This window comes from Platalea leucorodia (genome assembly GCF_965183815.1).
Source record: "Platalea leucorodia genome assembly, chromosome: 28".
Taxonomy (NCBI): Eukaryota; Metazoa; Chordata; class Aves; order Pelecaniformes; family Threskiornithidae; genus Platalea; species Platalea leucorodia.
Genome location: NC_138850.1, coordinates 1030681 through 1167684, shown reverse-complemented (window position 1 = coordinate 1167684; position 137004 = coordinate 1030681). Strand labels below are relative to the sequence as shown.

The following is a 137004-nucleotide window of genomic DNA, read 5'->3' as shown; positions in this document are numbered from 1 at the left end:
CTCCCACACCAAAGGGGTCAGGACCAAAAGCTCTTGCTGCTCTTCAAGGAGCCAGGCAACCCCATTCACAGCCCCACAAACGCTGGCGCTCTCTCTTGCGACAGCCTCCCAAAGTCCAATACTACCTGCCTGCGCCGCTGAGTACAGCCGGACCGAGGCTCAGCAATTGCAAACGTCCAGGGATTCGTCCCACACCAAAGGGGTCAGGACCAAAAGCTCTTGCTGCTCTTCAAGGAGCCAGGCAACCCCATTCACAGCCCCACAAACGCTGGCGCTCTCTCTTGCGACAGCCTCCCAAAGTCCAATACTAGCTGCCTGCGCCGCTGAGTACAGCCAGAGCCCGGCTCAGGAACCGCGAACGTCCAGGGATTCCTCCCACACCAAAGGGGCCAGGACCAAAAGCTCTTGCTGCTCTTCAAGGAGCCAGGCAACCCCATTCACAGCCCCACAAACGATGGAGCTCTCTCTTGCGACAGCCTCCCAAAGTCCAATACTACCTGCCTGCACCACCGAGTACAGCCGGAGCCCGGCTCAGGAACTGCGAACGTCCAGGGATTCCTCCCACACCAAAGGGGCCAGGACCAAAAGCTCTTGCTGCTCTTCAAGGAGCCACGCAACCCCATTCACAGCCCCACAAACGCTGGCGCTCTCTCTTGCGACAGCCTCCCAAAGTCCAATACTACCTGCCTGCACCCCTCGGTACAGCCGCAGTCCGGCTCAGCAATTGCGAACGTCCAGGGATTCCTCCCACACCAAAGGGGCCAGGACCAAAAGCTCTTGCTGCTCTTCAAGGAGCCAGGCAACCCCATTCACAGCCCCACAAACGATGGCGCTCTCTCTTGCGACAGCCTCCCAAAGTCCAATACTACCTGCCTGCACCACCGAGTACAGCCGGAGACCGGCTCAGGAACTGCGAACGTCCGGGGATTCCTCCCACACCAAAGGGGCCAGGACCAAAAGCTCTTGCTGCTCTTCAAGGAGCCAGGCAACCCCATTCACAGCCCCACAAACGATGGCGCTCTCTCTTGCGACAGCCTCCCAAAGTCCAATACTAGCTGCCTGCACCCCTCGGTACGGCCGGAGCCCGGCTCAGCAATTGCAAACGTCCAGGGATTCCTCCCACACCAAAGGGGCCAGCACCAAAAGCTCTTGCTGCTCTTCAAGGAGCCAGGCAACCCCATTCACAGCCCCACAAACGATGGCGCTCTCTCTTGCGACAGCCTCCCAAAGTCCAATACTAGCTGCCTGCACCCCTCGGTACGGCCGGAGCCCGGCTCAGCAATTGCAAACGTCCAGGGTTTCCTCCCACACCAAAGGGGCCAGGACCAAAAGCTCTTGCTGCTCTTCAAGGAGCCAGGCAACCCCATTCACAGCCCCACAAACGCTGGCGCTCTCTCTTGCGACAGCCTCCCAAAGTCCAATACTAGCTGCCTGCACCCCTCGGTACGGCCGGACCCCGGCTCAGCAATTGCAAACGTCCAGGGATTCCTCCCACACCAAAGGGGCCAGGACCAAAAGCTCTTGCTGCTCTTCAAGGAGCCACGCAACCCCATTCACAGCCCCACAAACGCTGGCGCTCTCTCTTGCGACAGCCTCCCAAAGTCCAATACTACCTGCCTGCGCCGCTGAGTACAGCCGGAGCCCGGCTCAGCAATTGCAAACGTCCGGGGATTCCTCCCACACCAAAGGGGCCAGGACCAAAAGCTCTTGCTGCTCTTCAAGGAGCCAGGCAACCCCATTCACAGCCCCACAAACGCTGGCGCTCTCTCTTGCGACAGCCTCCCAAAGTCCAATACTAGCTGCCTGCACCACCGAGTACAGCCGGAGCCCGGCTCAGCAATTGCGAACGTCCAGGGATTCCTCCCACACCAAAGGGGCCAGCACCAAAAGCTCTTGCTGCTCTTCAAGGAGCCAGGCAACCCCATTCACAGCCCCACAAACGCTGGCGCTCTCTCTTGCGACAGCCTCCCAAAGTCCAATACTACCTGCCTGCACCCCTCGGTACGGCCAGAGCCCGGCTCACCAATTGGAAACGTCCGGGGATTCCTCCCACACCAAAGGGGCCAGGACCAAAAGCTCTTGCTGCTCTTCAAGGAGCCAGGCAACCCCATTCACAGCCCCACAAACGCTGGCGCTCTCTCTTGCGACAGCCTCCCAAAGTCCAATACTACCTGCCTGCACCCCTCGGTACGGCCGGAGTCCGGCTCAGCAATTGCAAACGTCCAGGGATTCCTCCCACACCAAAGGGGCCAGGACCAAAAGCTCTTGCTGCTCTTCAAGGAGCCAGGCAACCCCATTCACAGCCCCACAAACGATGGCGCGCTCTCTTGCGACAGCCTCCCAAAGTCCAATACTAGCTGCCTGCACCCCTCGGTACGGCCGGAGCCCGGCTCAGCAATTGCGAACGTCCAGGGATTCCTCCCACACCAAAGGGGCCAGGACCAAAAGCTCTAGCTGCTCTTCAAGGAGCCAGGCAACCCCATTCACAGCCCCACAAACGATGGCGCTCTCTCTTGCGACAGCCTCCCAAAGTCCAATACTACCTGCCTGCACCCCTCGGTACGGCCGGAGCCCGGCTCAGCAATTGCAAACGTCCGGGGATTCCTCCCACACCAAAGGGGCCAGGACCAAAAGCTCTTGCTGCTCTTCAAGGAGCCAGGCAACCCCATTCACAGCCCCACAAACGATGGCGCTCTCTCTTGCGACAGCCTCCCAAAGTCCAATACTAGCTGCCTGCACCCCTCGGTACGGCCAGAGCCCGGCTCACCAATTGGAAACGTCCAGGGATTCCTCCCACACCAAAGGTGCCAGGACCAAAAGCTCTTGCTGCTCTTCAAGGAGCCAGGCAACCCCATTCACAGACCCACAAATGCTGGCGCTCTCTCTTGCGACAGCCTCCCAAAGTCCAATACTAGCTGCCTCCGCAGCTGAGTACAGCCGGAGCCCGGCTCACCAATTGCAAACGTCCAGGGATTCCTCCCACACCAAAGGGGCCAGGACCAAAAGCTCTTGCTGCTCTTCAAGGAGCCAGGCAACCCCATTCACAGCCCCACAAACGCTGGCGCTCTCTCTTGCGACAGCCTTCCAAAGTCCAATACTAGCTGCCTGTACCACCGAGTACAGCCGGAGCCCGGCTCAGCAATTGCGAACGTCCAGGGATTCCTCCCACACAAAGGTGCCAAGACCAAAAGCTCTTGCTGCTCTTCAAGGAGCCAGGCAACCCCATTCACAGCCCCACAAACGCTGGCGCTCTCTCTTGCGACAGCCTCCCAAAGTCCAATACTACCTGCCTGCGCCGCTCGGTACAGCCGGAGCCCGGCTCAGCAATTGCGAACGTCCAGGGATTCCTCCCACACCAAAGGGGCCAGCACCAAAAGCTCTTGCTGCTCTTCAAGGAGCCAGGCAACCCCATTCACAGCCCCACAAACGATGGCGCTCTCTCTTGCGACAGCCTCCCAAAGTCCAATACTACCTGCCTGCGCCGCTGAGTACAGCCGGAGCCCGGCTCAGCAATTGCGAACGTCCAGGGATTCCTCCCACACCAAAGGTGCCAGGACCAAAAGCTCTAGCTGCTCTTCAAGGAGCCAGGCAACCCCATTCACAGCCCCACAAACGCTGGCGCTCTCTCTTGCGACAGCCTCCCAAAGTCCAATACTACCTGCCTGCACCACTCGGTACAGCCGGACCCCGGCTCAGCAATTGCGAACGTCCAGGGATTCCTCCCACACCAAAGGGGCCAGGACCAAAAGCTCTTGCTGCTCTTCAAGGAGCCAGGCAACCCATTCACAGCCCCACAAACGATGGCGCTCTCTCTTGCGACAGCCTCCCAAAGTCCAATACTAGCTGCCTGCACCCCTCGGTACGGCCGGACCCCGGCTCAGCAATTGCAAACGTCCAGGGATTCCTCCCACACCAAAGGGGCCAGGACCAAAAGCTCTTGCTGCTCTTCAAGGAGTCAGGCAACCCCATGCACAGCCCCACAAACGCTGGCGCTCTCTCTTGCGACAGCCTCCCAAAGTCCAATACTACCTGCCTGCACCCCTCGGTACGGACGGAGCCCGGCTCAGGAACTGCGAACGTCCGGGGATTCCTCCCACACCAAAGGGGTCAGGACCAAAAGCTCTTGCTGCTCTTCAAGGAGCCACGCAACCCCATTCACAGCCCCACAAACGCTGGTGCTCTCTCTTGCGACAGCCTCCCAAAGTCCAATACTACCTGCCTGCGCCGCTGAGTACAGCCAGACCCCGGCTCAGCAATTGCAAACGTCCAGGGATTCCTCCCACACCAAAGGGGCCAGGACCAAAAGCTCTAGCTGCTCTTCAAGGAGCCAGGCAACCCCATTCACAGCCCCACAAACGATGGCGCTCTCTCTTGCGACAGCCTCCCAAAGTCCAATACTACCTGCCTGCACCCCTCGGTACAGCCGGACCCCGGCTCAGCAATTGCGAACGTCCAGGGATTCCTCCCACACCAAAGGGGCCAGGACCAAAAGCTCTTGCTGCTCTTCAAGGAGCCAGGCAACCCCATTCACAGCCCCACAAACGCTGGCGCTCTCTCTTGCGACAGCCTCCCAAAGTCCAATACTAGCTGCCTGCACCCCTCGGTACGGCCGGACCCCGGCTCAGCAACTGCGAACGTCCAGGGATTCCTCCCACACCAAAGGGGCCAGGACCAAAAGCTCTTGCTGCTCTTCAAGGAGCCAGGCAACCCCATTCACAGCCCCACAAACGATGGCGCTCTCTCTTGCGACAGCCTCCCAAAGTCCAATACTACCTGCCTGCACCCCTCGGTACAGACGGACCCCGGCTCAGCAACTGCGAACGTCCAGGGATTCCTCCCACACCAAAGGGGCCAGGACCAAAAGCTCTTGCTGCTCTTCAAGGAGCCAGGCAACCCCATTCACAGCCCCACAAACGCTGGCGCTCTCTCTTGCGACAGCCTCCCAAAGTCCAATACTACCTGCCTGCACCCCTCGGTACGGCCGGAGCCCGGCTCAGCAATTGCAAACGTCCGGGGATTCCTCCCACACCAAAGGGGCCAGGACCAAAAGCTCTTGCTGCTCTTCAAGGAGCCAGGCAACCCCATTCACAGCCCCACAAACGATGGCGCTCTCTCTTGCGACAGCCTCCCAAAGTCCAATACTACCTGCCTGCACCCCTCGGTACGGCCGGAGCCCGGCTCAGCAATTGCAAACGTCCAGGGATTCCTCCCACACCAAAGGGGCCAAGAACAAAAGCTCTTGCTGCTCTTCAAAGAGCCAGGCAACCCCATTCACAGCCCCACAAACGATGGCGCTCTCTCTTGCGACAGCCTCCCAAAGTCCAATACTACCTGCCTGCACCCCTCGGTACGGCCGGACCCCGGCTCAGCAATTGCAAACGTCCGGGGATTCCTCCCACACCAAAGGGGCCAGGACCAAAAGCTCTTGCTGCTCTTCAAGGAGCCAGGCAACCCCATTCACAGCCCCACAAACGATGGCGCTCTCTCTTGCGACAGCCTCCCAAAGTCCAATACTAGCTGCCTGCACCCCTCGGTACGGCCAGAGCCCGGCTCACCAATTGGAAACGTCCAGGGATTCCTCCCACACCAAAGGTGCCAGGACCAAAAGCTCTTGCTGCTCTTCAAGGAGCCAGGCAACCCCATTCACAGACCCACAAATGCTGGCGCTCTCTCTTGCGACAGCCTCCCAAAGTCCAATACTAGCTGCCTTCGCAGCTGAGTACAGCCGGAGCCCGGATCACCAATTGCAAACGTCCAGGGATTCCTCCCACACCAAAGGGGCCAGGACCAAAAGCTCTTGCTGCTCTTCAAGGAGCCAGGCAACCCCATTCACAGCCCCACAAACGCTGGCGCTCTCTCTTGCGACAGCCTTCCAAAGTCCAATACTAGCTGCCTGTACCACCGAGTACAGCCGGAGCCCGGCTCAGCAATTGCGAACGTCCAGGGATTCCTCCCACACAAAGGTGCCAAGACCAAAAGCTCTTGCTGCTCTTCAAGGAGCCAGGCAACCCCATTCACAGCCCCACAAACGCTGGCGCTCTCTCTTGCGACAGCCTCCCAAAGTCCAATACTACCTGCCTGCGCCGCTCGGTACAGCCGGAGCCCGGCTCAGCAATTGCGAACGTCCAGGGATTCCTCCCACACCAAAGGGGCCAGCACCAAAAGCTCTTGCTGCTCTTCAAGGAGCCAGGCAACCCCATTCACAGCCCCACAAACGATGGCGCTCTCTCTTGCGACAGCCTCCCAAAGTCCAATACTACCTGCCTGCGCCGCTGAGTACAGCCAGAGCCCGGCTCAGCAATTGCGAACGTCCAGGGATTCCTCCCACACCAAAGGTGCCAGGACCAAAAGCTCTAGCTGCTCTTCAAGGAGCCAGGCAACCCCATTCACAGCCCCACAAACGCTGGCGCTCTCTCTTGCGACAGCCTCCCAAAGTCCAATACTACCTGCCTGCACCACTCGGTACAGCCGGACCCCGGCTCAGCAATTGCGAACGTCCAGGGATTCCTCCCACACCAAAGGGGCCAGGACCAAAAGCTCTTGCTGCTCTTCAAGGAGCCAGGCAACCCCATTCACAGCCCCACAAACGATGGCGCTCTCTCTTGCGACAGCCTCCCAAAGTCCAATACTACCTGCCTGCACCCCTCGGTACGGCCGGACCCCGGCTCAGCAATTGCAAACGTCCAGGGATTCCTCCCACACCAAAGGGGCCAGGACCAAAAGCTCTTGCTGCTCTTCAAGGAGTCAGGCAACCCCATGCACAGCCCCACAAACGCTGGCGCTCTCTCTTGCGACAGCCTCCCAAAGTCCAATACTACCTGCCTGCACCCCTCGGTACGGACGGAGCCCGGCTCAGGAACTGCGAACGTCCGGGGATTCCTCCCACACCAAAGGGGTCAGGACCAAAAGCTCTTGCTGCTCTTCAAGGAGCCACGCAACCCCATTCACAGCCCCACAAACGCTGGTGCTCTCTCTTGCGACAGCCTCCCAAAGTCCAATACTACCTGCCTGCGCCGCTGAGTACAGCCAGACCCCGGCTCAGCAATTGCAAACGTCCAGGGATTCCTCCCACACCAAAGGGGCCAGGACCAAAAGCTCTAGCTGCTCTTCAAGGAGCCAGGCAACCCCATTCACAGCCCCACAAACGATGGCGCTCTCTCTTGCGACAGCCTCCCAAAGTCCAATACTAGCTGCCTGCACCCCTCGGTACAGCCGGACCCCGGCTCAGCAACTGCGAACGTCCAGGGATTCCTCCCACACCAAAGGGGCCAGCACCAAAAGCTCTTGCTGCTCTTCAAGGAGCCAGGCAACCCCATTCACAGCCCCACAAACGATGGCGCTCTCTCTTGCGACAGCCTCCCAAAGTCCAATACTACCTGCCTGCACCCCTCGGTACAGACGGACCCCGGCTCAGCAACTGCGAACGTCCAGGGATTCCTCCCACACCAAAGGGGCCAGGACCAAAAGCTCTTGCTGCTCTTCAAGGAGCCAGGCAACCCCATTCACAGCCCCACAAACGCTGGCGCTCTCTCTTGCGACAGCCTCCCAAAGTCCAATACTAGCTGCCTGCACCCCTCGGTACGGCCGGAGCCCGGCTCAGCAATTGCAAACGTCCAGGGATTCCTCCCACACCAAAGGGGCCAAGAACAAAAGCTCTTGCTGCTCTTCAAAGAGCCAGGCAACCCCATTCACAGCCCCACAAACGATGGCGCTCTCTCTTGCGACAGCCTCCCAAAGTCCAATACTACCTGCCTGCACGCCTCGGTACGGACGGAGCCCGGCTCACCAATTGCGAACGCCCAGGGATTCCTCCCACACCAAAGGGGTCAGGACCAAAAGCTCTTGCTGCTCTTCAAGGAGCCAGGCAACCCCATTCACAGACCCACAAACGCTGGTGCTCTCTCTTGCGACAGCCTCCCAAAGTCCAATACTACCTGCCTGCGCCGCTGAGTACAGCCAGACCCCGGCTCAGCAATTGCAAACGTCCAGGGATTCCTGCCACACCAAAGGGGCCAGGACCAAAAGCTCTTGCTGCTCTTCAAGGAGCCAGGCAACCCCATTCACAGCCCCACAAACGATGGCGCTCTCTCTTGCGACAGCCTCCCAAAGTCCAATACTACCTGCCTGCGCCGCTGAGTACAGCCGGAGCCCGGCTCAGCAATTGCAAACGTCCGGGGATTCCTCCCACACCAAAGGGGCCAGGACCAAAAGCTCTTGCTGCTCTTCAAGGAGCCAGGCAACCCCATTCACAGCCCCACAAACGCTGGCGCTCTCTCTTGTGACAGCCTCCCAAAGTCCAACAATAGCTGCCTGCACCCCTCGGTACGGCCGGAGCCCGGCTCAGCAATTGCGAACGTCCAGGGATTCCTCCCACACCAAAGGGGCCAGGACCAAAAGCTCTTGCTGCTCTTCAAGGAGCCAGGCAACCCCATTCACAGCCCCACAAACGATGGCGCTCTCTCTTGCGACAGCCTCCCAAAGTCCAATACTAGCTGCCTGCACCCCTCGGTACAGACGGACCCCGGCTCAGCATCTGCGAACGTCCAGGGATTCCTCCCACACCAAAGGGGCCAGCACCAAAAGCTCTTGCTGCTCTTCAAGGAGCCAGGCAACCCCATTCACAGCCCCACAAACGATGGCGCTCTCTCTTGCGACAGCCTCCCAAAGTCCAATACTACCTGCCTGTGCTGCTGAGTACAGCCAGACCCCGGCTCAGCAATTGCAAACGTCCAGGGATTCCTCCCACACCAAAGGTGCCAGGACCAAAAGCTCTAGCTGCTCTTCAAGGAGCCAGGCAACCCCATTCACAGCCCCACAAACGATGGCGCTCTCTCTTGCGACAGCCTCCCAAAGTCCAATACTAGCTGCCTGCGCCGCTCGGTACAGCCGGAGCCCGGCTCAGCAATTGCGAACGTCCAGGGATTCCTCCCACACCAAAGGGGTCAGGACCAAAAGCTCTTGCTGCTCTTCAAGGAGCCAGGCAACCCCATTCACAGCCCCACAAACGATGGCGCTCTCTCTTGCGACAGCCTCCCAAAGTCCAATACTACCTGCCTGCGCTGCTGAGTACAGCCAGAGCCCGGCTCAGCAATTGCGAACGTCCAGGGATTCCTCCCACACCAAAGGTGCCAGGACCAAAAGCTCTAGCTGCTCTTCAAGGAGCCAGGCAACCCCATTCACAGCCCCACAAACGATGGCGCTCTCTCTTGCGACAGCCTCCCAAAGTCCAATACTACCTGCCTGCACCACTCGGTACAGCCGGAGCCCGGCTCAGCAATTGCGAACGTCCAGGGATTCCTCCCACACCAAAGGGGCCAGGACCAAAAGCTCTTGCTGCTCTTCAAGGAGCCAGGCAACCCATTCACAGCCCCACAAACGATGGCGCTCTCTCTTGCGACAGCCTCCCAAAGTCCAATACTAGCTGCCTGCACCCCTCGGTACGGCCGGACCCCGGCTCAGCAATTGCAAACATCCAGGGATTCCTCCCACACCAAAGGGGCCAGGACCAAAAGCTCTTGCTGCTCTTCAAGGAGTCAGGCAACCCCATGCACAGCCCCACAAACGCTGGCGCTCTCTCTTGCGACAGCCTCCCAAAGTCCAATACTACCTGCCTGCACCCCTCGGTACGGACGGAGCCCGGCTCACCAATTGCGAACGCCCAGGGATTCCTCCCACACCAAAGGGGCCAGGACCAAAAGCTCTTGCTGCTCTTCAAGGAGCCAGGCAACCCCATTCACAGCCCCACAAACGCTGGTGCTCTCTCTTGCGACAGCCTCCCAAAGTCCAATACTACCTGCCTGCGCCGCTGAGTACAGCCAGACCCCGGCTCAGCAATTGCAAACGTCCAGGGATTCCTCCCACACCAAAGGGGCCAGCACCAAAAGCTCTTGCTGCTCTTCAAGGAGCCAGGCAACCCCATTCACAGCCCCACAAACGATGGCGCTCTCTCTTGCGACAGCCTCCCAAAGTCCAATACTAGCTGCCTGCACCCCTCGGTACAGACGGACCCCGGCTCAGCAACTGCGAACGTCCAGGGATTCCTCCCACACCAAAGGGGCCAGGACCAAAAGCTCTTGCTGCTCTTCAAGGAGCCAGGCAACCCCATTCACAGCCCCACAAACGCTGGCGCTCTCTCTTGCGACAGCCTCCCAAAGTCCAATACTAGCTGCCTGCACCACCGAGTACAGCCGGAGCCCGGCTCAGCAATTGCAAACGTCCAGGGATTCCTCCCACACAAAGGTGCCAAGAACAAAAGCTCTTGCTGCTCTTCAAAGAGCCAGGCAACCCCATTCACAGCCCCACAAACGATGGCGCTCTCTCTTGCGACAGCCTCCCAAAGTCCAATACTAGCTGCCTGTACCACCGAGTACAGCCGGAGCCCGGCTCAGCAATTGCGAACGTCCAGGGATTCCTCCCACACAAAGGTGCCAAGACCAAAAGCTCTTGCTGCTCTTCAAGGAGCCAGGCAACCCCATTCACAGCCCCACAAACGCTGGCGCTCTCTCTTGCGACAGCCTCCCAAAGTCCAATACTACCTGCCTGCACCACCGAGTACAGCCAGAGCCCAGCTCAGCAATTGCAAACGTCCAGGGATTCCTGCCACACCAAAGGGGCCAGGACCAAAAGCTCTTGCTGCTCTTCAAGGAGCCACGCAACCCCATTCACAGCCCCACAAACGCTGGTGCTCTCTCTTACGACAGCCTCCCAAAGTCCAATACTAGCTGCCTGCGCCGCTCGGTACGGCCGGAGCCCGGCTCAGCAATTGCGAACGTCCAGGGATTCCTCCCACACCAAAGGGGCCAGGACCAAAAGCTCTTGCTGCTCTTCAAGGAGCCAGGCAACCCCATTCACAGCCCCACAAACGATGGCGCTCTCTCTTGCGACAGCCTCCCAAAGTCCAATACTAGCTGCCTGCACCCCTCGGTACGGCCGGACCCCGGCTCAGCAATTGCGAACGTCCAGGGATTCCTCCCACACCAAAGGTGCCAGGACCAAAAGCTCTAGCTGCTCTTCAAGGAGCCAGGCAACCCCATTCACAGCCCCACAAACGATGGCGCTCTCTCTTGCGACAGCCTCCCAAAGTCCAATACTACCTGCCTGCACCCCTCGGTACGGCCGGACCCCGGCTCAGCAATTGCAAACGTCCAGGGATTCCTCCCACACCAAAGGGGCCAGGACCAAAAGCTCTTGCTGCTCTTCAAGGAGTCAGGCAACCCCATGCACAGCCCCACAAACGCTGGCGCTCTCTCTTGCGACAGCCTCCCAAAGTCCAATACTACCTGCCTGCACCCCTCGGTACGGACGGAGCCCGGCTCAGCAATTGCGAACGTCCAGGGATTCCTGCCACACCAAAGGGGTCAGGACCAAAAGCTCTTGCTGCTCTTCAAGGAGCCACGCAACCCCATTCACAGCCCCACAAACGCTGGTGCTCTCTCTTGCGACAGCCTCCCAAAGTCCAATACTACCTGCCTGCGCCACTGAGTACAGCCGGAGCCCGGCTCAGCAATTGCAAACGTCCAGGGATTCCTCCCACACCAAAGGGGCCAGGACCAAAAGCTCTAGCTGCTCTTCAAGGAGCCAGGCAACCCCATTCACAGCCCCACAAACGCTGGCGCTCTCTCTTGCGACAGCCTCCCAAAGTCCAATACTAGCTGCCTGCACCCCTCGGTACAGCCGGACCCCGGCTCAGCAATTGCGAACGTCCAGGGATTCCTCCCACACCAAAGGGGCCAGGACCAAAAGCTCTTGCTGCTCTTCAAGGAGCCACGCAACCCCATTCACAGCCCCACAAACGATGGCGCTCTCTCTTGCGACAGCCTCCCAAAGTCCAATACTAGCTGCCTGCACCCCTCGGTACGGACGGAGCCCGGCTCAGCAATTGCGAACGTCCAGGGATTCCTCCCACACCAAAGGGGCCAGCACCAAAAGCTCTTGCTGCTCTTCAAGGAGCCAGGCAACCCCATTCACAGCCCCACAAACGATGGCGCTCTCTCTTGCGACAGCCTCCCAAAGTCCAATACTACCTGCCTGCACCCCTCGGTACAGACGGACCCCGGCTCAGCAACTGTGAACGTCCAGGGATTCCTCCCACACCAAAGGGGCCAGGACCAAAAGCTCTTGCTGCTCTTCAAGGAGCCAGGCAACCCCATTCACAGCCCCACAAACGATGGCGCTCTCTCTTGCGACAGCCTCCCAAAGTCCAATACTACCTGCCTGTGCTGCTGAGTACAGCCAGAGCCCGGCTCAGCAATTGCAAACGTCCAGGGATTCCTCCCACACCAAAGGTGCCAGGACCAAAAGCTCTAGCTGCTCTTCAAGGAGCCAGGCAACCCCATTCACAGCCCCACAAACGATGGCGCTCTCTCTTGCGACAGCCTCCCAAAGTCCAATACTACCTGCCTGCACCCCTCGTACAGACGCAGTCCGGCTCAGCAATTGCGAACGTCCAGGGATTCCTCCCACACCAAAGGGGCCAGGACCAAAAGCTCTTGCTGCTCTTCAAGGAGCCAGGCAACCCCATTCACAGCCCCACAAACGATGGCGCTCTCTCTTGCGACAGCCTCCCAAAGTCCAATACTACCTGCCTGCACCCCTCGGTACGGCCGGAGCAAGGCTCAGCAATTGCGAACGTCCAGAGATTCCTCCCACACCAAAGGGGCCAGCACCAAAAGCTCTTGCTGCTCTTCAAGGAGCCAGGCAACCCCATTCACAGCCCCACAAACGATGGCGCTCTCTCTTGCGACAGCCTCCCAAAGTCCAATACTACCTGCCTGCACCCCTCGGTACGGCCGGACCCCGGCTCAGCAATTGCGAATGTCCAGGGATTCCTCCCACACCAAAGGGGCCAGGACCAAAAGCTCTTGCTGCTCTTCAAGGAGCCAGGCAACCCCATTCACAGCCCCACAAACGATGGCGCTCTCTCTTGCGACAGCCTCCCAAAGTCCAATACTAGCTGCCTGCACCCCTCGGTACAGCCGGAGCCCGGCTCAGGAACTGCGAACGTCCGGGGATTCCTCCCACACCAAAGGGGCCAGGACCAAAAGCTCTTGCTGCTCTTCAAGGAGCCAGGCAACCCCATTCACAGCCCCACAAACGATGGCGCTCTCTCTTGCGACAGCCTCCCAAAGTCCAATACTACCTGCCTGCACCCCTCGGTACGGCCGGAGCCCGGCTCACCAATTGCAAACGTCCAGGGATTCCTCCCACACCAAAGGGGTCAGGACCAAAAGCTCTTGCTGCTCTTCAAGGAGCCACGCAACCCCATTCACAGCCCCACAAACGATGGCGCTCTCTCTTGCGACAGCCTCCCAAAGTCCAATACTACCTGCCTGCGCCGCTGAGTACAGCCAGAGCCCAGCTCAGCAATTGCAAACGTCCGGGGATTCCTCCCACACCAAAGGGGCCAGGACCAAAAGCTCTTGCTGCTCTTCAAGGAGTCAGGCAACCCCATTCACAGCCCCACAAACAATGGCGCTCTCTCTTGCGACAGCCTCCCAACGTCCAATACTAGCTGCCTGCGCTGCTGAGTACAGCCGGAGCCCGGCTCAGCAATTGCAAACGTCCAGGGATTCCTCCCACACCAAAGGGGCCAGGACCAAAAGCTCTTGCTGCTCTTCAAGGAGCCACGCAACCCCATTCACAGCCCCACAAACGCTGGCGTTCTCTCTTGCGACAGCCTCCCAAAGTCCAATACTACCTGCCTGCACCCCTCGGTACGGCCGGAGCCCGGCTCAGCAATTGCGAACGTCCGGGGATTCCTCCCACACCAAAGGGGCCAGGACCAAAAGCTCTTCCTGCTCTTCAAGGAGCCAGGCAACCCCATTCACAGCCCCACAAACGCTGGCACTCTCTCTTGCGACAGCCTCCCAAAGTCCAATACTACCTGCCTGCAGCACCGAGTACAGCTGGAGCCCGGCTCAGGAACTGCAAACGTCCGGGGATTCCTCCCACACCAAAGGGGCCAGGACCAAAAGCTCTTGCTGCTCTTCAAGGAGCCAGGCAACCCCATTCACAGCCCCACAAACGCTGGCGCTCTCTCTTGCGACAGCCTCCCAAAGTCCAATACTACCTGCCTGCGCCCCTCGGTACGGCCGGAGCCCGGCTCAGCAATTGCAAACGTCCAGGGATTCCTCCCACACCAAAGGTGCCAGGACCAAAAGCTCTTGCTGCTCTTCAAGGAGCCAGGCAACCCCATTCACAGCCCCACAAACGATGGCGCTCTCTCTTGCGACAGCCTCCCAAAGTCCAATACTAGCTGCCTGCACCCCTCGGTACGGCCGGAGCCCGGCTCAGCAATTGCAAACGTCCAGGGATTCCTCCCACACCAAAGGGGCCAGGACCAAAAGCTCTTGCTGCTCTTCAAGGAGCCAGGCAACCCCATTCACAGCCCCACAAACGATGGCGCTCTCTCTTGCGACAGCCTCCCAAAGTCCAATACTACCTGCCTGCACCACCGAGTACAGCCGGAGCCCGGCTCAGGAACTGCGAACGTCCGGGGATTCCTCCCACACCAAAGGGGCCAGCACCAAAAGCTCTTGCTGCTCTTCAAGGAGCCAGGCAACCCCATTCACAGCCCCACAAACGCTGGCGCTCTCTCTTGCGACAGCCTCCCAAAGTCCAATACTACCTGCCTGCACCCCTCGGTACGGCCGGAGCCCGGCTCAGCAATTGCAAACGTCCAGGGATTCCTCCCACACCAAAGGGGCCAGCACCAAAAGCTCTTGCTGCTCTTCAAGGAGCCAGGCAACCCCATTCACAGCCCCACAAACGATGGCGCTCTCTCTTGCGACAGCCTCCCAAAGTCCAATACTAGCTGCCTGCACCCCTCGGTACGGCCGGAGCCCGGCTCAGCAATTGCAAACGTCCAGGGATTCCTCCCACACCAAAGGGGCCAGGACCAAAAGCTCTTGCTGCTCTTCAAGGAGCCAGGCAACCCCATTCACAGCCCCACAAACGCTGGCGCTCTCTCTTGCGACAGCCTCCCAAAGTCCAATACTACCTGCCTGCGCTGCTGAGTACAGCCGGAGCCCGGCTCAGCAATTGCAAACGTCCGGGGATTCCTCCCACACCAAAGGGGCCAGGACCAAAAGCTCTTGCTGCTCTTCAAGGAGCCAGGCAACCCCATTCACAGCCCCACAAACGCTGGCGCTCTCTCTTGCGACAGCCTCCCAAAGTCCAATACTACCTGCCTGCACCCCTCGGTACGGCCGGAGCCAGGCTCAGCAATTGCAAACGTCCAGGGATTCCTCCCACACCAAAGGGGCCAGGACCAAAAGCTCTTGCTGCTCTTCAAGGAGCCAGGCAACCCCATTCACAGCCCCACAAACGATGGCGCTCTCTCTTGCGACAGCCTCCCAAAGTCCAATACTACCTGCCTGCACCCCTCAGTACGGCCAGAGCCCGGCTCACCAATTGGAAACGTCCGGGGATTCCTCCCACACCAAAGGTGCCAGGACCAAAAGCTCTTGCTGCTCTTCAAGGAGCCAGGCAACTCCATTCACAGCCCCACAAACGCTGGCGCGCTCTCTTGCGACAGCCTCCCAAACTCCAATACTAGCTGCCTGCACCCCTCGGTACGGCCGGAGCCCGGCTCAGCAATTGCAAACGTCCAGGGATTCCTCCCACACCAAAGGGGCCAGGACCAAAAGCTCTTGCTGCTCTTCAAGGAGCCAGGCAACCCCATTCACAGCCCCACAAACGCTGGCGCTCTCTCTTGCGACAGCCTCCCAAAGTCCAATACTACCTGCCTGCACCCCTCGGTACAGCCGGAGCCCGGCTCAGCAATTGTGAACGTCCAGGGATTCCTCCCACACCAAAGGGGCCAGGACCAAAAGCTCTTGCTGCTCTTCAAGGAGCCAGGCAACCCCATTCACAGCCCCACAAACGATGGCGCGCTCTCTTGCGACAGCCTCCCAAACTCCAATACTAGCTGCCTGCACCCCTCGGTACGGCCGGAGCCCGGCTCAGCAATTGCGAACGTCCAGGGATTCCTCCCACGCCAAAGGGGCCAGGACCAAAAGCTCTTGCTGCTCTTCAAGGAGCCAGGCAACCCCATTCACAGCCCCACAAACGATGGCGCTCTCTCTTGGAACAGCCTCCCAAAGTCCAATACTACCTGCCTGCACCCCTCGGTACGGCCGCAGTCCGGCTAAGCAATTGCGAACGTCCAGGGATTCCTCCCACACCAAAGGGGCCAGGACCAAAAGCTCTTGCTGCTCTTCAAGGAGCCACGCAACCCCATTCACAGCCCCACAAACGCTGGCGCTCTCTCTTGCGACAGCCTCCCAAAGTCCAATACTAGCTGCCTGCACCACCGAGTACAGCCGGAGCCAGGCTCAGGAACTGCGAACGTCCAGGGATTCCTCCCACACCAAAGGGGCCAGGACCAAAAGCTCTTGCTGCTCTTCAAGGAGCCAGGCAACCCCATTCACAGCCCCACAAACGATGGCGCTCTCTCTTGCGACAGCCTCCCAAAGTCCAATACTACCTGCCTGCACCCCTCGGTACGGCCGGAGCCCGGCTCAGCAATTGCAAACGTCCAGGGATTCCTCCCACACCAAAGGGGCCAGCACCAAAAGCTCTTGCTGCTCTTCAAGGAGCCAGGCAACCCCATTCACAGCCCCACAAACGCTGGCGCGCTCTCTTGCGACAGCCTCCCAAACTCCAATACTAGATGCCTGCAGCCCTCGTACAGACGCAGTCCGGCTCACCAATTGCGAACGTCCAGGGATTCCTCCCACACCAAAGGGGCCAGGACCAAAAGCTCTTGCTGCTCTTCAAGGAGCCAGGCAACCCCATTCACAGCCCCACAAACGATGGCGCTCTCTCTTGCGACAGCCTCCCAAAGTCCAATACTAGCTGCCTGCACCCCTCGGTACGGCCGGAGCCCGGCTCAGCAATTGCAAACGTCCAGGGATTCCTCCCACACCAAAGGGGCCAGGACCAAAAGCTCTTGCTGCTCTTCAAGGAGCCAGGCAACCCCATTCACAGCCCCACAAACGATGGCGCTCTCTCTTGCGACAGCCTCCCAAAGTCCAATACTACCTGCCTGCACCACCGAGTACAGCCGGAGCCCGGCTCAGGAACTGCGAACGTCCGGGGATTCCTCCCACACCAAAGGGGCCAGGACCAAAAGCTCTTGCTGCTCTTCAAGGAGCCAGGCAACCCCATTCACAGCCCCACAAACGCTGGCGCTCTCTCTTGCGACAGCCTCCCAAAGTCCAATACTAGCTGCCTGCAGCCCTCGGTACAGCCGCAGTCCGGCTCAGCAATTGCGAACGTCCAGGGATTCCTCCCACACCAAAGGGGCCAGGACCAAAAGCTCTTGCTGCTCTTCAAGGAGCCAGGCAACCCCATTCACAGCCCCACAAACGATGGCGCTCTCTCTTGCGACAGCCTCCCAAAGTCCAATACTACCTGCCTGCACCACCGAGTACAGCCGGAGACCGGCTCAGGAACTGCGAACGTCCGGGGATTCCTCCCACACCAAAGGGGCCAGGACCAAAAGCTCTTGCTGCTCTTCAAGGAGCCACGCAACCCCATTCACAGCCCCACAAACGCTGGCGCTCTCTCTTGCGACAGCCTCCCAAAGTCCAATACTAGCTGCCTGCACCCCTCAGTACGGCCAGAGCCCGGCTCACCAATTGGAAACGTCCGGGGATTCCTCCCACACCAAAGGGGCCAGGACCAAAAGCTCTTGCTGCTCTTCAAGGAGCCAGGCAACCCCATTCACAGCCCCACAAACGCTGGCGCTCTCTCTTGCGACAGCCTCCCAAAGTCCAATACTAGCTGCCTCCGCAGCTGAGTACAGCCGGAGCCCGGCTCACCAATTGCAAACGTCCAGGGATTCCTCCCACACCAAAGGGGCCAGCACCAAAAGCTCTTGCTGCTCTTCAAGGAGCCAGGCAACCCCATTCACAGCCCCACAAACGATGGCGCTCTCTCTTGCGACAGCCTCCCAAAGTCCAATACTACCTGCCTGCACCCCTCGGTACGGCCGGACCCCGGCTCAGCAATTGCGAATGTCCAGGGATTCCTCCCACACCAAAGGGGCCAGGACCAAAAGCTCTTGCTGCTCTTCAAGGAGCCAGGCAACCCCATTCACAGCCCCACAAACGATGGCGCTCTCTCTTGCGACAGCCTCCCAAAGTCCAATACTACCTGCCTGCACCACCGAGTACAGCCGGAGCCCGGCTCAGCAATTGCGAACGTCCAGGGATTCCTCCCACACCAAAGGGGCCAGGACCAAAAGCTCTTGCTGCTCTTCAAGGAGCCAGGCAACCCCATTCACAGCCCCACAAACGATGGCGCTCTCTCTTGCGACAGCCTCCCAAAGTCCAATACTAGCTGCCTGCACCACCGAGTACAGCCGGAGCCCGGCTCAGGAACTGCGAACGTCCGGGGATTCCTGCCACACCAAAGGGGCCAGGACCAAAAGCTCTTGCTGCTCTTCAAGGAGCCAGGCAACCCCATTCACAGCCCCACAAACGATGGCGCTCTCTCTTGCGACAGCCTCCCAAAGTCCAATACTACCTGCCTGCACCCCTCGGTACAGCCGGAGCCCGGCTCAGCAATTGCGAACGTCCAGGGATTCCTCCCACACCAAAGGTGCCAGGACCAAAAGCTCTTGCTGCTCTTCAAGGAGCCAGGCAACCCCATTCACAGCCCCACAAACAATGGCGCTCTCTCTTGCGACAGCCTCCCAAACTCCAATACTAGCTGCCTGCAGCCCTCGTACAGACGCAGTCCGGCTCAGCAATTGCGAACGTCCAGGGATTCCTCCCACACCAAAGGGGCCAGGACCAAAAGCTCTTGCTGCTCTTCAAGGAGCCAGGCAACCCCATTCACAGCCCCACAAACGATGGCGCTCTCTCTTGCGACAGCCTCCCAAAGTCCAATAATACCTGCCTGCACCCCTCGGTACAGCCGGAGCCCGGCTAAGCAATTGCGAACGTCCAGGGATTCCTCCCACACCAAAGGGGCCAGGACCAAAAGCTCTTGCTGCTCTTCAAGGAGCCACGCAACCCCATTCACAGCCCCACAAACGCTGGCGCTCTCTCTTGCGACAGCCTCCCAAAGTCCAATACTACCTGCCTGCACCACCGAGTACAGCCGGAGACCGGCTCAGGAACTGCGAACGTCCGGGGATTCCTCCCACACCAAAGGGGCCAGGACCAAAAGCTCTTGCTGCTCTTCAAGGAGCCAGGCAACCCCATTCACAGCCCCACAAACGATGGCGCTCTCTCTTGCGACAGCCTCCCAAAGTCCAATACTACCTGCCTGCGCCCCTCAGTACGGCCGGAGCCCGGCTCAGCAATTGCAAACGTCCAGGGATTCCTCCCACACCAAAGGGGCCAGCACCAAAAGCTCTTGCTGCTCTTCAAGGAGCCAGGCAACCCCATTCACAGCCCCACAAACGATGGCGCTCTCTCTTGCGACAGCCTCCCAAAGTCCAATACTACCTGCCTGCACCCCTCGGTACGGCCGGACCCCGGCTCAGCAATTGCGAACGTCCAGGGATTCCTGCCACACCAAAGGGGCCAGGACCAAAAGCTCTTGCTGCTCTTCAAGGAGCCAGGCAACCCCATTCACAGCCCCACAAACGCTGGCGCTCTCTCTTGCGACAGCCTCCCAAAGTCCAATACTAGCTGCCTGCACCCCTCGGTACGGCCGGAGCCCGGCTCAGCAATTGCAAATGTCCAGGGATTCCTCCCACACCAAAGGGGCCAGGACCAAAAGCTCTTGCTGCTCTTCAAGGAGCCAGGCAACCCCATTCACAGCCCCACAAACGCTGGCGTTCTCTCTTGCGACAGCCTCCCAAAGTCCAATACTACCTGCCTGCGCCGCTGAGTACAGCTGGAGCCCGGCTCAGCAATTGCAAACGTCCGGGGATTCCTCCCACACCAAAGGGGCCAGGACCAAAAGCTCTTGCTGCTCTTCAAGGAGCCAGGCAACCCCATTCACAGCCCCACAAACGATGGCGCTCTCTCTTGCGACAGCCTCCCAAAGTCCAATACTAGCTGCCTGCACCACCGAGTACAGCCGGAGCCCGGCTCAGCAATTGCAAACGTCCAGGGATTCCTCCCACACCAAAGGGGCCAGGACCAAAAGCTCTTGCTGCTCTTCAAGGAGCCACGCAACCCCATTCACAGCCCCACAAACGATGGCGCTCTCTCTTGCGACAGCCTCCCAAAGTCCAATACTACCTGCCTGCACCCCTCAGTACGGCCAGAGCCCGGCTCACCAATTGGAAACGTCCGGGGATTCCTCCCACACCAAAGGGGCCAGGACCAAAAGCTCTTGCTGCTCTTCAAGGAGCCAGGCAACCCCATTCACAGCCCCACAAACGATGGCGCTCTCTCTTGCGACAGCCTCCCAAAGTCCAATACTACCTGCCTGCACCACCGAGTACAGCCGGAGCCCGGCTCAGCAATTGCGAACGTCCAGGGATTCCTCCCACACCAAAGGGGCCAGGACCAAAAGCTCTTGCTGCTCTTCAAGGAGCCAGGCAACCCCATTCACAGCCCCACAAACGATGGCGCTCTCTCTTGCGACAGCCTCCCAAAGTCCAATACTAGCTGCCTGCACCACCGAGTACAGCCGGAGCCCGGCTCAGGAACTGCGAACGTCCGGGGATTCCTGCCACACCAAAGGGGCCAGGACCAAAAGCTCTTGCTGCTCTTCAAGGAGCCAGGCAACCCCATTCACAGCCCCACAAACGATGGCGCTCTCTCTTGCGACAGCCTCCCAAAGTCCAATACTACCTGCCTGCACCCCTCGGTACAGCCGGAGCCCGGCTCAGCAATTGCGAACGTCCAGGGATTCCTCCCACACCAAAGGTGCCAGGACCAAAAGCTCTTGCTGCTCTTCAAGGAGCCAGGCAACCCCATTCACAGCCCCACAAACAATGGCGCTCTCTCTTGCGACAGCCTCCCAAACTCCAATACTAGCTGCCTGCAGCCCTCGTACAGACGCAGTCCGGCTCAGCAATTGCGAACGTCCAGGGATTCCTCCCACACCAAAGGGGCCAGGACCAAAAGCTCTTGCTGCTCTTCAAGGAGCCAGGCAACCCCATTCACAGCCCCACAAACGATGGCGCTCTCTCTTGCGACAGCCTCCCAAAGTCCAATAATACCTGCCTGCACCCCTCGGTACAGCCGGAGCCCGGCTAAGCAATTGCGAACGTCCAGGGATTCCTCCCACACCAAAGGGGCCAGGACCAAAAGCTCTTGCTGCTCTTCAAGGAGCCACGCAACCCCATTCACAGCCCCACAAACGCTGGCGCTCTCTCTTGCGACAGCCTCCCAAAGTCCAATACTACCTGCCTGCACCACCGAGTACAGCCGGAGACCGGCTCAGGAACTGCGAACGTCCGGGGATTCCTCCCACACCAAAGGGGCCAGGACCAAAAGCTCTTGCTGCTCTTCAAGGAGCCAGGCAACCCCATTCACAGCCCCACAAACGATGGCGCTCTCTCTTGCGACAGCCTCCCAAAGTCCAATACTACCTGCCTGCGCCCCTCAGTACGGCCGGAGCCCGGCTCAGCAATTGCAAACGTCCAGGGATTCCTCCCACACCAAAGGGGCCAGCACCAAAAGCTCTTGCTGCTCTTCAAGGAGCCAGGCAACCCCATTCACAGCCCCACAAACGATGGCGCTCTCTCTTGCGACAGCCTCCCAAAGTCCAATACTACCTGCCTGCACCCCTCGGTACGGCCGGACCCCGGCTCAGCAATTGCGAACGTCCAGGGATTCCTGCCACACCAAAGGGGCCAGGACCAAAAGCTCTTGCTGCTCTTCAAGGAGCCAGGCAACCCCATTCACAGCCCCACAAACGCTGGCGCTCTCTCTTGCGACAGCCTCCCAAAGTCCAATACTAGCTGCCTGCACCCCTCGGTACGGCCGGAGCCCGGCTCAGCAATTGCAAATGTCCAGGGATTCCTCCCACACCAAAGGGGCCAGGACCAAAAGCTCTTGCTGCTCTTCAAGGAGCCAGGCAACCCCATTCACAGCCCCACAAACGCTGGCGTTCTCTCTTGCGACAGCCTCCCAAAGTCCAATACTACCTGCCTGCGCCGCTGAGTACAGCTGGAGCCCGGCTCAGCAATTGCAAACGTCCGGGGATTCCTCCCACACCAAAGGGGCCAGGACCAAAAGCTCTTGCTGCTCTTCAAGGAGCCAGGCAACCCCATTCACAGCCCCACAAACGATGGCGCTCTCTCTTGCGACAGCCTCCCAAAGTCCAATACTAGCTGCCTGCACCACCGAGTACAGCCGGAGCCCGGCTCAGCAATTGCAAACGTCCAGGGATTCCTCCCACACCAAAGGGGCCAGGACCAAAAGCTCTTGCTGCTCTTCAAGGAGCCACGCAACCCCATTCACAGCCCCACAAACGATGGCGCTCTCTCTTGCGACAGCCTCCCAAAGTCCAATACTACCTGCCTGCACCCCTCGGTACGGCCAGAGCCCGGCTCACCAATTGGAAACGTCCGGGGATTCCTCCCACACCAAAGGTGCCAGGACCAAAAGCTCTTGCTGCTCTTCAAGGAGCCAGGCAACCCCATTCACAGCCCCACAAACGCTGGCGCTCTCTCTTGCGACAGCCTCCCAAAGTCCAATACTACCTGCCTGCACCCCTCGGTACGGCCGGAGTCCGGCTCAGCAATTGCAAACGTCCAGGGATTCCTCCCACACCAAAGGGGCCAGGACCAAAAGCTCTTGCTGCTCTTCAAGGAGCCAGGCAACCCCATTCACAGCCCCACAAACGCTGGCGCGCTCTCTTGCGACAGCCTCCCAAACTCCAATACTAGCTGCCTGCACCCCTCGGTACGGCCGGAGCCCGGCTCAGCAATTGCGAACGTCCAGGGATTCCTCCCACACCAAAGGGGCCAGGACCAAAAGCTCTTGCTGCTCTTCAAGGAGCCAGGCAACCCCATTCACAGCCCCACAAACGATGGCGCTCTCTCTTGCGACAGCCTCCCAAAGTCCAATACTACCTGCCTGCACCCCTCGGTACGGCCGGAGCCCGGCTCAGCAATTGCAAACGTCCAGGGATTCCTCCCACACCAAAGGGGCCAGCACCAAAAGCTCTTGCTGCTCTTCAAGGAGCCAGGCAACCCCATTCACAGCCCCACAAACGATGGCGCTCTCTCTTGCGACAACCTCCCAAAGTCCAATACTAGCTGCCTGCACCCCTCGGTACGGCCGGAGCCAGGCTCAGCAATTGCAAACGTCCAGGGATTCCTCCCACACCAAAGGGGCCAGGACCAAAAGCTCTTGCTGCTCTTCAAGGAGCCACGCAACCCCATTCACAGCCCCACAAACGCTGGCGCTCTCTCTTGCGACAGCCTCCCAAAGTCCAATACTAGCTGCCTGCACCCCTCGGTACGGCCGGAGCCCGGCTCAGCAATTGCAAACGTCCAGGGATTCCTCCCACACCAAAGGGGCCAGGACCAAAAGCTCTTGCTGCTCTTCAAGGAGCCAGGCAACCCCATTCACAGCCCCACAAACGCTGGCGCTCTCTCTTGCAACAGCCTCCCAAAGTCCAATACTAGCTGCCTGCGCCGCTGAGTACAGCCGGAGCCCGGCTCAGCAATTGCAAACGTCCGGGGATTCCTCCCACACCAAAGGGGCCAGGACCAAAAGCTCTTGCTGCTCTTCAAGGAGCCAGGCAACCCCATTCACAGCCCCACAAACGATGGCGCTCTCTCTTGCGACAGCCTCCCAAAGTCCAATACTAGCTGCCTGCACCACCGAGTACAGCCGGAGCCCGGCTCAGCAATTGCAAACGTCCGGGGATTCCTCCCACACCAAAGGGGCCAGGACCAAAAGCTCTTGCTGCTCTTCAAGGAGCCACGCAACCCCATTCACAGCCCCACAAACGCTGGCGCTCTCTCTTGCGACAGCCTCCCAAAGTCCAATACTACCTGCCTGCACCCCTCGGTACGGCCAGAGCCCGGCTCACCAATTGGAAACGTCCGGGGATTCCTCCCACACCAAAGGGGCCAGCACCAAAAGCTCTTGCTGCTCTTCAAGGAGCCAGGCAACCCCATTCACAGCCCCACAAACGCTGGCGCTCTCTCTTGCGACAGCCTCCCAAAGTCCAATACTAGCTGCCTGCACCCCTCGATACGGCCGGAGCCCGGCTCAGCAATTGCGAACGTCCAGGGATTCCTGCCACACCAAAGGGGCCAGGACCAAAAGCTCTTGCTGCTCTTCAAGGAGCCAGGCAACCCCATTCACAGCCCCACAAACGATGGCGCTCTCTCTTGCGACAGCCTCCCAAAGTCCAATACTACCTGCCTGCACCCCTCGGTACGGCCGGACCCCGGCTCAGCAATTGCGAATGTCCAGGGATTCCTCCCACACCAAAGGGGCCAGGACCAAAAGCTCTTGCTGCTCTTCAAGGAGCCAGGCAACCCCATTCACAGCCCCACAAACGATGGCGCTCTCTCTTGCGACAGCCTCCCAAAGTCCAATACTACCTGCCTGCACCCCTCGGTACGGCCGGAGCAAGGCTCAGCAATTGCGAACGTCCAGAGATTCCTCCCACACCAAAGGGGCCAGCACCAAAAGCTCTTGCTGCTCTTCAAGGAGCCAGGCAACCCCATTCACAGCCCCACAAACGATGGCGCTCTCTCTTGCGACAGCCTCCCAAAGTCCAATACTACCTGCCTGCACCCCTCGGTACGGCCGGACCCCGGCTCAGCAATTGCGAATGTCCAGGGATTCCTCCCACACCAAAGGGGCCAGGACCAAAAGCTCTTGCTGCTCTTCAAGGAGCCAGGCAACCCCATTCACAGCCCCACAAACGATGGCGCTCTCTCTTGCGACAGCCTCCCAAAGTCCAATACTAGCTGCCTGCACCCCTCGGTACAGCCGGAGCCCGGCTCAGGAACTGCGAACGTCCGGGGATTCCTCCCACACCAAAGGGGCCAGGACCAAAAGCTCTTGCTGCTCTTCAAGGAGCCAGGCAACCCCATTCACAGCCCCACAAACGATGGCGCTCTCTCTTGCGACAGCCTCCCAAAGTCCAATACTAGCTGCCTGCACCCCTCGGTACGGCCGGAGCCCGGCTCAGCAATTGCAAACGTCCAGGGATTCCTGCCACACCAAAGGTGCCAGGACCAAAAGCTCTTGCTGCTCTTCAAGGAGCCAGGCAACCCCATTCACAGCCCCACAAACGATGGCGCTCTCTCTTGCGACAGCCTCCCAAAGTCCAATACTAGCTGCCTGCACCACCGAGTACAGCCGGAGCCCGGCTCAGCAATTGCGAACGTCCAGGGATTCCTGCCACACCAAAGGGGCCAGGACCAAAAGCTCTTGCTGCTCTTCAAGGAGCCAGGCAACCCCATTCACAGCCCCACAAACGATGGCGCTCTCTCTTGCGACAGCCTCCCAAAGTCCAATACTACCTGCCTGCACCCCTCGGTACGGCCGGACCCCGGCTCAGCAATTGCGAACGTCCAGGGATTCCTCCCACACCAAAGGGGCCAGGACCAAAAGCTCTTGCTGCTCTTCAAGGAGCCAGGCAACCCCATTCACAGCCCCACAAACAATGGCGCTCTCTCTTGCGACAGCCTCCCAAAGTCCAATACTAGCTGCCTGCGCCGCTCGGTACAGCCAGAGCCCGGCTCAGCAATTGCAAACGTCCAGGGATTCCTCCCACACCAAAGGGGCCAGGACCAAAAGCTCTTGCTGCTCTTCAAGGAGCCAGGCAACCCCATTCACAGCCCCACAAACGCTGGCGCGCTCTCTTGCGACAGCCTCCCAAACTCCAATACTAGCTGCCTGCAGCCCTCGTACAGACGCAGTCCGGCTCAGCAATTGCGAACGTCCAGGGATTCCTCCCACACCAAAGGGGCCAGGACCAAAAGCTCTTGCTGCTCTTCAAGGAGCCAGGCAACCCCATTCACAGCCCCACAAACGATGGCGCTCTCTCTTGCGACAGCCTCCCAAAGTCCAATACTAGCTGCCTGCGCCCCTCGGTACGGCCGGAGCCCGGCTCAGCAATTGCAAACGTCCAGGGATTCCTCCCACACCAAAGGGGCCAGGACCAAAAGCTCTTGCTGCTCTTCAAGGAGCCAGGCAACCCCATTCACAGCCCCACAAACGATGGCGCTCTCTCTTGCGACAGCCTCCCAAAGTCCAATACTACCTGCCTGCACCACCGAGTACAGCCGGAGCCCGGCTCAGGAACTGCGAACGTCCGGGGATTCCTCCCACACCAAAGGGGCCAGGACCAAAAGCTCTTGCTGCTCTTCAAGGAGCCAGGCAACCCCATTCACAGCCCCACAAACGATGGCGCTCTCTCTTGCGACAGCCTCCCAAAGTCCAATACTAGCTGCCTGCAGCCCTCGGTACAGCCGCAGTCCGACTCTGCGGCTCTGCAATGGCGAACGTCCAGGGATTCCTCCCACACCAAAGGGGCCAGGACCAAAAGCTCTTGCTGCTCTTCAAGGAGCCAGGCAACCCCATTCACAGCCCCACAAACGCTGGCGCTCTCTCTTGCGACAGCCTCCCAAAGTCCAATAATACCTGCCTGCACCCCTCGGTACAGCCGGAGCCCGGCTAAGCAATTGCGAACGTCCAGGGATTCCTCCCACACCAAAGGGGCCAGGACCAAAAGCTCTTGCTGCTCTTCAAGGAGCCACGCAACCCCATTCACAGCCCCACAAACGCTGGCGCTCTCTCTTGCGACAGCCTCCCAAAGTCCAATACTACCTGCCTGCACCACCGAGTACAGCCGGAGACCGGCTCAGGAACTGCGAACGTCCGGGGATTCCTCCCACACCAAAGGGGCCAGGACCAAAAGCTCTTGCTGCTCTTCAAGGAGCCAGGCAACCCCATTCACAGCCCCACAAACGATGGCGCTCTCTCTTGCGACAGCCTCCCAAAGTCCAATACTACCTGCCTGCACCCCTCGGTACGGCCGGACCCCGGCTCAGCAATTGCAAACGTCCAGGGATTCCTCCCACACCAAAGGGGCCAGGACCAAAAGCTCTTGCTGCTCTTCAAGGAGCCAGGCAACCCCATTCACAGCCCCACAAACGATGGCGCTCTCTCTTGCGACAGCCTCCCAAAGTCCAATACTACCTGCCTGCACCCCTCGGTACGGCCGGAGCCCGGCTCAGCAATTGCGAACGTCCGGGGATTCCTCCCACACCAAAGGGGCCAGGACCAAAAGCTCTTGCTGCTCTTCAAGGAGCCAGGCAACCCCATTCACAGCCCCACAAACGATGGCGCTCTCTCTTGCGACAGCCTCCCAAAGTCCAATACTACCTGCCTGCACCCCTTGGTACGGCCAGAGCCCGGCTCACCAATTGGAAACGTCCGGGGATTCCTCCCACACCAAAGGTGCCAGGACCAAAAGCTCTTGCTGCTCTTCAAGGAGCCAGGCAACCCCATTCACAGACCCACAAATGCTGGCGCTCTCTCTTGCGACAGCCTCCCAAAGTCCAATACTAGCTGCCTCCGCAGCTGAGTACAGCCGGAGCCCGGCTCAGCAATTGCAAACGTCCAGGGATTCCTCCCACACCAAAGGGGCCAGCACCAAAAGCTCTTGCTGCTCTTCAAGGAGCCAGGCAACCCCATTCACAGCCCCACAAACGATGGCGCTCTCTCTTGCGACAGCCTCCCAAAGTCCAATACTACCTGCCTGCACCCCTCGGTACGGCCGGACCCCGGCTCAGCAATTGCGAATGTCCAGGGATTCCTCCCACACCAAAGGGGCCAGGACCAAAAGCTCTTGCTGCTCTTCAAGGAGCCAGGCAACCCCATTCACAGCCCCACAAACGATGGCGCTCTCTCTTGCGACAGCCTCCCAAAGTCCAATACTACCTGCCTGCGCCGCTGAGTACAGCCAGAGCCCGGCTCAGCAATTGCAAACGTCCAGGGATTCCTCCCACACCAAAGGGGCCAGGACCAAAAGCTCTAGCTGCTCTTCAAGGAGCCAGGCAACCCCATTCACAGCCCCACAAACGATGGCGCTCTCTCTTGCGACAGCCTCCCAAAGTCCAATACTAGCTGCCTGCACTACCGAGTACAGCCGGAGCCCGGCTCAGGAACTGCGAACGTCCAGGGATTCCTCCCACACCAAAGGGGCCAGGACCAAAAGCTCTTGCTGCTCTTCAAGGAGCCACGCAACCCCATTCACAGCCCCACAAACACTGGCGCTCTCTCTTGCGACAGCCTCCCAAAGTCCAATACTAGCTGCCTGCACCCCTCGGTACGGCCAGAGCCCGGCTCAGCAATTGCAAACGTCCAGGGATTCCTCCCACACCAAAGGGGCCAGGACCAAAAGCTCTTGCTGCTCTTCAAGGAGCCAGGCAACCCCATTCACAGCCCCACAAACGATGGCGCTCTCTCTTGCGACAGCCTCCCAAAGTCCAATACTACCTGCCTGCAGCCCTCGGTACAGCCGCAGTCCGGCTCAGCAATTGCGAACGTCCAGGGATTCCTCCCACACCAAAGGGGCCAGGACCAAAAGCTCTTGCTGCTCTTCAAGGAGCCAGGCAACCCCATTCACAGCCCCACAAACGATGGCACTCTCTCTTGCGACAGCCTCCCAAAGTCCAATACTAGCTGCCTGCAGCACCGAGTACAGCTGGAGCCCGGCTCAGGAACTGCGAACGTCCGGGGATTCCTCCCACACCAAAGGGGCCAGCACCAAAAGCTCTTGCTGCTCTTCAAGGAGCCAGGCAACCCCATTCACAGCCCCACAAACGCTGGCGCTCTCTCTTGCGACAGCCTCCCGAAGTCCAATACTAGCTGCCTGCACCCCTCGGTACGGCCGGAGCCCGGCTCAGCAATTGCAAACGTCCAGGGATTCCTCCCACACCAAAGGGGCCAGGACCAAAAGCTCTTGCTGCTCTTCAAGGAGCCAGGCAACCCCATTCACAGCCCCACAAACGCTGGCGCTCTCTCTTGCGACAGCCTCCCAAAGTCCAATACTAGCTCCCTGCACCACCGAGTACAGCCGGAGCCCGGCTCAGCAATTGCAAACGTCCAGGGATTCCTCCCACACCAAAGGGGCCAGGACCAAAAGCTCTTGCTGCTCTTCAAGGAGCCAGGCAACCCCATTCACAGCCCCACAAACGCTGGCGCTCTCTCTTGCGACAGCCTCCCAAAGTCCAATACTACCTGCCTGCAGCCCTCGGTACAGCCGCAGTCCAGCTCTGCAATGGCGAACGTCCAGGGATTCCTCCCACACCAAAGGGGCCAGGACCAAAAGCTCTTGCTGCTCTTCAAGGAGCCACGCAACCCCATTCACAGCCCCACAAACGCTGGCGCTCTCTCTTGCGACAGCCTCCCAATGTCCAACACTAGCTGCCTGCGCTGCTGAGTACAGCCGGAGCCCGGCTCAGCAATTGCGAACGTCCAGGGATTCCTCCCACACCAAAGGGGCCAGGACCAAAAGCTCTTGCTGCTCTTCAAGGAGCCAGGCAACCCCATTCACAGCCCCACAAACGCTGGCGCTCTCTCTTGCGACAGCCTCCCAAAGTCCAACACTAGCTGCCTGCACCCCTCGGTACAGCCGGAGCCCGGCTCAGCAATTGCGAACGTCCAGGGATTCCTCCCACACCAAAGGGGCCAGGACCAAAAGCTCTTGCTGCTCTTCAAGGAGCCAGGCAACCCCATTCACAGCCCCACAAACGATGGCGCTCTCTCTTGCGACAGCCTCCCAAAGTCCAATACTACCTGCCTGCACCACCGAGTACAGCCGGAGCCCGGCTCAGGAACTGCGAACGTCCGGGGATTCCTCCCGCACCAAAGGGGCGAGGACCAAAAGCTCTTGCTGCTCTTCAAGGAGCCAGGCAACCCCATTCACAGCCCCACAAACGCTGGCGCTCTCTCTTGCGACAGCCTCCCAAAGTCCAATACTACCTGCCTGCAGCCCTCGGTACAGCCGCAGTCCAGCTCTGCAATGGCGAACGTCCAGGGATTCCTGCCACACCAAAGGGGCCAGGACCAAAAGCTCTTGCTGCTCTTCAAGGAGCCACGCAACCCCATTCACAGCCCCACAAACGCTGGCGCTCTCTCTTGCGACAGCCTCCCAAAGTCCAATACTAGCTGCCTGCACCCCTCGGTACGGCCGGAGCCCGGCTCAGGAACTGCGAACGTCCAGGGATTCCTCCCACACCAAAGGGGCCAGGACCAAAAGCTCTTGCTGCTCTTCAAGGAGCCAGGCAACCCCATTCACAGCCCCACAAACGATGGCGCTCTCTCTTGCGACAGCCTCCCAAAGTCCAATACTAGCTGCCTGCACCACCGAGTACAGCCGGAGCCCGGCTCAGGAACTGCGAACGTCCGGGGATTCCTGCCACACCAAAGGGGCCAGGACCAAAAGCTCTTGCTGCTCTTCAAGGAGCCAGGCAACCCCATTCACAGCCCCACAAACGATGGCGCTCTCTCTTGCGACAGCCTCCCAAAGTCCAATACTACCTGCCTGCACCCCTCGGTACGGCCGGACCCCGGCTCAGCAATTGCGAACGTCCAGGGATTCCTGCCACACCAAAGGGGCCAGGACCAAAAGCTCTTGCTGCTCTTCAAGGAGCCAGGCAACCCCATTCACAGCCCCACAAACGCTGGCGCTCTCTCTTGCGACAGCCTCCCAAAGTCCAATACTACCTGCCTGCACCCCTCGGTACGGCCAGAGCCCGGCTCACCAATTGCGAACGTCCAGGGATTCCTCCCACACCAAAGGGGCCAGGACCAAAAGCTCTTGCTGCTCTTCAAGGAGCCAGGCAACCCCATTCACAGCCCCACAAACGATGGCGCTCTCTCTTGCGACAGCCTCCCAAAGTCCAATACTACCTGCCTGTACCACCGAGTACTGCCGGAGCCCGGCTCAGGAACTGCAAACGTCCGGGGATTCCTCCCACACCAAAGGGGCCAGCACCAAAAGCTCTTGCTGCTCTTCAAGGAGCCAGGCAACCCCATTCACAGCCCCACAAACGCTGGCGCTCTCTCTTGCGACAGCCTCCCAAAGTCCAATACTAGCTGCCTGCACCCCTCGGTACAGACGGAGCCCGGCTCAGCAATTGCGAACGTCCAGGGATTCCTCCCACACCAAAGGGGCCAGGACCAAAAGCTCTTGCTGCTCTTCAAGGAGCCAGGCAACCCCATTCACAGCCCCACAAACGCTGGCGCTCTCTCTTGCGACAGCCTCCCAAAGTCCAATACTAGCTGCCTGCGCCGCTCGGTACAGCCGGAGCCCGGCTCAGCAATTGCGAACGTCCAGGGATTCCTCCCACACCAAAGGGGCCAGGACCAAAAGCTCTTGCTGCTCTTCAAGGAGCCACGCAACCCCATTCACAGCCCCACAAACGATGGCGCTCTCTCTTGGAACAGCCTCCCAAAGTCCAATACTACCTGCTTGCACCCCTCGGTACGGACGGAGCCCGGCTCAGCAATTGTGAACGTCCAGGGATTCCTCCCACACCAAAGGGGCCAGGACCAAAAGCTCTTGCTGCTCTTCAAGGAGCCAGGCAACCCCATTCACAGCCCCACAAACGCTGGCGCTCTCTCTTGCGACAGCCTCCCAAAGTCCAATACTAGCTGCCTGCACCACCGAGTACAGCCGGAGCCCGGCTCAGCAATTGCAAACGTCCAGGGATTCCTCCCACACCAAAGGGGCCAGCACCAAAAGCTCTTGCTGCTCTTCAAGGAGCCAGGCAACCCCATTCACAGCCCCACAAACGCTGGCGCTCTCTCTTGCGACAGCCTCCCAAAGTCCAATACTAGCTGCCTGCGCCGCTGAGTACAGCCAGAGCCCGGCTCAGCAATTGCAAACGTCCAGGGATTCCTCCCACACCAAAGGTGCCAGGACCAAACGCTCTTGCTGCTCTTCAAGGAGCCAGGCAACCCCATTCACAGCCCCACAAACAATGGCGCTCTCTCTTGCGACAGCCTCCCAAAGTCCAATACTACCTGCCTGCAGCCCTCGGTACAGCCGCAGTCCGGCTCAGCAATTGCGAACGTCCAGGGATTCCTCCCACACCAAAGGGGCCAGGACCAAAAGCTCTTGCTGCTCTTCAAGGAGCCAGGCAACCCCATTCACAGCCCCACAAACGCTGGCGCTCTCTCTTGCGACAGCCTCCCAAAGTCCAATACTACCTGCCTGCACCCCTCGGTACGGCCGGAGCCCAGCTCAGCAATTGCGAACGTCCGGGGATTCCTGCCACACCAAAGGGGCCAGGACCAAAAGCTCTTGCTGCTCTTCAAGGAGCCAGGCAACCCCATTCACAGCCCCACAAACGATGGCGCTCTCTCTTGGAACAGCCTCCCAAAGTCCAATACTAGCTGCCTGCACCCCTCGGTACGGCCGGAGCCCGGCTCACCAATTGGAAACGTCCGGGGATTCCTCCCACACCAAAGGTGCCAGGACCAAAAGCTCTTGCTGCTCTTCAAGGAGCCAGGCAACCCCATTCACAGACCCACAAATGCTGGCGCTCTCTCCTGCGACAGCCTCCCAAAGTCCAATACTAGCTGCCTCCGCAGCTGAGTACAGCCGGAGCCCGGCTCAGCAATTGCAAACGTCCAGGGATTCCTCCCACACCAAAGGGGCCAGGACCAAAAGCTCTTGCTGCTCTTCAAGGAGCCAGGCAACCCCATTCACAGCCCCACAAACGCTGGCGCTCTCTCTTGCGACAGCCTCCCAAAGTCCAATACTAGCTGCCTGCACCACCGAGTACAGCCGGAGCCCGGCTCAGCAATTGCAAACGTCCAGGGATTCCTCCCACACAAAGGTGCCAAGACCAAAAGCTCTTGCTGCTCTTCAAAGAGCCAGGCAACCCCATTCACAGCCCCACAAACGCTGGCGCTCTCTCTTGCGACAGCCTCCCAAAGTCCAATACTACCTGCCTGCACCCCTCGGTACGGCCGGAGCCCGGCTCACCAATTGCAAACGTCCAGGGATTCCTCCAACACCAAAGGGGCCAGGACCAAAAGCTCTTGCTGCTCTTCAAGGAGCCAGGCAACCCCATTCACAGCCCCACAAACGATGGCGCTCTCTCTTGCGACAGCCTCCCAAAGTCCAATACTACCTGCCTGCACCCCTCGGTACGGCCGGAGCCCGGCTCAGGAACTGCGAACGTCCAGGGATTCCTCCCACACCAAAGGGGCCAGGACCAAAAGCTCTTGCTGCTCTTCAAGGAGCCACGCAACCCCATTCACAGCCCCACAAACGATGGCGCTCTCTCTTGCGACAGCCTCCCAAAGTCCAATACCAGCTGCCTGCACCCCTCGGTACGGCCGGACCCCGGCTCAGCAATTGCAAACGTCCAGGGATTCCTCTCACACCAAAGGGGCCAGGACCAAAAGCTCTTGCTGCTCTTCAAGGAGCCAGGCAACCCCATTCACAGCCACACAAACGCTGGCGCTCTCTCTTGCGACAGCCTCCCAAAGTCCAATACTAGCTGCCTGCACCCCTCGGTACGGCCGGAGCCCGGCTCACCAATTGCGAACGTCCAGGGATTCCTCCCACACCAAAGGGGCCAGGACCAAAAGCTCTTGCTGCTCTTCAAGGAGCCAGGCAACCCCATTCACAGCCCCACAAACGCTGGCGCTCTCTCTTGCGACAGCCTCCCAAAGTCCAATACTACCTGCCTGCACCCCTCAGTACGGCCGGAGCCCGGCTCAGCAATTGCGAACATCCAGGGATTCCTCCCACACCAAAGGGGCCAGGACCAAAAGCTCTTGCTGCTCTTCAAGGAGCCAGGCAACCCCATTCACAGCCCCACAAACGATGGCGCTCTCTCTTGCGACAGCCTCCCAAAGTCCAATACTACCTGTCTGCACCCCTCGGTACGGCCGGACCCCGGCTCAGCAACTGCAAACGTCCGGGGATTCCTCCCACACCAAAGGGGCCAGGACCAAAAGCTCTTGCTGATCTTCAACGAGCCACGCAACCCCATTCACAGCCCCACAAACGATGGCGCTCTCTCTTGCGACAGCCTCCCAAACTCCAATACTAGCTGCCTGCGCCGCTCGGTACGGCCGGAGCCCGGCTCAGCAATTGCGAACGTCCAGGGATTCCTCCCACACCAAAGGGGCCAGGACCAAAAGCTCTTGCTGCTCTTCAAGGAGCCAGGCAACCCCATTCACAGCCCCACAAACGATGGCGCTCTCTCTTGCGACAGCCTCCCAAAGTCCAATACTACCTGCCTGCACCACCGAGTACAGCCGGAGCCCGGCTCAGCAATTGCGAACGTCCAGGGATTCCTCCCACACCAAAGGGGCCAGGACCAAAAGCTCTTGCTGCTCTTCAAGGAGCCAGGCAACCCCATTCACAGCCCCACAAACGATGGCGCTCTCTCTTGCGACAGCCTCCCAAAGTCCAATACTACCTGCCTGCACCCCTCGGTACGGCCGGAGCCCGGCTCAGCAATTGCGAACGTCCAGGGATTCCTCCCACACCAAAGGGGCCAGGACCAAAAGCTCTTGCTGCTCTTCAAGGAGCCAGGCAACCCCATTCACAGCCCCACAAACGATGGCGCTCTCTCTTGCGACAGCCTCCCAAACTCCAATACTAGCTGCCTGCGCCGCTGAGTACAGCCGGAGCCCGGCTCACCAATTGCAAACGTCCAGGGATTCCTCCCACACCAAAGGGGCCAGGACCAAAAGCTCTTGCTGCTCTTCAAGGAGCCAGGCAACCCCATTCACAGCCCCACAAACGATGGCGCTCTCTCTTGCGACAGCCTCCCAAAGTCCAATACTACCTGCCTGCACCCCTCGGTACGGCCGGAGCCTGGCTCAGCAATTGCAAACGTCCGGGGATTCCTCCCACACCAAAGGGGCCAGGACCAAAAGCTCTTGCTGCTCTTCAAGGAGCCAGGCAACCCCATTCACAGCCCCACAAACGATGGCGCTCTCTCTTGCGACAGCCTCCCAAAGTCCAACACTAGCTCCCTACGCTGCTGAGTACAGCCGGAACCCGGCTCAGGAACTGCGAACGTCCGGGGATTCCTCCCACACCAAAGGGGCCAGGACCAAAAGCTCTTGCTGCTCTTCAAGGAGCCACGCAACCCCATTCACAGCCCCACAAACGATGGCGCTCTCTCTTGCGACAGCCTCCCAAAGTCCAACACTAGCTGCCTGCACCCCTCGGTACAGCCGGAGCCCTCCTCAGCAATTGCGAACGTCCAGGGATTCCCCCCACACCAAAGGGGCCAGGACCAAAAGCTCTTGCTGCTCTTCAAGGAGCCACGCAACCCCATTCACAGCCCCACAAACGCTGGCGCTCTCTCTTGCGACAGCCTCCCAAAGTCCAATACTACCTGCCTGCACCCCTCGGTACAGCCGGAGCCCGGCTCAGCAACTGCGAACGTCCAGGGATTCCTCCCACACCAAAGGGGCCAGCACCAAAAGCTCTTGCTGCTCTTCAAGGAGCCACGCAACCCCATTCACAGCCCCACAAACGCTGGTGCTCTCTCTTGCGACAGCCTCCCAAAGTCCAATACTAGCTGCCTGCGCTGCTGAGTACAGACGGAGCCCGGCTCAGCAATTGCGAACGTCCAGGGATTCCTCCCACACCAAAGGGGCCAGCACCAAAAGCTCTTGCTGCTCTTCAAGGAGCCACGCAACCCCATTCACAGCCCCACAAACGATGGCGCTCTCTCTTGCGACAGCCTCCCAAAGTCCAATACTACCTGCCTGCACCCCTCGGTACGGCCGGACCCCGGCTCAGCAATTGCGAACGTCCAGGGATTCCTCCCACACCAAAGGGGCCAGGACCAAAAGCTCTTGCTGCTCTTCAAGGAGCCAGGCAACCCCATTCACAGCCCCACAAACGCTGGCGCTCTCTCTTGCAACAGACTCCCAAAGTCCAATACTAGCTGCCTGCACCCCTCGGTACGGCCGGAGCCCGGCTCAGCAATTGCAAACGTCCAGGGATTCCTCCCACACCAAAGGGGCCAGGACCAAAAGCTCTTGCTGCTCTTCAAGGAGCCACGCAACCCCATTCACAGCCCCACAAACGCTGGCGATCTCTCTTGCGACAGCCTCCCAAAGTCCAATACTAGCTGCCTGCACCCCTCGGTACGGCCGGAGCCCGGCTCAGCAATTGCGAACGTCCAGGGATTCCTCCCACACCAAAGGGGCCAGGAACAAAAGCTCTTGCTGCTCTTCAAGGAGCCAGGCAACCCCATTCACAGACCCACAAACGATGGCGCTCTCTCTTGCGACAGCCTCCCAAAGTCCAATACTAGCTGCCTGCACCCCTCGGTACAGCCGCAGTCCGGCTCAGCAATTGCGAACGTCCAGGGATTCCTCCCACACCAAAGGTGCCAGGACCAAAAGCTCTTGCTGCTCTTCAAGGAGCCAGGCAACCCCATTCACAGCCCCACAAACGCTGGCGCTCTCTCTTGCGACAGCCTCCCAAAGTCCAATACTACCTGCCTGCACCCCTCGGTACGGCCGGAGCCCGGCTCAGCAATTGCAAACGTCCAGGGATTCCTCCCACACCAAAAGTGCCAGGACCAAAAGCTCTTGCTGCTCTTCAAGGAGCCAGGCAACCCCATTCACAGCCCCACAAACGCTGGCGCTCTCTCTTGCGACAGCCTCCCAAAGTCCAATACTACCTGCCTGCACCACCGAGTACAGCCGGAGCCCGGCTCAGCAATTGCGAACGTCCAGGGATTCCTCCCACACCAAAGGGGCCAGGACCAAAAGCTCTTGCTGCTCTTCAAGGAGCCAGGCAACCCCATTCACAGCCCCACAAACGATGGCGCTCTCTCTTGCGACAGCCTCCCAAAGTCCAATACTAGCTGCCTGCACCCCTCGGTACAGCCGGAGCCAGGCTCAGCAATTGCGAACGTCCAGGGATTCCTCCCACACCAAAGGGGCCAGGACCAAAAGCTCTTGCTGCTCTTCAAGGAGCCAGGCAACCCCATTCACAGCCCCACAAACGCTGGCGCTCTCTCTTGCGACAGCCTCCCAAAGTCAAATACTAGCTGCCTGCGCCGCTGAGTACAGCCAGAGCCCAGCTCAGCAATTGCGAACGTCCAGGGATTCCTGCCACACCAAAGGGGCCAGGACCAAAAGCTCTTGCTGCTCTTCAAGGAGCCAGGCAACCCCATTCACAGCCCCACAAACGATGGCGCTCTCTCTTGCAACAGCCTCCCAAAGTCCAATACTAGCTGCCTGCACCCCTCGGTACGGCCGGAGCCCGGCTCAGCAATCGTGAATGTCCAGGGATTCCTCCCACACCAAAGGGGCCAGGACCAAAAGCTCTTGCTGCTCTTCAAGGAGCCACGCAACCCCATTCACAGCCCCACAAACGCTGGCGATCTCTCTTGCGACAGCCTCCCAAAGTCCAATACTACCTGCCTGCGCCGCTGAGTACAGCCAGAGCCCGGCTCAGCAATTGCAAACGTCCGGGGATTCCTCCCACACCAAAGGGGCCAGGACCAAAAGCTCTTGCTGCTCTTCAAGGAGCCAGGCAACCCCATTCACAGCCCCACAAACGATGGCGCTCTCTCTTGCGACAGCCTCCCAAAGTCCAACACTAGCTCCCTGCGCTGCTGAGTACAGCCGGAACCCGGCTCAGGAACTGCGAACGTCCGGGGATTCCTCCCACACCAAAGGGGCCAGGACCAAAAGCTCTTGCTGCTCTTCAAGGAGCCACGCAACCCCATTCACAGCCCCACAAACGATGGCGCTCTCTCTTGCGACAGCCTCCCAAAGTCCAACACTAGCTGCCTGCACCCCTCGGTACGGCCGGAGCCCTCCTCAGCAATTGCGAACGTCCAGGGATTCCCCCCACACCAAAGGGGCCAGGACCAAAAGCTCTTGCTGCTCTTGAAGGAGCCACGCAACCCCATTCACAGCCCCACAAACGCTGGCGCTCTCTCTTGCGACAGCCTCCCAAAGTCCAACACTAGCTGCCTGCGCTGCTGAGTACAGCCGGAGCCCGGCTCAGCAATTGCGAACGTCCAGGGATTCCTCCCACACCAAAGGGGCCAGCACCAAAAGCTCTTGCTGCTCTTCAAGGAGCCAGGCAACCCCATTCACAGCCCCACAAACGATGGCGCTCTCTCTTGCGACAGCCTCCCAAAGTCCAATACTACCTGCCTGCACCCCTCGGTACGGACGGAGCCCGGCTCACCAATTGCGAACGTCCAGGGATTCCTCCCACACCAAAGGGGCCAGGACCAAAAGCTCTTGCTGCTCTTCAAGGAGCCAGGCAACCCCATTCACAGCCCCACAAACGCTGGCGCTCTCTCTTGCAACAGACTCCCAAAGTCCAATACTAGCTGCCTGCACCCCTCGGTACGGCCGGAGCCCGGCTCAGCAATTGCAAACGTCCAGGGATTCCTCCCACTCCAAAGGGGCCAGGACCAAAAGCTCTTGCTGCTCTTCAAGGAGCCAGGCAACCCCATTCACAGCCCCACAAACGCTGGCGCTCTCTCTTGCGACAGCCTCCCAAAGTCCAATACTAGCTGCCTGCACCACCGAGTACAGCCGGAGCCCGGCTCAGCAATTGCGAACGTCCAGGGATTCCTCCCACACCAAAGGGGCCAGGACCAAAAGCTCTTGCTGCTCTTCAAGGAGCCAGGCAACCCCATTCACAGCCCCACAAACAATGGCGCTCTCTCTTGCGACAGCCTCCCAAAGTCCAATACTAGCTGCCTGCACCCCTCGGTACGGCCGGACCCCGGCTCAGCAAATGCAAACGTCCAGGGATTCCTCCCACACCAAAGGGGCCAGGACCAAAAGCTCTTGCTGCTCTTCAAGGAGCCAGGCAAGCCCATTCACAGCCCCACAAACGCTGGCGCTCTCTCTTGCGACAGCCTCCCAAAGTCCAATACTACCTGCCTGCACCCCTCGGTACGGCCGGAGCCCGGCTCAGCAATTGCGAACGTCCAGGGATTCCTGCCACACCAAAGGGGCCAGGACCAAAAGCTCTTGCTGCTCTTCAAGGAGCCAGGCAACCCCATTCACAGCCCCACAAACGATGGCGCTCTCTCTTGCGACAGCCTCCCAAAGTCCAATACTACCTGCCTGCACCCCTCAGTACGGCCGGAGCCCGGCTCAGCAATTGCAAACGTCCAGGGATTCCTCCCACACCAAAGGGGCCAGGACCAAAAGCTCTTGCTGCTCTTCAAGGAGCCACGCAACCCCATTCACAGCCCCACAAACGCTGGTGCTCTCTCTTGCGACAGCCTCCCAAAGTCCAATACTACCTGCCTGCGCTGCTGAGTACAGCCGGAGCCCGGCTCAGCAATTGCGAACGTCCAGGGATTCCTCCCACACCAAAGGGGCCAGGACCAAAAGCTCTTGCTGCTCTTCAAGGAGCCAGGCAACCCCATTCACAGCCCCACAAACGATGGCGCTCTCTCTTGCGACAGCCTCCCAAAGTCCAATACTAGCTGCCTGCACCCCTCGGTACGGCCGGAGCCCGGCTCAGCAATTGCGAACGTTCAGGGATTCCTCCCACACCAAAGGGGCCAGGACCAAAAGCTCTTGCTGCTCTTCAAGGAGCCAGGCAACCCCATTCACAGCCCCACAAACGATGGCGCTCTCTCTTGCGACAGCCTTTGCAATTCCAATACTAGCTGCCTGCACCACCGAGTACAGCCGGAGCCCGGCTCAGGAACTGCGAACGTCCAGGGATTCCTCCCACACCAAAGGGGCCAGGACCAAAAGCTCTTGCTGCTCTTCAAGGAGCTACGCAACCCCATTCACAGCCCCACAAAAGCTGGTGCTCTCTCTTGCGACAGCCTCCCAATGTCCAACACTAGCTGCCTGCGCCGCTGAGTACAGCCGGAGCCCGGCTCAGCAATTGCGAACGTCCAGGGATTCCTCCCACACCAAAGGGGCCAGGACCAAAAGCTCTTGCTGCTCTTCAAGGAGCCAGGCAACCCCATTCACAGCCCCACAAACGATGGCGCTCTCTCTTGCGACAGCCTCCCAAAGTCCAACACTAGCTGCCTGCGCTGCTGAGTACAGCCAGAGCCAGGCTCAGCAATTGCGAACGTCCAGGGATTCCTCCCACACCAAAGGGGCCAGGACCAAAAGCTCTTGCTGCTCTTCAAGGAGCCAGGCAACCCCATTCACAGCCCCACAAACGATGGCGCTCTCTCTTGCGACAGCCTCCCAAAGTCCAATACTAGCTGCCTGCACCCCTCGGTATGGCCGGAGCCCTCCTCAGCAATTGCGAACGTCCAGGGATTTCTCCCACACCAAAGGGGCCAGGACTAAAAGCTCTTGCTGCTCTTCAAGGAGCCACGCAACCCCATTCACAGCCCCACAAACGCTGGCGCTCTCTCTTGCGACAGCCTCCCAAAGTCCAACACTAGCTCCCTACGCTGCTGAGTACAGCCGGAGCCCGGCTCAGGAACTGCGAACGTCCGGGGATTCCTCCCACACCAAAGGGGCCAGGACCAAAAGCTCTTGCTGCTCTTCAAGGAGCCAGGCAACCCCATTCACAGCCCCACAAATGATGGCGCTCTCTCTTGCGACAGCCTCCCAAAGTCCAATACTAGCTGCCTGCACCACCGAGTACAGGTGGAGCCCGGCTCAGCAATTGCGAACGTCCAGGGATTCCTCCCACACCAAAGGGGCCAGGACCAAAAGCTCTTGCTGCTCTTCAAGTTGTCATCGAGTCCCAACGAAGTCCTAAGACACACAAGACACACCACGCAAACTGCACAACAACAGACACAGCCTGGAACCGCCCTGCCCGGCACACGCTGCCATCCTGCTGAAGACTAACCCGCTCCCTTTACCCGACCAGAGGGCACCGTCCCCAGACAGCCCTCTCCGCTGCGCTACACTTAGAAACCCCACCCCGCAACGGCCAACCTCGCACCCTCCCTCCCCCGACCCCTCTCCGGCACCGGAGCCTCAACTTAGCTTGCAGACAGCCACGAGTCCAAATCCATCCTGGACAAGGAAAACCACACTCGGCCCGCTGCATTCAGCCTGCCGTCACCGGGTCCGCTCCACCGTCTGCAGAACAAGAACAACGCCGTCAGTCGGCATCGCAGCAGTCATCACGGAGCTATCGCACAACATCCGCCGCCTCAGACGTGCCAAGGCGTGCCGCTGAACCGCTCCGTACCTACGCCAGAGTCCGACGCCGTGGCTCTGGTCGCTTCCAGCACCTAGGATACAGAGAGACACAAAATGACCTATGCGCTTGCCAAAAACACACCAGCCCCACGCTCCCTACTCCCCAGCTCACCTCAAACGCTCCTCCGCTTCCAAATGCGACCCGCACAGAGCCTGCAAAACCGAAGAGAAACACCGCAACTCTATGGCCATACAAGACTTGGCTATGAGACACCAACCCAAACCACAACCACCTCACCTTCCAGGAACGCTCCTCAGCGGGCGGCATTGCCCCTCCAAGCGGCACCTACAAAAACCAAAGCCAAAAGGCACTTCCTGAAACACTGCCCAAAACCACAGCCTGCCCGCACCTATCCCCTTCTCCCCCTCCTTTACCTTCAACAGCTTGCCTCCCCCGCCTCCGTCACTTTGGGTTCCCGCTTGGAGGCTGACGCACCACCTCTAACATGCAAACAACGGGGGTGGCTTAGAACCGCACCAGCCACACGCAGCACCTGAAAAATAACCCCTCCTTCAGCCCACCCATCCCCGAGTCAGCTCCAGGGCCCATACCCCACATTGCTCCTCGCTTGGAACCTTCACGTTATTAAAAAAAAAAAAAAAAAAAAAGTCAGAAACACCATAAAGTAGTCAAAGAACCACCAGTCACACCTTCCCTCTAACCCCTCAGCTACTCCGTCCAACCCGACCGAACCACCTTTGCCTCAACAGTCTAGGCAGAGCAAGGCATTAGCCACAGACCCTTCGCACTACTCTACCTACCCCCTGACTCTACACCCCCCGGGCAGGGCGGCTCCAGGCCACACGCACACCCCGACGATCCACAGCGCACTACAAACAATGTGCCTTAAAAGACGAGAGAGAGAACTCTCGGTAATAAGAACGACACCCGGACGGAAGACGCCGTCCGGCGAGAAGACCTGCGGGACCGTGACGGCCATGTGATGAGGTTCTACGGCAGCCCCAGAAAAAGAGAGGAACGTCACGGCCCCCGACAAGGGGTTATTCTCAAAACCGAGAGGACGCAGGCGCAACAATCCCGGCTTCAAGACCTAAGAACGTAAGGACGCAGGCAAGAAAGCCCAGTCCACAAAAACGGACCGCAAGAGAGCAGAGCTGCTGACGCAGCCGAGAACGACGCCGCAAAAAAGGACCGCCTGGAAACCTCCCAGGTGCCAGACCGATCCACGCCGCACGTTTGTAACGCCAGAAAAGAAGTGCCCGATCGGCACTGAGTCGACGGATACACGCGTTTGAGATGCTAGGCATGATGCCCAACTCACAACACCTGAGGCGCACGGCACCCTCCTTGGGCACAAAGGCAACATCGAAACCCAACAAAGTCCCAAGACACACAAGACGCACCACGCAAACTGCACAACAACAGACACAGCCTGGAACCGCCCTGCCCGGCACATGCTGCCATCCTGCTGAAGACTAACCTGCTCCCTTTCCCCGACCAGAGGGCACTGTTCCCAGACAGCCCTCTCCGCTGCGCTACACTTAGAAACCCCACCCCGCAACGGCCAACCTCGCACCCTCCCTCCCCCGACCCCTCTCCGGCACCGGAGCCGCAACTTAGCTTGCAGACAGCCACGAGTCCAAATCCATCCTGGACAAGGAAAACCACACTCGGCCCGCTGCATTCAGCCTGCCGTCACCAGGTTCCGCTCCACCGTCTGCAAAACAAGAACAACGCCGTCAGTCAGCATCGCAGCAGTCATCACGGAGCTATCGCACAACATCCGCCGCCTCAGACGTGCCAAGGCATGCCGCTGAACCACTCCGTACCTACGCCAGAGTCCGACGCCGTGGCTCTGGTCGCTTCCAGCACCTAGGATACAAAGAGACACAAAATGACCTATGCGCTTGCCAAAACCACACCAGCCCCACGCTCCCTACTCCCCACCTCACCTCAAACGCTCCTCCGCTTCCAAAGGCGACCCGCACAGAGCCTGCAAAACCAAAGAGAAACACTGCAACTCCATGGCCATACAAGACTTGGCTATGAGACACCAACCCAAACCACAACCACCTCACCTTCCAGGAACGCTCCTCAGCGGGCGGCATTGCCCCTCCAAACGGCACCGACAAAAACCAAAGCCAAAAGGCACTTCCTGAAACACTGCCCAAAACCACAGCCTGCCCACACCTATCCCCTTCTCCCCCTCCTTTACCTTCAACAGCTTGCCTCCCCCGCCTCCGTCACTTTGGGTTCCCGCTTGGAGGCTGACGCACCACCTCTAAGATGCAAACAACGGGGGTGGCTTAGAACCGCACCAGCCACACGCAGCACCTGAAAAATAACCCCTCCTTCAGCCCACCCATCCCCAAGTCAGCTCCAGGGCCCATATCCCACATTGCTCCTCGCTTGGAACCTTCACGTTATTAAAAAAAAAAAAAAGTCAGAAACACCATAAAGTAGTCAAAGAACCACCAGTCACACCTTCCCTCTAACCCCTCAGCTACTCCATCCAACCCGACTGAACCACCTTTGCCTCAACAGTCTAGGCAGAGCAATGCATTAGCCACAGACCCTTCGCACTACTCCACCTACCCCCTGACTCTACACCCCCCGGGCAGGGCGGCTCCAGGCCACACGCACACTCGCACACCCCGACGATCCACAGCGCACTACAAACAATGTGCCATAAAAGACGAGAGAGGGAACTCTCGGTAATAAGAACGACACCCGGACGGAAGACGCCGTCCGGCGAGAAGACCTGCGGGACCGTGACGGCCACGTGATGAGGTTCTACGGCAGCCCCAGAAAAAGAGAGGAACGTCACGGCCCCCGACAAGGGGTTATTCTGAAAACCGAGAGGACGCAGGCGCAACAATCCCGGCTTCAAGACCTAAGAACGTAAGGACGCAGGCAAGAAAGCCCAGTCCACAAAAACGGACCGCAAGAGAGCAGAGCTGCTGACGCAGCCGAGAACGACGCCGCAAAAAAGGACCGCCTGGAAACCTCCCAGATGCCAGACCGATCCACGCCGCACGCTTGGAACGCCAGAAAAGAAGTGCCCGATCGGCACTGAGTCGACGGATACACGCGTTCGAGATGCTAGGCATGATGCCCAACTCACAACACCTGAGGCGCACGGCACCCTCCTTGGGCACAAAGGCAACATCGAGACCCAACAAATTCCCAGGACACACAAGACGCACCACGCAAACTGCACAACAACAGACACAGCCTGGAACTGCCCTGCCCGGCACACGCTGCCATCCTGCTGAAGACTAACCCGCTCCCTTTCCCCGACCAGAGGGCACTGTTCCCAGGCAGCCCTCTCCGCTGCGCTACACTTAGAAACCCCACCCCGCAACGGCCAACCTCGCACCCTCCCTCCCCCGACCCCTCTCCGGCACCGGAGCCGCAACTTAGCTTGCAGACAGCCACGAGTCCAAATCCATCCTGGACAAGGAAAACCACACTCGGCCCGCTGCATTCAGCCTGCCGTCACCAGGTTCCGCTCCACCGTCTGCAAAACAAGAACAACGCCGTCAGTCGGCATCGCAGCAGTCATCACGGAGCTATCGCACAACATCAGCTGCCTCAGACGTGCCAAGGCGTGCCGCTGAACCGCTCCCTACCTACGCCAGGGCCCGACGCCGCGGCTCTGGTCGCTTCCAGCACCTAGGATACAGAGAGACACAAAATGACCTATGCGCTTGCCAAAAACACACCAGCCCCACGCTCCCTACTCCCCAGCTCACCTCAAACGCTCCTCCGCTTCCAAAGGCGACCCGCACAGAGCCTGCAAAACCAAAGAGAAACGCTGCAACTCCATGGCCATGCAAGACTTGGCTATGAGACACCAACCCAAACCACAACCACCTCACCTTCCAGGAACGCTCCTCAGCGGGCGGCATTGCCCCTCCAAACGGCACCGACAAAAACCAAAGCCAAAAGGCACTTCCTGAAACACTGCCCAAAACCACAGCCTGCCCACACCTATCCCCTTCTCCCCCTCCTTTACCTTCAACAGCTTGCCTCCCCCGCCTCCGTCACTTTGGGTTCCCGCTTGGAGGCTGACGCACCACCTCTAAGATGCAAACAACAGGGGTGGCTTAGAACCGCACCAGCCACACGCAGCACCTGAAAAATAACCCCTCCTTCAACCCACCCATCCCCGAGTCAGCTCCAGGGCCCATACACCACATTGCTCCTCGCTTGGAACCTTCTCGTTAAAAAAAAAAAAAAAAAAAAGTCAGAAACACCATAAAGTAGTCAAAGAACCACCAGTCACACCTTCCCTCTAACCCCTCAGCTACTCCGTCCAACCCGACTAAACCACCTTTGCCTCAACAGCCTAGGCAGAGCAAGGCATTAGCCACAGACCCTTCGCACTACTCCACCTACCCCCTGACTCTACACCCCCCGGGCAGGGCGGCTCCAGGCCACACGCACACCCCGACGATCCACAGCGCACTACAAACAATGTGCCCTAAAAGACGAGAGACACAACTCTCGGTAATAGGAACGACACCCGGACGGAAGACGCCGTCCGGCGAGAAGACCTGCGGGACCGTGACGGCCACGTGATGAGGTTCTACGGCAGCCCCAGAAAAAGAGAGGAACGTCACGGCCCCCGACAAGGGGTTATTCTGAAAACCGAGAGGACGCAGGCGCAACAATCCCGGCTTCAAGACCTAAGAACGTAAGGACGCAGGCAAGAAAGCCCAGTCCACAAAAACGGACCGCAAGAGAGCAGAGCTGCTGACACAGCCGAGAACGACGCCGCAAAAAAGGACCACCTGGAAACCTCCCAGATGCCAGACCGATCCACGCCGCACGCTTGTAACGCCAGAAAAGAAGTGCCCGATCGGCACCGAGTCGACGGATACACGCGTTCGAGATGCTAGGGATGATGCCCAACTCACAACACCCGAGGCGCACGGCACCCTCCTTGGGCACAAAGGCAACATCCAGACCCAACAAAGTCCTAAGGCACACAAGACACACCACGCAAACTGCACAACAACAGACACAGCCTGGCACCGCCCTGCCCGGCACACGCTGCCATCCTGCTGAAGACTAACCCGCTCCCTTTCCCCGACCAGAGGGCACTGTTCCCAGGCAGCCCTCTCCGCTGCGCTACACTTAGAAACCCCACCCCGCAACGGCCAACCTCGCACCCTCCCTCCCCCGACCCCTCTCCGGCACCGGAGCCTCAACTTAGCTTGCAGACAGCCACGAGTCCAAATCCATCCTGGACAAGGAAAACCACACTCGGCCCGCTGCATTCAGCCTGCCGTCACCAGGTTCCGCTCCACCGTCTGCAAAACAAGAACAACGCCGTCAGTCGGCATCGCAGCAGTCATCACGGAGCTATCGCACAACATCCGCCGCCTCAGACGTGCCAAGGCGTGCCGCTGACCTGCTCCCTACCTACGCCAGGGCCCGACGCCGCGGCTCTGGTCGCTTCCAGCACCTAGGATACAAAGAGACACAAAATGACCTATGCGCTTGCCAAAAACACACCAGCCCCCGCTCCCTACTCCCCAGCTCACCTCAAACGCTCCTCCGCTTCCAAATGCGACCCGCACAGAGCCTGCAAAACCAAAGAGAAACACCGCAACTCCATGGCCATACAAGACTTGGCTATGAGACACCAACCCAAACCACAACCACCTCACCTTCCAGGAACGCTCCTCAGCGGGCGGCATTGCCCCTCCAAGCGGCACCTACAGAAACCAAAGCCAAAAGGCACTTCCTGAAACACTGCCCAAAACCACAGCCTGCCCGCACCTATCCCCTTCTCCCCCTCCTTTACCTTCAACAGCTTGCCTCCCCCGCCTCCGTCACTTTGGGTTCCCGCTTGGAGGCTGACGCACCACCTCTAACATGCAAACAACGGGGGTGGCTTAGAACCGCACCAGCCACACGCAGCACCTGAAAAATAACCCCTCCTTCAGCCCACCCATCCCCGAGTCAGCTCCAGGGCCCATACACCACATTGCTCCTCGCTTGGAACCTTCTCGTTAAAAAAAACAAAAAAAAAAAAAAAGTCAGAAACACCATAAAGTAGTCAAAGAACCACCAGTCACACCTTCCCTCTAACCCCTCAGCTACTCCGTCCAACCCGACTGAACCACCTTTGCCTCAACAGTCTAGGCAGAGCAATGCATTAGCCACAGACCCTTCGCGCTACTCCACCTACCCCCTGACTCTACACCCCCCGGGCAGGGCGGCTCCAGGCCACACGCACACCCCGACGATCCACAGCGCACTACAAACAATGTGCCCTAAAAGACGAGAGAGACAACTCTCGGTAATAGGAACGACACCCGGACGGAAGACGCCGTCCGGCGAGAAGACCTGCGGGACCGTGACGGCCACGTGATGAGGTTCTACGGCAGCCCCAGAAAAAGAGAGGAACGTCACGGCCCCCGACAAGGGGTTATTCTGAAAACCGAGAGGACGCAGGCGCAACAATCCCGGCTTCAAGACCTAAGAACGTAAGGACGCAGGCAAGAAAGCCCAGTCCACAAAAACGGACCGCAAGAGAGCAGAGCTGCTGACGCAGCCGAGAACGACGCCGCAAAAAAGGACCACCTGGAAACCTCCCAGATGCCAGACCGATCCACGCCGCACGCTTGGAACGCCAGAAAAGAAGTGCCCGATCGGCACTGGGTCGACGGATACACGCGTTCGAGATGCTAGGGACGATGCCCAACTCACAACACCTGAGGCGCACGGCACCCTCCTTGGGCACAAAGGCAACATCGAGACCCAACAAAGTCCTAAGACACACAAGACACACCACGCAAACTGCACAACAACAGACACAGCCTGGCACCGCCCTGCCCGGCACACGCTGCCATCCTGCTGAAGACTAACCCGCTCCCTTTCCCCGACCAGAGGGCACCGTTCCCAGACAGCCCTCTCCGCTGCGCTACACTTAGAAACCCCACCCCGCAACGGCCAACCTCGCACCCTCCCTCCCCCGACCCCTCTCCGGCACCGGAGCCGCAACTTAGCTTGCAGACAGCCACGAGTCCAAATCCATCCTGGACAAGGAAAACCACACTCGGCCCGCTGCATTCAGCCTGCCGTCACCAGGTTCCGCTCCACCGTCTGCAAAACAAGAACAACGCCGTCAGTCAGCATCGCAGCAGTCATCACGGAGCTATCGCACAACATCCGCCGCCTCAGACGTGCCAAGGCGTGCCGCTGAACCGCTCCGTACCTACGCCAGAGCCCGACGCCGCGGCTCTGGTCGCTTCCAGCACCTAGGATACAAAGAGACACAAAATGACCTATGCGCTTGCCAAAAACACACCAGCCCCACACTCCCTACTCCCCAGCTCACCTCAAACGCTCCTCCGCTTCCAAAGGCGACCCGCACAGAGCCTGCAAAACCAAAGAGAAACGCTGCAACTCCATGGCCATACAAGACTTGGCTATGAGACACCAACCCAAACCACAACCACCTCACCTTCCAGGAACGCTCCTCAGCGGGCGGCATTGCCCCTCCAAACGGCACCGACAAAAACCAAAGCCAAAAGGCACTTCCTGAAACACTGCCCAAAACCACAGCCTGCCCACACCTATCCCCTTCTCCCCCTCCTTTACCTTCAACAGCTTGCCTCCCCCGCCTCCGTCACTTTGGGTTCCCGCTTGGAGGCTGACGCACCACCTCTAAGATGCAAACAACAGGGGTGGCTTAGAACCGCACCAGCCACACGCAGCACCTGAAAAATAACCCCTCCTTCAGCCCACCCATCCCCGAGTCAGCTCCAGGGCCCATACCCCACATGGCTCCTCGCTTGGAACCTTCACATTAAAAAAAAAGTCAGAAACACCATAAAGTAGTCAAAGAACCACCAGTCACACCTTCCCTCTAACCCCTCAGCTACTCCGTCCAACCCGACCGAACCACCTTTGCCTCAACAGCCTAGGCAGAGCAATGCATTAGCCACAGACCCTTCGCACTACTCCACCTACCCCCTGACTCTACACCCCCCGGGCAGGCCGGCTCCAGGCCACACGCACACCCCGACGATCCACAGCGCACTACAAACAATGTGCCCTAAAAGACGAGAGAGACAACTCTCGGTAATAGGAACGACACCCGGACGGAAGACGCCGTCCGGCGAGAAGACCTGCGGGACCGTGACGGCCACGTGATGAGGTTCTACGGCAGCCCCAGAAAAAGAGAGGAACGTCACGGCCCCCGACAAGGGGTTATTCTGAAAACCGAGAGGACGCAGGCGCAACAATCCCGGCTTCAAGACCTAAGAACGTAAGGACGCAGGCAAGAAAGCCCAGTCCACAAAAACGGACCGCAAGAGAGCAGAGCTGCTGACGCAGCCGAGAACGACGCCGCAAAAAAGGACCACCTGGAAACCTCCCAGATGCCAGACCGATCCACGCCGCACGCTTGGAACGCCAGAAAAGAAGTGCCCGATCGGCACTGGGTCGACGGATACACGCGTTCGAGATGCTAGGGACGATGCCCAACTCACAACACCTGAGGCGCACGGCACCCTCCTTGGGCACAAAGGCAACATCGAGACCCAACAAAGTCCTAAGACACACAAGACACACCACGCAAACTGCACAACAACAGACACAGCCTGGCACCGCCCTGCCCGGCACACGCTGCCATCCTGCTGAAGACTAACCCGCTCCCTTTCCCCGACCAGAGGGCACTGTTCCCAGGCAGCCCTCTCCGCTGCGCTACACTTAGAAACCCCACCCCGCAACGGCCAACCTCGCACCCTCCCTCCCCCGACCCCTCTCCGGCACCGGAGCCGCAACTTAGCTTGCAGACAGCCACGAGTCCAAATCCATCCTGCACAAGGAAAACCACACTCGGCCCGCTGCATTCAGCCTGCCGTCACCAGGTTCCGCTCCACCGTCTGCAAAACAAGAACAACGCCGTCAGTCGGCATCGCAGCAGTCATCACGGAGCTATCGCACAACATCCGCCGCCTCAGACGTGCCAAGGCGTGCCGCTGAACCGCTCCGTACCTACGCCAGAGCCCGACGCCGCGGCTCTGGTCGCTTCCAGCACCTAGGATACAAAGAGACACAAAATGACCTATGCGCTTGCCAAAAACACACCAGCCCCACACTCCCTACTCCCCAGCTCACCTCAAACGCTCCTCCGCTTCCAAAGGCGACCCGCACAGAGCCTGCAAAACCAAAGAGAAACACTGCAACTCCATGGCCATACAAGACTTGGCTATGAGACACCAACCCAAACCACAACCACCTCACCTTCCAGGAACGCTCCTCAGCGGGCGGCATTGCCCCTCCAAACGGCACCGACAAAAACCAAAGCCAAAAGGCACTTCCTGAAACACTGCCCAAAACCACAGCCTGCCCACACCTATCCCCTTCTCCCCCTCCTTTACCTTCAACAGCTTGCCTCCCCCGCCTCCGTCACTTTGGGTTCCCGCTTGGAGGCTGACGCACCACCTCTAAGATGCAAACAACGGGGGTGGCTTAGAACCGCACCAGCCACACGCAGCACCTGAAAAATAACCCCTCCTTCAGCCCACCCATCCCCGAGTCAGCTCCAGGGCCCATACCCCACATGGCTCCTCGCTTGGAACCTTCACATTAAAAAAAAAGTCAGAAACACCATAAAGTAGTCAAAGAACCACCAGTCACACCTTCCCTCTAACCCCTCAGCTACTCCATCCAACCCGACTGAACCACCTTTGCCTCAACAGTCTAGGCAGAGCAATGCATTAGCCACAGACCCTTCGCACTACTCCACCTACCCCCTGACTCTACACCCCCCGGGCAGGGCGGCTCCAGGCCACACGCACACCCCGACGATCCACAGCGCACTACAAACAACGTGCCTTAAAAGACGAGAGAGAGAACTCTCGGTAAGAAGAACGACACCCGGACGGAAGACGCCGTCCGGCGAGAAGACCTGCGGGACCGTGACGGCCACGTGATGAGGTTCTACGGCAGCCCCAGAAAAAGAGAGGAACGTCACGGCCCCCGACAAGGGGTTATTCTGAAAACCGAGAGGACGCAGGCGCAACAATCCCGGCTTCAAGACCTAAGAACGTAAGGACGCAGGCAAGAAAGCCCAGTCCACAAACACGGACCGCAAGAGAGCAGAGCTGCTGACGCAGCCGAGAACGACGCCGCAAAAAAGGACCGCCTGGAAACCTCCCAGATGCCAGACCGATCCACGCCGCACGCTTGGAACGCCAGAAAAGAAGTGCCCGATCGGCACTGAGTCGACGGATACACGCGTTCGAGATGCTAGGGATGATGCCCAACTCACAACACCTGAGGCGCACGGCACCCTCCTTGGGCACAAAGGCAACATCGAGACCCAACAAAGTCTTAAGACACACAAGACACACCACGCAAACTGCACAACAACAGACACAGCCTGGCACCGCCCTGCCCGGCACACGCTGCCATCCTGCTGAAGACTAACCCGCTCCCTTTCCCCGACCAGAGGGCACTGTTCCCAGGCAGCCCTCTCCGCTGCGCTACACTCAGAAACCCCACCCCGCAACGGCCAACCTCGCACCCTCCCTCCCCCGACCCCTCTCCGGCACCGGAGCCACAACTTAGCTTGCAGACAGCCACGAGTCCAAATCCATCCTGCACAAGGAAAACCACACTCGGCCCGCTGCATTCAGCCTGCCGTCACCAGGTTCCGCTCCACCGTCTGCAAAACAAGAACAACGCCGTCAGTCAGCATCACAGCAGTCATCACGGAGCTATCGCACAACATCCGCCGCCTCAGACGTGCCAAGGCGTGCCGCTGAACCGCTCCGTACCTACGCCAGAGCCCGACGCCGCGGCTCTGGTCGCTTCCAGCACCTAGGATACAAAGAGACACAAAATGACCTATGCGCTTGCCAAAAACACACCAGCCCCCGCTCCCTACTCCCCACCTCACCTCAAACGCTCCTCCGCTTCCAAAGGCGACCCGCACAGAGCCTGCAAAACCAAAGAGAAACACTGCAACTCCATGGCCATACAAGACTTGGCTATGAGACACCAACCCAAACCACAACCACCTCACCTTCCAGGAACGCTCCTCAGCGGGCGGCATTGCCCCTCCAAACGGCACCGACAAAAACCAAAGCCAAAAGGCACTTCCTGAAACACTGCCCAAAACCACAGCCTGCCCACACCTATCCCCTTCTCCCCCTCCTTTACCTTCAACAGCTTGCCTCCCCCGCCTCCGTCACTTTGGGTTCCCGCTTGGAGGCTGACGCACCACCTCTAAGATGCAAACAACGGGGGTGGCTTAGAACCGCACCAGCCACACGCAGCACCTGAAAAATAACCCCTCCTTCAGCCCACCCATCCCCGAGTCAGCTCCAGGGCCCATACCCCACATTGCTCCTCGCTTGGAACCTTCTCGTTAAAAAAAAAGTCAGAAACACCATAAAGTAGTCAAAGAACCACCAGTCACATCTTCCCTCTAACCCCTCAGCTACTCCGTCCAACCCGACTGAACCGCCTTTGCCTCAACAGTCTAGGCAGAGCAAGGCATTAGCCACAGACCCTTCGCGCTACTCCACCTACCCCCTGACTCTACACCCCCCGGGCAGGCCGGCTCCAGGCCACACGCACACCCCGACGATCCACAGCGCACTACAAACAACGTGCCCTAAAAGACGAGAGAGACAACTCTCGGTAATAGGAACGACACCCGGACGGAAGACGCCGTCCGGCGAGAAGACCTGCGGGACCGTGACGGCCACGTGATGAGGTTCTACGGCAGCCCCAGAAAAAGAGAGGAACGTCACGGCCCCCGACAAGGGGTTATTCTCAAAACCGAGAGGACGCAGGCGCAACAATCCCGGCTTCAAGACCTAAGAACGTAAGGACGCAGGCAAGAAAGCCCAGTCCACAAAAACGGACCGCAAGAGAGCAGAGCTGCTGACGCAGCCGAGAACGACGCCGCAAAAAAGGACCGCCTGGAAACCTCCCAGGTGCCAGACCGATCCACGCCGCACGTTTGTAACGCCAGAAAAGAAGTGCCTGATCGGCACTGGGTCGACGGATACACGCGTTCGAGATGCTAGGCATGATGCCCAACTCACAACACCTGAGGCGCACGGCACCCTCCTTGGGCACAAAGGCAACATCGAGACCCAACAAAGTCCTAAGACACACAAGACACACCACGCAAACTGCACAACAACAGACACAGCCTGGCACCGCCCTGCCCGGCACACGCTGCCATCCTGCTGAAGACTAACCCGCTCCCTTTCCCCGACCAGAGGGCACTGTTCCCAGGCAGCCCTCTCCGCTGCGCTACACTTAGAAACCCCACCCCGCAACGGCCAACCTCGCACCCTCCCTCCCCCGACCCCTCTCCGGCACCGGAGCCTCAACTTAGCTTGCAGACAGCCACGAGTCCAAATCCATCCTGCGCAAGGAAAACCACACTCGGCCCGCTGCATTCAGCCTGCCGTCACCAGGTTCCGCTCCACCGTCTGCAAAACAAGAACAACGCCGTCAGTCGGCATCACAGCAGTCATCACGGAGCTATCGCACAACATCCGCCGCCTCAGACGTGCCAAGGCGTGCCGCTGAACCGCTCCGTACCTACGCCAGAGCCCGACGCCGCGGCTCTGGTTGCTTCCAGCACCTAGGATACAAAGAGACACAAAATGACCTATGCGCTTGCCAAAAACACACCAGCCCCACGCTCCCTACTCCCCAGCTCACCTCAAACGCTCCTCCGCTTCCAAAGGCGACCCGCACAGAGCCTGCAAAACCAAAGAGAAACACTGCAACTCCATGGCCATGCAAGACTTGGCTATGAGACACCAACCCAAACCACAACCACCTCACCTTCCAGGAACGCTCCTCAGCGGGCGGCATTGCCCCTCCAAACGGCACCTACAGAAACCAAAGCCAAAAGGCACTTCCTGAAACACTGCCCAAAACCACAGCCTGCCCACACCTATCCCCTTCTCCCCCTCCTTTACCTTCAACAGCTTGCCTCCCCCGCCTCCGTCACTTTGGGTTCCCGCTTGGAGGCTGACGCACCACCTCTAACATGCAAACAACGGGGGTGGCTTAGAACCGCACCAGCCACACGCAGCACCTGAAAAATAACACCTCCTTCAGCCCACCCATCCCCGAGTCAGCTCCAGGGCCCATACACCACATGGCTCCTCGCTTGGAACCTTCTCGTTAAAAAAAAAAAAAAAAAAAAGTCAGAAACACCATAAAGTAGTCAAAGAACCACCAGTCACACCTTCCCTCTAACCCCTCAGCTACTCCGTCCAACCCGACTAAACCACCTTTGCCTCAACAGCCTAGGCAGAGCAAGGCATTAGCCACAGACCCTTCGCACTACTCCACCTACCCCCTGACTCTACACCCCCCGGGCAGGGCGGCTCCAGGCCACACGCACACCCCGACGATCCACAGCGCACTACAAACAATGTGCCCTAAAAGACGAGAGAGACAACTCTCGGTAATAGGAACGACACCCGGACGGAAGACGCCGTCCGGCGAGAAGACCTGCGGGACCGTGACGGCCACGTGATGAGGTTCTACGGCAGCCCCAGAAAAAGAGAGGAACGTCACAGCCCCCGACAAGGGGTTATTCTGAAAACCGAGAGGACGCAGGCGCAACAATCCCGGCTTCAAGACCTAAGAACGTAAGGACGCAGGCAAGAAAGCCCAGTCCACAAAAACGGACCGCAAGAGAGCAGAGCTGCTGACGCAGCCGAGAACGACGCCGCAAAAAAGGACCGCCTGGAAACCTCCCAGATGCCAGACCGATCCACGCCGCACGCTTGTGACGCCAGAAAAGAAGTGCCCGATCGGCACTGAGTCGACGGATACACGCGTTCGAGATGCTAGGGACGATGCCCAACTCACAACACCCGAGGCGCACGGCCCCCTCCTTGGGCACAAAGGCAACATCGAGACCCAACAAAGTCCTAAGACACACAAGACACACCACGCAAACTGCACAACAACAGACACAGCCTGGAACCGCCCTGCCCGGCGCACGCTGCCATCCTGCTGAAGACTAACCCGCTCCCTTTCCCCGACCAGAGGGCACCGTCCCCAGGCAGCCCTCTCCGCTGCGCTACACTTAGAAACCCCACCCCGCAACGGCCAACCTCGCACCCTCCCTCCCCCGACCCCTCTCCGGCACCGGAGCCTCAACTTAGCTTGCAGACAGCCACGAGTCCAAATCCATCCTGGACAAGGAAAACCACACTCGGCCCGCTGCATTCAGCCTGCCGTCACCAGGTTCCGCTCCACCGTCTGCAAAACAAGAACAACGCCGTCAGTCGGCATCGCAGCAGTCATCACGGAGCTATCGCACAACATCCGCCGCCTCAGACGTGCCAAGGCGTGCCGCTGAACCGCTCCGTACCTACGCCAGAGTCCGACGCCGCGGCTCTGGTCGCTTCCACCACCTAGGATACAGAGAGACACAAAATGACCTATGCGCTTGCCAAAACCACACCAGCCCCACGCTCCCTACTCCCCAGCTCACCTCAAACGCTCCTCCGCTTCCAAAGGCGACCCGCACAGAGCCTGCAAAACCAAAGAGAAACACTGCAACTCCATGGCCATACAAGACTTGGCTATGAGACACCAACCCAAACCACAACCACCTCACCTTCCAGGAACGCTCCTCAGCGGGCGGCATTGCCCCTCCAAACGGCACCTACAGAAACCAAAGCCAAAAGGCACTTCCTGAAACACTGCCCAAAACCACAGCCTGCCCACACCTATCCCCTTCTCCCCCTCCTTTACCTTCAACAGCTTGCCTCCCCCGCCTCCGTCACTTTGGGTTCCCGCTTGGAGGCTGACGCACCACCTCTAAGATGCAAACAACGGGGGTGGCTTAGAACCGCACCAGCCACACGCAGCACCTGAAAAATAACCCCTCCTTCAGCCCACCCATCCCCGAGTCAGCTCCAGGGCCCATACCCCACATGGCTCCTCGCTTGGAACCTTCACATTATAAAAAAAAAGTCAGAAACACCATAAAGTAGTCAAAGAACCACCAGTCACATCTTCCCTCTAACCCCTCAGCTACTCCATCCAACCCGACTGAACCACCTTTGCCTCAACAGTCTAGGCAGAGCAATGCATTAGCCACAGACCCTTCGCACTACTCCACCTACCCCCTGACTCTACACCCCCCGGGCAGGCCGGCTCCAGGCCACACGCACACACGCACACCCCGACGATCCACAGCGCACTACAAACAATGTGCCCTAAAAGACGAGAGAGACAACTCTCGGTAATAGGAACGACACCCGGACGGAAGACGCCGTCCGGCGAGAAGACCTGCGGGACCGTGACGGCCATGTGATGAGGTTCTACGGCAGCCCCAGAAAAAGAGAGGAACGTCACGGCCCCCGACAAGGGGTTATTCTGAAAACCGAGGGGACGCAGGCGCAACAATCCCGGCTTCAAGACCTAAGAACGTAAGGACGCAGGCAAGAAAGCCCAGTCCACAAACACGGACCGCAAGAGAGCAGAGCTGCTGACGCAGCCGAGAACGACGTCGCAAAAAAGGACCGCCTGGAAACCTCCCAGATGCCAGACCGATCCACGCCGCACGCTTGGAACGCCAGAAAAGAAGTGCCCGATCGGCACTGAGTCGACGGATACACGCGTTCGAGATGCTAGGCATGATGCCCAACTCACAACACCTGAGGCGCACGGCACCCTCCTTGGGCACAAAGGCAACATCGAGACCCAACAAATTCCCAGGACACACAAGACACACCACGCAAACTGCACAACAACAGACACAGCCTGGCACCGCCCTGCCCGGCACACGCTGCCATCCTGCTGAAGACTAACCCGCTCCCTTTCCCCGACCAGAGGGCACTGTTCCCAGACAGCCCTCTCCGCTGCGCTACACTTAGAAACCCCACCCCGCAACGGCCAACCTCGCACCCTCCCTCCCCCGACCCCTCTCCGGCACCGGAGCCTCAACTTAGCTTGCAGACAGCCACGAGTCCAAATCCATCCTGGACAAGGAAAACCACACTCGGCCCGCTGCATTCAGCCTGCCGTCACCAGGTTCCGCTCCACCGTCTGCAAAACAAGAACAACGCCGTCAGTCGGCATCGCAGCAGTCATCACGGAGCTATCGCACAACATCCGCCGCCTCAGACGTGCCAAGGCGTGCCGCTGAACCGCTCCGTACCTACGCCAGAGTCCGACGCCGCGGCTCTGGTCGCTTCCACCACCTAGGATACAGAGAGACACAAAATGACCTATGCGCTTGCCAAAACCACACCAGCCCCACGCTCCCTACTCCCCAGCTCACCTCAAACGCTCCTCCGCTTCCAAAGGCGACCCGCACAGAGCCTGCAAAACCAAAGAGAAACACTGCAACTCCATGGCCATACAAGACTTGGCTATGAGACACCAACCCAAACCACAACCACCTCACCTTCCAGGAACGCTCCTCAGCGGGCGGCATTGCCCCTCCAAACGGCACCGACAAAAACCAAAGCCAAAAGGCACTTCCTGAAACACTGCCCAAAACCACAGCCTGCCCACACCTATCCCCTTCTCCCCCTCCTTTACCTTCAACAGCTTGCCTCCCCCGCCTCCGTCACTTTGGGTTCCCGCTTGGAGGCTGACGCACCACCTCTAAGATGCAAACAACGGGGGTGGCTTAGAACCGCACCAGCCACACGCAGCACCTGAAAAATAACCCCTCCTTCAGCCCACCCATCCCCGAGTCAGCTCCAGGGCCCATACCCCACATGGCTCCTCGCTTGGAACCTTCACATTATAAAAAAAAAGTCAGAAACACCATAAAGTAGTCAAAGAACCACCAGTCACATCTTCCCTCTAACCCCTCAGCTACTCCATCCAACCCGACTGAACCACCTTTGCCTCAACAGTCTAGGCAGAGCAATGCATTAGCCACAGACCCTTCGCACTACTCCACCTACCCCCTGACTCTACACCCCCCGGGCAGGCCGGCTCCAGGCCACACGCACACACGCACACCCCGACGATCCACAGCGCACTACAAACAATGTGCCCTAAAAGACGAGAGAGACAACTCTCGGTAATAGGAACGACACCCGGACGGAAGACGCCGTCCGGCGAGAAGACCTGCGGGACCGTGACGGCCATGTGATGAGGTTCTACGGCAGCCCCAGAAAAAGAGAGGAACGTCACGGCCCCCGACAAGGGGTTATTCTGAAAACCGAGGGGACGCAGGCGCAACAATCCCGGCTTCAAGACCTAAGAACGTAAGGACGCAGGCAAGAAAGCCCAGTCCACAAACACGGACCGCAAGAGAGCAGAGCTGCTGACGCAGCCGAGAACGACGTCGCAAAAAAGGACCGCCTGGAAACCTCCCAGATGCCAGACCGATCCACGCCGCACGCTTGGAACGCCAGAAAAGAAGTGCCCGATCGGCACTGAGTCGACGGATACACGCGTTCGAGATGCTAGGCATGATGCCCAACTCACAACACCTGAGGCGCACGGCACCCTCCTTGGGCACAAAGGCAACATCGAGACCCAACAAATTCCCAGGACACACAAGACACACCACGCAAACTGCACAACAACAGACACAGCCTGGCACCGCCCTGCCCGGCACACGCTGCCATCCTGCTGAAGACTAACCCGCTCCCTTTCCCCGACCAGAGGGCACTGTTCCCAGACAGCCCTCTCCGCTGCGCTACACTTAGAAACCCCACCCCGCAACGGCCAACCTCGCACCCTCCCTCCCCCGACCCCTCTCCGGCACCGGAGCCTCAACTTAGCTTGCAGACAGCCACGAGTCCAAATCCATCCTGGACAAGGAAAACCACACTCGGCCCGCTGCATTCAGCCTGCCGTCACCAGGTTCCGCTCCACCGTCTGCAAAACAAGAACAACGCCGTCAGTCGGCATCGCAGCAGTCATCACGGAGCTATCGCACAACATCCGCCGCCTCAGACGTGCCAAGGCGTGCCGCTGACCTGCTCCCTACCTACGCCAGGGCCCGACGCCGCGGCTCTGGTCGCTTCCAGCACCTAGGATACAAAGAGACACAAAATGACCTATGCGCTTGCCAAAAACACACCAGCCCCCGCTCCCTACTCCCCACCTCACCTCAAACGCTCCTCCGCTTCCAAATGCGACCCGCACAGAGCCTGCAAAACCAAAGAGAAACACTGCAACTCCATGGCCATACAAGACTTGGCTATGAGACACCAACCCAAACCACAACCACCTCACCTTCCAGGAACGCTCCTCAGCGGGCGGCATTGCCCCTCCAAACGGCACCGACAGAAACCAAAGCCAAAAGGCACTTCCTGAAACACTGCCCAAAACCACAGCCTGCCCGCACCTATCCCCTTCTCCCCCTCCTTTACCTTCAACAGCTTGCCTCCCCCGCCTCCGTCACTTTGGGTTCCCGCTTGGAGGCTGACGCACCACCTCTAACATGCAAACAACGGGGGTGGCTTAGAACCGCACCAGCCACACGCAGCACCTGAAAAATAACCCCTCCTTCAGCCCACCCATCCCCGAGTCAGCTCCAGGGCCCATACCCCACATTGCTCCTCGCTTGGAACCTTCTCGTTAAAAAAAAAGTCAGAAACACCATAAAGTAGTCAAAGAACCACCAGTCACATCTTCCCTCTAACCCCTCAGCTACTCCGTCCAACCCGACTGAACCGCCTTTGCCTCAACAGTCTAGGCAGAGCAAGGCATTAGCCACAGACCCTTCGCGCTACTCCACCTACCCCCTGACTCTACACCCCCCGGGCAGGGCGGCTCCAGGCCACACGCACACCCCGACGATCCACAGCGCACTACAAACAACGTGCCCTAAAAGACGAGAGAGACAACTCTCGGTAATAGGAACGACACCCGGACGGAAGACGCCGTCCGGCGAGAAGACCTGCGGGACCGTGACGGCCACGTGATGAGGTTCTACGGCAGCCCCAGAAAAAGAGAGGAACGTCACGGCCCCCGACAAGGGGTTATTCTCAAAACCGAGAGGACGCAGGCGCAACAATCCCGGCTTCAAGACCTAAGAACGTAAGGACGCAGGCAAGAAAGCCCAGTCCACAAAAACGGACCGCAAGAGAGCAGAGCTGCTGACGCAGCCGAGAACGACGCCGCAAAAAAGGACCGCCTGGAAACCTCCCAGGTGCCAGACCGATCCACGCCGCACGCTTGGAACGCCAGAAAAGAAGTGCCCGATCGGCACTGAGTCGACGGATACACGCGTTCGAGATGCTAGGCATGATGCCCAACTCACAACACCTGAGGCGCACGGCACCCTCCTTGGGCACAAAGGCAACATCGAGACCCAACAAAGTCCTAAGACACACAAGACACACCACGCAAACTGCACAACAACAGACACAGCCTGGAACCGCCCTGCCCGGCACACGCTGCCATCCTGCTGAAGACTAACCCGCTCCCTTTCCCCGACCAGAGGGCACTGTTCCCAGGCAGCCCTCTCCGCTGCGCTACACTTAGAAACCCCACCCCGCAACAGCCAACCTCGCACCCTCCCTCCCCCGACCCCTCTCCGGCACCGGAGCCTCAACTTAGCTTGCAGACAGCCACGAGTCCAAATCCATCCTGCGCAAGGAAAACCACACTCGGCCCGCTGCATTCAGCCTGCCGTCACCAGGTTCCGCTCCACCGTCTGCAAAACAAGAACAACGCCGTCAGTCGGCATCGCAGCAGTCATCACGGAGCTATCGCACAACATCCGCCGCCTCAGACGTGCCAAGGCGTGCCGCTGAACCGCTCCGTACCTACGCCAGAGTCCGACGCCACGGCTCTGGTCGCTTCCAGCACCTAGGATACAAAGAGACACAAAATGACCTATGCGCTTGCCAAAAACACACCAGCCCCACGCTCCCTACTCCCCACCTCACCTCAAACGCTCCTCCGCTTCCAAAGGCGACCCGCACAGAGCCTGCAAAACCAAAGAGAAACACTGCAACTCCATGGCCATGCAAGACTTGGCTATGAGACACCAACCCAAACCACAACCACCTCACCTTCCAGGAACGCTCCTCAGCGGGCGGCATTGCCCCTCCAAACGGCACCTACAGAAACCAAAGCCAAAAGGCACTTCCTGAAACACTGCCCAAAACCACAGCCTGCCCACACCTATATCCCCTTCTCCCCCTCCTTTACCTTCAACAGCTTGCCTCCCCCGCCTCCGTCACTTTGGGTTCCCGCTTGGAGGCTGACGCACCACCTCTAACATGCAAACAACGGGGGTGGCTTAGAACCGCACCAGCCACACGCAGCACCTGAAAAATAACCCCTCCTTCAGCCCACCCATCCCCGAGTCAGCTCCAGGGCCCATACCCCACATGGCTCCTCGCTTGGAACCTTCTCGTTAAAAAAAAAAAAAAAAAAAAAGTCAGAAACACCATAAAGTAGTCAAAGAACCACCAGTCACACCTTCCCTCTAACCCCTCAGCTACTCCGTCCAACCCGACTAAACCACCTTTGCCTCAACAGCCTAGGCAGAGCAAGGCATTAGCCACAGACCCTTCGCACTACTCCACCTACCCCCTGACTCTACACCCCCCGGGCAGGGCGGCTCCAGGCCACACGCACACCCCGACGATCCACAGCGCACTACAAACAATGTGCCCTAAAAGACGAGAGACACAACTCTCGGTAATAGGAACGACACCCGGACGGAAGACGCCGTCCGGCGAGAAGACCTGCGGGACCGTGACGGCCACGTGATGAGGTTCTACGGCAGCCCCAGAAAAAGAGAGGAACGTCACGGCCCCCGACAAGGGGTTATTCTTAAAACCGAGAGGACGCAGGCGCAACAATCCCGGCTTCAAGACCTAAGAACGTAAGGACGCAGGCAAGAAAGCCCAGTCCACAAAAACGGACCGCAAGAGAGCAGAGCTGCTGACGCAGCCGAGAACGACGCCGCAAAAAAGGACCGCCTGGAAACCTCCCAGATGCCAGACCGATCCACGCCGCACGCTTGTGACGCCAGAAAAGAAGTGCCCGATCGGCACTGAGTCGACGGATACATGCGTTCGAGATGCTAGGGACGATGCCCAACTCACAACACCCGAGGCGCACGGCCCCCTCCTTGGGCACAAAGGCAACATCGAGACCCAACAAAGTCCTAAGACACACAAGACACACCACGCAAACTGCACAACAACAGACACAGCCTGGCACCGCCCTGCCCGGCGCACGCTGCCATCCTGCTGAAGACTAACCCGCTCCCTTTCCCCGACCAGAGGGCACCGTCCCCAGGCAGCCCTCTCCGCTGCGCTACACTTAGAAACCCCACCCCGCAACGGCCAACCTCGCACCCTCCCTCCCCCGACCCCTCTCCGGCACCGGAGCCTCAACTTAGCTTGCAGACAGCCACGAGTCCAAATCCATCCTGGACAAGGAAAACCACACTCGGCCCGCTGCATTCAGCCTGCCGTCACCAGGTTCCGCTCCACCGTCTGCAAAACAAGAACAACGCCGTCAGTCGGCATCGCAGCAGTCATCACGGAGCTATCGCACAACATCCGCCGCCTCAGACGTGCCAAGGCGTGCCGCTGAACCGCTCCGTACCTACGCCAGAGTCCGACGCCGCGGCTCTGGTCGCTTCCAGCACCTAGGATACAGAGAGACACAAAATGACCTATGCGCTTGCCAAAACCACACCAGCCCCACGCTCCCTACTCCCCAGCTCACCTCAAACGCTCCTCCGCTTCCAAAGGCGACCCGCACAGAGCCTGCAAAACCAAAGAGAAACACTGCAACTCCATGGCCATACAAGACTTGGCTATGAGACACCAACCCAAACCACAACCACCTCACCTTCCAGGAACGCTCCTCAGCGGGCGGCATTGCCCCTCCAAACGGCACCTACAAAAACCAAAGCCAAAAGGCACTTCCTGAAACACTGCCCAAAACCACAGCCTGCCCACACCTATCCCCTTCTCCCCCTCCTTTACCTTCAACAGCTTGCCTCCCCCGCCTCCGTCACTTTGGGTTCCCGCTTGGAGGCTGACGCACCACCTCTAAGATGCAAACAACAGGGGTGGCTTAGAACCGCACCAGCCACACGCAGCACCTGAAAAATAACCCCTCCTTCAGCCCACCCATCCCCGAGTCAGCTCCAGGGCCCATACCCCACATGGCTCCTCGCTTGGAACCTTCACATTATAAAAAAAAAGTCAGAAACACCATAAAGTAGTCAAAGAACCACCAGTCACATCTTCCCTCTAACCCCTCAGCTACTCCATCCAACCCGACTGAACCACCTTTGCCTCAACAGTCTAGGCAGAGCAATGCATTAGCCACAGACCCTTCGCACTACTCCACCTACCCCCTGACTCTACACCCCCCGGGCAGGCCGGCTCCAGGCCACACGCACACACGCACACCCCGACGATCCACAGCGCACTACAAACAATGTGCCCTAAAAGACGAGAGAGACAACTCTCGGTAATAGGAACGACACCCGGACGGAAGACGCCGTCCGGCGAGAAGACCTGCGGGACCGTGACGGCCATGTGATGAGGTTCTACGGCAGCCCCAGAAAAAGAGAGGAACGTCACGGCCCCCGACAAGGGGTTATTCTGAAAACCGAGAGGACGCAGGCGCAACAATCCCGGCTTCAAGACCTAAGAACGTAAGGACGCAGGCAAGAAAGCCCAGTCCACAAACACGGACCGCAAGAGAGCAGAGCTGCTGACGCAGCCGAGAACGACGCCGCAAAAAAGGACCGCCTGGAAACCTCCCAGATGCCAGACCGATCCACGCCGCACGCTTGGAACGCCAGAAAAGAAGTGCCCGATCGGCACTGAGTCGACGGATACACGCGTTCGAGATGCTAGGCATGATGCCCAACTCACAACACCTGAGGCGCACGGCACCCTCCTTGGGCACAAAGGCAACATCGAGACCCAACAAATTCCCAGGACACACAAGACACACCACGCAAACTGCACAACAACAGACACAGCCTGGCACCGCCCTGCCCGGCACACGCTGCCATCCTGCTGAAGACTAACCCGCTCCCTTTCCCCGACCAGAGGGCACCGTTCCCAGACAGCCCTCTCCGCTGCGCTACACTTAGAAACCCCACCCCGCAACGGCCAACCTCGCACCCTCCCTCCCCCGACCCCTCTCCGGCACCGGAGCCTCAACTTAGCTTGCAGACAGCCACGAGTCCAAATCCATCCTGGACAAGGAAAACCACACTCGGCCCGCTGCATTCAGCCTGCCGTCACCAGGTTCCGCTCCACCGTCTGCAAAACAAGAACAACGCCGTCAGTCGGCATCGCAGCAGTCATCACGGAGCTATCGCACAACATCCGCCGCCTCAGACGTGCCAAGGCGTGCCGCTGACCTGCTCCCTACCTACGCCAGGGCCCGACGCCGCGGCTCTGGTCGCTTCCAGCACCTAGGATACAAAGAGACACAAAATGACCTATGCGCTTGCCAAAAACACACCAGCCCCCGCTCCCTACTCCCCACCTCACCTCAAACGCTCCTCCGCTTCCAAATGCGACCCGCACAGAGCCTGCAAAACCAAAGAGAAACACCGCAACTCCATGGCCATACAAGACTTGGCTATGAGACACCAACCCAAACCACAACCACCTCACCTTCCAGGAACGCTCCTCAGCGGGCGGCATTGCCCCTCCAAGCGGCACCTACAGAAACCAAAGCCAAAAGGCACTTCCTGAAACACTGCCCAAAACCACAGCCTGCCCGCACCTATCCCCTTCTCCCCCTCCTTTACCTTCAACAGCTTGCCTCCCCCGCCTCCGTCACTTTGGGTTCCCGCTTGGAGGCTGACGCACCACCTCTAACATGCAAACAACGGGGGTGGCTTAGAACCGCACCAGCCACACGCAGCACCTGAAAAATAACCCCTCCTTCAGCCCACCCATCCCCGAGTCAGCTCCAGGGCCCATACACCACATTGCTCCTCGCTTGGAACCTTCTCGTTAAAAAAAACAAAAAAAAAAAAAAGTCAGAAACACCATAAAGTAGTCAAAGAACCACCAGTCACACCTTCCCTCTAACCCCTCAGCTACTCCGTCCAACCCGACTGAACCACCTTTGCCTCAACAGTCTAGGCAGAGCAATGCATTAGCCACAGACCCTTCGCGCTACTCCACCTACCCCCTGACTCTACACCCCCCGGGCAGGGCGGCTCCAGGCCACACGCACACCCCGACGATCCACAGCGCACTACAAACAATGTGCCCTAAAAGACGAGAGAGACAACTCTCGGTAATAGGAACGACACCCGGACGGAAGACGCCGTCCGGCGAGAAGACCTGCGGGACCGTGACGGCCACGTGATGAGGTTCTACGGCAGCCCCAGAAAAAGAGAGGAACGTCACGGCCCCCGACAAGGGGTTATTCTGAAAACCGAGAGGACGCAGGCGCAACAATCCCGGCTTCAAGACCTAAGAACGTAAGGACGCAGGCAAGAAAGCCCAGTCCACAAAAACGGACCGCAAGAGAGCAGAGCTGCTGACGCAGCCGAGAACGACGCCGCAAAAAAGGACCACCTGGAAACCTCCCAGATGCCAGACCGATCCACGCCGCACGCTTGGAACGCCAGAAAAGAAGTGCCCGATCGGCACTGGGTCGACGGATACACGCGTTCGAGATGCTAGGGACGATGCCCAACTCACAACACCTGAGGCGCACGGCACCCTCCTTGGGCACAAAGGCAACATCGAGACCCAACAAAGTCCTAAGACACACAAGACACACCACGCAAACTGCACAACAACAGACACAGCCTGGCACCGCCCTGCCCGGCACACGCTGCCATCCTGCTGAAGACTAACCCGCTCCCTTTCCCCGACCAGAGGGCACCGTCCCCAGACAGCCCTCTCCGCTGCGCTACACTTAGAAACCCCACCCCGCAACGGCCAACCTCGCACCCTCCCTCCCCCGACCCCTCTCCGGCACCGGAGCCGCAACTTAGCTTGCAGACAGCCACGAGTCCAAATCCATCCTGCACAAGGAAAACCACACTCGGCCCGCTGCATTCAGCCTGCCGTCACCAGGTTCCGCTCCACCGTCTGCAAAACAAGAACAACGCCGTCAGTCAGCATCGCAGCAGTCATCACGGAGCTATCGCACAACATCCGCCGCCTCAGACGTGCCAAGGCGTGCCGCTGAACCGCTCCGTACCTACGCCAGAGCCCGACGCCGCGGCTCTGGTCGCTTCCAGCACCTAGGATACAAAGAGACACAAAATGACCTATGCGCTTCCAAAAACACACCAGCCCCACACTCCCTACTCCCCAGCTCACCTCAAACGCTCCTCCGCTTCCAAATGCGACCCGCACAGAGCCTGCAAAACCAAAGAGAAACACTGCAACTCCATGGCCATACAAGACTTGGCTATGAGACACCAACCCAAACCACAACCACCTCACCTTCCAGGAACGCTCCTCAGCGGGCGGCATTGCCCCTCCAAACGGCACCGACAAAAACCAAAGCCAAAAGGCACTTCCTGAAACACTGCCCAAAACCACAGCCTGCCCACACCTATCCCCTTCTCCCCCTCCTTTACCTTCAACAGCTTGCCTCCCCCGCCTCCGTCACTTTGGGTTCCCGCTTGGAGGCTGACGCACCACCTCTAACATGCAAACAACAGGGGTGGCTTAGAACCGCACCAGCCACACGCAGCACCTGAAAAATAACCCCTCCTTCAGCCCACCCATCCCCGAGTCAGCTCCAGGGCCCATACCCCACATGGCTCCTCGCTTGGAACCTTCACATTAAAAAAAAAGTCAGAAACACCATAAAGTAGTCAAAGAACCACCAGTCACATCTTCCCTCTAACCCCTCAGCTACTCCATCCAACCCGACTGAACCACCTTTGCCTCAACAGTCTAGGCAGAGCAATGCATTAGCCACAGACCCTTCGCACTACTCCACCTACCCCCTGACTCTACACCCCCCGGGCAGGGCGGCTCCAGGCCACACGCACACCCCGACGATCCACAGCGCACTACAAACAACGTGCCTTAAAAGACGAGAGAGAGAACTCTCGGTAAGAAGAACGACACCCGGACGGAAGACGCCGTCCGGCGAGAAGACCTGCGGGACCATGACGGCCATGTGATGAGGTTCTACGGCAGCCCCAGAAAAAGAGAGGAACGTCACGGCCCCCGACAAGGGGTTATTCTGAAAACCGAGAGGACGCAGGCGCAACAATCCTGGCTTCAAGACCTAAGAACGTAAGGACGCAGGCAAGAAAGCCCAGTCCACAAACACGGACCGCAAGAGAGCAGAGCTGCTGACGCAGCCGAGAACGACGCCGCAAAAAAGGACCGCCTGGAAACCTCCCAGATGCCAGACCGATCCACGCCGCACGCTTGGAACGCCAGAAAAGAAGTGCCCGATCGGCACTGAGTCGACGGATACACGCGTTCGAGATGCTAGGGATGATGCCCAACTCACAACACCTGAGGCGCACGGCACCCTCCTTGGGCACAAAGGCAACATCGAGACCCAACAAAGTCTTAAGACACACAAGACACACCACGCAAACTGCACAACAACAGACACAGCCTGGCACCGCCCTGCCCGGCACACGCTGCCATCCTGCTGAAGACTAACCCGCTCCCTTTCCCCGACCAGAGGGCACTGTTCCCAGGCAGCCCTCTCCGCTGCGCTACACTCAGAAACCCCACCCCGCAACGGCCAACCTCGCACCCTCCCTCCCCCGACCCCTCTCCGGCACCGGAGCCACAACTTAGCTTGCAGACAGCCACGAGTCCAAATCCATCCTGCACAAGGAAAACCACACTCGGCCCGCTGCATTCAGCCTGCCGTCACCAGGTTCCGCTCCACCGTCTGCAAAACAAGAACAACGCCGTCAGTCAGCATCACAGCAGTCATCACGGAGCTATCGCACAACATCCGCCGCCTCAGACGTGCCAAGGCGTGCCGCTGAACCGCTCCGTACCTACGCCAGAGCCCGACACCGCGGCTCTGGTCGCTTCCAGCACCTAGGATACAAAGAGACACAAAATGACCTATGCGCTTGCCAAAAACACACCAGCCCCCGCTCCCTACTCCCCACCTCACCTCAAACGCTCCTCCGCTTCCAAAGGCGACCCGCACAGAGCCTGCAAAACCAAAGAGAAACACTGCAACTCCATGGCCATACAAGACTTGGCTATGAGACACCAACCCAAACCACAACCACCTCACCTTCCAGGAACGCTCCTCAGCGGGCGGCATTGCCCCTCCAAACGGCACCGACAAAAACCAAAGCCAAAAGGCACTTCCTGAAACGCTGCCCAAAACCACAGCCTGCCCACACCTATCCCCTTCTCCCCCTCCTTTACCTTCAACAGCTTGCCTCCCCCGCCTCCGTCACTTTGGGTTCCCGCTTGGAGGCTGACGCACCACCTCTAAGATGCAAACAACGGGGGTGGCTTAGAACCGCACCAGCCACACGCAGCACCTGAAAAATAACCCCTCCTTCAGCCCACCCATCCCCGAGTCAGCTCCAGGGCCCATACCCCACATTGCTCCTCGCTTGGAACCTTCACATTAAAAAAAAAGTCAGAAACACCATAAAGTAGTCAAAGAACCACCAGTCACATCTTCCCTCTAACCCCTCAGCTACTCCGTCCAACCCGACTGAACCGCCTTTGCCTCAACAGTCTAGGCAGAGCAAGGCATTAGCCACAGACCCTTCGCGCTACTCCACCTACCCCCTGACTCTACACCCCCCGGGCAGGGCGGCTCCAGGCCACACGCACACCCCGACGATCCACAGCGCACTACAAACAATGTGCCTTAAAAGACGAGAGAGAGAACTCTCGGTAAGAAGAACGACACCCGGACGGAAGACGCCATCCGGCGAGAAGACCTGCGGGACCGTGACGGCCACGTGATGAGGTTCTACGGCAGCCCCAGAAAAAGAGAGGAACGTCACGGCCCCCGACAAGGGGTTATTCTGAAAACCGAGAGGACGCAGGCGCAACAATCCCGGCTTCAAGACCTAAGAACGTAAGGACGCAGGCAAGAAAGCCCAGTCCACAAACACGGACCGCAAGAGAGCAGAGCTGCTGACGCAGCCGAGAACGACGCCGCAAAAAAGGACCGCCTGGAAACCTCCCAGGTGCCAGACCGATCCACGCCGCACGTTTGTAACGCCAGAAAAGAAGTGCCCGATCGGCACTGGGTCGACGGATACACGCGTTCGAGATGCTAGGCATGATGCCCAACTCACAACACCTGAGGCGCACGGCACCCTCCTTGGGCACAAAGGCAACATCGAGACCCAACAAAGTCCTAAGACACACAAGACGCACCACGCAAACTGCACAACAACAGACACAGCCTGGAACCGCCCTGCCCGGCACACGCTGCCATCCTGCTGAAGACTAACCTGCTCCCTTTACCCGACCAGAGGGGACCATTCCCAGACAGCCCTCTCCCCTGCCCTACCTTTCAAAACCCCTTCCTGCAATGGCCAGTCCCATCTCCTCACCCCCTTCCTGGTGCCAGCCCCTCAACTTAATCTTTCAGAGGGTCGGGGGGTCCGCATCCATCCTTGACCACCCACACATCGGCCAGCTGATATTTTCCTGCACTCCCCAGGTTCCTCTTCCTCACCTGCAAAACAAAACCCCACGGCACCAGCAGTAAGCATCGCGACTGTGAAAAGCAACCTCTTCTGCGCCACCTTCACCCTCGTAAGCGCCGCGGCATTCCGCTCACCGCCTCCTCCACGCCCATTCCAGAGTCGGAGGCCGGAGGCTGCGGCCGTCGTTCCTTGTGGTGCCCAAGATGCTAAGAGACACAAAATTACCTTTGCGCTCGTGAAAAGTCACAAGTCCCACACTCCTCCTCTCTACTTCCCACCTCGCCTCCAATGCTCATCCGATTCCAAAGACGGCCCGCACGTAACCTGCAAAACCAAAGAGAAAAGCTTCACTGAGCAGGATACTTGACTCTCGGGCGCCAACAGGCCTGCAACCACCTCACCTTCTCAGACCTCTCAGCAAGTTGCTGCTTCGCTCCTCTGATGCTACATGCATAATCTACAACAATCAAAGCAAACACATGCTGAGATACTACCCAAAACAAGAGCCCACCCACACCGATTCCCATCTCCTGCTCCTTTACCTTGGCCAGGTGCCTGCACTGCCTCTGTTGTTTTCAGGTTATCATGTTGAGGTGCGGGTACCACCTGTAAAACCCAAGCAAGAAAGGATCCTTAAAGCTTCACCCACAAGATGACACCTGAAAACTAACTGCTACGCTTGCCTGCTAGTCATTGCTCATCATGCCTGAGTCAGCTCTGGTGCCCATATCCCACGTGGCTTCACATGTTCAAAAGAAAGCCAAAAACCCAAACCGTAACCTAGTGGTATACCCGCCAGTCACATCTCTCTAACACCACACACCGACCCACCTTAACTCTGTCACCCTGCACAGCTCGTCCTTCCGCATCTGCAAAACAGTAATATCAAAGAAGTCACACAGATGCAGAGCGACAGCTTAACAATTCCAGAGGTCTTGTTCCCATTAGGAATACCATCTAGAGCCCAACTACAGCCTGCCATTAAAAGAAATATGTAACTCAAACGTGAAGCCCCGCCCATACAAGCCTTAAGACCTTTGAGATTCAATCTGCTCAACTAGCAGCGCCCTAGTGCCACTCCCAAACAGCTCTGGTCATCCCCTCAGCACCCGCAAAATGCTACGGAAATTACTGTCCTCGCCTGCTGCCAATGGCTGCTTGCTCTGAGATGGGCTGTACAGCCTTGGCCAAAGCAGTCTAGGCATATTAACATTAACCAGATGCTCTTAGTGCTAATCTTCCCCTGACTCTACCATTGCTATGCCCCTAGGCGGAGCAGCTCCAACCCACACGCAGACACGCACAGACCGACGCTGCACTCAAACGCTACAAACGACACGACCCAGAGACCTAAGAAAACTCTCAGCAAGAGGAACGAGTCCCAGCCCAGAGATGCTGTCAGTCAAGAAGATCGACGGGGCCGCAAGGAAGAATCTACGGCAGCCCCTGAAAAGTCAAATGCCATCGCCAATGGTAGAAAGATATGTATAAACATATGTCCGAACTGTGACGGCAGATGCATGAGAAGCCAGGCTTAAAGACCCAAGAACATTAAGACGCAGGGAAGAAATCCCAGAAAAGTGCTCTGGGAAAAGCGACCACTCTTGAGCGACGATGCTAACGCTGCCTTAATCACCAGCACAATAAATTGCCATCGATAATCATCTGATACACAAGACACACAAGAAAGATACGTGCCTTAGACTTAAAGCGTGATAAAGGAAGCTCTCAGTTAGTATTATGTTGATGAGCTGAGGCTTGCAAGACCCTGGGTATTTCGATGTTCCCACTGGACACAGAGAAGACTGAAGACATCAAGACCTGAGTAAGGTATGGCATGAGACACAGAAGACAGACTACACAGTAACACAGACACAGGCTGGACCTGCCCTGCCCGGTAGATGTTCTTGTTTTACGGAAAGGACCCCGCGTCCTCTCCGTGCCCAAACGTGCCTGATCTCAAACCGCCTTCTCCGCTACACTGATTTTATAACCCCTGCCCACCCCACCTGTGCTTCCCCCACCCAACCGACCACCTGCACAAAGATAGGGTCGGCCCCTCAACTTGCCTTTCAGAGGGCTGGGGCTCAGAAACCATCTTCTAAAAAGACCCCATCGACTACCCAGGATGTCACTGCAATCACCCAGATCCTCTTCATCATAACACGGCAATTCAGAGATCTGAAACGGGCACCTGATGACTACAGAAACCAGTGCTAAAAACACTATAAACAAGAACATCATTATCATGACCAACACTAGAGCAAGCTTCCTTGGGCGCTCAAGGCAAAGGGCAAAAAGAAAAATAGAAAAAGCTTGCGTGCCCAGGACTGCGATAAAAGACACAGCCCTCCCTAGAGATTTCTAAGAGCACAAATAATACACATCCTCTGCTCCAGAAGAGGAGAAGGGAAGGGAAGACAGCAACACAAGCCTGCGCTGGAAATAAGTGTCCAGTCAATGCCTCTAAGTAACAGTTTCTGTGACATCCTGATGGACAGATGCAAAAATTAGCTCAGGGAGCGAAATGAGAAAGCAGCACAGAGGAGTGGAGACCCGAGAATTCCAGAGGGTACATTTTCACGTACCTTAACGTACCCAGTGCTTTCCGAGTTGAGACTTGTCTGATGTTTGTCCCCGCACGTTGAGATGCACAGGTCCAGATAGTTTACGCTGCGTCTCTCATGACTCCGTTGTTTCTCCTGTTGGCCATGGAGAGACAAAAACAGAACAGACCTGATCAAAATCTAAATAAAACTGCACAACCCATCTGAGAAAGGCTGGTGAACCTGCCTCCCTTTCCCAACCATCCCCTGCTCCGAAGACTTGAGAAACACCTACTCTTCTCCCGACGTGGCAGGGAAGGAAGGTTGCTCCTTCCCGACAGCTCCTGCCCTGTATTTGCACCCCTGAACCCCCCATGTCAGCTGCTCCTTGGGAACTGCTCTTCTGAGCTGTGCCCCATGTTCTGCGAGCACCTCTCATCTTTCATCTTCGCAAAGACTCCGGGCTCTGGAGCAGACCCACAAAGTAACTGAAGTCCTGAAGCTTATCATCTAGGAGGGGCCTGCTGCAAACCCAAAAGATTCTAGGGACAACATAGTACTCTGGAAACAATTAGGAACAGTGATTAATTATTCCATACGCTGAAAGACTCTACACCTTATGACCTGGCTGCTTTCTTGAAAAAAGCTAAAATTCCATATACAGATGCCCACCTTAACCCCTGCTAGATCACCTCACCATCACTTCTATTAAGAAATAGTGTCAACAACTTACACAGCAAAACTGGTGAGGAAAACAAGGTTCTGTCTTCAATAAAATCAGGAATTCCAGAAAAAATACAATGCATTTTCAATCAAAAAAAAAAAAAAAACCCACAAAAAAACCACCATACAAACTCAGACTGTTAAACCATCGTGCCGCCCCTGAACACCCATACAACATTGCTGAGCAGGAAAAAAAAAGAAAAGAAAAAAAAAAGCTGCATTCAAGTGTACTTTCTACTATATAATGCTGCTGAACCTTGACTGGTCCTGAGGCCCTTACCTCAAACACACACACCTGCCCAAATAGCTGAGGCAGGTCAAAAATCTGCAGTCACCTGAAGGAACAGCAGAGCACTGACACCAATGAAGCCAGGGAGCAGAATGAGCCCCCTGAGGCAAGGCTGTGGCTCATATACCCCTGGCCCCGCCCACCCTTCCCACAATCCCCTGGGAAAGGGGAGGGGCAAACCACCAGAAGGCATAAGGGCTGCCCGAGGAGCAGCAGGGAGGTTTCTCCTGTGCCTTAGATTTGCAATGTGCAAAGCACTTAAATGGGGAAAGCGACCCTTACTAGAAACAGCAAGACCTGCTCTTGTACACCAACTACATCTATTGCATCAGCAATGCAACCGGGTAAGGAATTAAATGTGTTTTTCCTAGGGTGTGGATTGAATGAGGTCGACATCCTGCTAAGCTGTGTAGGAAAGAAGCTCGTTAAACTCATTAGCACTGTTATTATAAAAAAAATAAAAAACACAAGATGCTATGGGGTTACGCTTCATTTCTAGCAAGACCACGCGTGCTACCTAACTTCTACTGGAAGTACGTTCTGGATAGGACTGAATGACAAAGCACAATTAGATCCCATAAAAACCCTTTCTCAAAAATTCCTCCAGTTGCAAAGTAAATCACTTACTGTAAATCACCGACAGTTCAGAGTCCCCTCGACGGTCTCTCCGACAGACTCCCTTAACGGAACTAGATGAGTCCCAAGAGACAAAAACCACAAAAACCCTATAGAAATACAAAAAATGTCTCAGAGGCCGTATGAAGCAGCTGAATGAACGCCTAAGTAGCTAGAACAAACATAAATTGCAAAACGCAACCAAAAAACCCACAGGAGATCTGTCGATAAAAATAGAGGAAGGCTATCGCCTTCTCTGAAAAAGTCAAGGGGAGATCTGAGCTGACGATAGATGTCTTTGGGGTACCAACCGCCAAATAGAAACGTACCGTAAGACAAAAAACCTAAGGGACTGCTGCGGAGCACAAAGACGGCTTTAGAAAAGGTTCTGACAGAATGAGAGGCATCATCGCAGGGCTCAGAGAGGCCCCAAAGGGGCCAGAGAGACCAAAGAAGTCTTGAGAACGCAATGAGTTCAAAAGGGAGTTGAACAAAGGACGGGTGTCCTCGGGGACCGAACGGAGGTGCGCCGAACAAGGGAGAGGACGGAAGGACCGACCGAGGGAATGGAGGTGGACTCAGGAAGGGTTTGGAGGGGAAAAGAGGTGCGCAAAGCGCCCTGCCGAGCTAAAACGGGGCTCTAGGGCGTAGGAGATGTCTCACGAGAGCTCGGCAATGGGAGCGGAGGAGTCCTGAGGGGGCCTGAGAGACCAAAGCAGCCTCAGAGGTATCAATGAGGAACTCCAAGGGGGATTTCAACAACAGGGTGGGAGATAGAGGGACAAACAGAAAGAAAATTCAAGAAGCAATGGGGTACAATTCGCACAGGCAAGAATTAAAAAATAAGGCCAGGGAGATGACAAGAGAGATACATACATAGGAAGAAATTTTAAAACAAATGGGGCGAAGAAAAGAGTGAGAAGAAATAAAAAATAGGAGAATGGAGCCAAATAGAGGGAGGCATAGAAAGAAAGTTTGAAAAGCAATGGGGTACAGAGCAGAGGGAGATATTAAAAAAACATAGGGTCAGGGAGCTGGATAGGGAGGAGATATAGAAATGAAAATTTAAAAGTAATAGGCTACAAGGCAGTGCAGAAAAACTAAAAAATAGGGAGAGGGAGCTGGCTAGAGACGCATAGAAAAAATATAAAATGCAACGGGGTATTCTCCAGAGTTGGCAGAAGAATAACAAGTTTTGGGGAGCCATACAGGTAGGTGGGCAGAGAGGGAGACCGAGGAAGGGAGGCAGGCAGACATCTGGAGAAGGGTGGCAGAGATGGGCCAGGATGCAGAGGAGAGGACGCGTGACTCACCACAGCTCCTGGCGCCCGCAGGAGACCTTCATCGCCTCGATGCTTCTCTCTCTGCCTCTGCCCCTTCCTCCTCTGCAGTGCTGCATGCCGGACCCTCGCCCATTCAGCAGCATGCAGCGGACACCTCTATGCTCCTCATCCGCAAGGCTTCCTCAATACCTGGTGGCTCGCCCACAGAGCCCCAGGCATGCCCAGGCAGCCCCTTTTACAGCTGGAGCCCCTTCGCCCAGCAGGGCCAGCCCCATCCTCAGCCTCACTGGCCACACCTGGGGCTGCCCTAGACCCCGCTGGAGCCCCTTCACCCAGCAGGGCCAGCCCCATCCTCAGCCTCACTGGCCACACCTGGGGCTGCCCTAGACCCCGCTGGAGCCCCTTCACCCAGCAGGGCCAGCCCCATCCTCAGCCTCACTGGCCACACCTGGGGCTGCCCTAGACCCCGCTGGAGCCCCTTCACCCAGCAGGGCCAGCCCCATCCTCAGCCTCACTGGCCACACCTGGGGCTGCCCTAGACCCCGCTGGAGCCCCTTCACCCAGCAGGGCCAGCCCCATCCTCAGCCTCACTGGCCACACCTGGGGCTGCCCTAGACCCCGCTGGAGCCCCTTCACCCAGCAGGGCCAGCCCCATCCTCAGCCTCACTGGCCACACCTGGGGCTGCCCTAGACCCCGCTGGAGCCCCTTCACCCAGCAGGGCCAGCCCCATCCTCAGCCTCACTGGCCACACCTGGGGCTGCCCTAGACCCCGCTGGAGCCCCTTCGCCCAGCAGGGCCAGCCCCATCCTCAGCCTCACTGGCCACACCTGGGGCTGCCCTAGACCCAGCTGGAGCCCATCAGGAACAGGGGCCATTGCCAACGCCCCCCAGCACATCACCCCCTCCCCTGCACCTCTCCACAGCCATGTGCTCTGCACCCAGGGGCTGCAAACACATCCAGGGGCACAGAGGAGGCAGGGAAAGTTTATTCATTAATGCACATAAGAAACCCCAGCTGTAAGAAATTGCAAGTTTCACTGCCCAAATGCAGGAGGAGAGAGGGAAAGAGAAAAGCAGTGGGAAAGTCAGAGGGACACAGAGAAGAGATGTGGGACAGGGAGCCAGAAAATGGGATGCTGCAAACAGGAGAGGGATGGGGAGGAGGACAACAGTGTAGAGAGAGCAGAGAGATGGAGGAATAAATAAGAGAGACAGGGAGCAGGAGAGAGAGGCGGAAGGGACCAGCAGGACAACAAGATAGAGACAAGACAAGGGACACAGAAAAATTCTAAAGGGGGTGGGGGGGTGGAAACGTAGGCGAGAAATTAAAAAATAGAAACAGCCCGATAGAGGTAGATGTAGAAAGAAAATTCTCAAAAAGCAACGGGGTGCAAGAAACATAGGCAAGAACTAACAAACAAATAGAGACAGGGAGCTAGAAAGAGGGAGATGTAGAAAGAAAGTGTAAAAAGTGACAGGGTAGAGGACAGAGAGGGAAGAATTAAGAGTTAGAGACAGAGATGGATAGAGGGAGACACAGAAAGAAAATTTTCCAAGTGACAGGATACAAGAATCATACACGAGAATTAAAAATTAAGTACATGGAGCTGCATAGAGGGAGACGTAGGAAGAAAATTTGAAAAGCAACAGGGCATAAGAAACACTGGCAAGAAATGAAAGAGAGGGGGAAAGGTAGCAAGAAAATTTAAAAAGCAACTGAGTTTGAGAAATATATGCAAGATTTTAAAAAAATAGGGATGGAGAAGTAGAAAATGAGTTTCAAAAGCAATGGGGTACAAGAAACATAGGCAAGAATTAAAAAATAGGGGCAGAAAAGAAAGCAACTGTGGTGGGTTGACCTCGGCTGGCTGCCGGGTGCCCACCAAGCCGCTCTATCGCTCCCCCTCCTCAACAAGACAGGGGAAGAAAACACAAGAAAAAACCTTGTAGGTCAAGATAAGGACAAAGAGATCACTCACCCGTTACTGTCACAGGCAAAACAGACTCAACTTGGGGTAATTAAATTTATTGTCAATCAAAATCAAGATCAGAACAATAAGAAATAAGAACAAATCTAAAAAACAGCCCACTCTTTTTTCCTGGGCTCATCTCCATGACTCCTGACCTCCCTACATCCCACCCCCGAGCAATGCAGGGGGACAGGGAGCAGGGGCCGCACTCAGTTCATCACACATCATCTCTGCCGCTCCTTCCTCCTCGTGCTCTTCTTCTGCTCCAGCGTGGGCTCCTCTCCACGGGGCCGCAGGCGCTGCCAGGAGCCTGCTCCAGCACAAGCTCTCCATGGGGTCACAGCTTCCTTCAGGCACATCCACCTGTTGCGGCGCGGGGTCCTCCACGGGCTGCAGGTGCATGTCTGCTCCACCGCGGACCTCCACGGGCTCCAGGAGGACGACCTGCCTCACCATGGCCTTCACCACAGCCTGCAGGGGAATCTCTGCTCCAGGAGTGCCTGGAGCATCTCCTCCCCCTCCTTCTTCACCAACCTTAGTGCCTGCAGGGCTGTTTCACACTCACGTTTTCTCTATCACAGTGTCCGCGCAGCATTTTTTACCCCTTCTTAAATGTCCATCCCAGAGGCACAACCAGCATTGCCGATGGGCTCGGCTTGGACCGGCAGCAGATCCGTCTTGGAGCCGGAACTGGCTGTGCCTGACACGGGGCCAACTCCTGGTGTCTTCTCGCAGAACCCACCCCTGCACCCCCTCCCCTGCCCCAGCTAACAGAACCTTGCCACGTAAACCCAATCCAACAGCGATCGGCTACAGGGCAGAGAAGGGGGACTGAAAAATAGGGAAAGGGAGCCAGAGAGGGAGAGGTACAGGGGGGGAAAAATAGTGATGGGCTACAGGCCAGAGAGGAGGAAGCAACAGGGAATCAGCCTGAGAGAGATTGAGAAAAACAAAAGAATAGCAATGGGACACAGAGCAGAGAGGGAGGATTTTAAAAAGGGGACAGTGAGGTGGACAGAGATAAACTGAGAAATGCCAAAAAACCTTGATGAGCTGAAGGGCAGAGAGAGAGGAATTAAAAAAAATAGGGACATGGAGCCAGACAGAGAGGCAGGGGAATGGGAATTGTGAAGTGCTAAAGGACAGATAGGGATAAATTTAAAAAAATTGGGATAGGAAGACAGACAGATAGATGGAGAAAGACAAAAATAGTGATGGGCTGCAGGACAGAGACAGAAGATGAAAAAGAGGGACAGGGAACAGGACAGAAGCACAAAGAGAAAGAGAAAACAGAGAGGTAGAAGAGAGAAAGAGGGGGACTCATCATCTTGAGGACACAATAAGCTCAAAAGGGAATGGAAGCACGAGGGATCACAGAAGCCTGCCTCAGGGGCACCCCTGCGGCCGACATGTGGCACCAAGAGACACGAAATCACAATTGTGCTTGTAAGAAAATCACCAGTCCCATGCTCCTCCTCTCTACTACCCAGCTCACCCCAAATGCTCATCCGATTCCAAAGACGGCCCGCACAGAACCTGCAAAACCAAAGAGAAAAGCTTCACCGAGTTGCCACAGGATACTTCACTCTCAGATGCCAACTCAGCCGACAACCTGCTCGCCTTCTGGGACCACTCAATGTGCTGCTTCACTCACCTGATGGCATGTGCATCACCTGCAAAAAAAAAAAAATCAAAGCAAATAACACATGCTGAGATACTACCCAAAACAAGAGCCCACCCACACCGATTCCCATCTCCTGCTCCTTTACCTTGGCCAGGTGCCTGCACTGCCTCTGCTGTTTTCAGGTTGCCATGTTGAGGTGCGGGTACCACCTGTAAAACCCAAACAACAAGGGATGCTTATAGCTTCACCCACAGAACAACACCTGAAAACTAACTGCTACACCAGCCTGCTAGTCATTGCTCACCATGCCCGAGTCAGCTCTGGTGCCCATATCCCACATGGCTTCACACCTTCTAAATAAAACAAAAACCCCAAACCATAACCTAGTCGTACAGCCACCAGTCACACCTTCCCTCTAATACCACACACCTTCTTACGATGCTCCGCTCACCTCTCCTCCATCACCCTGCACAGGAAGCACTCAGCATTATGCTGATGAGCCAAGGCTTGCGAGACCCCCGATATTGCTACCGATGTGCCCGCTAGGCACAGAGAACAATGGAGACATGAAGACCTGAGTAAGGTATGGTATGAGACACAGAAGACAGACCACACAGTAACACAGACACAGGCTGGACCTGCCCTGCCTGGCAGATGCTCTTGTTTTACAGAAAGGACCCCACGCCCTCTCCACACCCAATCTCAAACCACCTTCCCTGCTACGCTGATTTTAAAACCCCTGCCTGCCCCACCGGCGCTTCCCCCAACTGCCCGCCCGCACAAAGATAGCGTCAGCCCCTCAACTTGCCTTTCAGAGGGCTGGGGCTCAGAAACCATCTTTTAAAAAGACCACATCAGCTTGGATGTCACTGCAATCACCCAGATCCTCTTCATCATCTGCAAACACGGAGTGCCATCAGTCAGCGTCACGCCAGTCAACGCTGACCTCTTCCGCAATGACGCCCTCCTCAGAAGCACTGTGGCATTCCACTCGGTCCCGGTCTAACGCCAGATGTTGCCGCCGGCATCACCCGTGGCACCTAGAAAACCAGAGATGCTGCCATTGTGACCACAATGCGACCATTGTGCCTGGAAGCAGTCGCCCGCTCACAAACTATTCTACACACCTCAAAAATAACTGCTGCTATGGTTTGCTGCTCATCGCTCACCTTGCCCAACAAGCTCCACTCGCCTCATCCCTTTGGTGTCCAGCTCCCTATTGCGCATCTGCAGCAACAATAATACAAAGTCAAACGGGTGCTGACAAATACCCTAGCCAACAGCGAACCTTCCCCATTCCAACTTCTTCGCTCCACTAACCTTGTTGATCTGTGCTTTGTGCTCTGACCTGCCAGGCTGACGCAGCAACATCAGTGAGTTAAAAGAAAAAAAAAAAAAAAACCAGACAGACAGTAATACCCCTAATTAGTATGCACCCTTCCCTCTTCTTTCCTCTACCCCAATAGCCGCATGCCTGACTCATCCTTTCCCCCAGCAGGCTAACATGGATCTGCTCACCTCCCATGCTGCGCCTCCGGGGTCAGCATCCATGTCAGGCGCCTGCTCGTACAGTCGGTCCTTCTCCGATGACTCAGGAACCATAACATTTGATGCCAGGCCCCCCTTGGGAAAGTGTGGAGAGGCACACAGATGTTACATACTGCTTTCCAAAAGAAAGAGCCCACCATGCAAAACAGACTAACAAATCCCTTGGACTGACTCACATACTCAGGCAACACAGAGACCCCAAAACCACAAAACCCAAACGATCGACCTCACCTCCCCCGTCACGGCCCACAATGCCATCCACTCGCTTTTCTTGTCATGCCTTGCTCGCCTGTCCTGCTCAGCCCAGACCTATTACTTAAGCTGCAAGAATAAGTCAATCCACCTGCCGACACACAAAAATTACAGTTACTGCCAGATGACTCAAATATAGGCAAAGACCAATAGGCCAAACACCAAAAGAGCTACAAGTAGCAAATGACCATGGCTGGTGTAATGACAGACTCTTCCTTCACGGATAAATAACTCCTAAATGACTCCATGAACTGCAGCACGGAGAACCCCTCAGCAGACAGCATGCTCGCGTGGGAGCACTGACATATACGGGAAAGGACACTGAGCTGCCGGAAGCTGCTTGCACACACGATGCTATAACAGATAACACTGCACTATAAAGCCTGGGCACAAAGGGAGGCACTGAGGGTGCCACAAAGTGCACAGGGAGGCGCTGGAGACCTCAGGGTTCCAGCGGGTATATTTTTATGTACCTTAACGTACCTAATGCTTTCCGAGATGGGACTTGTCTGACATTCGACCCTGCACGTTGCGATGCGGAGGCCCGGACAGTTCATGCTGTGTCTCTCATGACTTAGTCGTACCTCCCGTCACCTGTGGAGAGACTAAAACAGAACAGACCTCATTGAAACCCAAATAAAACTGCAAAACCCTTCGAGAAAAGCTGATGAACCCATCTCCCTTTCCCAACCATCCCCTGGTCCCAAAACTTTAGAAACCCCTTCTCTTCTCCTGACGCAGCAGGGGATCAAGCCCGCTCCTTCCCTGTATTTGCGCTCCTGAACCCCCTGCGTCAGCCCCTCCTCGGGAGCTGCTCTTCCCAGCTGTGCCCTGTGAGCATCGCTGAAGAATTTTCACCAGAAAGTGGGTATCTCTAGGTTTGCTTTATTAACAACTCAGAGTTGGGCCATCAACTCAGTGAGTGGCAACTAAGTGTGACAATTGTCACCTTATATATGTTTCTATAACAATTACGTGATTATCAAAGTCCACCTAAGGTTTCCACTGTGTTCTCCGTTCTTCATTCTTCTGGTCAGCAGACAGTTCTCTATTTTCCATCGGGAAACCGGTTCTTTGCGTTCCATTTCAGTTCTTGTTTATTGACCACGTAAACCACTTCAACCACTGGTCCGATGCAAGATCATAAAAGCAGTTTATTTCCCTTCTACGTCTAGTTTCACAATGTTCTATTTAAACCCATCTTTAAATTCTAAGAATCTGACCTCTTAACTTATATTATGAATGCTTATCTTACCCTTATTCTCATCTAATGTCTACATCAGTTAAAATGTCTTAATAAGCTGTTCAATTACTCATCTTTTCTTACTACATCTATCTTTATCTACTGATTAACTTGGCTGGTGATTAATCCAGTCATGGGATAAGGCTATACAGGGACAAAATGAGTAGTATAGCATGGACTTAAATTAATATAACACACCTGTAGTTATACAATTCATGTAATTTATCTTTTCTAAATTACCCTATACAATAACTATTCTTAAACGCACAATAATATTCAAAGCCTCGATTAATTATTTGCTAACAAGCATGGCTTATCTTTTGTCTTCCCGCAGACTCCAGGCTCTGCTACAGGCCCACAAAATAAGCAAAGTCCTGATGCTTATCATCTCCGAGGGGCCTGCCGCAAGCTGCCAAGGCTCTAGGGAGAACACGGTACTCCGTCGGCGATCGGGAAAGGCGATGAGCTGTCCCACACCCTGAAAGACACTATGCCGTATGGCCCTGCTGCTTTCTTGAGAAATGTGAAAGCCCACGTACAGATGGAAACAAGATGCCCACCTTAACCCCTGCTGGGTCACCTCACTGACAGTCCCATTTTCACCAGCAAAACTGGTGAAAGAAAGAAGATTCCATCTTCAATCAAGCCAGGAAATACAAGAAAATAGAAAGCACTCAGGACAAAAAGAAAAAAAAATAAAATTAAAAAAACAAAAAACAACAACAAAACACACTATTGAACCACCTTGCCATCCGTGAACACCCAAAACAAAAGGACTGACCTGGGGGGAACAAAAAAACTGCATACAAATACACTTTCTACTACGCATGCTGCTGAACCTCGACTGGTCCTGAAGACCTTACCTCGAACAGACAGCTCCGCCTCTCCAAATGTCAAAACAAACCTGCGCGAACAGCAGAAACACCTCAAAATCTGCAACCAGCTGAAGGAACAACAAAACACGAACACCAAAAACACCCAGAAACACAGAGAGCTCCCTAACGAGAGGCTGTGCCTCAAATACCCGGGGCCGTCCCAGGGCTGGGGCCTGTCGCTAGGGGCCGGGGCCGGGTTGTGGGGCTGTGGATGGGGTTGCCTGGCTCCTTGAAGAGCAGCAAGAGCTTTTGGTCCTGGCCCCTTTGGTGTGGCAGGAATCCCCAGATGTTCGCAGTTCCTGAGCCGGGCTCCGGCTGTACTCGGTGGTGCAGGCAGGTAGTATTGGACTTTGGGAGGCTGTCGCAAGAGAGAGCGCCATCGTTTGTGGGGCTGTGAATGGGGTTGCCTGGCTCCTTGAAGAGCAGCAAGAGCTTTTGGTCCTGGCCCCTTTGGTGTGGCAGGAATCACTGGACGTTCGCAATTGCTGAGCCGGGCTCCGGCCGTACCGAGGGGTGCAGGCAGCTAGTATTGGACTTTGGGAGGCTGTCGCAAGAGAGAGCGCCAGCGTTTGTGGGGCTGTGAATGGGGTTGCCTGGCTCCTTGAAGAGCAGCAAGAGCTTTTGGTCCTGGCACCTTTGGTGTGGGAGGAATCCCCGGACGTTCGCAGTTCCTGAGCCGGGCTCCGGCCGTACTCGGTGGTGCAGGCAGCTAGTATTGGACTTTGGGAGGCTGTCGCAAGAGAGAGCGCCCGCGTTTGTGGGGCTGTGAATGGGGTTGCCTGGCTCCTTGAAGAGCAGCAAGAGCTTTTGGTCCTGGCCCCTTTGGTGTGGCAGGAATCCCCAGATGTTCGCAGTTCCTGAGCCGGGCTCCGGCTGTACTCGGTGGTGCAGGCAGGTAGTATTGGACTTTGGGAGGCTGTCGCAAGAGAGAGCGCCATCGTTTGTGGGGCTGTGAATGGGGTTGCCTGGCTCCTTGAAGAGCAGCAAGAGCTTTTGGTCCTGGCCCCTTTGGTGTGGCAGGAATCACTGGACGTTCGCAATTGCTGAGCCGGGCTCCGGCCGTACCGAGGGGTGCAGGCAGCTAGTATTGGACTTTGGGAGGCTGTCGCAAGAGAGAGCGCCAGCGTTTGTGGGGCTGTGAATGGGGTTGCCTGGCTCCTTGAAGAGCAGCAAGAGCTTTTGGTCCTGGCACCTTTGGTGTGGGAGGAATCCCCGGACGTTCGCAGTTCCTGAGCCGGGCTCCGGCCGTACTCGGTGGTGCAGGCAGCTAGTATTGGACTTTGGGAGGCTGTCGCAAGAGAGAGCGCCCGCGTTTGTGGGGCTGTGAATGGGGTTGCCTGGCTCCTTGAAGAGCAGCAAGAGCTTTTGGTCCTGGCCCCTTTGGTGTGGGAGGAATCCCTGGACGTTCGCAATTGCTGAGCTGATTTTGCACAACAGACGCAGCCTGGAACCGCCCTGCCCGGCACACGCTGCCATCCTGCTGAAGACTAACCTGCTCCCTTTCCCCGACCAGAGGGCACCGTCCCCAGGCAGCCCTCTCCACTGCGCTACACTTAGAAACCCCACCCCGCAACGGCCAACCTCGCACCCTCCCTCCCCCGACCCCTCTCCGGCACCGGAGCCTCAACTTAGCTTGCAGACAGCCACGAGTCCAAATCCATCCTGGACAAGGAAAACCACACTCGGCCCGCTGCATTCAGCCTGCCGTCACCAGGTTCCGCTCCACCGTCTGCAAAACAAGAACAACGCCGTCAGTCGGCATCGCAGCAGTCATCACGGAGCTATCGCACAACATCAGCTGCCTCAGACGTGCCAAGGCGTGCCGCTGAACCGCTCCGTACCTACGCCAGAGTCCGACGCCGTGGCTCTGGTCGCTTCCAGCACCCAGGATACAGAGAGACACAAAATGACCTATGCGCTTGCCAAAACCACACCAGCCCCACGCTCCCTACTCCCCAGCTCACCTCAAACGCTCCTCCGCTTCCAAACGCGACCCGCACAGAGCCTGCAAAACCAAAGAGAAACACCGCAACTCCATGGCCATACAAGACTTGGCTATGAGACACCAACCCAAACCACAACCACCTCACCTTCCAGGAACGCTCCTCAGCGGGCGGCATTGCCCCTCCAAACGGCACCTACAAAAACCAAAGCCAAAAGGCACTTCCTGAAACACTGCCCAAAACCACAGCCTGCCCACACCTATCCCCTTCTCCCCCTCCTTTACCTTCAACAGCTTGCCTCCCCCGCCTCCGTCACTTTGGGTTCCCGCTTGGAGGCTGACGCACCACCTCTAAGATGCAAACAACGGGGGTGGCTTAGAACCGCACCAGCCACACGCAGCACCTGAAAAATAACCCCTCCTTCAGCCCACCCATCCCCGAGTCAGCTCCCAAGATGCCATGGGGTTACGCTTCATTTCTAGCAAGACCACACATGCTACCTGACTTCATAGAATCATAGAGTCATCAAGGTTGGAAAAGACCCTTAAGATCATCGAGTCCAACCGTTAACCCAGCACTGCCAAGTCCATCTATACCATGTCCTCGAGCACCGTATCTATCCGTTCTTTAAATACCTCCAGGGACAGAGACTCAACCACTTCCCTGGTCAGCCTGTTCCAATGCTTGACCACCCTTTCAGTGAAGAAGTTCTTCCTAATGTCTAACCTAAACCTCCCCTGTTGCAGCTTGAGGCCATTTCCTCTCGGCCTATCACTCGTTACCAGGGAGAAGAGACCGACCCCCACCTCGCTACAGCCTCCTTTCAGGTAGAGAGCAATAAGGTCTCCCCTCAGCCTCCTCTTCTCCAGGCTAAACAACCCCAGCTCCCTCAGCCGCTCCTCATAAGACTTGTGCTCCAGACCCTTCACCAACTTTGTTGCCCTTCTCTGGCCACGCTCCAGCACCTCGATGCCCTTCTTGGAGTGAGGGGCCCAAAACTGAACACAGCACTCGAGGTGCGGCCTCACCAGTGCCGAGTACAGGGGCACTATCACCTCCCTGGTCCTGCTGGCCACACTCTTCCTGATACAAGCCAGGATGCCATTGGCCTTCTTGGCCACCTGGGCACACTGCTGGCTCATGTTCAGGCAGCTGTCAACCAACACCGCCAGGTCCTTTCCTGCCAGACAGCTCTCCAGCCACTCCTCCCCCAGCCTGTAGCGTTGCATGGGGTTGTTGTGACCCAAGTGCAGGACCCGGCACTGAGCCTTGTTGAACCTCCTACAGTTGGCCCCGGCCCATCGGTCCAGCCTATCCAGGTCCCTCTGTAGGGCCTTCCTGCCCTCCAGCAGATCGACACTTCCACCCAACTTGGTGTCATCTGCAAACTTACTGAGGGTGCACTCGATCCCCTCATCCAGATCATCAATGAAGATGTTGAACAGGACCGGCCCCAGTACTGAGCCCTGGGGAACACCACTCGTGACCGGCCGCCAACTGGATTTGACTCCGTTCACCACCACTCTCTGGGCTCGGCCGTCCAGCCAGTTTTTAACCCAGCGCAGAGTGCACCCATCCAAGCCGTGAGCAGCCAGCTTCTCCAGGAGAATGCTGTGGGAGACAGTGTCAAAGGCCTTACTAAAGTCCAAGTAGACAACATCCACAGCCTTCCCCTCATCCACTAAGCAGGTCACCTTGTCACAGAAGGACTTCTACCAGAAGTACGTTCCAGATAGGACTGAATGACAAAGCAGAATTAGATCCCATAAGAATCCCCTCTCAAAAGTATCTCTGGTTGCAAAGTAAATTATTTACTGTAAATCACTGATGATTCAGAGTCACCTTGATGGTCTCTCTGACAGACTCCCTTAACAGAACTAGATAAGTCCCAAAAGACAAAACAAAACAAAACAAAACAAAAAAAACCCCATAGAAATACAAAAAAAAGTCTCAGAGGCTGTATGAAGCAGCCTAATTAACACCTAAGTAGCTAGAACAAGTATAAAACGCAAAACACAACAAAAACCACCACGGCAGATGTGTTGATAAAAATAGACGAAGGCTATCGCCTTCTCTGAAAAACTCAAGAGGAGATCTGAGCCAATGATAGACATCTTTGGGGTACCAGCTACCAAATAGAAAGGTAGTATAAGACAAAAAAACCCAACAGACTGCTGTGGAGCACAAAGATGGCTTTGGAAAAGGTTCTGACAGAACAAGAGGCATGGTCACAGGGATTAGAGAGATTCTGAAGGGGCCGGAGAGACCAAAGAAGTCTCGAGGATGCAGTGAGCTCAAAAGGGAGTTGAACAAAGGACGGGTGTCCTCAGGGATCAGGGACTGAACAGAGGTGCACCGAACAGGTGAGAGGACAGAAAGACCGACCGGGGTAACAGAAGTGGACTCGGGAAGGGTTCAGAGGGGAAAAGAGGTGTGCAAAGTGCCCTGCCGAGCTAAAACAGGGCTCTAGGGCGTAGGGGATGTCTCACAAGAGCTCGGCAATGGGAGCGGAGGAGTCCCGAGGGGGGCTACGAAACCAAAGAAGCCTCAGAGACAACAATGAGGAACTCTGGGGGGGGTTCAACAAAGTACAGATGTCGTCAGGGAGCCGGGGGCTGAATGAAGGCATCCTAAATGGCAAAGAGTAAGATAAGAGCGCTCTGAAGTGCACAAAGAAAAAAAAAAAAGAAATGGAGCTAAAATGCTACAAGAGTGCTGTGGAGTACAAGAAAGGACTCAGAAGGCATCGTTACAGAGAGTAGAGGAATTATGAGGGGGCAGGGTAAGGAAAAAGGGCTTGGAGACACAGTGAGAGCCTTGGAGTCTCAGGAGAACATCTAGACAAACTACAGATTACTAAGTGAGAGAGGAACCGAATGGAGACACCCTCGATGGCAGAGAGACAAAAGAGCGCTGCATAGCAAAGAAAGACGGGAGGCTCCGACTGAACGAGAGCGATGGAAAGGGAGATGCAGTGCTACAAGGTGCCGTAGAGAACGAGGAAGGTCTCGGGAGGCATCGTGACTGTGAGGAGAGGGGTGCTGACGGACAAAAGGCGGCTTGGGACGGTGAGGAAGAACTCGGGTGACTGTCTGAGCAGAGTACAGATGGTCTTGGGTGGCCAGGGACTGAACACAGGAATCCTAGATAGCATAGAGGAACAAATGAGTGCTGTACAGCTCAAAGTACCACAAGAATGATGTGGAGGACAAGGAAAGGTCTCTGGAGGCATCGTGAGTGGGAGAAAAAGTGTCCCGAGGGAGCCAGAGAAGCAGAAAAAGGAGTGGGGACACGACGATTAAATCCAGAGGGGATCTGAATTGAGTAAACGTGTCGTCAGACAGCCAGGGAATGAACAGAGGCACGGCTAGAGGGAAGAGAGGACAGAATAACTGGGCTGGTCACAGATATGGACTCAGGAAGTCTTCTGAGGGAACAAGAGGGGTGCGAGGTCCACTACAAAGCTAAAGGCGTGCTAAGGGCAACCTCAAAGGCATAGACATCGCGACACCATTAGAGGGGCCCTGAATAAGCCAAAGAGACCAAGGAAGGCTCAGGGACACAAGGAGGGGATCTGAACAGGCTACAGATGTCCTCGGGAGGCCGGGGACGAAATGGAGGCACCCTAGATGGCAGACAGGATGATAAGAGTGCTCTGAGGCAGAAACAAAGCCAAGGACAGGTTTCTGAGAGAACAAGAGAGGATCAAAGTCCACTACAGAGCTAAAACAGGGCTGCGGTACACAAAGAAGGTCTCGGGAGGCAGGGTGACTAGTAGCAGAGGAGTTGTGAAAGGCTCAGAGGGATGAGAGAGATTGAAGGGGAGGTGAAGTGCTACCAAAATGCTGTGGAGCACAAGGAAGGTCTCAGGAGGCATCCTAGATGGCATACAGAAGAAAAAGAATGCTCTTTTTTGGGAACAGAGATCTTAGGAGAGGTGCGATTGCAACAAACGAACAGGATAAAAACAGACAAGGAAAGAAAAATTAAAAGCAATGGGGTAGAGGACAGACAGGAAACAATTAAGCAACAGGGAGAGACATCTTGATAAAAGTAGATATAAAATGAAAGTTTGTAAAGTGACAGGATACAAGAAACGGGAAAAAATTAAAAAATAGGGACAGAAAACAAGATAAAAGTACACCTAGAAACAATATTTTAAAACCAAAATTATGAGAGTAAAAAACTGAAAAATAGGGACAGTGAACTAGAAGCAGCCATAGAAAGAAAATTTAAAAAGCAATGCAGTCCATGACAGGAAAAAATTAAAAAATAGAGATAGGAACTGAATAAAAGTAGACATAGAAAGAACATTTTAAAAGAGACACGAGTAAGGAAATAAAAGGAAAAAAAATAAAAGTAAGGACAGCAAACTAAAATGGAGACACAGAAAGTAAATTTAAAAAACAACAGGACACACGACAGACAAGAAAGAATTAAAAAGTAGGGATGGGAGCCTGATAAAGGCAGACACAGAAGGAAAATTTAAAAAGTGACAGCACTAAGAAAAGACAAGAAACAATTAAAAAATAAAGCCAGCGAACGGGATGAAAGTAGAGATAGAAAGGACGTTAAAAAAAAGGACTAAGAAAATAAAGGGAAAAAAGATGAAAAATAAGGACAGTGAAACAGACAAGAACAAAATTTAAAAATACAGACAGTGAACTGGATAAAAGGAGATATATAAAATATTAAAAGTGGCTAGCACTGCCAGCCCTGTCCCCTGCCCCAGCACCATCAGCACCTGCACGAAGCCCCAGAGACTCTGGAATGCAGCAGGGCCCCGCTCGGGCACCAGTAAAGCCTGGGAAAAGATCTGGGGTTTATTGGTTTGTTATACTTGCAGCTTGGTTTGGACTTTTTTCTGCAGTTTTGGAGGACTGCCGGCCCATAGAGTGCGACTTCCGGAGGACTGACGGGCACTTCCGGTCCGCTGGAGGACTGCCGGCCCATAGAGTGCGACTTCCGGAGGACTGACGGGCACTTCCGGTCCGCTGGAGGACTGCCGGCCCATAGAGTGCGACTTCCAGAGGACTGACGGGCACTTCCGGCATCCGGGCCGCCCTGGAGCGCGGTAAGAGCCCGTACCGGAGCGCTGATGGCCGCTCCCGGTGCCAGGCGGGGTGGCCGGTGCTGCGGGAAGGTGGCGGTGTCCATCCGTTGCCGAGAAGCCTCTCCGGGTGGCGGGGAGACCGCCGGAGCCCCGGCGGTGCCGGTTCACCCTCGGGCCGCGGCTCCCTAGGGGCCGGGGCCGGGCCGGCCTCCGCGAGGGCGTTTCTCCGCGGTTCGGGGCCTCCCCGGCGGCTCCTTCGGTAGCGGCCGCTGCTGCCGCGGCGGGTCCCTCTCGCCGCGCCTGGTTCTGCCCCCGGGCCGTTTCGCCGCGGGCCCGGGGTCGGGGCGGTGCTCGGCGGGTGTTGCGCGGGCGGGCCGGGGCGGGGGGAAGGCGTCAGGTCGCGTACGGCAGCTACAGTCGCCGTTTAAGCGACACCGCTGATGGCGGGCGCGGAGAGTCCGTGCTGGTGACGGCTCCGAGCGGCGCGGGCTGCCGGCAGCGCCGGGTGGGAGAGGGCGAGCGTCCCCGGGCGCGGCGGTTCCCTTGGGTAACGTCGTGTTCGCCAGCGGCCTGCCGCTGCCGCCGGCTGCGGTGAGCGAGCCACCCGCGCCCGGGGAGGCTCCCGGTTCTCTGCAGCCGCAGGAAAAGGGACAAGGAGACAAAGCGCCTGAAACCGGAGGCTGAGGCGGAAGGAAAGGTTAATTACTCTTCTAAATCGTGATTTCGTATTACAAGTTAGAAACGCAATTTGGAATGCTGTAATTGCCGTCGTTACAAGACGATATCATTACGGGAGGTTGCTGCTAATTAGTATTCTGTTTCTGCTTTGCATCTGGAAAATTTTATGATGATGATACTGCTTGGGCATCGTTAATGCATAAATTTAACGTTGCTGTTATTAAATAAGTAAGAGGCATTAACGATCCCCAGTTAGTGTTCTGGATGTTTTTTTAAGTTCAATTTAACTGTGTACTAATCAAATTTAATTTGCACTGGTTTTACTTTTATTTTAGTTCTACTTGGAAGTAATTAATACCTCTGGTTTGGGGGGGTGTCCCCAAAGATGGCTATGTTTAAATTCAGGCAGTCGTGAAACTTTGTTAGTTTTCTGATTCTGTTTTAAATCTAAATCTTCTAATGTTGTTAGTTCTGTTTGAGAATCGTTGCTGCCTGTGAATTTTCTTAATACCTACATTGAAATATGGCTATTATTTAATGACTGATTTTTATTTCTCTTTATTGAAAAAAAATCTAAAGCTTTGATTACTATTTGGGTTCTAAGCAGGAGAACTTACTAAGCCTCTGAACATACTTACAGCTGTGTTATAATTTAAGTATTAAACACTCCTGATTAGCTTTCCAATTTTATTTTCATTTTAAATTCTAAAACTTTGTTATTTTGTTTCTGATTGGGAGTCATTAGTGCCTGCGATTCATTTCATAACAGCTATATTTAGATTGAGCTATTAATTACTCTCAACTCCTTTTCTATCTTTATTGCTTAAAAAAGGATTGCTAATTTCTTTTTAATTACAGTACAGATTAGGAATAATTACCACCTGGTTTGTTAAGGAATAGCTACAGTTAAATTTAGTCATGGCTTATCCCTAAATTATTTATTTATTTTAATTAATTATTTGTGTTCTAACGTTTTAATTGACACTTTACTGCTAAGTGGGATTAACTAGCACCTGTGCGGGGGGGTTTAATACTAAGTAGAGTTGTTTCTGCACAGATATTAATCCCAATTAGTGCACTATTGTTTACATTTTGCTGCTTGTAATTTTGTAATAGGAATTGGGAGTAATTACTGTCTGTGAAGTTCTGCATAATAGCTACAGTCTAGGCGTTATTTACTCATAAGGTCTGTTCTAGTTACTGTTACTTAAGTTTTTATTCTAGATGTTTTCAAGTAAATAATAAGTGGTAAAAATTAAAATAACAGAAACCAGGGACGCTGGAAATCCCAGGAAAAACAACGGGAGCACCTCGGTGTGACCAGAGGTTGGACAAGCGCTTCGGTACAGCTCGGTTGCTCCGGGATTTCGCACTTCAGTTCCACCAGCCCTTTTTTTTGGGAACCCTAAATTCCTGGGGGAGCGAACGTGTGTGCAGCAGCTACACCGCAGCATCAGACCGCCGGCTGCACCACCGCTGCCGGCCGCACCCGACCATCGCTGCCGCACCGACAGGAGCCCGAGTGCCTGCCACCCCCTCGGCCAGCAGCGCACCTGACGGAACCCAGGACGCGGCTGAGACGAAGGCGAGCAGCGGCGAGGACGGACACGTCACAGCAGGTACGATGTGTAACGCTGAGACGCTGTGCCAGGTCGCACGCGCACAGCACAGAGAATTTTATTCTGCGCGAGACACGCAGCCGTCCTTAGCGTCTTCACAGCTCTCTCTTCATAACACCGTCACCTCTGCCATTGGGATTCCCAGGCGGAAAACAAGCAAGCTCTGCGCCTCGCGGTGCGCCCTCGCCTTCCACACCTGCACGCAAGATTAGCCGCCCGCCCGCCAGGTGACACCAGCAGCCACAAAGCCCCTTGAATGATTTTACAGTCCCAGAGTCGTGCAAACCAGTTACACTTCACAGCCCGTCCTTCCTCTGCCCTGGGCACCCGCTTCGCCTCCACACACCCTTCCACAGCCAGACCCGCAGCCATCTCCCCACAGTCCATCACCGCGTTACGTACGGCGGAGCGGCTGGGACCAGGGAAAAAGAAAAACGGCGGGGGGGAAACAAAACACCTCCCCTGGATGAGGATGTGCAGCAGCGCACCTCCTGCTCTGACTTGGGTTTGCAGCACGCCGAGCACCAAACCGAGGAACGGACTGCTGCTGGGGACCACGCCACCGCTCCTTTGCTGCAGCTTTGTACGTCGCGCTAACAGCCTGACCAGGTCGGTAACTAAACCTAATTTTACTGGGTGAAACACAAACGTTTCTTGAAATAGAGATAAATAACTTAAGATTTTATGAAATTACCTGGGAAAGTAGTTGGTTAAATGTAGTACCAGCATTACCAGCAGAAATTACGTGCTTTAGTTTTCTGTCTGAAAAAGAAAACGTGGTGCTGTCGCTGTTTGTGTCCATCAAGACTACGTCTGCTGAACTGGTACCAGCACTGCCTTTGGACAGGATGAGCTGCCAGAGCAGGATTAGATCCTGTAAGAATCCTTCTCTGAAATATCCCCAGCTGCAGAGTGAATTATTCACTGTAAGTCACCAACAGCAGCTCCCAGTCACCCAGACTCTGAGAAGGTTTCTCCAGCCAACTCCCCTAACAGATATAAATGGGTCCTAAAGGACGGAAAATAAGATTAGAGCTGAAACAAAAAAGAAAAAAAACGCATCAGTAACTGTTCTGAGCACTGTAACTCGCACCCGAGCGGCTGGAACAGCAATAAAGGGCAAAGCACAATGCCTTGGGAGAAGTGTTGAGGGGCCAGAGGGGCCCTGGGGGGCTTGGGGCAGAGTACGGCTGGCCTCGGGGGATCCTGGCTGGCGGCAAGCAGCAGCGGGTGCTCCGGGGTCAGCGAGGCTGCAGGAAGGGCTCTAGGGGAGCTGGAGGGGGGGCGAAGTGGGCTGCTGAGCCAAAAGGGTCCTTGGAGGGGCATGGGGAGGAGAGGGGGCGGTCCGGGGGGGGGCACACCTGCCCTGCAGAGAGCCCCAGACCCTCTGGGGTGCTGGCAGCCCCTTGCCGCTGGTGCTGGGATGGAGACGGGGGGCAGCCGTGGTCCTGCGGGACGAGGGGGGGGGCAAGGTGCTGGGGCAGGATGGGGTGAGGGGGCATGGGCGGCGGGATGCTTCTGGAATGCCGCCTCCTGGGACACTGGGTCTGGCCACCCCTGCTGCCCCCAGCGTCCCCTCCCCAGCCCCGCCATTTGCTCCAGCCCCTTCCTGCGCCACCCACCCGGGGGTCCTGGGGGGGTCCCTGCTCCCACGGACAGTGGCAGGACCCTCGGTGGGTCGGGGTGGGCAGGGACACCCATGTCACGCTGGGACAGCGGGACCGCGATGGATGGGGAGGCCCCCCCGCGTGCTTCGTTGTCGCCCCATGTCCCTCCGTGGAGAGGCGCCGAGGCCAGGGGTCCTCGGGCTGCCCTGAGCCTCCCACAGGTGGGGTGGGGTTTCTGTGCATGCAGACCCTTCCTCCCCCTGCCCTGCGCAGCCTCAGGCAGGTTTTAGGGGTGAAGCACCATTTCCGCAAGCCCCTGTTGCCTGCCAGCCCCCTCTCTGTGCTCCAGGCTGTCGGCCCCTGTTGTGGCCCAGGCGGAAACGGCAGCGAGAGCCACCGGGGGACGCAGCCTCTGCTGGGCCCTGCCTTGGGGGTCTGCACTGCCACCAGACCCCGAGCCCCGAAGCCGCTCGTCCCAGGCAAGCCCACCCCTCCCAATTCCTCTTCTCTTCTCCCCAGGGGACAGAGGGCTCCCGGCCCTGCATGGACCCAGGCACCCACGGCCCCGAGGCAGGAGCAAGCCGGGGAGACGCCGGGGCAGGTACTGGGATGGGACAGGGCTGGGCTTAGCACGGGGCTCGGTGCTCGTCCCCGTGGGCTGGGAGCAGAGGGTGGAGGGCTCAGCACCCAAGCCCGGGACGGGGCTGCTGCTGGCTGCATCGGCACCCCTTCCCCATCTCGTCCCTGCCCTCCCAAGCACCGTCTCCCCGGCAGGCAATGAGCAGGAGGAGAGCCTGGAGACGGGGGGCACGTCGCTGAGCGGAGCAGGAGGGGACGCGTCCCCCAGGCAGGAGACCGAGCAGGAGCGTGGCGGCGGTGCTGGGGCGGCGCAGTCGCGCCCCAATACCTGCGAGGCGTGCGGGAAGAGCTTCAGCCTGCGCTCCAACCTGCTGACCCACCGCCGCAGCCACCTGGGCGAGCGGCCCTACGCCTGCCCCGAGTGCGGCCGCTGCTTCGGGCAGAGCTCCCACCTCCTCACCCACCAGCGGCTGCACACCGGCGAGCGGCCCTACCGCTGCCGTGACTGCGGCCGCAGCTTCAACGTCAACTCGGACCTGGTGAAGCACCGGCGGACACACACGGGCGAGCGGCCCTACCCCTGCCCCGAGTGCGGGCGCCGCTTCGGCAGCAGCTCCAACCTCACGCGGCACCAGCGGCTGCACACGGGCGAGCGGCCCTACCGCTGCCCCGACTGCAGCGAGAGCTTCCGGGACTGCCCCTCGCTCACCATCCACCGGCGCGCCCACACCGGCGAGCGGCCCTACCCCTGCCTGGCGTGCGGCAAGGCCTTCGCTGACAGCTCGCTGCTGGCCAAGCACCAGCGCACGCACCGTGCCGAGAAGTCCTTCGCCTGCCCCGACTGCGGCAAGAGCTTTTCCACCAGCTCCTACCTGCTGCGGCACCGGCGCACCCACCTGCCCGAAAAGCCCTACCGCTGCGGGGAGTGCGGCCGGGGCTACAGCCAGTTCGCCCACCTCACCACCCACCAGCGGGTGCACACCGGCGAGCGGCCCTACATCTGCCCCGAGTGCCACAAGAGCTTCACCACCAGTTCGGCGCTCACCAAGCACAAGCGGGTCCACACTGGCGAGCGGCCCTACGTATGCCCCGACTGCGGCAAGAGCTTCACCCAGAGCTCCAACGTCATCACCCACTGGCGCCTGCAGCACGGCAAGTCCCTCTGACAGCCCCGGCTGTGCTGCCCCTTCCCTGGCGACGAGGTCCCCTCCCCGAGGTTTCTCTGTGTGGTACTTGGCAATAAAATCTGCCATCCTGCAGCAGAGGCCACCGGCGCAGCTGGGACAGGGCGGTGGGGGGCGGATCGGGGCGAAACATCGCCCCAGATGCTCCCTTCAGCACTGGGGGTCCCTGGGGGCCTTGTCAAACCCCAGTTCGCTCCTGAGCCCTCCCTGCCGAGCGGTGGCCATCCTGGACAGCTCCTAGCCCAGAAGCTTCTGTGAGCAAGCTGCTCCTGTCCTGCTTCACAGGTGGGAAAAATGAGGTGGGGGAAAGCAAAGGAATTTGGTGTTTTTCACCTAAAAAGGTGGATGCAGAGGCTGGGGCACAACACTGGTCTGAGTTGGGTATCGGAGGCATCTTGCGGCTCACCACTGACCCTCACAGCTCCCACTATGTCTTTTTGAGGCTGAACTGGGGCCCTGGAGCTTCACTGTGCATCTCGGGGCAGGGGGGGCGAGCCAGGGGAGAGGGGGGGAAGCTGCAGGGCCAGCTCAGCGATGGGGGTCCCCTGGGTCCTGCCGGGAATGCAGTGAGCACCCACAGCTCTCCTAGAGCCTGGCACAGCCCTCTGCCACACAGAGGATGGGAGATGATGGGTGTGAACTCGAGGACGGGTCTCCGCTGCCTACAAGCAGCTTTTCCCCAAGGACAGCGAAGCAGGTTGCCCCGGGGGGGCCGTGCTCTCCCCATCCGTGGAGCTTGCCCAGACCGTGCTGGATCAAGTCCCGGGGAAGCAGAGCTGGCCCTGCCGGCAGCGGGCAGGACCTCAACTGGAGGAGGGTCGGTCGGACGCCGAGGTCTCTCCCCAGATCTCTTCTGAGCCTGTTACTGTAGGGCCCCGCCGTTCCCCGGGCTGTTGTTGGCAGGTGTGAGGGTGCGGGGAGGATTTGTCCCCCTTTGCCTACCCCTTGCTGTCACCCCACTGGCAGCCGACCCTGCGGAGCCAGGATGGCCCTGGGCACGGGGCTGGGATGAGGGTGGGGATGGGGACAGGACAGGGGCTGGGGGTGCAGGTGAGAAGGGAATGGGACCGGAAGGGGATGGGGACAGGAATGAGGATGGGGATGCAGAAGGGGATGTGGATGAGGACAGGGATGGGGATGGAGGTGGGACAGGGATGGGGATGCAGGGGGGACAGGGATGGGGATGCAGGTGGGACAGGGATGGGGATGCAGGTGGGACGGGGATGGGGATGCAGGTGGGACGGGGATGGGGGTGCAGGGGGGACGGGGATGGGGATGCAGGTGGGATGGGGATGGGGACAGGGATGGGGATGGAGGTGGGACAGGGATGGGGACGGGGATGGGGATGCAGGTGGGACAGGGATGGGGATGCAAGTGGGACAGGGATGGGGACAGGGATGGGGATGCAGCGGGGACAGGGATGGGGATGCAAGTGGGACAGGGATGGGGATGGCGGTGGGACAGGGATGAGGATGGGGATGCAGGGGGGACAGGGATGGGGACAGGGATGGGGATGCAGGTGGGACGGGGCCGGGCGCGGGGGGGGGGGGGGGGCAGCCCGGGGCCGCCGCTGCCGCCCCCCCGCACCCGAGGGCCCCGCCGCGGGGGAGGGCAGCGCCGCCGCTCCTCGGCCCCGCTCCCCCCGCGCCTCCCCGGTCACGGCGGCGGAGGCTGAACTTCCTGGGTCACCGGCGGCTCCTCCATCCGGGAGCCCGGGCGGAGCAGCCGCGGGGCCGGCGGCGGCGCTTCCCCGAGCGGCTCCGAGCGGGGCGGCCCCGGCCCCGCAGCCCCCGGAGCATCGCCGCCGCCCGCAGGTACCGGCGTGCGGGGGTCCCTCTGCGGAGCCGGGGAGGGGCTGCGGCGCCGGCGGGTGCCCCCGCTGCGGCCGGCTCGGCGGGGAGGCCGCGGTGGGGAGATGCTCGGGTGCCCGCATCCCCAGCCGAGGGCGGGGGGGCCCTGCTAGCGGCCCCCCGCGTCTGCCGGAGAAGCCACCCGAGCCCGGGTAGTGGGGGCCGCGGCAAGAGCAGGGGCCGCGGCTGCTCTGTGCCCGCACCGGGGGTGCGCCTGAACCCCCTTTCCCTCTCTTGCAGGTGCTGCTGGGCTTCGAAGCGGCGTCGGCGTCATGCAGGAGAGCTATGAGTCCCTGATCCTGCTGGGTAAGGCTGGCGTCCTCGCCCGCTGCCCGCGGCGTGCCGCCGCCTGCCCGGCCACATGCCGGGCTTCGCCATCAAAAAATAATCCGCTGCCAAAAAAGACGCATTCTGCGGGCGCGGCAAGAACAAAAGCTGTCCTTATCATGCATCGGCGCAGCCGGCACCGCGGGGTTGGGCACCTGCCTTCGGCATCGCGAGCCCTTTCAGCGCGACACGGCGCGTGCTTTATAGCTGGCGGGCGCAGGATGAAAATCAAGTGCGATTTTTGTGGGAGTTAGGGTTTTTTAAGGCGTTGGGTGCAGAGAAAGGTGGTGCTGGGATGGCACATCCCTCCTTGGAAGGTGGGAGATGCCAGAAGCAAGGTTACCTGCCAAGCGGCCACAGTCCGCTGGCTGGAAATGCCTTTTATTGCCTTTCTCTCCCAGCTGCTCGCCTGAACACAAAATGCCGTATTTTCTTTAAAAAGTACACATACATAGTGTTTAATAAACCCCACGTAACAAACTCTGTGTCTTCTTTCCTCCTTTTTCCGGAGCAGACTTCCCAATTCCTAAGCCCAACGTCATCTCCCGGCTGGAGCTGGAGGAAGAGCTGGGGGTGCCAGACCCGAACGACTCCAAGGAATGGGAGATCCTCAGGGTGGCCCCTGCAGGTGAGCCAGGACCCCACCCTGAACAGGCCAGAGGTTTTACCGACGGCCCCGTGGCAGTCCCTGCTCCTCCGTCTCGGGGAGCATCCCAAGCTGGCAGCTATCCGGGGCTCTGCGTGGAGCTGCCAGGCTGGGGCCAGGAAGCGCTTTCTTGCCCTCTGTTCTGGGATCGGCCTTTGGCAGCTCTCCGCCCAAATTCTTCCTTTTTCCCCTTGGCGCCGGGGATCACTCCTGTTGGCATTGTCTCTCTCTGCCCCAGCAGATGACGGGACGGGGAGCGAGAACGAGGAGGAGGCTCCCGAGCCGGACGGCCCTGAGCTGGCAGAGCTGGACGTCATCCTGTCCCGGGGCACTGAGGAGGGCGTCCCCCAGAGCCCTGTGCTCGGGGACGCCTGCCAGAGCCACTGCGGCCCCCCCTGGGACCCCCAGAGCCCCCCCGAGGAGCGGCCAGCACGGCCCCCCTACAGCAGGGTGGCAGTGGGAAGCCGAGGGGGGCGGCGGGCACGGCGGGGGGATGCACCAAAAACCTGTGGGCAGTGTGAGAAGACCTTCTCCCGGCGGTCGGAGCTGCTGATCCACCAGCGGCTGCACACAGGGGAGAAGCCCTACAAGTGCCTGGACTGCGGGAAGAGCTTCACCCGCAGCTCAAATCGCAATGCCCACCAGCGAATCCACAGCGGGGACAGGCCCTACAAGTGCCCCGACTGCGGGAAGAGCTTCGGCCAGAGCTCGGACCTGGCGAAGCACCAGCGGCTGCACGCCGGCGAGCGGCCCTACGCCTGCGCAAAGTGTGGGAAGAGCTTCAGCTGGAGCTCAGACCTCGTCGTCCACCAGCGCATCCACACCGGCGAGCGGCCCTACAAGTGCCCCCAGTGCGGGAAGAGCTTCAACCGCAGCTCCAACCTCAACACACACCAGCGGACCCACCTGGGCGAGCGGCCCTACAAGTGCGCCGACTGCGGCAAGAGCTTCAGCTACAGCTCGGCCTTCCTCAAGCACCAGCGCACCCACACCGGGGAGAAGCCCTACCAGTGCGCCGGCTGCGGGAAGAGCTTCTTCGAGAGCTCGGCCCTGATCCGCCACCAGCGCATCCACACCGGGGAGACCCCCTACCAGTGCCCCCACTGCGGGAAGAGCTTCAAGCAGAGCTCGTCCCTCATCACCCACCTGCGCACCCACACCGGGGAGAAGCCCTACAAGTGCGGCGACTGCGGCAAGAGCTTCATCGTCAGCTCGGCCCTCATCAGGCACCAGCGGATCCACCTGGGATAGCCGCCCGCCGCTGCTCCTCCTCCGGGTGTCCAGTCCCGCTGCTTTCAGGGCGCTGAGACCGGCAGAACTGGGGGCGGCTCGGGGGTCCCGGGGGCTTCCAGCCGCGGTGGGGGAGCAGGAGCCTTGCCGAGCCACGCCGGCTCGAGCAGCCGAGACCCGTCCTGAGCCTGAGCAGGCACTGGTGGGAGAGGAGCCGTGGTGGGGATGGACTCGAGGGGACGTTTCGCTTCTCCCTTGCGGGACGGGGATGTGGCACCGGCACCAGCTGCCCGTGGGGACTCCTTGACCCTGTCCCGGCCGGAGCTGTGGGAAGCCCGTGCCGGGCAGGCGGCCGTGGTTCGCTCCCTGCCGCGGGGCCGAGGGCTCGGGGCGGCCCGAGCCGCCTTTGCGCCACGCTGTGTCCGTGTTGTGGCCGTTGTGTAGATGGGGCCGAGCCTTTTACCTGCCTGTGTTTCGCCCTGGGGTTGGGGGGGGAAAGGGGAGAGGAGAGGGGGGGACCCCAAAGCGCAGCCGCGCGGCTCACGGCTGCCTTCTCCCTGCATGAGCACGCGGGGTCCTGTAACTCGTTTATTTGGCCGCAGCCCTCCGCAGATGGGGCTGTCGGAGCAGCTCCGCCGACGCCGCTGGCAAGGTAACTTTGGCGCGCCATCGCTCTCCGTTCCCGGCCTGCCATAGTAAAGCGTTGTTGTTTGCCGGCCGCGGGCTGCGCACGCCTGTGTTTCCCCCAGGGCCGGGCCGGGGGCTGCAGGCGCTGTCGCTGCCGAAGCGCGGGGGTCCCCTCGTGCCCCCCGGGACTCTCTTGCCCGGGCGCGGAGTGGCGCGGCGGGGGGCGAGGGCGCCTTGAGGCGGGGGTCTCGGGCCGCCGCGGGGCCCCCAGCCCAGGGTTCGGGTCTCTGGGCCGCTCCGAGGGCCGGGGGGCGGCAGCGAGACGGGCCGGGGCGCGGGGCGGGGGCCCGGGGAGAAGCGGCCCCGTCCCGGCCGCCGCGGCGGGGCCGGGCGGGGGGGGGCCGGGGGTGCTGGGCGGCGGGGGCCCGGGGGGCGGGGGCCGGGGCCGGGGTCTTCCCCTCGCCGCCGCCGCCGCCGCCTTCCTCCGAGCAGCCCCCGGGGGTTGAACTTCCTGGGTCAGCGCCGCCGCCGCCGCCTCCATTGTCCGCCCGGCACCGGCGAGGCCGCGGCAGCGCCCGGACGGCGGCGGGGGCGGCGGGGGCCGGGGCCGCAGCCGCAGCCGCAGCGGCAGGAGCCGCAGCCGCCGCCGCCGGCCCGGGCCGTGCCCGCAGGTACCGGGGCAGCGCGGGCGGAGGCGGCCGGCGGGGGGTCCCGCGGGCCCGGCCCGGCCGCGGCCGGCGGCGTCGGGGGCCGGGGGTCTCGGGGAGCCGAGCAGCCAGGCGGGGCTCGGGGCGACCGAGAGCGTCCCGCCGCCCCCGGCCCGAGCCGCGGCGTCTCCCGGGCGCGGCCCCGCCGCCCCGCCGGCCGGCCTGGGCTGCTCCCGCCGCGCCGCCGGCCCCGGGCCCCCCGCCCCGGCGTTCGGCACGCCGCTGGCGCGCCGCGGCCGAGAACCGGCGCCTCGAGTGCCGGGCCGCGCCCGGCGCGGGCGAAGCCGGCCCCGGGGGCCGCCGCAGCCCCGCCGCGCTCCGGGCGAGGCGGGGTGCGGAGGCTCCCTCCCGGAACCCGGCCTCGGCCCGGCCGCCGGTGCGAGCCCGGCCGGCTTCGCCCTGGGCTCGGGGGCCGCCCGCGCTCGCGGCCGCTGCGGCGTGCCGAGCCGGGGGGGCGCGGAGGGCGGGCAGCCCCCGCGGCGGCGTTCCTGGGGGGGCGACTCACCTTTGCCTTCTCCCCTTGTCGCCGCAGGTGGGGACGGCGCGGGGACGCCCGCGGCTCCGGGAGCCCCCCGCCATGTCGCCGAAGCGCTGCCGAGGGCCCGCGGCCCCCCAGCCCGAGCACGGCAGGCCCCCGAGGGGCCAGGGCCGGGCGGAGGGGCAGCCAGCCCCCCCGGACGGCGGGGAGGCCGAGGCGGGCGGCCGCGGGCGCGGGGGGCGGAAGCGCAAGGAGACGGTCGTGCGGCAGCAGGCGTCCGCCGGGGAGCACCCCAACATCTGCGTGGAGTGCGGCAAGAGCTTCGCGCAGAGCGCGGCGCTGCTGGCCCACCGGCGCAGCCACGGTGGGGAGAAGCCCTTCGCCTGCCTCGACTGCGGCAAGAGCTTCGGCCAGAGCTCGGACCTGGCGAAGCACCAGCGGCTGCACGCTGGCGAGCAGCCCTACGCCTGCGCAAAGTGCGGGAAGAGCTTCAGCCGGAGGTCCGGCCTCGTAATCCACCAGCGAACCCACACCGGCGAGCGGCCCTACACCTGCGCAAAGTGCGGGAAGAGCTTCAGCCGGAGGTCGGACCTCGTCATCCACCAGCGCATCCACACCGGCGAGCGGCCCTACAAGTGCCCCCAGTGCGGGAAGAGCTTCAAGAGCAGCTCCAACCTCAACATGCACAAGCGGACCCACCTGGGCGAGCGGCCCTACAAGTGCGCCGACTGCGGCAAGAGCTTCAGCTACAGCTCGTCCTTCCTCAAGCACCAGCGCACCCACACCGGGGAGAAGCCCTACCAGTGCGCCGGCTGCGGGAAGAGCTTCTGCGAGAGCTCGGCCCTGATCCGCCACCAGCGCATCCACACCGGGGAGACCCCCTACCAGTGCCCCCACTGCGGGAAGAGCTTCAAGCAGACCTCGTCCCTCAACACCCACCTGCGCACCCACACCGGGGAGACCCCCTACCAGTGCTCCCACTGCGGGAAGAGCTTCAAGCAGAGCTCGTGCCTCATCACCCACCAGCGCACCCACACCGGGGAGAAGCCCTACCAGTGTGGCAACTGCGGGAAGAGCTTCTGCGAGACCTCGGCCCTGATCCGCCACCAGCGCATCCACACCGGGGAGAAGCCCTACCAGTGCTCCCACTGCGGGAAGAGCTTCTGCGAGAGGTCGCCCCTCATCACCCACCTGCGCATCCACACCGGGGAGACCCCCTACCAGTGCTCCCACTGCGGGAAGAGATTCAAGCAGACGTCGTCCCTCATCACCCACCAGCGCACCCACACCGGGGAGAAGCCCTACAAGTGCGGCGACTGCGGCAAGAGCTTCAAGCAGGGCTCAGACCTGGTCCGCCACCAGCGCATCCACACCGGGGAGACCCCTTACCAGTGCTCCCACTGCGGGAAGAGATTCAAGCAGACCTCGTCCCTCATCACCCACCAGCGCACCCACACCAGGGAGAAGTCCTACAAGTGCGGCAACTGTGGCAAGAGTTTCTGTGAGACCTCGGCCCTCATCAGGCACCAGCGGATCCACCTGGGATAGCCGCCCGCCGCTGCTCCTCCTCCGGGTGTCCAGTCCCGCTGCTTTCAGGGCGCTGAGACCGGCAGAACTGGGGGCGGCTCGGGGGTCCCGGGGGCTTCCAGCCGCGGTGGGGGAGCAGGAGCCTTGCCGAGCCACGCCGGCTCGAGCAGCCGAGACCCGTGCTGAGCCTGAGCAGGCACTGGTGGGAGAGGAGCCGTGGTGGGGATGGACTCGAGGGGACGTTTCGCTTCTCCCTTGCGGGACGGGGATGTGGCACCGGCACCAGCTGCCCGTGGGGACTCCTTGACCCTGTCCCGGCCGGAGCTGTGGGAAGCCCGTGCCGGGCAGGCGGCCGTGGTTCGCTCCCTGCCGCGGGGCCGAGGGCTCGGGGCGGCCCGAGCCGCCTTTGCGCCACGCTGTGTCCGTGTTGTGGCCGTTGTGTAGATGGGGCCGAGCCTTTTACCTGCCTGTGTTTCGCCCTGGGGTTGGGGGGGGAAAGGGGAGAGGAGAGGGGGGGACCCCAAAGCGCAGCCGCGCGGCTCACGGCTGCCTTCTCCCTGCATGAGCACGCGGGGTCCTGTAACTCGTTTATTTGGCCGCAGCCCTCCGCAGATGGGGCTGTCGGAGCAGCTCCGCCGACGCCGCTGGCAAGGTAACTTTGGCGCGCCATCGCTCTCCGTTCCCGGCCTGCCATAGTAAAGCGTTGTTGTTTGCCGGCCGCGGGCTGCGCACGCCTGTGTTTCCCCCAGGGCCGGGCCGGGGGCTGCAGGCGCTGTCGCTGCCGAAGCGCGGGGGTCCCCTCGTGCCCCCCGGGACTCTCTTGCCCGGGCGCGGAGTGGCGCGGCGGGGGGCGAGGGCGCCTTGAGGCGGGGGTCTCGGGCCGCCGCGGGGCCCCCAGCCCAGGGTTCGGGTCTCTGGGCCGCTCCGAGGGCCGGGGGGCGGCAGCGAGACGGGCCGGGGCGCGGGGCGGGGGCCCGGGGAGAAGCGGCCCCGTCCCGGCCGCCGCGGCGGGGCCGGGCGGGGGGGGCCGGGGGTGCTGGGCGGCGGGGGCCCGGGGGGCGGGGGCCGGGGCCGGGGTCTTCCCCTCGCCGCCGCCGCCGCCGCCTTCCTCCGAGCAGCCCCCGGGGGTTGAACTTCCTGGGTCAGCGCCGCCGCCGCCGCCTCCATTGTCCGCCCGGCACCGGCGAGGCCGCGGCAGCGCCCGGACGGCGGCGGGGGCGGCGGGGGCCGGGGCCGCAGCCGCAGCCGCAGCGGCAGGAGCCGCAGCCGCCGCCGCCGGCCCGGGCCGTGCCCGCAGGTACCGGGGCAGCGCGGGCGGAGGCGGCCGGCGGGGGGTCCCGCGGGCCCGGCCCGGCCGCGGCCGGCGGCGTCGGGGGCCGGGGGTCTCGGGGAGCCGAGCAGCCAGGCGGGGCTCGGGGCGACCGAGAGCGTCCCGCCGCCCCCGGCCCGAGCCGCGGCGTCTCCCGGGCGCGGCCCCGCCGCCCCGCCGGCCGGCCTGGGCTGCTCCCGCCGCGCCGCCGGCCCCGGGCCCCCCGCCCCGGCGTTCGGCACGCCGCTGGCGCGCCGCGGCCGAGAACCGGCGCCTCGAGTGCCGGGCCGCGCCCGGCGCGGGCGAAGCCGGCCCCGGGGGCCGCCGCAGCCCCGCCGCGCTCCGGGCGAGGCGGGGTGCGGAGGCTCCCTCCCGGAACCCGGCCTCGGCCCGGCCGCCGGTGCGAGCCCGGCCGGCTTCGCCCTGGGCTCGGGGGCCGCCCGCGCTCGCGGCCGCTGCGGCGTGCCGAGCCGGGGGGGCGCGGAGGGCGGGCAGCCCCCGCGGCGGCGTTCCTGGGGGGGCGACTCACCTTTGCCTTCTGCCCTTGTCGCCGCAGGTGGGGACGGCGCGGGGACGCCCGCGGCTCCGGGAGCCCCCCGCCATGTCGCCGAAGCGCTGCCGAGGGCCCGCGGCCCCCCAGCCCGAGCACGGCAGGCCCCCGAGGGGCCAGGGCCGGGCGGAGGGGCAGCCAGCCCCCCCGGACGGCGGGGAGGCCGAGGCGGGCGGCCGCGGGCGCGGGGGGCGGAAGCGCAAGGAGACGGTCGTGCGGCAGCAGGCGTCCGCCGGGGAGCACCCCAACATCTGCGTGGAGTGCGGCAAGAGCTTCGCGCAGAGCGCGGCGCTGCTGGCCCACCGGTGCAGCCACGGTGGGGAGAAGCCCTTCGCCTGCCTCGACTGCGGCAAGAGCTTCGGCCAGAGCTCGGACCTGGCGAAGCACCAGCGGCTGCACGCTGGCGAGCTGCCCCACGCTTGTGCAAAGTGCGGGAAGAGCTTCACGCGAAATTCGGACCTCATCATCCACCAGCGCAGCCACACCGGCGAGCGGCCCTACAAGTGCCCCCAGTGCGGGAAGAGCTTCAAGAGCAGCTCCAACCTCAACATGCACAAGCGGACCCACCTGGGCGAGCGGCCCTACAAGTGCGCCGACTGCGGCAAGAGCTTCAGCTACAGCTCGTCCTTCCACAAGCACCAGCGCACCCACACCGGGGAGAAGCCCTACCAGTGCTCCTACTGCGGGAAGAGCTTCTTCGAGAGCTCGGCCCTGATCCGCCACCAGCGCATCCACACGGGGGAGAAGCCCTACCAGTGCTCCCACTGCGGGAAGAGCTTCTGCGAGAGGTCGGCCCTCATCACCCACCTGCGCACCCACACTGGGGAGAAGCCCTACAAGTGCGGCGACTGCGGGAAGAGCTTCAAGCAGAGCTCGTGCCTCATCACCCACCAGCGCACCCACACCGGGGAGAAGCCCTACAAGTGCAGTGACTGCGGCAAGAGCTTCGGCCAGAGCTCGGACCTGGCGAAGCACCAGTGGCTGCACGCTGGCGAGCAGCCCTACGCCTGCGCAAAGTGCGGGAGGAGCTTCAGCCGGAGGTCGGACCTCATCATCCACCAGCGCATCCACACCGGCGAGCGGCCCTACGCCTGCGCAAAGTGCGGAACGAGCTTCAGCCGGAGGTCAGAGCTCATCATCCACCAGCGCATCCACACCGGCGAGCGGCCCTACAAGTGCCCCCAGTGCGGGAAGAGCTTCAAGAGCAGCTCCAACCTCAACTTGCACAAGCGGACCCACCTGGGCGAGCGGCCCTACAAGTGCGCCGACTGCGGCAAGAGCTTCAGCTACAGCTCAGCCTTCCTCAAGCACCAGCGCACCCACACCGGGGAGAAGCCCTACCAGTGCGCCGGCTGCGGGAAGAGCTTCTTCGAGAGCTCGGCCCTGATCCGCCACCAGCGCATCCACACGGGGGAGAAGCCCTACCAGTGCTCCCACTGCGGGAAGAGCTTCAAGCAGAACTGGTCCCTCATCACCCACCTGCGCACCCACACCGGGGAGAAGCCGTACAAGTGCTCCCACTGCGGGAAGAGCTTCAAGCAGAGCTCGTGCCTCATCACCCACCAGCGCACCCACACCGGGGAGAAGCCCTACAAGTGCGGCGACTGCGGCAAGAGCTTCAAGCAGGGCTCAGCTCTCAATCGCCACCAGCGCATCCACACCGGGGAGACCCCCTACCAGTGCCCCCACTGCAGGAAGAGCTTCAAGCAGAGCTCGTGCCTCATCACCCACCTGCGCACCCACACCAGGGAGAAGCCCTACAAGTGCGGCGACTGCGGCAAGAGCTTCATCGTCAGCTCGGCCCTCATCAGGCACCAGCGGATCCACCTGGGATAGCCGCCCGCCGCTGCTCCTCCTCCGGGTGTCCAGTCCCGCTGCTTTCAGGGCGCTGAGACCGGCAGAACTGGGGGCGGCTCGGGGGTCCCGGGGGCTTCCAGCCGCGGTGGGGGAGCAGGAGCCTTGCCGAGCCACGCCGGCTCGAGCAGCCGAGACCCGTGCTGAGCCTGAGCAGGCACTGGTGGGAGAGGAGCCGTGGTGGGGATGGACTCGAGGGGACGTTTCGCTTCTCCCTTGCGGGACGGGGATGTGGCACCGGCACCAGCTGCCCGTGGGGACTCCTTGACCCTGTCCCGGCCGGAGCTGTGGGAAGCCCGTGCTGGGCAGGCGGCCGTGGTTCGCTCCCTGCCGCGGGGCCGAGGGCTCGGGGCGGCCCGAGCCGCCTTTGCGCCACGCTGTGTCCGTGTTGTGGCCGTTGTGTAGATGGGGCCGAGCCTTTTACCTGCCTGTGTTTCGCCCTGGGGTTGGGGGGGGAAAGGGGAGAGGAGAGGGGGGGACCCCAAAGCGCAGCCGCGCGGCTCACGGCTGCCTTCTCCCTGCATGAGCACGCGGGGTCCTGTAACTCGTTTATTTGGCCGCAGCCCTCCGCAGATGGGGCTGTCGGAGCAGCTCCGCCGACGCCGCTGGCAAGGTAACTTTGGCGCGCCATCGCTCTCCGTTCCCGGCCTGCCATAGTAAAGCGTTGTTGTTTGCCGGCCGCGGGCTGCGCACGCCTGTGTTTCCCCCAGGGCCGGGCCGGGGGCTGCAGGCGCTGTCGCTGCCGAAGCGCGGGGGTCCCCTCGTGCCCCCCGGGACTCTCTTGCCCGGGCGCGGAGTGGCGCGGCGGGGGGCGAGGGCGCCTTGAGGCGGGGGTCTCGGGCCGCCGCGGGGCCCCCAGCCCAGGGTTCGGGTCTCTGGGCCGCTCCGAGGGCCGGGGGGCGGCAGCGAGACGGGCCGGGGCGCGGGGCGGGGGCCCGGGGAGAAGCGGCCCCGTCCCGGCCGCCGCGGCGGGGCCGGGCGGGGGGGGCCGGGGGTGCTGGGCGGCGGGGGCCCGGGGGGCGGGGGCCGGGGCCGGGGTCTTCCCCTCGCCGCCGCCGCCGCCGCCTTCCTCCGAGCAGCCCCCGGGGGTTGAACTTCCTGGGTCAGCGCCGCCGCCGCCGCCTCCATTGTCCGCCCGGCACCGGCGAGGCCGCGGCAGCGCCCGGACGGCAGCGGGGGCGGCGGGGGCCGGGGCCGCAGCCGCAGCCGCAGCGGCAGGAGCCGCAGCCGCCGCCGCCGGCCCGGGCCGTGCCCGCAGGTACCGGGGCAGCGCGGGCGGAGGCGGCCGGCGGGGGGTCCCGCGGGCCCGGCCCGGCCGCGGCCGGCGGCGTCGGGGGCCGGGGGTCTCGGGGAGCCGAGCAGCCAGGCGGGGCTCGGGGCGACCGAGAGCGTCCCGCCGCCCCCGGCCCGAGCCGCGGCGTCTCCCGGGCGCGGCCCCGCCGCCCCGCCGGCCGGCCTGGGCTGCTCCCGCCGCGCCGCCGGCCCCGGGCCCCCCGCCCCGGCGTTCGGCACGCCGCTGGCGCGCCGCGGCCGAGAACCGGCGCCTCGAGTGCCGGGCCGCGCCCGGCGCGGGCGAAGCCGGCCCCGGGGGCCGCCGCAGCCCCGCCGCGCTCCGGGCGAGGCGGGGTGCGGAGGCTCCCTCCCGGAACCCGGCCTCGGCCCGGCCGCCGGTGCGAGCCCGGCCGGCTTCGCCCTGGGCTCGGGGGCCGCCCGCGCTCGCGGCCGCTGCGGCGTGCCGAGCCGGGGGGGCGCGGAGGGCGGGCAGCCCCCGCGGCGGCGTTCCTGGGGGGGCGACTCACCTTTGCCTTCTGCCCTTGTCGCCGCAGGTGGGGACGGCGCGGGGACGCCCGCGGCTCCGGGAGCCCCCCGCCATGTCGCCGAAGCGCTGCCGAGGGCCCGCGGCCCCCCAGCCCGAGCACGGCAGGCCCCCGAGGGGCCAGGGCCGGGCGGAGGGGCAGCCAGCCCCCCCGGACGGCGGGGAGGCCGAGGCGGGCGGCCGCGGGCGCGGGGGGCGGAAGCGCAAGGAGACGGTCGTGCGGCAGCAGGCGTCCGCCGGGGAGCACCCCAACATCTGCGTGGAGTGCGGCAAGAGCTTCGCGCAGAGCGCGGCGCTGCTGGCCCACCGGCGCAGCCACGGTGGGGAGAAGCCCTTCGCCTGCCTCGACTGCGGCAAGAGCTTCGGCCTCAGCGCCAACCTGCTGCGGCATCGCCGTGCCCACACCGGCGGGAGCCTGCAGAACTGCCGGGACTGCGGGAAGGAGGTGGGTGCCGCCGCCACCAGCCCAGCCCCGCGCCCGCCCGGCCAGAAGCCCTACAAGTGCGTTGACTGCGGCAAGAGCTTTGGCCGCCCCAAGCAGCCCCCCGCCAGCCCCCCGGGCAGGCGCCGACGGCGGGAAGGACCCGGAGGGGAGAAGCCGCCAGCCGTGTCCATCCCCAACACCTGCGCCGAGTGCTGGCAGAGCTTCAGCCAGAACTCGGACCTGGTGAAGCACATGCGCATCCACACCGGGGAGAAGCCCTACGCCTGCCCCCACTGCGGCAAGCGCTTCAACGTCAGCTCCAACCTCATCCGCCACCAGCGCATCCACACCGGCGAGAAGCCCTACGCCTGCGCCGACTGCGGCAAGAGCTTCACCGACAAGTCCACCCTCACCCAGCACCGCCGCATCCACACCGGGGAGAAGCCCTACGCCTGCGCCTACTGCGGGAAGAGCTTCAGCCGCAGCTCCCACCACAAGCGGCACCAGCGAACCCATGCAGGGCAAAACCCTGTCTCGCTCCTGCCCCTCTGGCCCTACCCCGGCCAGCACTGCTAGGGGGGCTCTGCGCCGCCGGGGCAGGACAGCGCCCGCCTCGGAGGGGCCGGTAGAACCAGACGTAGTAGGATGAGCCGCGAGGCTGGTAGGTGGGAGTACATGGGGTGGGTCGGGGCCGTAGCGGTTGGGTAGGTAGGATGGGTCAGTAGCGATGGGACGCGGCAGGCGGCAGCAGTGCTCAAGCTGGTGGCAGCTCAGGATCCGTCTTGCCGTGGAGATCCCCAGGACGGGCAAGTCGGGGGGCCGAGCCCCCCTGTGCTCTGCAGGGCTGTGTTCCCACTTGCCTTTTGCCGTTGGGGTGAGCCCCGCTGTCTCGGGGCCGGAGCGCGTCCGTGCCTGCCGAGGGCACCGCAGCACCTCGTTCTCCTCTGTCGTCGGCCGCGCAGCCCCGCGCTGCGTCCTGCTGGGGTGGCGGGGAGCATGTTGCCCAGCTGCTGCGTGCGGGGTTTTGCTGTAGAACAGATTAACAAGAAAACATTTGAATAATAACGTCTTCTGCTTCGTGGCTCTCGTCGTTATTACCCCGCCCGGGCTTCCCTGTCCCTCTTCGCTCCAAGCTTAACCAGAGCAGCCGCTGGGGCCATCAGCCGGTCCCCGTCCCCCACCACCTTGCCGTCATTCCTACTTTAAAAAGGAAGAGCAAAAGCGTTCCCTGCTTGGTGTGATTCCAGAGGGGGGGGGTGCCACGATTGAAATACGGGGAGTTTTTGTCTTCTGGCACTAAAACATCTGGGTGTCCCCTGCGCAGCCCCCCACTGCTGGAGCCCCTCAGGCTGAGCCTGGCCCTGGCCCCAAATCCGTCTGGTGCTGAGGCTCAGCGTCTTGTCCTTCATATAGATGTTATATACATCCATCTCTCCAGGACTGCAAAACGGCCGAGAGACAACGGCCACAAAATGAAATCCCTTTTCTGCAGAATCAGTGCCAGGATGGTTAAATGCAGGGCGATGGGCGCGCTCGTGCTGCAAAATGCTCCGGGCACCTTTCCCAAAACACAGGCGCATCTACCCATCTGTCTGTCATCCCTCTATATATGCTGGGGTTTATATACGGGGTACGACAGGGTGAGTGCTGGGGGGCCGCAGGTGCTGCCCCACCACAAGCTCGAGGGCGGGGGGCTGCACCGCTCCCGTTTTTCGGGCGCTCGAGGGATTTTGGCGAGGCAGATGGCGTTTCCCCTTGGCCAGCTTCAGCAGCCCCTTGGCTGCATCGTCCCCGTCATGGCGCTTCACCCACTGGGAGAGACGCGGCCGAGCCGGGAGCGGTCCCAGGAGCGGGAGGGGAGCAAGGCAGGACCCCCTGTCCTCCACCCCCCCAGACAAGACCCCCACAACGCCTGAGACAACCCCATCTCCGTGGGGCCAGCTGAGCTGTGCCAGAAAAGCACCAAAATCCCCAGGACAGGGCTGAAATAGAGCCCGGGGTGGGGGGGGGGCAGCGGTGTCCCGGGGCCGTTACCTGCCCTGAGTGCATCCCCATCCCCCTGAGACCCCTCACCCCACCCAGGACCCCTCTGAGACCCCACAGCATCCCCGTGGCTCCCTCCTGCCCCGGACCGAAGCCCTGAACTGGGCACATGGCTCCAGCCCTGGCCCTGGGGAAGAAATGCTCAAAAAACCCCACTACCCAAAACCCTCAAGGGAGGGAACCTGGCACCTCCCGAACCCCCAGGCCGGGGGGGGGGGGGGGGGGGGGGACAGGGACCTTGTATGCGAAACCAGCTCCCAGTCCCAACCGTGCCAGCTCACCACCAGCACCCAGCACCCTCGCGCCTCCCTCTGCTTCGAAAAGCGCCCCAAACCTCAAAAAAAAAAAAAAAAAAAGACAATATTTGATTGCTTGGGGTTTCCTTTGTTTGTTTTTATAATTGGGAAACGCCTTTTTTTTTTTTTTTTTTTTTTTTTTTTTTTACCCCCAGGGAAACCCAAAGCAGTGGGGAAAAAAAACCAGCCCAAATTCAGGCAAAGCTTGGGCCAGGGTTTGCGTCGGTGGCGGCACCGGACAACTGAGCACCATAATTAGTGTCACTAATAGGTGTTTATGGGGGGAACGCTTTCCGTGCACCAGCACCAGAGGCACAGGAGGGTGGGAGCCCCCCAGCCCCGAAGAAAACTGGGTAGAAAACAGGGGACTTCTTGGTTAAATCTGCTGAGAAGGGCTCCCGGGAGCCACTCGGGGCGAGTCCCCGGTCTGAGCGCATTTGTCCCGACAGAGATGGGGTCTGTAGATTTGTGTCCCCCCCGGCCCTGGGCTGGTCCCAACGGCACAGCGGGCGCCGCAGCAGCTGCCCAGGCCCCGGGCAGACAGACGGACGGACACGGCAGTGTCGGTAACTCTCAAACCCCGCAGACCCGGTGAATTCGCTGTCCCGGTTATGGCTGCGTGACCCAGCCGAGGGGAAGGGGCAGCTGCCAGGGTTTTCCCCCCCCCGGCCCCGGCGGCGCGGCCGTCAGAAGCCTTGGGCTGGGCAGGGCCAGAGGGGCAGGAGGGCGTCGGGGGCCTCCCCGCTGTGGGTCCGCTCGTGGCGCTTGTGGTGGGAGCTGCGGCTGAAGCTCTTCCCGCAGACGCCGCAGGCGTAGGGCTTCTCCCCGGTGTGGGTGCGGCGGTGCTGGGTGAGGGTGGACTTGTCGGTGAAGCTCTTGCCGCAGTCGGCGCAGGCGTAGGGCTTCTCGCCGGTGTGGATGCGGCGGTGGCGGGTGAGGTTGGAGCTGACGCTGAAGCGCTTGCCGCAGTGGCCGCACTGGAAGGGCTTCTCCCCGGTGTGGATGCGCATGTGCTTCACCAGGTCGGAGCTCTGGCCGAAGCTCTGCCAGCACTCGCCGCAGGTGTTGGGGACCTCGGCGGCTGGCGGCTTCTTCCCGCCCTTGGCCTCCCTGGGCTTGGGGGGGGGGCGGCTCGGGGCCGCGGCGGGCGCATCGCCCACGGCCCTTGGCAGGGGGGTTGCGGAGGTGCCGCTTGCGGTGCGAGCTGCGGCTGAAGCTCTTGCCGCAGTCGGCGCAGCGGTAGGGCTTCTCCCCGGTGTGGGTGCGCTGGTGCTGGGTGAGGGTGGACTTGTCGGTGAAGCTCTTGCCGCAGGCAGGGCAGCGGTAGGGCTTCTCGCCGGTGTGGATGCGGCGGTGGCGGACGAAGTTGGAGCTGACGCGGAAGCTCTTGCCGCAGTAGCCGCAGGCGTAGGGTGCCTCGCCGGTGTGGATGCGCCGGTGGGTGATGAGCGTCGAGCTCTGCCGGAAGCTCTTGCCGCAGTCGCCGCAGACGAAGGGTTTGGCACCGGTGTGGATGCGCTGGTGGTTCACCAGGTCCGAGCCGTGCAGGAAGCTCTTCCCGCACTCGGAGCACAAATTCGGCCGCTCGCCCTTGGCAGGTGGCGGGGAGGGGGCCGCCACCGCCGCTGCCCCCTCCTCCTCCTGCTCCGGGGGGCTGCGCTTCGGCTTCTCCGACTTGCGCTTCTTCTTCTTCTTCTCCAGGCTCTTGCCCACGGCTCCCCTGGGCTGCCGGGGGGACATGGCGGGGTCACCCCACGGCCGGGGGGGGGGGATCAGCCCCGAGCCCTTGGCAGGGCCCTGAGGACACTTGGGGGGGTCCGGGCTGGGGAGGGCCGGGATGGAGGGGGTCCAGGCTGGGGGGGCGGTCGGGCTGGGAGGTCTGGGCTGGGGGGGGCCGGGCTGGGGAGGGGTCTGGGCTGGGGGTCCGGGCTGGGGGGAGGCGGGCTGGGGGGGTCCAGGCTTTAGGGTCTGGTCTGGGGTGGGGTCCGGGCTGGGGGGATCTGGGCTGGGGGATCAGGGCTGGGGGGGGTTGGGCTGGGGGTCTGGGCGGGGTGTCCGGGCTGTGGGGGGTTCTGGGCTGTGGGGGGTTCTGGGCTCGGTGTCTGGGCTGGGGGGGGTCGGGCTGGGGGATCTGTGCTCGGGGTCTGGGCTGGGGGGGGGGGTCGGGCTGGGGGGAGGGGTCTGGGCTGGGGGTCCCGGCTGGGGGGGGTCGGGCTGGGGGATCTGTGCTCGGGGTCCGGGCTGGGGGGGGTCGGGCTGGGGGGGGGGGGGGGGTCTGGGCTGGGGGTCCGGGCTGGGGGATCAGGGCTGGGGGGGTCCGGGCTGGGGGGGGGGGGGGGTCTGGGCTGGGGGTCCGGGCTGGGGGATCAGGGCTGGGGGGGTCCGGGCTCGGGGGGGGTCTGGGCTGGGGGTCCGGGCTGGGGGGGTCGGGCGGGGGGGGGGGGTCTGGGCTGGGGGTCTGGGCTGGGGGTCCGGGCTGGGGGGGTCGGGCTGGGGGGGGGGGGGCTGGGCTGGGGGTCTGGGCTGGGGGTCCGGGCTGGGGGGGTCGGGCTGGGGGGGGTCGGGCAGCCGGCGCGGCTCCGCCCGGCTCCGACAATGGAGGCGGCAGCGCCTGACCCAGGAAGCTCAAAGCCCGACATCCTCCCCCGCCCCGGCCCCGACACCCGACAGCCCCCCCGACATCCCCCCGCCCTGACGACACCCGACATCCCCCCGCGACACCCGGCGGCCCCCCGCCCCCCCGGGGCTCCCCGCAGCTGGGGGGGGGCTGGGCGGGGGGCCCCCCCTTTGCCCCCTCCCGATCGGTTCCCCACGCACCCCGATCCGCCAAAGCCCCCGGGAAGGGGGGGGGCTCAGCCGGGAGGACACCCCCGCCCCCCCCCCCCGCAGGGGTGCGGAGGGGCCACGCTGCCCTGACCCCCCCCCCCAAGCCTCATTTAGGGGGCTCTGCCTGGAAACGGGGAGCGACTGTGCTGGAGCAACTGGTGCTACTGGTGCAGCGGGACGGCGGCGACGGCGGCTCCGGCAGAGACGAGCCAGGGCTGGGTTCTTCCATTGGGATTTATTTCCCCAGGGCCGCGGGGCAGCAAAACCCGCGGGGAGGGAAGGGACGGGGCGAGGGGGTCTCCACCTCCGCGCCCCCCCAGCTGCGCCGACGGCAGGGCCGGGGAACCGCAGCCGCCGGGGCGAGCAGAGCCGCTCGGGGCACGGGGACCCCCGAGCAGCGGGGAAACCCCGCGGTGTGAACAACGATGGGAACCGGTAATAAAGAGCTTCCTACGGCGGCGCGGGTGTCCCCGGTGGAGAGGGTCCCCGGCACGGCACCCAGGGCCAGCGCTGGGGCCCGCCGGCAGCCGCCCCTCGGCGGCACCGGCTCCGCTGCAGCCGCGCCGGGCTCAGAAGGGCCGGGGCGCGAAGGCCAGGAGCGGCCCGTCCCCGCGGTGGATCTTCTCGTGGCGCTTGTGGTGGGAGCTGTGGCTGAAGCCCTTCCCGCAGACGCCACAGACGTAGGGCTTCTCCCCGGTGTGGGTGCGGCGGTGCTGGGTGAGGGTGGACTTGTCGGTGAAGCTCTTGCCGCAGTCGGCGCAGGCGTAGGGCTTCTCGCCGGTGTGGATGCGGCGGTGGCGGAAGAGGTTGGAGCTGACGCTGAAGCGCTTGCCGCAGTGGCCGCACTGGAAGGGCTTCTCCCCGGTGTGGATGCGCATGTGCTTCACCAGGTCGGCGTTCTGGCCGAAGCTCTGCCAGCACTCGCCGCAGGTGTTGAGCGCCGCCGCCTTCCGCCGCGCCTTGGCCGGCCCGCCGCCGCCGCCGCCGCCGGCTGAAGCCCCGTCCCGCGCCTGGGCGCCGCAGCGCGGCGGGCGCTTGCCGGCTGGGAGGTGCCGCAGGTGCTTCTTGCGGTGGGAGCTGCGGCTGAAGCTCTTGCCGCAGTCGCCGCAGCGGTAGGGCTTCTCGCCGGTGTGGACGCGGCGGTGCTGGGTGAGGTTGGACTTGTCGCTGAAGCTCTTGCCGCAGTCGGGGCAGGCGAAGGGCTTCTCGCCAGTGTGGATGCGGCGGTGGCGGCTGAGGCTGGAGCTGACGCCGAAGCTCTTGCCGCAGTCGGGGCAGCGGTGGGGCCGCGCGGCCACGTGGCTGCGGCGGTGGCTGGCGAGGCCGGAGCTCTGGGCGAAGCTCTGCCCGCACTCCACGCAGATGTTGGGGCTCTCCTCCGCCCGCCCCCCCCGGCTGCGCCACGAAGTCCTTGCGCTTGCGGATGCCTGGGGAGGCCCGGGGGGGGACCGCCGCCGCCGCCGCCGCCTCCGGCTCGGGGGGCTGCCCCCCGGCCCGCTTGGCCTTACGGGGGGCCATGGCCGGGGCCGGGGCCGTCACCCCAGGCACCGCATCCTGCTGAGAGCCCCGGAGGGGGGAGACCCCCGGTACCTGCGCGAGGAGGGGGGAGACCCCCGGTACCTGCAGCGGGGGGGGGGAGACCCCCGGTACCTGCGCGGGGAGGGGGGAGACCCCCGGTACCTGCAGCGGCGGGGGGGGGAGACCCCCGGTACCTGCGCGGGGGGGGGGGAGACCCCCGGTACCTGCAGCGGCGGGGGGGGAGACCCCCGGTACCTGCGCGGGGGGGGGGAGACCCCCGGTACCTGCGCGGGGGGGGGGAGACCCCCGGTACCTGCAGCGGGGGGGGGAGACCCCCGGTACCTGGGCGGGGGCAGAGCCCGGGCGGGGGGCGATGCTGCCGCCCCCCCGGGGTCCCGCCGCGGGGTCCCGCTCCCGTCCCGCTCCCGCCGCCGCCGGCGCGGCCCCGCGGACAATGGAGGCCGGCGGCGGCGCTGACCCAGGAAGCCCAACCCCCGCCGCCCCCCCGCGTCCCGCCCACGCGCGGACCCCCGCCCGCGCTGCCCCCCCCCCCCGCACCCCCACGGCGCCCCCTCCCCACGCGCGAGCGCAGAGACCCCTCCCCCCCACGGCGGGGGGGCTTCAATGGGGCGGGGGGGTCCCGGGGGGGGTCCCGGGGGAGACGGTCCCGGGGTCCCCACGGCAGGCCCGCGGTCCCGGGGCCGGGCCCGGCCGCGCCGAGGCAAAAAATCGCCATAAAACCGGGGAGAAAGAGGGAAAAAGAGAAAAAGCGGCCGCTTCGGGGCGGGGGGGCGGGGCCCCGCCGCTTCGGCAGGGGGGCGTCAAACCCCGCGGCCATGCCCCGCGTCCCCCACCCCACGGGGACACCCGTGTCCCCTGTGTCCCCCACCCCACGGGGACACCCGTGCCCCCCCGTGTCCCCCACGGCCATTGCCCCGCGTCCCCCACCCCACGGGGACCACCCGTGTCCCCTGTGTCCCCCACCCCACGGGGACACCCGTGCCCCCCATCCCCACGGCGATGCCCCGTGTCCCCCACCCCACGGGGACACCCGTGTCCCCTGTCCCCGCAGCCATGCCCTGTGTCCCCCCACCCCACGGGGACACCCGTGTCCCCCATCCCCACAGCGATGCCCGCGTCCCCCACCCCACGGAGACACCCGTGACCCCGTGTCCCCCACGGCGATGCCCCGTGTCCCCCACCCCACGGCGATGCCCCGTGTCCCCCACCCCACGGGGACACCCGTGCCCCCCGTGTCCCCCACGGCCATGCCCCGCGTCCCCCACCCCACGGGGACACCCGTGTCCCCTGTGTCCCCCACCCCACGGGGACACCCGTGCCCCCCCATCCCCACGGCGATGCCCGTGTCCCCCACCCCACGGGGACACCCGTGTCCCCCGCGTCCCCCACCCCACGGGGACACCCGTGCCCCCCGTGTCCCCCACGGCCATGCCCCGCGTCCCCCACCCCACGGGGAAACCCGTGTCCCCTGTGTCCCCCACCCCACGGGGGACACCGTGCCCCCCGTGTCCCCCACGGCCATGCCCCGCGTCCCCCACCCCACGGGGACACCCGTGCCCCCCGTGTCCCCCACGGCGATGCCCGCGTCCCCCCACCCCACGGGGACACCCGTGCCCCCCATCCCCACGGCGATGCCCCGTGTCCCCCACCCCACGGGGACACCCGTGTCCCCCTGTCCCCGCAGCCATGCCCTGTGTCCCCCACCCCACGGGGACACCCGTGTCCCCGTCCCCACAGCGATGCCCCGCGTCCCCCACCCCACGGAGACACCCGTGACCCGTGTCCCCCCACGGCGATACCCCGTGTCCCCCACCCCACGGCGATGCCCTGTGTCCCCCACCCCACGGGGACACCTGTGACCCCGTGTCCCCCACGGCGATGCCCCGTGTCCCCCACCCCACACCCGTGACCCCGTGTCCCCCACGGCGATGCCCCCCACAGGGCCCGAGGGCCCCTCGGCCGGGGGGGCCCCATCCAGCCCAGCACGAAGCAGCGCCTGTGCCACCCCCGCGGGGTCACCGACGTCCCCGTCCCCGTGGGGACAAGGGCCCTTCGGGTGGGGGGGGGGGGCGCCCGGGTCCCCGCCCCGCTGCGGGGGGCTGCGCTGGGGGTCGCGCTGCCGGGGGGGCCCTGGAGAGGTGAGGGGGCCCCGCGGGGCAGGGGGGCCTCGGGAAGCCCCGCGGGGGGGGGGCCTGGGTGCGTGGGTCCCCATGGAGGGGAGGGGGTCCTGGGTCCCTGGGGGGGGTCCCTGTGGGTGGGGGGTCCCACGTGCGTGGGTCCCCATGGAGGGGAGGGGGTCCTGGGTCCCAGGTGCGTGGGTCCCCATGGAGGGGAGGGGTCGTGGGTCCCTGGGGGGGGTCCCTGTGGGTGGGGGGTCCCACGTGCGTGGGTCCCCATGGAGGGGAGGGGGTCCTGGGTCCCTGGGGGGGGTCCTGTGGGTGGGGGGTCCCACGTGCGTGGGTCCCCATGGAGGGGAGGGGGTCCTGGGTCCCAGGTGCATGGGTCCCCATGGAGGGGAGGGGGTCCTGGGTCCCTGGGGGGGTCCCCATGGAGGGGAGGGGTCGTGGGTCCCTGGGGGGGGTCCCTGTGGGTGGGGGGTCCCACGTGCGTGGGTCCCCATGGAGGGGAGAGGGTCCTGGGTCCCTGGGGGGGGTCCCTGTGGGTGGGGGGTCCCCTGGGAGGCAGCAGCAATGCTCGGGTGGCTGCGGGGTGGGGGTCTGGCGGGGCGGGGGTCCCGGACGCCCGAGTCCCCGCGGGTGCCCGCAGCACCGCGTACCGCGCGGCCGGTGGAAGGGGGGGTGCTGCGGCCCGGCTTCGGCTGCCGGGGGGTGAGCCGGAGCCCAGGGGGCTCGGGGAGGGGGGGAGGTGCCCTGGGGGGGCGGGGACCCCCCAGACAGCTGGGTCCGGTGGGGAGGGTGGGGGTCCCGGACACCCGGGTCCCCCGGGGGGGGGTGGGAGTGGGGACCCCCCGGAGACCGGGGTCCTGCAGGGGGACAGCCCCTGACCCACCACATGCCCCCAGGACCCCCCCAGGGCCCCCCCAAGACCCCTGCAGGACTCGCCAGGGACCTCCATGACCCATCACATGCCCCCAGGACCCCTGCAGGACCCCCCAGGACCCCCACGACCCACCACATGCCCCCAGGACCCCCCAGGGCCCCCCCAAGACCCCTGCAGGACTCGCCAGGGACCTCCATGACCCATCACATGCCCCCAGGACCTCTGTAGGACCCCTCAGAACCCCCCCAGGGTCCCCCAAAGACCCCTGCAGGACCCCTCCAGGACCCCCATGACTCACCACATGCCCCCAGGACCCCCCAAGACCCCTGCAGGACCCCCCAGGACCCCCATGACCCACCACATGCCCCCAGGGCCCCCCAGGGCCTCTGCAGGACCCCCATGACCCACCACATGCCCCCAGGACCCCCTAAGACTCCTGCAGGACCCCCCAGGACCCCCATGACCCACCACATGCCCCCAGGACCCCCCAGGGCCCCTGCAGGCCTCCCCAGGACCCCCATGACCCACTACATGCCCCCAGGACCCCCCCAGGGCCCCCCAAGACCCCTGCAGGACCCCCCCAGGGACCCCCATGACCCACCACATGCCCCCAGGACCCCCCAGGGCCCCTGCAGGACCCCCCAGGACCCCCATGACCCACCACATGTCCCCAGGACCCCCCAGGGCCCCCCAAGACCCCTGTAGGACCCCCCAGGGACTCCCATGGCCACATAGGGACCCCCTGCCCTCCTCCTAAGCCCCGTGTCCCCCCCAGGTGACTGCGGGGGTGAGAGGAACGGCTTCGGGTACAAGATCCACCGCTGACATCATTCCCATCCCCCTGATGACATCTTTGCTCAGCCGCCGTGACATCACGAGGCGCCACGACTGGGGGGGTTTATTAAAAGCGGGGGTCCCCGAGCCGGGGGCAGGAGGGAAATTTGGCAAAATCTGCCCCCCTCCCCCCAATAAATACGCGGCATCGCCCCCTAAAAAGGAGGCGGGGCCTGTTCTGGCAGCCAATCAGCACCTGCCCCCCCCGCCCCCCCGCCCAGGACCCCTCGGTCCCCAAATGGCACCGGCCACGGGGGGGGGATCAGCCCTGTGCCCCCCGGAGCCGCGGGTCGGTCCCTGGGACCCCCAGGCGGGGGTCTGGAGTGGGTCGCTCCATGGGTACCCCCTAGGCGGGGGTCTGGAGCGGGTCAGTCCGTGGGGGTCCCACCGTGGATCATACCGTGGTCCCGCTATGGGTCGCTCCGTGAGCCTTCCGTGAGTCCCGCCGTGGGTCAGACCGGCTCCCCGCTGCGCGTCCCGCCGTGGGTCTGACCGAGCTCTTGCTACAGCTCCCACCACGGGCCAGTCTGTGCGCTTCCGTGGGTCCCGCCGTGGGTCGCTCCGTGCCCCGCTTGGGGGTCAGTCCATGCCCCACTCTTCCTCCGAGTCGCGCCGTGGGTCGCTCTGTGCTCCCGCTGCGGGTCAGGCCGCGCTCTTCCTATGGGTCGCGCCGAGGGCTGCTCTGCGCCCCGGCGTGGGTCGGTCCGCGTTCCGCGCGTGGGCCAGCCCGTGCCCCGCTCGTGGGTCCGTGCCCCGCCACGTGTCAGTCCGTGTTCCGCGCGTGGGTCAGCCCGTGCCCCGCTCGTGGCTCAGTCCACGTTCCACGTGAGGGTCAGCCCCCGTCCCGCCGCCGTGGGGCCGGGCAGCGCCGTGGGGCAGCGGGCGGCGGTGGGGCGGGTCACTGGGGGGCGGGGGGCGGCGCCGTGGGGCGCAGCTCGGCCGAGAGCGCCTCGAAGGCCTCCAGCATGGCGGCGCGGACCCGCTCGGTGAGCGCCGGGACGTCGGCCGGGCCCAGCCCCCGGGTGGGCAGCGGCGGCAGCACCTGGATCACGCACTGCCCTGGGGGCAGGGGGTTGGGGGGCGCTCCACAGCCGCCCCACGGCCCACCCGGACGTGGGCCCCCCCTGCGCACACCCCAAACCCCCAGGGGCACCCCGCACCCTCCCCCACCTACCCCACAGCCCCCTCCGTGTGCCCACAGCCCCCCCAAATCTCCTCCTGCGTACCCCACGTGCCCCCCAGACCGACATGTATCCCCCCCACGTGCCCCCCAGCTCCCCAGACCCATAAGTGCCCCCCAGCCGCCCCTCCAGGTGCCCTCTAGACTTCCCACGAGCCCCAATGCCCCCCCCATAGCACCCCCCAGACCCATGTGCCCCCCCTAGATTCCCCCTAGCCCCACGTGTCCCCTCGCCCCCCTCCACGGACCCCCCCGACTCCCCACATTCCCCATTCACCCCCCAGACCCCTGGGTGTCCCCCAAACCCGGGCCCCCGGCCCCTCACCGGCCGTGAACCTCCGCTCCTGCTTGCTGTAGAAGTGCTGGTAGGAGGAGATGACGATGGGGACAACGGGGACCTGGCGGAGAGGCGGGGGGTGAGGGGTGCAGCCCCACGGCTGCCCGACGGCCGCCCCACGGCCGCTCCCGTACCTGGGCCTGGACGGCGAGGTGGAAGGCGCCCCGCTTGAAGGGCAGCATGGAGCCGCTGTGGTTGCGCGTTCCCTCAGGGAAGACCCACACCCGGACCTGGGGGGAGACGGGGGGCTGCCCCACAGCGAGGCCGGGGGTGCCCCACAGCGAGGGGGGATCAGCCAGGACTGCCCCACAGCAAGCTGGAGCTGCCCCACCTCGCTATGCGGGCGAGACGTGTGGCCCGACACGAGCCCCCCCCAGCCCCACGGCCCCCCCAGCCCCCCAGCAGCCCCCCGGCGCCTCACTCACGTCCTGGCTGAGCATGGTGTGGGCAGCCTCGGCCATGACGCTGATGGCGTCGTGCGTCCGCTTGCGGTCAATGAAGATGATGCCGCCGAGCCAGCAGACCACCCCCACGGCCCCCATGTAGAGCAGCTCCCGCTTGGCGATGGGCACGCAGCGGTCCGGCAGCACCTCCATCATCCCTGGGGGCTGGCGTTAGCTGGGGGGCAGCCGTGGGGCCGGCTAGGGGGCTGGGGGGGGGCGGCTACGCGCACCTCCGGGGCGCCTCCATCACCCCTGGGGGCCGCGGCGGCCGTGGGGCAGGCGTGGGCAGCTAGGGTTCAGGCGACGGGGCGGCGCCGTGGGGCAGCGCCGTGGGGCAGGCTTACCCAGGAGATCGAGGGAGCTCTGGTGGTTGCTGACCACAACGTAGGGCTGCCGGGGGGGGAAGTGCTGGGCGCCCCGAACCGCCATCCGGATCCCGTAGAGGTGCTTCACGTGCTGCATCAGCCCCCGGATGATCCTGGCCGGGGACACGCGGTGACGGCGGCGCCCCACAGCCACCCCGCGTCCCCCCGCGCCCCCCGTCCCGTCCCCCCGCCCCTACTTCATGTTCTCAACGTCGCGGCCCCGCAGGGCGCAGAGCGGGATGGCCACCAGCGCCAGCAGCAGGATCCAGCCGTTGTAGAAGCCCATCTTGCAGAAGAAGCGGAAGGAGCCGCTGCGCTCGTACAGCACCGGCAGCAGCAGCAGGGCCAGCGCCAGCGCCGCCGTCCCCACCGTCACCTCCATGGCGCCTGCGGGCAGCGGGGCGTTGGGGTGGGCGCGGGACCCCCCCAGGACCCCCAGACCCCTCCAGACCCTGCTGGGACCCCCAGACCCCCCCCAGGACCCCCGGACCCTGCTGGGACCCCCAGACCCCCCCGGGACCCCCGGACCCTGCTGGGACCCCCAGACCCCCCCCAGGACCCCCGGACCCTGCTGGGACCCCCAGATGCCCCCCGGGACCCCCAGACCCCGCTGGGATCCCCGGGACCCCCAGACGCCCCCCGGGGATGCCTAAACCCTGCTGGGATCCCCCCCCCGGGGACCCCAACCCCCCCGGGGACCCCTCCCCGGCCCCCAGGGACCCAAACCCCCCATCTTTAGCCCCAAATCCTCCGTGTCCCCCCACTCCGGGCACCTGCCGCCCCCCCGGGACACCCCCGGGCCCTGGGGGCGCCTCCGGGCCGGCTTCCTCCCACGCCGGGGCCGGGCGGGGCCGCCCGTGGGGCCCGCGGGCGGCGGCGGGGCCGGGCGGGGCCGGGCGGGGCCGGGCAGGGCGGCGGCCCCCTCCCGCCCAGCCCCGGCCCGCGGGACCGCGAACCCCCCCGGGGCCCTCGAACCCCCCGGGGCCCCCGGCCCCCCCCCCGGGCCCCCCCGGCCCCCGCGCCCCCCCCGCTCCCCGGTACCGGGCGGGGCCGGGCGGGGCGGCGGCTGCGGCGGCGGCGCGGGCCCTTCCCGGCGGCGGCGGCAGCGGAAGCGGCGTCGTTGACGGGCGGCTCCGACAGCCAATGAGCGCCGGCCGCGCCGGCCGCGCGTCCCGCCCCCCGCCCTGCGCCGTTCCCGTGGCAACCAGACATGGCGGCGGATGGGGGGGGGAGAGGGGGTGGGCGGGACCTCGCGTCGCCACGGCAACGCCGCCGCCATCTTGTTGCCCCCCACAGCGGGAAGGAGGGAGCCGGCCCGCGCTCTGATTGGGCGGCGCGGCGGCTCGTTAGGGCGGCGGGGCCAATCAGCTCCGGCCGCCGCGCGCGCTGGCGGCACGGCCCTGCAGAAGCACGTGAGCGGCGCCGAGCTGGACCAATAGAAAGCGGCCGCCCAGCCCCGTGGCCGGGAGGAGGAGCCAGGGCGTTTGATTGCCGATCGCGCCACCCAATAGCGACGCGCCAAACGAGCACCGCCCACCCGAGGGGGAGGCAGAAGGCCGGCGGGCGGTGACTGACGGGCCGGGCGGCCAATGAGGCGCGGCGGGGCGGGGAGGGCGGGGCCGCGCGGAGGCGGAAGATGGCGGCGGGCGCGGGGGCGCCGGACGGGGGCCCCGAGGGGCCAAACCGCGGCGGCGGCGGCGCCTTCGCCTGCAACCTCTGCCTGGAGCCCGCGCGGGACGCCGTGATTGGCCGCTGCGGGCACCTGTACTGGTGAGGGGCGGGGCCGGGCCGGGCCGGGGGCGGGGCCAGGGGCGGGGCTAGGGGGGCTGGGGGGGGTATGGGGGGCTATAGGGAGGTATAGAGCGAGCTGGGGGGGGGGTTATGGGGTCTATGGGGGGGGTATAGGGTGTATGGAAGGCTATAGGGAGCTATAGAGTGAGCCATGGGGGGATATGGGGTATATGGGGGGGCTATAGGAGGCTATAGGGAACTATAGAGTGAGCTATGGGGGGCATATGGGGCCTATGGGGGCTCTGGGAGGCTATAGGGAGCTATAGAGTGAGCTATGGGGGGGTTATGTGGTCTGGGGGGGCTATAGGGAGGAAGAGAGTGAGCCGGGAGGGTTATGGGGTCTATGGGAGGTATGGGAGGCTGTAGGGGACTACACAGTGAGCTGTAGCGGGGCTATGGGGGGACTACGGGGTGTATAGGAGGCTATAGGGAGTACAGGGTGAGCTATAGAGCAGCTATGGGGCCTGTGGTGGGGCTCTGAGGAGGCATGGGGGCTACGGGGTGGGCTATGGGGGGGGCTATGGGCAGTGTGGGGGGCGGTGGGGCGAGCTAGGGGGTCTGGGGGGGTTTAGGGGGGCATGGGGGCCGTGGGGCAGCGCCGCAGGCTGGCGGCCGGGGGCGGGCTGCCCGTGGGGCTGTCGATGGGCCCGGCCGTGGGGCGCTGACGCTGGCCCCCCCTCGCAGCTGGCCCTGCCTGCACCAGGTGAGTGACCCCCCGGGGGGCCCCGGCCGGGGGGCAGGCAAGGCCTGGGCGCGGGCTGCCCCGACCCGTGGGCGCGGGGGGCCCCGGCCGCGAGGGGCCGTGGGGCAGCGCTGTGGGTCCCGCAGTGGCTGCTGACGCGGCCCCGCTGCGCCGTCTGTGGGGCTGGGATCAGCCGCGACACCGTCGTGCCCCTCTATGGGAGGGACAGCGCCCGCCGGGACCCCCGGTGAGGGGGATCGGGGGGCCGTGGGGGGCTGGGACCCCCGGTGAGGGGGATCGGGGGGGCTGGGGGCGCTCGGGGGGAGCCGGGACCCCCGGTGAGGGGGCTGGGGGGGGCTGTGGGGAGCTGGGACCCCCGGTGAGGGGCATCGGGGGGGCTGGGGGCGTTCGGGGGGAGCCGGGACCCCCGGTGAGGGGGATCGGGGGGCCGTGGGGGGCTGGGACCCCCGGTGAGGGGGATCAGGGGGGCTGGGGGCGCTCGGGGGGAGCCGGGACCCCCGGTGAGGGGGCTGGGGGGGGCTGTGGGGAGCTGGGACCCCTGGTGAGGGGGCTGGGGGGGGTTGGGACCCCGGGTGAAGGGGTTCAGGGGGGCTGGGGGCATCATGGGGTGCTGGGACCCCCAGTGAGGGGGGGCTGGGGGAGGTCGGGGGGGCCAGGACCCCTGGTGAGGGGGCTGGGGGTGTTCAGGGGGACCAGGATCCCCAGTGAAGGGGCTGAGGGGATTGGGACCCCCAGTGAGGGGGGGCTGGGGAGTCCTGGGGTGCTGGGACCCCCAGTGAGGGGGACGGGCGGTGGGTGTGGGAAGATGGGAGCTCTGGTGCGGGGGCCAGGGGGGTTTGGGGATCCATGAGGGGCAGCGGGGGGCTCTGGCGGGGGGGTTCTGGGGGGCTGTGACCCATGGAGAGCGAGGGGGGCCATGGGGAGTATGGGGGGGCACCAGAAGGGGGAGGGGAGGCGGGGTGGGGGCCTGGAGGGGGTGGGTTGGGTGCTGTGGGGTGCGCAAGAGGGCTGGGGGGCTCCGGGGCACCGCTACGGGGTGCAGAGGGCCCGTTCCCCCCCCCCACCCCCCCCCCAGGCTGGAGACCCCCCCCCGACCCCGGGGGCAGCGCCCGGAGCCCGAGAGCCGGGGGGTAAGTGACCGTCAGGCCCCCCCCGGTGCCCCCCACCCCCGGCCCCCGCTGACGCAGCCCCCCCGTCTCCCCGCCCCCCCAGGTGCCCCCCACCGGCCCCGGCGGCGGCTTCCAGGTGGCCTTTGGCTTCGGGGCGCTTCCCTTCGCCTTCTTCACTGCTGCCCCGCAGCCCCCCCCCCGCCGGCACAGGTACGTCCTGGGGGGCGCGGGTCCCCCAGTACCCCCTGTGCACCCCAAAGCACCCAAACACCCCCCAGGACCCCCCAAACACCCCCAGGGACCCCCCATGTGCCCCCAGGAACCCCCAGGACCCCCCAAACACCCCCAGGGACCCCCCATGTGCCCCCAGGAACCCCCAAACACCCCTGGGAGCCCCCAGAAACCCCCAAACACCCCCAGGAACCCCCCCCTGTGCCCCCAGGAAGCCCCAAACACCCCCGGGAACCCCCAGAAACCCCCAAACACCCCCAGGGACCCCCCCATGTGCCCCCAGGACCCCCCAGAAACCCCCAAACACCCCCAGGGACTCCCCATGTGCCCCCAGGAACCCCCAGGACCCCCCAAACACCCCCAGGGACCCCCCATGTGCCCCCAGGAACCCCCAGGACCCCCCAAACACCCCCAGGGACCCCCCATGTGCCCCCAGGAACCCCCAAACACCCCCAGGGACCCCCCCATGTGCCCCAAGGAAGCCCCAGAAACCCCCAAACACCCCCAGGGACCCCCCATGTGCCCCCAGGGATCAGGGACCTTTCCCAGCCCCATCTCGGGGTCCACCTGGGGGGGTGTCCCGGGGCTCCCCCCCCACTGACGGGGTTTTGGGGTGTCCCCCCTCCCGCAGATGATGCTGGGGACCCCCCCCCAGGCTCGCTGGACTCCATCTTCCTCTTCATCGCTGCTGCCTTCTTCCTCTGGCTGCTCAGCGTCTGACCCCGGGGGGCGAAATGGGGCTGGGGGGCTCTGAGACCCCCGGGCCCAGCCCCCCCAAACTGTGATTAAAGCTGCTCCCTCCCCCCCCACCAAAGATCCATCTTGATCCATTTTTATTTTTCCCATTTTTTTATTGATCCGGGTAGAAAACAGCCCCGGGGGGGCGGGGCCGGAGCGAGGGCGCTGCCCCTTTAAGGGAGAACGGGGGGCGGGGCTCCCCGGGGGTAAGTGCTTGCACGGGGCGGGGCCTCACAGAAGGGGCGGGGCTTACAGGGAAGGCTCCACCCCCTTGGAGCAGCCAGAGGGCGGGGCTTTGCAGCCCGGTGGGCGGGGCTTGATCCGGGACGGGGCTCCGCATCCCGAGTGGGCGGAGCTTGATCCCGGGGCCGGTTCCCATGGGCGGTGCTCTGCTCCGCGGAGGGGCGGGGCCTGCCGCGGAGGGGCGGGGCCTGCCGCCGAGGGGCGGGGCTACCCGCCACCCCCCAGGTAGAGGGTGCGGGGGCGGCGGGGGCCGCGGGGGGGGGCGGGCGCCCGGCTGCGGTTGGCGGGGGGGGGGCCGGCGGCGGACGTGGATGACGCGCGTGTCCATGACCTCACAATCCACCTGCATCATGGCCTCCAGGCCCCCCCCGCGCCCCGACAGGCTCTCTGCGGGGGGGGGGGGGGGGGGGGGGGCATCAGCTGGGGACCCCCGGAGCAGAGGGAACCCCCCCGGGGGTGAAACGGGGAACCCCCGCTCAGATGGGACCCCCCACAGGATGATGGGGACTCCCCCCCCAAGGGACTCTGAGCCCCCCCAAGGGCAACGGGGACCCCCCCCTGGGCAACAGGGACCCCCCCAAGGGACTCTGAGCCCCCCCAAGGGCAACAGGGACCCCCCCCTGGGCAACAGGGACCCCCCCAAGGGACTCTGAGCCCCCCAAAGGCAACGGGGACCCCCCCTGGGCAACAGGGACCCCCCCAAGGGACTCTGAGCCCCCCCAAGGGCAATGGGGACCCCTCCAGGTCACTGTGAGCCCCCTCCCAGCAATGGAGAGCCCCCCCAGGGCAACAAGGACCCCCTCCTGGGCAATGGGACCCCCCCAGGGGAAAGGGGGTGACCCAGCCCCCCCAGCACAGGGAGCCCCAAGAAAACAGGGACCCCCCCCCCAAATGACAAGGGACCCCCCCCCCAGGGTCCCCTCCCCTTGGACGTGGGGACACGGGTGCGACCCTGAGGACTTTGGGCCCCCCAAACGTACGTGGGCCCCCACTGGGGGTGGGAGGACATACAGCGGGGCCCCCCCGGGGCGTAGGGACCCCCCCCGGGAGATGGGGACCCCCCCCCGGGACATGGGGGGGCCAGGGGTCCCCGCTCACCGTTGAGGGCGGCCGCCGGCATCACCAGAGACATCTTCGGCCGCGACGTCTTGTTGTGGCTGATGGCCGGCAGCAGGAGGTGGTCCTGGGGGGCACACGGCATTGGGGACCCCCCCCCGCCCCCAGCAGACCCCCCCGAGCCCCCCCCCGAGCCCCCCCGGGCCCCCCCGGCCCCCCGTACCCGCCGGAAAGAGACGACGTAGAAGGTGTCCTCGCGGCGGTCGATGGCAGCCAGGAAATGGGGTTCAGCCCGGTCGGGGCGGTAGAGCTGGAGCTGCCCCGGGGGGGCCCTGGGGGGACACGGGGGGGTCGGGTGGGGGTCGCGGGGGGTTGGGGGGCACGGGGGGGGTCGCGCTCCGGGGGTCGCTCACCTCTCGGGGTGAGGGGGGGCGGCCGGGACGAGGCGGGAGGAGGCCGGCGCCTTCCAGGGGGGCGAAGCCTGAAACTGCCCCGGGGGGGTCAGGGTGGGGCAGGGACCCTCGGCGCCCTCCAGAACACCCCCCCCCCCCCCCAGGGACCCCCCAACCCCCAGGACCCCCCCCAACGGCCCTCCAGTGCACCAGGACCCCCAGAGACCCCCCCGGGATGCTATACAGCCCCCCCCAGCCCCCCCGGACACCCGTGGGGACTCCCCACCCCCCCAGGGACCCCCAGAAATCCCCGGGAACCCCCCCAGTGGCCACCGAGGGTCCCCAGAGCCCCTCAGGCCCCCCCCTCACCTGGCTGCGGGGGGGCCGCGGGGGGGACCCTGGTTTCCGTCGGTCGATCTGGTGGCGCCGGACCCACCCGCTGAGCTCGTCCGCCAGCCTGGGGGGGGGCCGGGGGGGGTCAGTGGGGCCGGGGGGGGGGCTCACGGGGACCCCCCACACCCCCCTCCCACCACCCCCCCCCAGGGCCCTGCTCCTGCCCTCCTGCCCCCCCACTCCCCCAGTCCTCTGTCCCCCCCCCAATCCTCCTACCCCCCCCAGCCCCCCCCCGTGCCCCCCCCCAGTCCTCTGGGACCCCCAAATCCTCCTGCCCCCCCCAGCCCCCCCCGCGCCCCCCACCCACCGCAGGGACTCGGTGCGGTTGAAGCGGCGACAGTCGGACGCCCGGAACAGCCCGTCCAGCTCCCGCAGCGTCACCGCGCCCAGCGAGGCGTTCCTGGGGGGCCGGGGGGGTCAGGGGGGGCCGGGGGGCTACCGGGGGGCGCGGGGGTCAGGGGGTCCCACTGGCTCGGGGGGGGGCCATGGGGGTCCCTTGGGGGGGGCAATAGGGTCAGGGGGTCCCACTGGCTCGGGGGGGGCTCAGTGGGACGCATGAGGGTTTGGGGGGGCCCATGGGGGTCCGTTGGGGGGGGCAATAGGGTCGGGGGGTCCCACTGGCTCAGGGGGGGGCTCAGTGGGATGCATGAGGGTTTGGGGGGGCCCATGGGGGTCCGTTGGGGGGGGCAATAGGGTCGGGGGGTCCCACTGGCTCAGGGGGGGGCTCAGTGGGATGCATGAGGGTTTGGGGGGCCCATGGGGGTCCGTTGGGGGGGGCAATAGGGTCGGGGGGTCCCACTGGCTCGGGGGGGGCTCAGTGGGACGCATGAGGGTTTGGGGGGCCCATGGGGGTCCGTTGGGGGGGGCAATAGGGTCGGGGGGTCCCACTGGCTCGGGGGGGGGCTCAGTGGGATGCATGAGGGTTTGGGGGGCCCATGGGGGTCCCTTGGGGGGGGCAATAGGGTCGGGGGGTCCCACTGGCTCGGGGGGGGGCTCAGTGGGATGCATGAGGGTTTGGGGGGCCCATGGGGGTCCATTGGGGGGGGCGATAGGGTCGGGGGGTCCCACAGGGTTTGGGGGGGGGCCACTGAAGCCCACTGGGGGGTCTCACCGGGGTCCATTGGGGTCTGGGGGGGCCCAGCGGAGGCGGGGGGCACCGAGCTGTGTTGGGGCCCATTTAGGTGGGGGCTCCCCGGGGGGTCCAAGGATCCCGTTGGGTTGGGGGGGGGCGGGGGTCTCGGGGGGGCCATGCCCCGCGCGGGGTGCACGTACCTGAAGGGGGTCCTGCCGGGGGGCCCGGGGGGCTCCTGGCGCGGCCCCGGGGGGGGTCCCCAGCTCCGGGGCGGGTCGGTGGCGGGGGGCCCCCCCTCAGACACCCCCAGGAGGTGGCGGCGGCCCCGCGGCGGCGGCTGGCGCCGGGGCTCGGCGGGGGGCGGCTGCGAGAGGCTGCGGGAGGGGGGGCGTTGAGGGGGGGCCGCAGCGGCGGCGGGGGGCCCCCCCGCCCCCCGACACCCACCTGAGGGGGCCCAGGTTGAAGGCGAGGAAGAGGAGGAGGGCGGCGAGGCAGGCCAGCTTGCGGGGGCCCGGGACGGGGCGCAGGTCCGAGCTCTGGGGGGGGCGCAGACAGACGGGGGGGGGGTCAGGCCTGGCCCCCCGAGAGCCCCGGTGTCCCCCCAACCCCTCTGCAATGGTTCCCCCCACCCCCCTGCCGCAATGGTGCATCCCACAGCCCCCCCCCGCCCCGTGCTGCGGCACCCCCATGGCCCTGCCATGGTACAGCCTGTTGCCATGGTAATGAGACACACACCCCCCCCCCCCACACCCCCCCCCCCCCCCCCCCCAGCCACTGGGCTGTACCATCATGGGCCGGGGGGGTGGTCAGGCTGCATCATGGTGGGGGAGAAGCTGTACCATTATGGGGGGGGCCCGGACTGTACCATTACAGGACTGGGGGGGTGGCGGACCGTACCAATGTAGGATGGGGAAGGCAGGCTGTACCACTACGGGCCTGGTGGGGGCACAGCCTGTACCATTACAGAATGGGGGGGACGAGCCGTGCCACGGAGGGGCTGTGAGGGGGTGGCGGAACAACAGACTGTACCATTACGAGATAGGGGGATGCAGGCTGTGCCATTAGGAGACGGGGGGGACACAGAGTGTGCCATTAAGAGATGGGGGGCACAGACTGTACCATTACAAAACAGAGGAGGAGAAGCCGTGCCGTCAGGGGACGGGGGCACGGCCCACGCCGGGCCCGAGCAGGGGACCCCCCCCAGCCCCCCCCGTCCGCAGGCCCCACCTGGCCCAGGAGGGCGTCGAGGCGGCGGCGCAGGAGCCCGTTCTCGCGGCGCAGGCGGTCGTTGTCGGCCAGGGCCTGGCGCAGCCGCTCCTCCAGCCCCTGCACGTACTCCTTGCGCCGGCGCCGCGACTGGCACGCCGACTCCCGGTTCTTGATCATCCGCTGCTGCCGCTTCAGCACCTTTGCCTGCGCCCGCGGGTCACCAGGGGGCCGGCAGGGGGGACCCCGGGGGTCCCAGGGGACAGGGACACCCAATGGGGGGGCACCCCTGGGGGAGAAGGGACAATGGGGGGACACCCCGGGGTGGGGGACACGCCGGGAGGGACAAGGGACGCCCAAGGGTGGGGGGGATGGCGAGGGGTTGGGGTCACGCGGGGGGTCAGGGGTCACGCGGGGGGTACTCACGTCGACCTCCTGGGGGCCGGGAGGGGCGGGAGCGGGGGCTGGGACGATGGTCTTGGCCTCGGGCTTGGGGGGGCCAGGGGAGGTGCGGGGGGGGCCCCCGGCCGGGGGGGGGCAGGCACAGGAGCCCCGGCAGCAGCAGCTCCGCTGGCGACAGCAGCACCGCGGGGGCCGGCACTGCGGACCCCAAAGCCCCCCGCTCACCCAGGGTCCCCTAAAACACCTCCCCATCACCCCCAAACCTCCTCCTCATCGCCCCACCCGCCCCCGGCCCTGCCTTCCCTTTTCCCAGACCCCCCCAGCACCCCCAAACCCCCAATCCCACAGCCCCAGCACCCTCCAGACCCCCCAAAACCCCTCCCCACGGTGCCCACTGTCCCCCCGGCCCCTCCAGCCCCCTCCCCCCGGGCCACCCCAATCCCCTCCCCATTGCCCCGGATGCCCCCAGCTCCCCCAGCCCTACCGGTGATGGCGGCGGGCAGGGGGGGAGCGGCTCCAGGCAGCGGCTGCAGCAGAATGGTCTGGGGGGGGCTTGAGGCGGCCCCCCCGGGTCCAGCAGCCCCCCCAGGGGGCTTGGGCTGGATGGGGGGGGTCCGGCGGCTGGAGGAGGAGCCCTCTGCCTTCACGGCTCGTGGCGCCTTCCCTGCTGCGGCACGGGGGCGTCAGGAGAGCGGCGGGACTCCCCCCCCCCATCTGTCCACCCTCAGCTTACCGGCATCCGGGGGGGCGCAGGGCAGCAGGGGGGTCGGCTCCGTCTTCACCCCTGGCTCGGGGGGGCTGGGGGCCTGCAGAGACAGAGCTGAGAGGGGGGAGGCAGCTGGGGGGGGCTGGGGGGGGCAGCGGGGGCACCAGGGGCAGGCACGTACCCAGGCCAGGGGCTCGGAAGCGGAGGAGAGGCCGGAGGAGTCGGAGCAGTGGGACGAGGCAGGGGACCCCGGCTCCGACTTCACCTGCAGGTCTGGGGGGGGGGGCGGGGGATGCACGCGGCTGGCGGGGGTCCCTGTGCCGCTGCGCCCCGAACGCCCCCGCCCCCCAGGCTCCTGTAACCCCCCAACGCCCAGTAGGACCCCAGCTCCCCCCCGACAGCCCCAGACCCTCCCCCAGCGCCCCGTTATCCTCCCCAGCCCCCCATACCTCCCCTCCGAGCCCCCGCATCCCCTCCCCGCACCCCATGACCCCCCCCCCCCGCCCCCCATAACACCCCCGCACCCCCCCGGGGCCCCCCTTCTGCCCCCCCACTCACCGGGGAAGAGGCTGGGGGGCTCCTGGTCCCACGGGGGGTCGGGGGGGCTGGCGGCCGGGCCCCCCTCGAAGGCACAGTCGAACTGCGGGGGGGGGGGATGAGGGTCCAGGACCCCCCAGGGGGCGGGGCCGGCACGACCCCACCCGGAGGGGGCGGGGCCGGGGCACCCCCTGCCCGGAGGGGGCGGGGCTTACCATGGGGTCGGGGTCCAGGGAGGGGAAGAGGTGGGCGGGCTCCAGCCTGTCGTCAAGGCAACTGTAGAGAGCGGCATCTGGGGGGCGGGGGCGGGGTTACAGGGACAGCCCCGCCCACAAGGAGCCTAGCCCCGCCCCAACACAGCTCGCCCCACCCCCAAACGTTTAAGCCCGCCTCTCTCCGGGCCCCGCCCCCTTTAGCCCCGCCCCTTCCCCACACGGCACACGCCCCCCCGCAGGCCCCGCCCCCTCCGCCAGGCCCCGCCCTGCCCCGGCGCACGCGGAAGCGCCCGCCCCCGCCCCGCCGAGGCCCGGCCCGGCTCCGGCCCGGCCCGGCCCAGCGCCGCCCCGCCCGGGCCTACCCCAGTCCTCGGCCCCCAGCAGGTTGTCGGCCCGGAACCGCCCCGCGTCGCTCAGCACCAGCAGCTCCGGCGCCAGCGCCGCCATCTTCCGCCCTCCGCGCCCGGCCCCGCCCCGCGCTCGCCCGCCAATCAGCGCCGCCGCCGCCGCCGCCGCCGCCCAATGGGAGCGCGGCTCGTCCCGCCGGCCCCACCCACCCCCACCGCGCAGGCGCGCTGAGGGCGGGGCGGGAGGCGCACGCGCGCCGCGCTCTTCCGCTTCCTGCCGGCGGCGGCGTTTAAAGGGGCAGCGCCGCCCCGGACGCCGGGGCCCCTCGTCCCGCCCCCCCCCGGCGCCGGGGTCCCTCCTCCGGCCCCGGTAGGACCCGCCCCGAGCCTCCGGGAGGGCGGGGGGGAACGTGGGCGGCTCCGCGGGAGCCCCGCCCAGGCGGGCCGCGGCCTAGCTGGGGGCGTGGCCGGACGTGACGCAAGGAGGCGGGGCTGGCGGGCGCCGGGGTCCTCGCCCAGGTGGGAGCGGGAGCGGCCGCGTCCCCGCTGACCGGGCTCTCATAGGCCACGGCCGGAGAAACGCGATTGGCTGAGGAAGAAATGGAAGGGGGAGATTCGGCCAATGGGGCGGCAGCGCCGCAAGGAGCAGCCAATGGGGCCAGAGCCGCTGTGGAGGAGCCGGCCAATGAGCAGCGAGCATCCGGAGGTTTGTCCAATGGGGAGGGAGGGAGCCCGGCACCGGCCAATGAAGAGCTCGGGGGAGCCTGCGCCGTGGGGGAGTCGTCCAATGGGGTCGCACCGCTGCTGGGCTCGCCCAATGAGGGAAGGGGGAGCCCCGGCTCGGCCAATGAGCAGCTAGATGGGCGGCAGGCAGGCAGGTACTCTGCCAATGAGGACGGCGGAGGCCTGCGGGGCCCAGCCAGTAACAACGCCAGGCACAAGGAGCCAACCAATAAGATTGCGGCATGCCAGGGCCCAGCCAATGAGGCTGCCAGGCGGCAGGGCACAGCCAATGAGAAGGCAGAGCCACGCGAGCTGACCGAGGAGGCCGAAGGGCTGCAGCATCCAGCCAATGAGGACACAGGACCGCAAGCCCTGACCAATGAGGACACAGGACCGCAAGCCCTGACCAATGAGGATGCAGCACCGCAAGCCCTGACCAATGAGGACACAGTACCACATGTCCCAGCCAATGAGGACGCAGCACCACAAGCCCTGACCAATGAGGACACAGCAGCACAAGCTCTAACCAATGAGGACGCAGCACCGCAAGCCCTAACCAATGAGGACACAGTACCACATGTCCCAGCCAATCAGGATGCAGCGCCTGAAGCCCCAGCCAATCAGGATGCAGCGCCTGAAGCCCTAACCTGTAAGGATGCAGCGCCGCAAGCCCCAGCCAATGAGGGCAGCAGCCTCCCGGCCCCGCCCAATGAGAGGGCGGGCCACCGCCATCCGGCCGCCGCCCTCCCGGATCCATCCAATGGGGCATCGCCCCGCCGGGCAGAGCCCTCCAATCGGCCGCCGGCCCTCCCAGCGCCGCCCAATGGGGCGGGGGATCCCTGGGATTGGTCGAGCGAGGAGGCGTGGCTGCGGGCGCCCGAGGGGGAGGGGGAGGGGGGGGAGGGGCTGGAGGAGGGGTGGGCGCAGCTGGAGGAGGAGGAGGGGGAGGGGGAGGAAGAGGAGGGGGAGGAGGGGGACCCCTGGGCGGGGTCCGGGCCCCCCCCGGGCTGGTGGCTCAGCCCCGACGCCGCCTTCGCCAAGCGGGTGCTGCGGCGCGGCCGGGGGCTGGGGCGCCCCGGCCCCGGCTCCCGCTGCCGCGTGCGGCTGGAGACCCCCCCCGGGGCGGGGGCGGCGGCGGGGTGGGGGGCGGCGGCGGCGGGGGCGGGGAGCGGGCGGTGGCGGACGCTGCGGCTGGGGGACGGCGAGGGGCGCTGGGCGGCGGCGCTGGACGCCTGCCTGGAGACGATGGCGGCGGGGGAGCGGGCCCGGCTGCGGCCGGCGGGGGCCGGGGCGGCGGTGGGGGTGCGGCTGGGGGGCTTCTCCCCCGCGCCCCGCTTCTGGGAGGAGGAGGAGGCGGGCGGGCGGTGGCGGGCGGTGCTGGCGCGGCAGGAGCGGGCGGCGGCGCTGCTGGGGGCGGGGGCGGCGGGGCCGGCGGCCAGGGCCTACGCCCAGGCCCTGCGAGCGGCGGTGGCGGCCGGGGGGGCCCCGCCGCTGCCCCCCGCCCTGGCGCGGCCCAAGGCGGAGCTGCACGCCGGGCTGGCCCTCTGCCAGCTGCAGCTGGGGCTGCCGGCGGCGGCGGCCGCCAACGCCGGGAAGGCGCTGGCCCTGCGGCCGGAGCACCTGGAGGCCCGCTTCCGCCGGGCCTTGGCGGCGGCGGCCATGAGCGACCTGGAGGCGGCGGCCGCCGACCTGGCGCTGGTGCTGCGGGAGGAGCCCGGCCACGCCGGGGCGCGGCGGGAGCTGCGCCGGGTGCGGGGCGCCGCCCGGGAGAGGGACGCCCGCCTGGCCCGCCGCCTCGGCCGGCTCTTCGCCTGAGCGGGGCCGTTAGCGGGGAGCGCTTCGTTAGGGGCGGGGGTCTGGCTGGGGGTGCCCCCTTGGTAATGAGCGCGTGCTTCGTTAAGGGCCGGCGTGGGGGGGGCTGTGCCGTTGCCCCAGGGATGCAGCGTTGGGGTCGCTGTCGCCATGGAGACGCTGTTTGGGGGGGGGGAAGCCTCCACCTTTGATAATAAACAGGATCGTTAATGAGAAGGGCTTCGTTAAGGGATGGGGGGGTGGGGACGCGGCACCGGGGATGCTGTTGCCATGGGGATGTGGTTTGCGGGGGGTCAGGGATGTGCCCACCCCCCCACCCCGATTAGTGGCCCCTAACGATGGCCCCGCTTCGTTAGCGGCAGCCGCCCCCCCCCCCCAGTAACGAGCTGCCCCTCCCCCATATCAATATAGAGATTTATTGAACCGTCAGCAGCAAAAGGCGTCACAGGGGGCGGGGCCTGGTGGGGGCGGGGCTTGGCATGCAGATGAGGTGGGAGGCCCGCCCACCGGGAGCCCTGGGGGCGGGGACAGAAGCGTGGCTGGGGGCGGGGTCGGGCGTTGCCATGGCGATGCTGTACCTGTTGCCGGGGTGTTGGTACGGGAGCCCGGGCGTTGCCATGGCGATGCCAGGAGCGGCCGTTCCCGTCGCCGGGGCGACGCGAGGGCTCCCGGGCGTCGCCATGGCGTAGGCATGGCGATGCCGGGGATGCCCGGCTCCGTTGCCGTGGCGACGCTGAGGGTCTCCGGTACCCGGGCCGTCGCTAGGATCCCCAGCGTCGCCACGGCGATGCCGAAGGCCGTCGCTAGGAGATGCCCAGCGCCGCCATGGCGGTGCCGAGGGCCCCCATCGGCGGGGAGTCCCCGGGCGGTCGCCGGGGCGCGGCTACGGCTCCCAGTCGTTGTCGTGGTGCTGGGCGGCGATGATGATGACGACGGTGAGGATGGTGCAGAGCACGATGGCGGCGATGCCCACGGCCAGGCTGATGAAGGAGAAGTTCCGCGCCTCCCGCGAGGCGATCTCGGCCGAGACGATGTCCCCCCGCGCCACCGCCGCGCGCACCTGGGGCGGGGAGGCCGCAGGGGAGGGGGGGGGGTCGGCACCGCCGTCCCCCCGCCCCGGCCCCCCGCCCCCCGCGCCCCCCGCCCCCCCCACCTGCACGGCCTTGACGATGGCGACGACGCCGGTGGGCCAGAAGCAGCAGAGGGTGGTGAGGACGGCGATGGGCAGGTAGTCGTGGGGCGCCCGGCGCCCCTCCAGCCCCCCCGGGACCCCCCCCGGGCCCCCCCCGGGGGCCCCCACCGCCCCCCCCAGGGTGCCCCCCACCGGCACCCCCACGGGGCCGGGCAGGGGGCCGGGGCCGGGGCCGGGGGGGGCCGTCCCGAAGGCCTGCGGGGGGGGAGAGGAAGAGGGGTGTCAGGGGCGGGGCCGCGGTGGGGCACGCCCCCTGCGGGGCCCCGCCCCTCCCCCGGGCCCCGCCCCATGGGCCCTGCCGCTCTCCCTGTGCCCTGGAGCCACGCCCCCGACTGCAGAGGCCACGCCCCTCCCTCCCGCTGACCCCGCCCCCAGGCCCCTCTGCTGTCCCGCCCCTTCCCCAGAGGCCACGCCCCTGCCCACAGACCCCACCCCAGGTGCTTCTGCAGGCCCCGCCCCTTGATCCAGACTCCACCCCTCTGCATTAACCCCACTCCAAGCCACACCCCCTCCCCTCGAGCCCCGCCCCTAGCCCCACCCCTCCAGATAGCCACGCCCCCTCCGTTGCCCCCGCCCCTCCCTGCCAGCTGCATCCCCGCAGGCCCTCCCCCTCCTTGCCCCCGCCCCGCCCCTCCCGCAAGCCCCGCCCCTCCCGCAAGCCCCGCCCCTCCCGC

At 62.3% G+C, this 137004-nt stretch overlaps 9 protein-coding genes across 24 annotated transcripts in view; 4 read left to right on the top strand and 5 right to left on the bottom strand.

The window, feature by feature from the left end:
- Positions 1–66323: 66323 nt before the first annotated feature.
- LOC309601082 (uncharacterized protein) lies at positions 66324–89691 on the bottom strand (the record flags this gene model as incomplete). Its single annotated transcript, XM_082333914.1, has 5 exons — positions 66324–66364; positions 84682–84729; positions 84819–84884; positions 85928–86145; positions 89279–89691. The coding sequence occupies 3 exons, from the start codon at positions 89689–89691 to the stop codon at positions 84847–84849; spliced, it is 669 nt and encodes a 222-aa protein (XP_082190040.1). The 3' UTR covers positions 66324–66364; positions 84682–84729; positions 84819–84846.
- Positions 77099–83342, bottom strand: LOC309601088 (uncharacterized protein). 9 transcript variants are annotated; one of them, XR_014230523.1, is made up of 11 exons: positions 81467–83342; positions 80947–81078; positions 80453–80564; positions 80192–80296; positions 79994–80029; positions 79801–79900; positions 79482–79713; positions 78819–78882; positions 78704–78722; positions 78545–78585; positions 77099–77520 (listed from the first exon to the last, which is right to left on the bottom strand). XR_014230523.1 is itself a non-coding variant. In XM_082333925.1 (11 exons), exons 3-7 carry the CDS (start codon positions 80477–80479, stop codon positions 79676–79678), a joined length of 264 nt encoding a protein of 87 aa, XP_082190051.1. In that variant the 5' UTR covers positions 80480–80564; positions 80957–81078; positions 81467–83342; the 3' UTR covers positions 77099–77520; positions 78545–78585; positions 78704–78722; positions 78819–78882; positions 79482–79675. The 9 variants fall into 9 exon arrangements, 8 of the variants coding, with proteins under 8 accessions (XP_082190051.1, XP_082190049.1, XP_082190054.1 ...); XM_082333925.1 differs by having other exon boundaries at positions 79843–79900; positions 80957–81078; XM_082333923.1 differs by having other exon boundaries at positions 79482–79570; positions 79843–79900; positions 80957–81078.
- On the top strand, positions 89527–100237 carry LOC309601093 (uncharacterized protein). 7 transcript variants are annotated; one of them, XM_082333941.1, is made up of 8 exons: positions 89527–89608; positions 90154–90284; positions 91533–91884; positions 92398–92493; positions 94011–94092; positions 97345–97410; positions 97946–98059; positions 98316–100237. In XM_082333941.1, the coding sequence occupies exons 5-8, from the start codon at positions 94035–94037 to the stop codon at positions 99326–99328; spliced, it is 1251 nt and encodes a 416-aa protein (XP_082190067.1). In that variant the 5' UTR covers positions 89527–89608; positions 90154–90284; positions 91533–91884; positions 92398–92493; positions 94011–94034; the 3' UTR covers positions 99329–100237. The 7 variants fall into 7 exon arrangements, with proteins under 7 accessions (XP_082190067.1, XP_082190066.1, XP_082190065.1 ...); XM_082333940.1 differs by having other exon boundaries at positions 92030–92493; XM_082333939.1 differs by having other exon boundaries at positions 91975–92493.
- Positions 100238–100559: 322 nt separating this feature from the next.
- On the top strand, positions 100560–103576 carry LOC309601125 (uncharacterized protein). Its single transcript, XM_082334011.1, has 2 exons — positions 100560–100605; positions 101174–103576. Exon 2 carries the CDS (start codon positions 101219–101221, stop codon positions 102665–102667), a length of 1449 nt encoding a protein of 482 aa, XP_082190137.1. The 5' UTR covers positions 100560–100605; positions 101174–101218; the 3' UTR covers positions 102668–103576.
- Positions 103577–104479: 903 nt separating this feature from the next.
- Positions 104480–109623, top strand: LOC309601081 (uncharacterized protein). Its single transcript, XM_082333913.1, has 3 exons — positions 104480–106340; positions 107467–107617; positions 108186–109623. Exons 1-3 carry the CDS (start codon positions 104557–104559, stop codon positions 109173–109175), a joined length of 2925 nt encoding a protein of 974 aa, XP_082190039.1. The 5' UTR covers positions 104480–104556; the 3' UTR covers positions 109176–109623.
- A 9675-nt stretch (positions 109624–119298) lies between these two features.
- On the bottom strand, positions 119299–122555 carry AGPAT1 (1-acylglycerol-3-phosphate O-acyltransferase 1). 2 transcript variants are annotated; one of them, XM_082333935.1, is made up of 7 exons: positions 122504–122555; positions 121660–121849; positions 121442–121575; positions 121080–121255; positions 120789–120884; positions 120643–120715; positions 119299–120196 (listed from the first exon to the last, which is right to left on the bottom strand). In XM_082333935.1, exons 2-7 carry the CDS (start codon positions 121842–121844, stop codon positions 120036–120038), a joined length of 825 nt encoding a protein of 274 aa, XP_082190061.1. In that variant the 5' UTR covers positions 121845–121849; positions 122504–122555; the 3' UTR covers positions 119299–120035. The 2 variants fall into 2 exon arrangements, with proteins under 2 accessions (XP_082190061.1, XP_082190062.1); XM_082333936.1 differs by lacking the exon at positions 122504–122555 and adding an exon at positions 122236–122310.
- A 535-nt stretch (positions 122556–123090) lies between these two features.
- On the top strand, positions 123091–126054 carry RNF5 (ring finger protein 5). Its single transcript, XM_082334012.1, has 6 exons — positions 123091–123232; positions 123938–123956; positions 124082–124182; positions 125032–125086; positions 125169–125275; positions 125928–126054. The coding sequence occupies exons 1-6, from the start codon at positions 123099–123101 to the stop codon at positions 125929–125931; spliced, it is 420 nt and encodes a 139-aa protein (XP_082190138.1). The 5' UTR covers positions 123091–123098; the 3' UTR covers positions 125932–126054.
- Positions 126055–126146: 92 nt separating this feature from the next.
- On the bottom strand, positions 126147–132732 carry ATF6B (activating transcription factor 6 beta; the record flags this gene model as incomplete). The annotated part of the gene is given in 17 exon segments (XM_082333912.1): positions 126147–126664; positions 127376–127460; positions 127557–127665; positions 127747–127820; positions 128095–128182; positions 128426–128518; positions 129391–129564; positions 129635–129726; positions 130418–130603; positions 130823–130918; positions 130920–130996; positions 131283–131465; positions 131532–131604; positions 131686–131777; positions 132063–132144; positions 132257–132333; positions 132619–132732. Coding segments are annotated over 17 exon segments (2184 nt in total). The 5' UTR covers positions 132704–132732.
- Positions 132733–135556: 2824 nt separating this feature from the next.
- PRRT1 (proline rich transmembrane protein 1) overlaps positions 135557–137004 on the bottom strand; it is a 2390-nt gene continuing 942 nt past the window's right edge. The window contains 2 exon segments of the mRNA XM_082333888.1: positions 135557–136198; positions 136292–136525. Coding sequence (XP_082190014.1) covers positions 136022–136198; positions 136292–136525 — 411 coding nt within the window. The 3' untranslated portion in view covers positions 135557–136021.

Excerpts from the sequence above, each read along its gene's own strand:
- LOC309601081 (XM_082333913.1), top strand. The coding sequence starts at position 104,557 with ATGTCGCCGAAGCGCTGCCGAGGGCCCGCGGCCCCCCAGCCCGAGCAC. Across the intron at positions 106,341-107,466 it reads CAGCGGATCCACCTGGGATA|CGCCGCCGCCGCCGCCTCCA; the intron begins GCCGCCCGCCGC and ends TTCCTGGGTCAG. Across the intron at positions 107,618-108,185 it reads GGCCCGGGCCGTGCCCGCAG|GTGGGGACGGCGCGGGGACG; the intron begins GTACCGGGGCAG and ends TTGTCGCCGCAG.
- LOC309601125 (XM_082334011.1), top strand. The coding sequence starts at position 101,219 with ATGTCGCCGAAGCGCTGCCGAGGGCCCGCGGCCCCCCAGCCCGAGCAC.
- LOC309601093 (XM_082333941.1), top strand. The coding sequence starts at position 94,035 with ATGGACCCAGGCACCCACGGCCCCGAGGCAGGAGCAAGCCGGGGAGAC. Across the intron at positions 94,093-97,344 it reads CCGGGGAGACGCCGGGGCAG|GTGCTGCTGGGCTTCGAAGC; the intron begins GTACTGGGATGG and ends CCTCTCTTGCAG. Across the intron at positions 98,060-98,315 it reads CCTCAGGGTGGCCCCTGCAG|CAGATGACGGGACGGGGAGC; the intron begins GTGAGCCAGGAC and ends TCTCTGCCCCAG.
- LOC309601088 (XM_082333921.1), bottom strand. Across the intron at positions 78,883-78,977 it reads CCAGAGCTGACTCGGGCATG|GTGGTACCCGCACCTCAACA; the intron begins GTGAGCAATGAC and ends TGGGTTTTACAG. Across the intron at positions 77,521-78,544 it reads GAATCGGATGAGCATTTGGG|GCTGTGGTGAAGGCCATGGT; the intron begins GTGAGCTGGGTA and ends ATTCCCCTGCAG.
- RNF5 (XM_082334012.1), top strand. The coding sequence starts at position 123,099 with ATGGCGGCGGGCGCGGGGGCGCCGGACGGGGGCCCCGAGGGGCCAAAC. Across the intron at positions 124,183-125,031 it reads AGCGCCCGCCGGGACCCCCG|GCTGGAGACCCCCCCCCGAC; the intron begins GTGAGGGGGATC and ends CCCCCCCCCCAG. Across the intron at positions 125,087-125,168 it reads CGGAGCCCGAGAGCCGGGGG|GTGCCCCCCACCGGCCCCGG; the intron begins GTAAGTGACCGT and ends CCGCCCCCCCAG.
- AGPAT1 (XM_082333935.1), bottom strand. The coding sequence starts at position 121,844 with ATGGAGGTGACGGTGGGGACGGCGGCGCTGGCGCTGGCCCTGCTGCTG. Across the intron at positions 121,576-121,659 it reads CGCGACGTTGAGAACATGAA|GATCATCCGGGGGCTGATGC; the intron begins GTAGGGGCGGGG and ends GTCCCCGGCCAG. Across the intron at positions 121,256-121,441 it reads GAGCTCCCTCGATCTCCTGG|GGATGATGGAGGTGCTGCCG; the intron begins GTAAGCCTGCCC and ends GCCAGCCCCCAG.